Source organism: Chlamydotis macqueenii, chromosome 1 (assembly GCF_036417535.1).
Source record: "Chlamydotis macqueenii isolate bChlMac1 chromosome 1, bChlMac1.mat, whole genome shotgun sequence".
NCBI lineage: Eukaryota > Metazoa > Chordata > Aves > Otidiformes > Otididae > Chlamydotis > Chlamydotis macqueenii.
In genome coordinates, this window is record NC_141556.1 from 151324322 (window position 1) to 151467826 (window position 143505).

Consider the following 143505-nt stretch of genomic DNA (forward strand, 5'->3'; position numbering starts at 1 on the left):
AAACCAGTAGTGGGGTGTTAAGGCCTGGGCTGAGAAGCTGGAGGGGGCAGGAGTTCTGCAGGGTGCTCTTTTTTTGCAGCTGAGACCGGGCATGAGGAGACCGCTAGCAAGGGTAGAAGCTGCCTGCTGCAGAAGAATATCAAGGTGGTTTTTTTACATTTTTTTAAACAATTTACTGGATTAGGATTAAGCTCCAGAGACAGGTACTCTAAATTTCTTTGGGATAACACCCAAAGGGCCATTGCCTTTTGCTAACTGTTGCATAAAAGTAGAGGGAATCCTGAGACCATCATCGGCAAGGGAGCTTGAGGGGCTGTTTTGTTCACCGGTCCTTGCGAGTGGTCTCGCTGGCCTGCAGATGGCGAGTTTGCCATTTGGAGATGGGGAAAAGCCCTGCATCCTTACGGGAATCTGAAAAACAAATGCGGTGTGAAGACAGCTGAGGGTTAACCCTTCACCCTTCATAACGCCTCTCCCATAATACTTAATTTTGTGTGCATGACCAGCTTTTACTAGGCATGAGGATATTGCCTTGAAGATGGTAATATCGGGACTTTGGCTGAACATGAAACATTGTTATTTGCAATGGAAATAGGGAACTTCACCACCCACTTGAGCGGCAGCCACATTACAAAATTAAGATTGCTCTTCCAGGAGGAAAGCGACAATCGTGTTATCGCTTTCTCACCTCCCCTATGGTCTTTAGTAATACGTGGATGTTAATTAAGAGATACCCGTATTGACCGATTGACTCCAAAGGTCCCACAGCAAGGTCCAAGGCTAAGACTCAAGCAAAGACTTGCAGTGTTACTGATCTCTGTACCACCGTGAGGCAAATTCCCCCAGGAGGTAAAAAAAATTTTTATTCTGGCCCCCACTGAAGCATTGTATACTTTTAGGAAAATGTTTTCCATATCCATGGAAATCAAAATTCATATCTGTGTTTTAAACTCATCTGGCCTCCTTCATCAATTCACAAAAGTAAAACTATGAAGTAGAACAAAGTACTTCTAATAGACACAAGAATACATGTTTTTCTATGACTGCCCACATGGAAAATCCACTAAGCTCATCCTGTGACAGACACATTTCCTATTGCTGGCTTCCCTTGCTTCCTTTCCACTTTCCTACCTTTCCCCTTACATTTCTGTCCTGTCCAAGGGCTACAAAATGAAGTTGGAATGTGAATCACGTATTTCCAAGAAACACAGAGAACTTGCTCTATGGGTCAAATTTTCCATTTATTTTTCAATAAAGGTTTCTGAGCCCTCCCAAGAGCCACATGAGTAGAAATGTCTTTCCAACATGCAGCTGCTCCTTAATTCCTGGGAAAACCCCTAAAACAAACAGAGTTTTCAGTAACACAGTAATCTTTCCATTCTGAAGCTTCACAGTTATTTTGTTAAAGAAAGCACTCACAGCCATTTGGAAAAAAAAAAAAACCAAAACAAAACATTTTCAATGCACTATTTTGATCAGCTACACAAATGCACACACATCCTGCATTCTGGCTGCAAATCTCAAATTTGGTGACAAATTGGTGCCCAAATAACTAAAACATTGAGGAGAGGGGATTTTTCCACCCCTCCTATTCTCCAGTTCAGTACCTGCTCCTCCCTGGATAGCCCAACACTTTCCCTCTGCCACCACTCCAGGTGCAGGAGGAGCCCTGAAAGGGAGGAATCAGAATTGTAGAATGGTTTGGGTTGGAAGGGACCTTTAAAGGTCATCCAGTCCAACCCACCGCACTGCAGGGACATCTTCAACTAGATGAGGTTGCTCAGAGCCCAGTCAAACCTGACCTTGGATGTTTCCAGGGATGGGGCATCTACTACCTCTCTGGGCAACCTGTCCCAGTGTTCTACCACTCTCATCATAAAAAGATTTATTCCTTATATCTAGTGTAAACCTACCCTCTTTTAGTTGAAAACCATTACCCCTTGTCCTATCGCTACAGACCCTGCTAAAAAGTTTCTGCCCATCTTTCTTATAAGCCCCCTTTATGTATCGGAAGGCTGCTATAAGGTCTTCCTGGAGCCTCTTCTTCTCCAGGTTGAACAGCCCCAACTCTCTCAGCCTGTGCCCGTAGGAGAGGTGCTCCAGCCCTCCAATCATCTTCATGGCCCTTCTCTGGACCTGCTCCAACTGGTCCATGTTCTTCTTATGTTTGTAGCTCTGGAACTGGACACAGTACTCCAGGTGGGGTCTCACCAGAGAAGAGTAGAGGGGCAGAATCACCTCCCTTGACCTGCTGGCAACACTTCTTTTGATGCAGCCCAGGATACAATTGGTATTCTGGGCTACGAGTGCACATTGCCGGCTCATGTCCAGCTTTTCATCCACCAGTACCCCCAAGTCTTTCTTGACAGGGCTGTTCTCAATCCCTTCATCCCCTAGCCTGTACTGATACTGGAGGTTGCCCCGACCCAGATGTAGGACCTCACACTTGGTCTTATTGAACCTCATGAGGTTTGCATGGGCCCACTTCTCGAGCTTGTCCAGGTCCTTCTAGATGGCATCCCGTCCCTCAGGCATATCGACTGCACCACTCAGCTTGGTGTCATCTGCAAACTTACTGAGGGTGCACTCGATCCCATTGTCTATGTGATTGATGATGTTAAACAGTACTGGTCCCAGTACAGACCCTTGAGGGACATCACTTGTCACTGATCTACATCTGGACATCGAGCCATTGACCACTACCTTCTGGATGCAACCATAAGACCAATTCCTCATCCACTGAACAGTCCACCCATCAAATCCATATCTCTTCAATTTAGAGACAAGGATGTTGTGGGAGATTGTGTCAAAGCCTTACAGAAGTCCAGGTAGGCAACATCTGTAGCTCTTCCCTTGTCCACTAATGCAGTCACTCCTTCACAGAAGGCCACTATGAGGTTGGTCAGGCAGGACTTCCCCTTGGTGAAGCCATGCTGGCTGTCTTGAACCACCTCCCTGTTCTCCATGTGCCTCAGCATAGCTTCTAGGAGGATCTGTTCCAGGAAGGAGGATCTGTTCCAGGAAGGCAGGGTCCTCTGCATCTTGGAGCCCTGGGTAGCACAAGGGATGGGTAGCTGCTGCTGTTGTCAGTATTGCTAAAAAGTAGGTAGCAGCATTCCCTCTGCCAGTTCCAGCATTGCAGGAAGATGCTATCTCAGCTATCAAATCATAAATGCACTGCAAACAAGCCAGGCCTGTTATACTTGCACCAGGGCTGAGGTCTGCCATCATGCTGGTCCCTACAAGCCGCAAGACCAGATGAGTTGCGTGCTGTAACATAGCACTGATTAGAGACCTCATGTAAACATCATCCTCCCCTGTCTCTGCCACCGTCACCACTGTTCCCCACTCACCCACGGGGAATGAGTGGGTTTGGCAAGAGCCTGGACACATTCATGAGTGTATTTGCCCGTGACTTTTTCTCCGCACACACAACACAGCACTGCAGGGCTGCTGCTGTGACTGGAGCTGCTGGAACTGCTTCGGTGCTGCTGCAGGGATGCTCTCTGAGCTGGCAAGTGGCTGTGAAGTGCAGAACAACCTGGAGGTTTCCTACAGTACCATGAAAGGAGAAATGCACAGCAAAGGCCAAGTGGTAATAAAGAGGAAATCTTTCTGATCTATGCTCAATGAGACCATGTTGCTGGCAAAGAGGAGCACTTAGTACCTCATCCCTCCAGCAACCCAGAGACTCCACTTCATTTCTAGGTCTGAATAGTTTGTCTTTAACCCCAGAACAGTTTGCGAGCCATGTGGGCACAGCTAAGGGGAGCAGAGGCAATACCTCACTAGCATATTTCACTAGCCTGAGGGCATTCCCTTTGCATGCACAGCATTTTTGGCTGACTAAACCTCCTTGCCTTCCTGCAGGACTGTTTATGCCGTTACCTCTGCCTTTCCTAACGCACACAGAGCTTCCAGGCTCAGCTGAGAATGAAGTTGCTACAGCTGAGTACCAGAGCACTGGGGTCTTAATGCCTCATTACCACTTGGCACAGAGCATGGTTTTTTTTTTATTTTACAGGATGGAAATCATTCGACTGCTGCCTCAGATTACTGCTGACAAAAATAATCCCAGGGTTTGCTGTCACTTGGATGACGTGATGGTGCAGACCTCAGAGGATGACTGCACCCCTGGCAAACCCTCTCCAGGGAGAGCATCAGCTCTCTCCATCCCACACAAGTCATTTTGGAGGGCCTCCACCCAGATCTCTGCAAAGTCCTGTCACTTCAGGGCAAAGGGATTTGATGTGTCTGCAGTGGGCTCAGTAGCCATACTGAGCACAAACCAACAGAGAAGCGGCTCTGCCTAGCTGGAGCCCCTGAATTTGGTAGGATCTAGCTCTTTCTTTCCATTTTCCAGACTTGAAAAGGTCTAGAAGGTGTTTTGCTGAGATCTACAATCAGATCCTCCACAATTTGCTTCAAGGCTCTTTTGACATTCCCTGATAGCATTTGCACAGTGATTTCTTCAACTGTTTTTCTACTGCAGGCGTAGAGCAAAGTGCTCTCTCTGCCCCCCCACTGCTTGCCATTCAACTTGCATTCCCCAGCCACCACAGCTAGTCAGTCAGAAGCTTTTTTAACAAGCCTGCTTTATCACTTATGAATATCATCATTCGGCACTGTGGGTAGATCTGTGAGCAAACGGCTTGCTAATAGTAAATGTCGATAAGAAATCTGCCCTTGGCAACGGCAGACGGAATATTGCCCTGCAACAGCTCCCTTATTCCGGGCCAGCTCAAATGTGGGTTTATATGGCAAACATGTTTGTGTGTCCCCTGCTAGGTATTGCAGGAGTCTTGCTTCCTTGCTGTTCTCAGGATTAAGTAATGAGGGTGACAACTTTCTTGGTTTGGGATTGCCTTGCTTCCCAAAATATTAGAAGCACCACAGAATAGCAATAAAAAGAAGGCAATGGGAAATGGTTACCATCCATAACACAAAAGAAAATAAAAGCCATTCACTCTATTAAATAGTGAGAAGTAAAGGCTGTAAGATTACTCTCTGTAGGTAAAAGGTAACTTATCAGAATTTGGGTAATTAAACTGCTTTCATTCCACACTTTAAAGCACAAAGTGACCTCCCAGGACTGCCTTTGAATATCGCAGTAGAGAACAGGCACCAGAAGCAGTGGTCTGACTGGTATCTTTGTAATATACCTTCTTACCTTCCTCTATCAGATTTAAATGTTAATAGTTGTAATTTCTCACCCATTCTGGGCAGTCAGATCTCATACTCAGTTGAACTGGCCCATCATAATGCCTGCTGAGCCACCGTTGCCTTGTACTCCACACACGCTTGCTCTTGGGTTGGGTCCACATCACTCATCTGTCTCAGGCTCATTCTGCCTGTGGAAATCTCTCAGGCTCTACTTTGTAAGGCCTTTGTTCCACACAGTTTTATTTTTAAAAATGGCAGCCTAAAGGGAAAGACAGGTAAAAGAGAAGCATAATTCAATTTAAGGAAACAAAAAGAATGAATTGCTTAACACATACTAGGCAAAAACATACTTTAGTTAAATCCTGAGAGCTGCACACGATGTCTCTGTCTTGAGGAACGTGTTTGTCTGCTGGCATTCATTAGTGTTGATATGTACAACAGGTCCTCTAAAAATAGGCATGTTCAACTCAGAGTTGCAAAAACCCTGCTGCAGTGATTCTCTGCAGTGTCCTGCCTCATCTCTTCTCGCACTCATCAAAGAGGAATTTTGCTACACTTCTTCTAAACTATTTTTTCCTGTCCTTAACAGTACAGACCATTAACTCAATTACTGTGTTGAAGAATGTAGATTCAGAGAGGAGGTCCCAGATGCCTTTGATCAACATAGGTTTTAGTTTAATTAAGGCAAGTGCTAAAACAGAAGTGGCAAGATACACATCTCGCATGTCCTTATTACCAACAATTCAGCATTCGCAGCTTTGCTCTTTGCAATCCTCTGCTGCAAATTTCTCAAATATTATTTGATGTTATTCCACCAGTTTTCAAAAGCATTTAGTGAGAAACATTAAATGCAGTCTGGATCCAAACATCTGAAAATAGCTCTGTGGGTCAGGGAAGTGCAAGCTGCAAAAACCAGTTACGCACAGGAGGATGTATTTACAAAAGACACTGAAGGGTGCTGTGGTGCTTTAGCCCGAGTCACCACACAGTTTCGCTCACCCTCTCCCTCCCCAGCAGGATGGAAGAGAGAAATGGGAAGAAAGAAAAACTTGTGGGTTGAGATGAAGAGAGTTTACTAGAACAGGAAAGGAAAACTACAATAATAACAAAATTATTAAAATATACAAATGAACAATGTATGATTTCTCACCACCTGATATCCCAATGACCAATACAACCCGTCCCGAGCAGTGATCACAAAAATGAAACCATCAGCAAGCAAAAGTGAGCCAGCAAGGTAGAGAGGAATGATGTCAGCAAGTAAAAGAGAGATGAGAGATGGAAGTGGATGGATGCTCCCACCATGGGCAACCCCCACTTATATAGTGAGCATGACGTTTATGGCATGGAATACTCTCTTTGGCCAGTTTGGGTCAATTATTCTGACTGTCCTTCGCCCAGCTTCCTGCATCTGCACGTTAGCGAGACTTGGAAAGTAGGACAGTGTCCTTGGTCTCATTAGCAACAATTGGTATCATCAGAGTGTTTATCAACATTCTTCACACATGAAATCCAAAACACACCGACTAACTGAGAGGAAAATTAACTTCATCCCTGCCAAAACCAGGATAGGTGCTCAAGTGGAAAAATAGACCATTGAAAAGGCCTATTGAAAAGCTAAAACCAGGCATTGATTCTTATGTGTTACCTAATCATGTTTTTTCTTCCCAGAAAACAGTCCATCAGAGCTATCTCTTGTTTCATTACAAGTGTCCCCTTTGTGAGGACCCTTGACTGCAACTGTGAGGTTTTTAAGTACTGTTTATTATCACCACATAAGCTTGACTGTAAGGATCAGTGTTAGTTTTCTCCCCTGGGAGTATGAATGGTATTGCCAGGGACAAACTATCACTGCTGTGGGAAATACAACACCTTGCTAATCTGGCATTTGTTTCATACTAGACACTACACCACAAACACTAACCACCCCTTGTAGTAACCAGACATCAGTACTCTGTGTTTTTCCACACAGAGTAGAATAGAGTCATAGAATCATAGAATAATTTAGGTTGGAAAAGACCCTGAAGATCACTGAGTCCAACTGTAAACCTAACACTACCAAGTTCACTACTAAACCATTTCATGTCCCTAAGCGCCACGTCCACGTATCTTTTAAAACACCTTCAGGGATGGTGATTCAACCACTTCCCTGGGCAGCCCGTTCCAATGCTTGACAATTTTTTCAGTGAATAGATGTTTCCTAACATCCAGTATAAATCTCCCCTGGTGCCTGCTACAGCCTCCTTTCAGGTACTTGTAGAGAGCCTCCTGAGCCTCCTTTTCTCCAGACTAAACAACCCCAGTTCCCTCAGCCGCTCCTCAGTCACGCTGTCAAATACAGATGGTGCACTTTGAAAGGCTGAGTCCTCCCTAGAAGCAGACTTCCCAGAGTCCTCTTTGTGGAAACGCCTTTTTTTTTTTCTTTTCTGAAGCATGAGGTGGGTCTGAGGAAGTTCTCAGACATTTGTCCATCTTCCTGGCATCTAACTGTTCAATTCTCAGCTTGCATGTAGGTGCTAGCCTTGCAACTTTGCTGTGAGATATATTTAATCCTGTGATGCACAGGGGAAATACTCTGTGGTGTTCTGTGCAATATCCAATGCAGCAGCATTTTGTCTACTGGATGGAAGGCTGAACTTGTTTTCTCCCTACTTGCAGCTCCTTCATGTTTGTTTTCCCTGGCTACTCAAATGTGAAGCAAAATTGCATCTGTACCTTCACATTTAAGAACCTATCCTGCTTTAACATATAGCCCGCAGCCTGTATTTTTTGGTGACACAATCAAAAGATCTGCCATGTGAGAGAAAGGACATACACGTGTAATATATTTTGTGATAGCCAGCTGGTTCCTTCAGCCAGGGACTGGACATTTCTGTCTAGGAATGCTGAGCTTCCCATTGGCATTCTTCCCAGCTCAGCAACCCCGCATTGAGCCTTGGTGGGCTCCAAGCCTTGGGTGGGCTTCAGAGCTGGGACTGGAACTGGAGAGAGAAATCACATTTTTTTTCGCTTAGGTGAAGGCCTGAGCGAGAGTTTTTCACATTGCAGGAAAATCATCTCCTCTCTTTGAGTGATTCACACGCTCTCTGGTTCTGCACTGCCATGACTCTTTGAAGCCCGAGGACTGGGACAGGCTGAAACAAAGAACCGAAAATGGTTAAGAGAGGTATGATGAACACTCAGCCCCTTCCCTCCTACCCCGGTGACTTCTGGGGATTGAATCTGAGCTTCCTTTGCTGAAAGTTGTTTCATTTACGCAAACTAATCTGTTGCACACATATAAAGAACTATTAAATACTCAAAGTCTGTAATTCTCAGCAAATTTTATATTTTATGCTGCCATCAAAAAATGCAAAAAAGCTGTATCTGAGAGATATTTCCAGAACAGCATAATTAAGAGAATTGTAGCTGGAATTACTTACAGACTTGTTGTTTGGAATCAAAATGATTTAATCACATGTAGATTATCAGAAGCTAAATTACAACTGAGTGGGGCACAGCATCAGGGCCCCTAAAAGGCATGTCCACAGCAGGCAAAACTGTAATGGTCTAACACTGATTCTAAGGATTACTTACTTATTTCGGTGGGTTGATTTGCATCTACATATGCACTATGACTATGGTCAATTTTCCATCAACATTTAATAAGAAGATGCTTGCACTTTTGCAAACGTGAAAAAAAAAAGATATTGCATAGATCAGGAAAGATAGTAATTATTACAAAGCTTACTTGATGGTGTTCAGAAGTTTATCAGTTACTCATGGAGGGCTGGTGGTGATTAGATGTAGTGTAAAAGGAAAATATTATAAAAATAATACTATCGGAGTTTTTGAGAAGAAAATTCTTGAAAAATATGTTGTTGAGAAGTATGAAAATACAGAAATAGAAGGTACTTGTTGCAGAAGCAACACAAATGTGCAGCACTGTCATACACAATGATTGCTATGGCTCACTGGATGATAATAATTGCAAATTAAGTTGCACAATTTGTGTAAGTTCAGACATAGATAAAGCAAAATTTCTCAGTAAAAAAAAAATCAGGTGTATTGTTGACACATGAGCTACACTTTCAATGTAAAAAAGAATCAAATATCTGGCTGAGAACACATTATTTTTGTAACCATTTTACACAGTAAACCATGGAAATACCAAAATGCTCCTGATAGTTTTCAGTGCTACACATCCCTCCTCAATTTGATCATTTTAAGATAGGAAAGAGCAGCATCAGAAATACCTGAAATATAAAAGGAAAATTTAAATTAAATAATTTCAATCCTGACAATGTATCAGCTAGTGATAACACTAGTGTTTGGGAGACATTTATCTGCAAATTAACACAAAATGAAAACTGAATTTTTCCTCCAGTATTAGTCATGTGATATAATCTGTAACCTGACAAAGTAACCCAGAAAGAAGTCATAATTTGATCCTAGATGTTGCAATCAAAGTTTCTTGCTCAAAGGAATTTAAAAATAACACGATACTTCAGCAGATGCCTTGATTACATGCAAATACTGAGGCATATCTGCTCAGGTGGTTGTTGCTGTAACCCTGCCGTTGAAAGAAGCTTCAGCCACCTGGGCTATCAAATCCAAGTTTGGGTTTTCACAAAACTTATTATTTTTCTTTCAGCCTATGAGTTTGAAAATTGTGTAGGGAATAAACCCGTAGAATGCTACAGTGAAGAACAACCTCCTTGGGAGCACATTAACTTCGTGGAATTCAGCACTCCAAAGCTAGGAACTTACAGAAAGGGAATTTGCTGATCTAACCTTAACTCAGTGCCCTTGTACCTGTACATTATGAAATAGTATTTAATCACAGAAACGTAACATTATCTGTGCTCCTGGAAAACTCCTTATTCCACACGAGGAATGGCTATCTCTTCCTGAATGGGTAGCTATACTTTCTTCTTTTTACACCAAACTGTATAATTACTTTAAGGATTTTTTTCCTTAATGTGTGATTTTTAGAGAACCCTTGACTGCAGAGAGACAATTGAGTGAAATAGATAATGTTATTCACAGCTAACACTCTGCATTTACATGCAATGATTGTATTTAAATACCTGTAATGATAACTCTGCCTGCTCCTTATGGACTAGGATACGGCTTGAGACGATTGAACCGGGAGTCCTTGCAGGAGTCCTAACATAGAGGATATTGGAGGCCAGGAGAAGGTTTGCCTTCACTTTTCCCAACTAGGACCAAAGTAAAATCACAGCAGTCAGCCAGAGAACATCCAGGTTAAACCCTGTCCCTAATCAGTAGATCTTGGAGTTGCTGGAGTTGCTAGGCATGATGCCTTCACAAATAGGAACAAGCAAAAGCGGATGGGAGAAGTAAGAAGGAGTTAATATTCTCTGATCTTGTCTGTCATCTCTCCCTGCAAAGTTTCAAAGTTCAGTTATAAGCCTTGAACGTATACAGCCGGGAAAGTAAACATCATCAGCACGAATTTAAAGTGCTTTCAGCATACCACTCATGATCATTCAAGTAGATAAAGAAAAACAAAACAAACAAAACAAAGCCATCTAGAAAATACTTCATATTGTCAGTTGAAATAACAAACACATTTTACAGAGTTGCAGCCTGACCTAAGCTAGATTCGTCAATGAATTAGCCACTATGAACTATGAACAAAAAGTTCCACACCATTGGGTTACTGGTCTGTGACGGTTACTGACCTTTTTCTAAGGACATCCTTGTCCCTGTCTTAGGAACCCTTCCTGCTAATAATATTTGAGTATTTTTTTCCATATCACTTTTGACATATAATTTTGCTGTGTTTTCACACAGAGGGTACAACCATATAATTTCTCTTTCCCTGCTGTTTCCAGCATTGTCACTTACAGCCTTGAGCATTCTTTTCTGACGCAGCTGGAGGATGGCAGCTGAGTGCAAAAACCTTTCTGCAGAGGTTTCCATGGGTAATGTTGATTCTCCAGGCGGCTGCAATGGTACGCAGCAAGCTTTAGAGCTCCTTTTTATAGTTGCTCATATCAGTGTGCTTTGACTCCTGGGGCCACAGTCATACTGAGAGTAATCAAAATACTGGCACTTCCCAGACCACACGTGGGTTTGTAACTTGTCCTATCAGCTAGTAACCTTCATAGACGTAAAGCTGTGAAGCCTTCAGGGAAAAGAAGAAATTAATTTTTAAAAATATGTTTCTGTCCTTGCTATGCACTCAGTTCCAAAGTTCAGTGACTGCTGTTGGAATCATTCACGTGAACAGGTTTAATCAGGCCTGCAGACTACAATTATGTAAGCATGACGCAATTTTCTGGGACAAAAACATGGAGCAAGTTCAGCATTTCATTACCTGTCCAGAGCCTCAATCCATACATAGGTGAAGGCTGACAAAACTTGGCAGGTAGCTGCTTGTAACAGAGCCAAAGGCGTCTGGATGTGCAGGTGGCATTCCTTAACCTCGTTAGCTGGATGAGTTGTCTAGTCCTGGAGCACATTGTGTCTAGATAAGAATATAGACTGGCAGCAATTAAAATACATCTCTATATATACACACATATTTTTACTTTTTACTGGATATTTCTATCCTGCCAAATCTGCTTAATATAAACTCTTTTCCCGAAGTATGGAGTAACAGATTTGTTTTTTTCAGGTCATGGGAAAGTATCTCCAGCCAAACGGATGCAGAGCTCCAGCAAAGCAGAGTACACTTGTGTGGCGCGGTTTAGTAAATACAGACACAAAGATGAGTGGCTGTACGACAGACCACAAAAGCTAGGGAAGCCACATGTGCTGTGGGAATTTCATCACTTACTTGAGATACTACAACATGCAGTCACTAGCAAGAGTTATCTTTTTATCTCTTCTCCAATGTTGCTGCACATACATTTTCTAAAGAGGGGTTATTAAAAGTTTCGTGAGCAGTTAGGAGTGTTTTAAAGCTTACTGTTTGGATCTGGAAAAGCAGAGCTGCTAACTTTACTGGGAATGGTGTTTCTCACTGGTATTTCTCAATGAACAAACTTACTCATGCTGTCTTAAAAATAGTAGACACAATGTGTCCACACACACCTGTACAAACACACACCTTATCCCTCTCTTGGTTCTACTGCACTTTGCTTCCCTCTAACAATTTATTTTCTTTGACCTTCCTGCAGCTAGCGGAAAGAACCTCGGGCAAGAAAACCGACACATTCATGATACACAAAATAGTAAAAATATTTTTTCCATTCTTGGACAGATAAAGAATCCTTATGGGCCCTACAGGCACTTGAAGAAATACTTCCAGCCGAAACATTATGAAAGGCTTCCTCCTGATGCTCCTTCCCCAGTTCTGGCCTAAAAGTAAGAACGGGATTGGAGTGGTGTGTGAGGAGCTGGACCGCATTTCAGCACTGCCGACACGCCAAGCACATATTTCACAGCTCTGGGAAGCGTAAAGCCACCCTAGACTAATTCCTGATAAGGTTGAATATTTCGCTGGTATTGTTATTTAACAACTGCTCTGCAAACACAAGTAGGGAAGCCTTCCTCACTGAAACACAGAGACCAGCGAAGCTTTGAATGCCTCAGCCTGTGAAACACTTGTCTGCTGTCTTCATCTGCCTTTGCAGGGAACAGTATCTAAATACCTACCCTTAAAGGGAAGTCACTATTTTAAGGACTTACTCTGGCAGCAGTGGGATGGGAATTTCTACCAAACATGTTCACCATAATGTACAAACTTCAGGGATAAGGTTCAAACGCAAAAGGGGAAAAACAAAAGTTACATAAGGCACTTCTCCTTTGTGCCAGGCGGTGGGCAGGAAGGCTGTGAGCTTCACCGGCCTGAATGTCACCTAAGCCTGCCCTCCCGCACTCTGCCACTGCCACCAACTCCTTCAGAAGTACAGGATCAGAAGTAAAAAATATCCTTTTCTGCTGATCACAACACCAAGCGCATGTCGTTTTCACATTTGAGGGTTTATGCATTAGTTTCTTTGAATGCCTTTCAGAGCAGCATGATAGAATCTGCCCAGAAGAGAGCAGCATTGCTACCCTGTGAGGGACAACCAAGGTATTATCTGTTGCTGGACAGCAGACCGGTTCCTGTTATCAGCCACAATATGGGGATCCAATTATTGCACTGAAATTTAGGAATTATTTCTATTAATCAATTAACATGCTAAGTAGCATCCTTAACAGGAGTTATGTAAAGGTTCTTAACAGGAGCCTTTGTGTGAAACAGGCATAAATGGGAGTGAACCACAAAGTCATTACGCTTGTATGAGAGCAGCAGAAACTGTACATTACATTTGAGGCTTGCTGACAGTAAAAATGCACTGTGGTAGACACAAGGCCACTTTTGATGCACTGCAGATGTACTCTTAATTAGTCGCAGAAATAATCCACTGTTTCAAGGGAACATTTGACGGATCCATTTTAAAAGAAACATGCACCAAAGAGCCTGACCTTGTCAGGTGAGGTATAACGCTGCTACCAAATGAGCCTGCGGCTTCTGGATTTTGGGGAGAAGGGGATATTCTGCCTAATGGAAGGCTTCCTCTTCTCTTCCGTGGGATAGCATAGCCTCTTTCTATTCACAGCTCTGCCAAGGATTTTCTATGCGACTTTGACCAAGCGACTGGGGCAGAGCTGCTTGCAGAGCACGCCTCTGCCTACGCTCTGCCAAGGCAACGCTGGCAGGATGTCAAAGCACAGGCTTGGCACAGGCACCAGCCGGCTCTCCCAGAGCTGGTTTGTAATCAGGTTCCAGTCCTGCCAGTACCCGAGTGTGCTCGTGACGCCGCACAGTAATTTGAGCGGGACCACCCTCCTGCAAGAGAAGCCCTACTCTTGCTGAAGCACAGAATTCGCCCACCAAAAAAAAAAAAAAAAATGTTTTACTGAACAATCACGAACTTTTACAACCCTGTGACGGCTGTTAAACCAAGTACAAATCTCTGTATTTTTTCCCTGCTGTTGCAGCTGAACTAGTTCCACATTTCCGTGTGGGTGATTGCCTTTGATCCCGCAGAGAGGAGGTAGCTTTCTCGAGCAGTGTGCTGGGAGGGAACAACTGTTGATCTCCCTTGTGAAATCCCATCTGTTGTCTTCAGCAACTCTTACTCGCTGGCTGAACGAGATACTGTTTCTCCATCAGTAGCTGTAATTTTCCAAGCACTTTGCGGGGTGCAAAGTCAGAACCTGATTGAAAAAGACCAAGCAGGGATATCATTTTGCTTTCTCCCTTTTGTTAGGCGACGTGTTACGAATTAGGCCGCTGTCAGTCAGGAAGGGCCGAGCCCGCGTGGGTTTCGGGGTTTGTTCGACACCTCCAAAGAGCCGTGTGCTAATGTTAGAGGGGGATTCTGGAAATGGGGAAGCCTTTTTAGGTGTTATTTTGGGTATTATTACTCCATGTTTTTGACAACCTGCCATTTATTATTTAAATTACTAACAGTTTATGGTGGAAACTAAGTCAGCAGAAGCTAAAGTTGGTAATATTTCAATGTAACAAAGCATTGACTTTAATGGATTATTTTGGGGTATGAAATGGAAGCATGTAAGAATTTGGGAGAAAAAAAAAAGCCCAAGCCAACCAATGGAACTTGGCTAGGTTATACAAGCACCTCTTCTCGCTGGTTATGGGGAAATTCCTTTGGTTTGAAGGGCCACACCTGAAGCGACTCTCACCCTACTTCACCGAGACATCTCCCTCGCACTAAAATACTTGAATTTTTCTCCAAGATGTGACAGAAACATGAAATAAATACACAAATCTAAAGCGGTATCTGCACTGATTAACACCCGTTTGCTGCCGAGATGCCCAGGCCCCACACCCCGAGGCCCCTGGCCCGGTAACGCGGGGCCCGGGCGGGTCAGGCGCAGCCGCGGCCCAGTGAGCCCGCCTCGCCGCCGCCCCCCGGCCCCACGGCCGCCTCGCTGCCCTGCCCGGCGCCCGGCCCCTGGCATGGGAGGCGGGACCCGGCGGCGGCCGCCCCCGCCCCTCGGAGGGCGGCAGGATAGTTGAAGCGGGGAGTCCGCTCCGTATGGGGCCGCCGCGCTGCTCGGCCTGAGGGAGAGCCCGCCCGCCGGAGAGGAGCGGGGGAAGGCCGAGCGGGGAAACGGCCGATGGAGAGGCGAGAGGACGGGCGGGACTGGGCGTACAGGTAGGGCTGCCGGTGCCGGTGCCGGTGCTTCCCTTCGCCGGTGCCGGGCCGGTTCTGAGTCGGGGGTGGGGGGGGTTCAGCGTGCCCGCCCCCCTGCCGGGACCGACGGCGGCCGCCTGCCCGCTGCCAGCCGGGGCGGGAGGTCACCTTTAAAAATACCGCTTTTACAACTTTTCTGTGAATCTGCTGCGCTCTGACTGAGGGGTGGGGGGGGAGCGAGCCGGGAGCAACAGCGGTGACTCGCAGCGGCTTGCAGGGAGTTTGGGGTGGGTTTTTTTGGTGATCCCTTAAAACAGGTTTTTTTTTTTTTTTTTTTTCTTTGCTGGTATCTTGCCGAGAAACGCGGAGGGTGAATTTGGAGCCGGTCAATCCCGGGAGAGCCAAGTGTTCCTCCCAGAGCGCTTGGGGCTGTGAGGGGGCGGTGGGAAATGCGGGGGAGAGGGGTGGGGGTGAGGCCTCCTCCCGGGGGGAGAGGGCCCGGGCCCAGACCGGGAAGCCGTGAGGGCACCCAGGAGCGATGACCTGGGGGCAGGTAAGGGATGGTATCTTCCTTAAAACCCAGCTTCCCGACTGATTATTTTCCCTTTCTACCTCAGGAGTGGAGTGAAGCGTGACATTAATCTGTACTTGCTGCCTGGACAGTCGCTGTCATAAATATGAGATGTGTGATGATGGAGGTGTTAGGATTTTTTTTTTTTTTTTTTGAAAGTTCTCACATTCTGTGTCTTCAGACAAACCTATGTCGGGGGGTTTCTGTGTTTTTTTTATGCTTGTGGGTTTTTTTTGTGTCAAGTTTGAGGGGTGCATGAATACAAAGGTGACTCTCCTGACTGCCGATCAGTTTGAGGTCTGAATGTTAAAACGTTCCTCGTCTGATTCATGCTTTACTACCCGTGACCATCCCGTGAGCCAGTTTACCCAAGGCTGTGCCAGTGCTGCTCCATGGGCAAACTCCTTCTCCATGAATGAAACAGGCAGTGTTTTCGGAAGTTAAGCCTCGATGTCTTCTGTCTTGCAAACTTTTCTGCATGGGCAGACCCCTCTGCCTGCTTAACTTCTATGAAGCCTGTGAGCGTTCCATACTCAGGTGATAATCAGCAGGTATAAAGCGTCCTGGGAGGTTGCCATAAATCTAGTTTGGCAAGGTGACTTTGTATATCAAGCTAAAACAGAATCATACTTGCAGTTCTGAAACTCCTCCAGGGCCGTGCTGCCCGAGATAGTGTGATGTAACACTGAAAAATTGTTAAAGATGATAAAATGAGCATCCTTGATACTGCCTATGAAGAAGGTAGATTGACACAAGGATTGGTTGTTTTTTTCCAAGCCGTATACTTTCGTGAAGATAATTTCAGAAAATACTCCTTCTAAAAACAATCTTTGTAAGTTGTTACATTTGTACTTTTTGTGGTCAGTTTTCTGTGCAGAACTGCGTGGAAAGTGAGTTCAGGCCATATTTGCGCTGTTGCACTATACCTTCATATATACCTTTTCAACTGTTTGTCTGTATTCTGGAGAAGCATACCTGACAGACTTCTGTGTGGTCCTAATCTGGGTCAGTTTTGCACACTCTGCAAACTTCTCACTTCTAAAAGTAGTGAAATCTGTAAAATTGTCTGAACTGTGCATGTTTAAATTCGTTTACTTACTTAAACAGCTTTGATATGCTAAATGGAGTGTAACAGTTCTGTAAAGTAGGTTTTTGTTGGGAGGAGGGATCTTTAGCTGCTTTTAGAAATAGCAACTGGAAGTGATTTAAAGCATACTTGCATTTTTTCATCTGTAGGTATGTAGAAACACTTGTGTAATCATTCTTTTTTATTTTGTAGGGTTGATCCATATGGGTTTGAAAGGCCAGATGACTTTGATTACGCGTCCTATGAAGCGTTCTTTTCCAGATACCTAGTGGTACTCACTAGAAGAGCAATAAAATGGTCCAAGCTCCTAAAGGGGAATAACAGTATACAGAAGAGTTTAAAAGGTGAGCTGTGTATCTATTTATAGGTAAAAGTGCATTATGTTGGAACCAATATAAATTGTATTGAATTGATGTGTGGCTTTGAGTGTTAAATACTATTTTTGTCTTCAATTGAAAAAAAGGTAGTATAAACAGTAATAATACATAAGCAAGTATGCTGTTGTTAGGGGGATCGTTGATTTGAGTTAAAGCTAACAAAGGAGTAATCCTTCTTTGGCATGTGCTATAATAATCTTATTACATCTGTAACCCAGAGATTATGGCCACTGGCACTTCACAATGCTGTTTTATGGCTGTTGTACTGCAGTCTCTGCTCTGTGCTTTCTTTAAAAAGACACGAGGTTATGTAGAAGACACTGTCTTGAACCCCAGAGATCAAGATGTTAGGGCTCTCAGTTGCTGACTCTCTGACAGTTTTTTAGATTGCTGAGATTTTCTAGCTCTCCTTTTCCTTCTCTTGTGAAATGACATTCGCCTCATAGCTAAAAAGGTGTGTACCAGGAACTGACACTAAATGCCTTATGAAGCAAAGAAAGTAAAATTAATGCAGGAGCTAATGCAAGATTTGGATAAAATGCCGATGGAACTGTTAATGGCCCGTTCAAAAAGCAAGAAAACCTCTCATAATGTTTTATCTTGCAAGAGAGACAGTGAGAAATAAATGGAGGGAATCAGAAGGTGGCAAGGAATCTTGTGAGACTAAAGGGTGGGTTTTTTCCTTCCACTCGTTCTCTGGGTTATTTTTTTATATAAGCATCTAAATTTTCCCTTTACTCATAATGATGCTATTCAGCTTGCTTTCTCTTGGGAGTCCTTTAGAGTTGGGCACTCTAGAGTTTTCTTTATAAGTACATTAAAGAAAAAAATGAGTAAAATGAAGCAGAAGTTCATCAGGCACTGACTGTGACATAGCTGAATATTTAGAGCCATGCTTCAGGTGCAGACTTTGACTGCTAATTCTGATGGTTGTGTTGTTTTGGGGTAGTTGTTTTGTTTTTTTTTTTTCTTTTCCTTGGCATCAAGAGTGAGATGATAACCAGTGCGACATTTTAAGTATAACAGTGTATTTAGTGTACAAATGTCCGTTTTAAGGCTGAGGAATCACGGAAAATGGAGGTTTGAGCTATAGCTGCTAGATCCTATGCTGCTAGCCAGAAAGTAGCTACTTCTACTCTCTTCTTTTAATTCCAAATGTAAGGAAGCTTTTGTTTAGGCTGTCAAGTTTGAATATAGCAATAACTGTGTGGTGTTGTGAATTGGTGAGGATTTTGAGATTCTGCAGAACTTAGTCTTCTAGTTGTTGTGGAAAAACAATCTCAGGTTTTGACTCATCTCCTTCTTTTCTTAAAATGTGTGAACTGTAACAGTGGCAGCTTTTAGCTATTTCTGTGAGTTTGTTGTTTCTCTTCCCTTGTGTTCCCTGTTCCAGCATTGTAGACACAGAATGCTACTGTGACACACACAGTGTGAATGCCTTTGGTCTTATTTCAGAGCCAAAACTTTGACCAAACCTCTCAACTTGTCCACCAGGCTTCAGTACTGATGGTCTTGCTGCTCACTAGCCACGTAATGGCAGTAACCATTAACGTGATTTTAATTGTCCCTAACTGTTTGTGAAAAATGAGAATCCATAAATCCGGTGAGTGGACACAGGCTCTTGACTGCAGCAAGCCCTTGCGGGCTGGTGCATCATCTTTGATGTTACTTACTTTTGATAAAGATACTTGGATTTGTAGACAATGCATTCTCATATATATACATAATATGTAATTCTGAGTAGAGTAACTGAAATAAATAATGTTGAGGAAATGTAGTCAGAGTGTAAATTCAAAGTTGTTAAAATAAGCCTGCCTCATTATCCTCAACTGATAACCTCAAAGAGGAGAGTAACAGGTTAACCTGTACAATTACTGATTTTTAAATACTTCTTATAAGATTGAAGTCTGTGGCATAAGCACCTAGAATTATGTAAGCAGTTGTTTTAATGTGTGCTTTATCCTGCAAGATGAATCTGCAGTGATTTCCTCACAGGCAGTCAGGGCAGAAAGTCTGCCTGGTGATGCACTGAATTTCCCTCCTCCAGGACCTGACTTCGTTGCTCTGAAGCTTTGCTCAGGAGCTGCTCATTCTGAATTAACTTCCCATCTGCTGCAAGTTGGCCATAAGCTAGAACTGGGAGGAATATCTGATTTGCCATTCCCCCCCCCCCGCAACCTCTTCGAACGCAATAGCTATATCTGCGAGCCCATATCCTTATTTTGAGTTCTACCGGGGCCTTTTCAAAATGCATCCTGCTGCGAGTAGATGTGAGAGAGGCATTGTACATGTGATATGTCGGTTGCTCCACACCCATTTGTCTTTACACATAGAGAAGCTCGTAACTCCTGTCCAGGTGAACAGGAAGAAGTGATGACTTGTGTTAGTTTTCCAGTTTGGAAATGTGGCGTGTTCACATGCTACTGTGTTTGCCTCACATCCAGGGTGATATGTGCGTATATAATTCTGTTCTACTGTAAAGAAAAGTAATTAGAGTACATTTTAACAACAGCTATTAAGCAGTGTATCCTGTTGTTCTGGATTACAGCCTTCTGGCAGGGCAGGTCATGGGAATTTGGCTGACAATTCATTTTGCTCGTTCTCTAGTCTCTTCCTTTTTGTGATTTTGTAGTATTTTGTTTCTCTCTGTACCCTTGTTATCTTCACTGTCTCATCTGCACATGTGAATTTTCAGTCAGTGTTCAGTCACTTGCCTCCTCTCTCTCTCCGCCAGTACCAAGATCCTCTTAAATTTTGCTTTTCTCTATTCAGCTGCTATCTTTATGGGACCAAAGGACAGCTTTCTGCTCTGGCTTGTGTACAGGCAAGCAGCAAACTGACATAATTACCCAAAGTAGCTTAATTCTGACCGAAAGCGTGCTCCATAAAAGAATTTGGCTGTAAGTGGATTAGTCAAAACTGACCAGTAGCGGAAGGTGCTTTCTAGTCTTGGAGACTGATAAAATACAGTGAAAGGTGAAAGTAATGGTATTAAACAGTGGTTGTAACAGGAACACTTCTGTTTCCTCCTGGGGGTTTAAGGAAGGAAGGAGCATCTTGGAAAGTCAGTTTTCAGGTTGGACTGTAACTTGAACATTTACAGCACAAATGTGCTTTGTCTGTGATGTATTAATAAAATAAAACTTTCAATTAGTTGTTGTGTGCTGTTTTCAGCTCTTTTGTAGAATTTTTTCCGATAGGGTCCAAGTTAGTTTCCTCAGCATTCAACAGGAATTGTTAGTAATTGAAACAATAACTGAAAAGAGCAGATGCTTCTCAGAATCACACTCTTCTAATATTTTAGACGAGATAATTTGTTGTCCATGTTTTAAAGCTTAGACTGCGTTGTGTACAGCGTGGTTGTCCTGGGAGTGATTCTGTGTGCAGATTCTCAGGGCTTGGTGGTATTCAGCAGTGCTACTTTTGAGATCAAGCCCTTGGTTTACAATTGGAGTCGGATGTGTGATTGGAGACATGTGCACAATCCAGCTTCATGTGTGAAAGCTTCTTAAATGTTACAGTGGGAGGATATTCAGCGGTGTGGACTGTTGTGGGCTTTTTAGTTCTTGAGGATAATGTGGAAGAGGGACTATAGAAAGCAATTTTCTATATAGAATATGGCGTACATAAATAATGTATGTATATGTAAAACATATTAAATTGCAACTGTCCTTATTTTCAAAACTGCTGTGCTGCTTCTGTATGCCAGTTTGCAGATCCTGGCAAGTATGATAATAGTGTGAGGAAGAAAAGCACCATGTAAAGGGCTTTCCATTCCTCAGGGAGTGGGGGAGCTGGGGTAGGTGGTCACTTGGGGCTATGCAGGCCTCTGGCTGTCTATTACCATGAGAACGATGACACTGCGGATTAATGAGTGTATGCTGTGCTGCAGGGCTGCTTTCCCCTTGTGCCAATGTCAAAGGCTTGTCCCTGCTTCTCTTGAATTTAATGTGTATTCTTGGATATGGATGTTGGCTCTGCTTTCAGAATTGACAGTTGTTCCAGAAAAAAATACCATTGGAATTATATGTTAGAATATGATAATCGAGTAGTTTAGCTAGTAAGTTTCCTTCTAGAGACATTCAGAGGCTCATCCGAACATCTCTTCTTGTTGACCTAAATGGGACTGGTTCCTCTTACTCATTCCTGTGTTTGCTATGTCCATCTATAGGATTTCTTGAGCTAGAGTTCAAAATCGTGTAAAAAAAAAAAAAAAAAAAAAAAAAAAAATGAAATGGGCATTATTAAATAACCATGGAAACAAGTAAATGATTTCCAGTCTGTCTAAAAGAAGATGTAGTTCAAGTTACTTTACAGCTAGAACAGTGGAGACTGTAACCCATAGTATAAATCCTCATCAAAAAGCTAAACAAAACCTGCACCCTGAAGGCCAGGTGTTTATTGCAAATGTCGAGGATAGAGGTATTTCTTTCAGAGAAAGTACTAGACTTTAGGTGGGTGAAATGCCTGTTGGAGATGCACAGATCTCTGTTGACACTGGGAAAGCAGCTTTGGCTCCTAAAGGACAGGCAGCTGCAATTAGGTGGAATGTATTTAGAAGGTGGCTGGCTGAGTTGTAAAACCTTGTTTCACTCAGGCTTTTAATTCAGGCAGCATTTATCTTGAGTTACAGATCTTTGTGATTGGATAAAATCAGGTTAGGTAATGATATTCTGTGTGTGTATGTGGGCAGAATAAAAATCCCCACGCTCATTTGAGTCCCATAGAATCTAAGGACGAGAAGTTGACGCTCTAACTGGTACAGTCTTATTCATTTGGGAAGAAGTGTTTGATTCCTTTTTCAGTTTCTTCTCCCTGGAAAAAGCAGAAAAGGACTTCAAACATTTGGCTGTCTTTTTGGGTCAGAAGGGGTAATGCTGATTTAGGATTCTATACCAGTGAGCTGCATTGGCTCCTTATTAATATTTTTAATACCATTCCTAGGAGGAAGCTGCTTTGGCTGTCATTAGCCTGATGCTTCTTCCTGCAGGCTTGCATCCTAGTTATTTACATTGAGTCATCTGCTTAAAAAAAACCCTGAGCACACCCTGATGATGAATATGATCCAGGAGATAAGAGATACTTTAGATTTGAAAAGACTTCCCCAGTTATTCTAGGAAAAATAATTTGCTGCTCACTCACATCTCCAGTTCTTCCAGAGGCTTATTTCAACAGCAGCCACATATTTCATATTTCATTTCTGCTATGATTGCAGTGGTTAGGTGCTAAGCTGAAATCCTAGGATTATGTTAACATAGCTGTTTATGCTAGAGCATAACCAAGCACATGCAAAGGGCTGTCACGTCGGAGGCCATTAGTAATGTAGGGAAAGAAAAAGTCACTTCTTGTCTGAATGAAAAAGGACAAAGATCAAGGAGAAACTTTGCTATTCATATCTGCCTCCAGAAAGGCAGGAAGAAGAGAAAAGGATTCAAAATCCTGATGGGGGAATAGAGGAGGGAAGAAAGCCCGGGTGTGGAGATCTGTGTGGGGAGTCTGAGTAGCAAGAATTTAGGAATGAGTCTAAAATATACTGTGTAGCTGAAAATGAAATGCTTATCTTAAATGGTAGTATAGGAAAGCATACTAATACTCTAGGCAAGGGTTTTCCTATGACTTCTCAACTTTCTGTTGGCCATTTCCCAAATAAAAATACAGCTGGATTTATTTATTTATTTATTTATTTTAAACCCCCCAAACTTCTTGTTTTGCAGTGAAGAGATATATCAGGAAAGGCATCCCCAATGAACATCGTGCATTGATCTGGATGATTGTGAGTGGGGCCCAAGCCAACATGGAAGAAAACCCTGGATATTACCACAGGTTGCTTGAAGGAGAGAAGAATGACAAGCTGGTTGAAGCAATCAAAACAGGTTATTGTCTTGATAACGCTGTTTATCAGTCCTATGTCCTTACATATTAGAGATCAAGTTATGTCATGGAAAACTTATGTTTCTGTAGTGGTGGTTTAAGTGCTGAATTAACATATAAATTAGATTAACCATAAGCTCTTTAACAGTATAGATCTTTCCGGGTTCATCATATGGTCAAAAGCACTAAGGAACATTAGAAATTATTTGAGAAGGAGGGGAGAACAAACTAGGAAACATTACTACGTCGTCTCCTAAGAGATTGAAGAGTTATAATGTCATACCATGAGACCTCCTTTGGGTCTATTTCTCCTTACTTCTATCCCAGTAGGACACTGGAGGAGCAGCAGGGATGCTTGAAGATACGGTACACTGTCTGTGTGAGGGAGATGAAGTATGCTAGGATTCCAGCTTGAGGAAAAAGACTGCTGAGAAAAAGCTGCTGATAGAGCTCTGTGAATTATAAATGGTGTACAGAGGTGAATGGGGAGCAATTGTTATTTGTTTCTTGTAACATAAGAGCCAAGGACACTGAATGAAATTTGACATGCTGCAGGTTTAGAAGAGCATATCACTGAATTGTGGCACTTGTGACTGGAGGGTGCTGCTTAGGCCAGAAGTTTTAAAAGGAATTTGACAAAACTGAGGGGTGGGGAAATCCACCTGATGCATGAAATTCTAAACATTAAATTATAAGTCCCTGAAAGAAGACAAGCGGAGGAGGAGAAATACCTCTTCTCTACTAATCCAGTGTCATATGTGCTGTCTGTGAATATTGATCAGTGGCCAATATTGGCGATAGGGTATTAGGGCATCCACACCTTTTGGCTTCTCCCCTTGTGTGTTTAAAAGAGGCAGTAGGAGAGGACAAGCAAGTAGAAGTTCGATGTAACTGCCATTTGTCCTGAAACTCTTCATCCTGCTGCAGCAGAGCTTCTGTAGAGAAGCTGATACTGGCTGAATTACCCAGTTAATGAGTCAAGAGGTAGGGCTGTGCTCTGGACAAGCACAATGCTGGGGTTGTTTTGTTAGAATGGCAGGTGCAGTTGTCATCTTCTTCCTCTTGGAAAAAGCCAGATAGTTAAAGTTTAGGGATGTATGGGGCTTTATGGATTTTTACTCGTGTTGGGTATCTGAATGCTTTTTGGTTTATGCTGAGTTTCCACCTCCGCCTCTGCCCCTAACAGCAGCAGCACTGTGGGCTTTTGGGACTGCACGCCTTAGTAAGGCATTTTGGAGCATAAACTTTCATGTTCCTACAAATACGAAGACTAGCTAGAAATCTTCGGGCTCATATCCTGCTCAAAACAAGAAACAGTAGAGCTCCAGCTTTATGAGTACAGAGGGAGCTACTAAGATGACTTTCCAAAGCCAGCCTTGCTAAGGGGCCTGGAGAAGGAGCAAACTGTATTCAGTCTGGGTACAATTGCTGCGAGAGGGAGTTGCAAACAATTTATTTTCTAGTACTAGACAGTGACATGAAGGGGTCATATCATGGCTGTAGGCAGCTTTGCACCCAGGTTATATAATGAAATAAAAATATTTCTGTGAGGGAGGAAAGAAATAGAAGAAGATAAAGATCTACTTGTGAATTATGGAGGAAATAAAGTTTTGGAAGAGGTACTGTATCTGTTGGAAAACTGCAGAAGAGAAAACTAACAAGGAGCAAGTGAGGGAAGGGGTAAAGAAAAATGACTTGGAGGGTTTTGCTGGAGGAAAAAAAATGAAAAGAAGACCTCAGACTGCAGAGTGATAGATTTCCCTTCAGAAAGGAAGAAACAGTGTGAACATATGAGGGATGGAAGGAGAAAAGTATTTAAGGTGAGTGGAAACTTTGTGTTTGCTAAACTTAGTGCTCCTGTTGACTGTGCAAATTTTATAGTGGGCTTTAGCTGAAGACTGTTTCAGTGTGAATTATTGTCTGACATTCACTTTGTTTCTGCCTGTGGTTTTTTCCCATCACTGTAGTTGTTCTTAACAGTAAACTAAGATGTGGAATCTTGCTGCTGTTCACTTTTCATGTCTGCAGTTTCCAAAATTTTCAGGCAGTTGTGCTGTATTTAGTCCTGCGGTCTGGCTGTAAAGTAATAGCCCAAGACGATGCTGTGGTTTAAAAACAAAGAGAACAGCAACCACACTTTCTTTTTTTCAGGGGGAGGGACAGTAGGATAAGGCCAACTAAAGACTTTATTTAAAATTCAATTTAAAACATGTCTAAGAGCCAATGTATCCTGTTTCTTTTACATGCCCAGAAGCTCCAAATGATTTTCATGTATGTTTGTAACTTATTTTCAATACAGGAATGTCTTTAACAGGATATAATCAGATTAAAAAGTGCAAGTAGGCTGTGTAGAGAAATAGTCTATCTTTAAAGAAAAATTTTATTAGTAGTAGCAATAAAAGTCTTTCAGCTAAATAAATCTAAACTGTCCTTTCACCATTTTTGCCATTTAACTTGCTGATTTTGTTTTAGATGACACTTGCTGTGTCATACCCTTTAAAAAAAAAAAAAAAAGTAAAAGAGAGCAGACTCCTTACTTTAAACGTGAAAGTAAGAGCTCAAGGAATGCAGGTCTCTAAATTTTTATGGAAATTTCAATGGTTTCATTTACGTACACATTTAGAAGGGCATGCATTCCTGCTGAGCTTTGTTGTTCATGCCCTATTATAGTAAAGTTTAGTAGGACAAGTTATGTTGGCAGGATAAAAGGTGTCTGTCCTAATGCGAAGGCTGTGTGCTGGTTACAAAAACGCTCGGGTGTAAGCTGATGTAGCTTCCTTGCAGTAAGTCCCCCTTAGGCTGGGACGGTGAATTTCGGAGTAAGTATGTCTGTGTCTGCAAGTCCTCTCATGTGCACATGCAGCTAATATCCACGTTTGCACTTTTGCGTTTCATGAAGAGGCATTGTAGGTGCTGTGAAACCCAGGGTCTGATATTTATCAGTCAGTCCCCTGAGCCTACTCTGCTCCTCATGACTGCTGGCGTAAGGATCAGGCTGCGTGGTTTGGATAGTAGTTGTAGGATCTTAGTTTGGTTTATGATGGGTTTAGAAGAGTAATTTCGAACAACGGTCATTGCCATTTCACTGGAGACAGTGAATATTTTGCTATCAAAGCACTAATAAGCTTCTGTGAATAAGCTTCTGTTAAGCTATTAGTGAAGGCTGGGAATTTTCATGGGAGTTTAGGACATTTAACTGTGCAAGAGCAAGGAGAACAGCAGTGTCGACTCTTCTGGCTCTTGTAAGAGAAGCCATATCAGGTCACATCCAAACAGCTTCCTTGTATGGTCTTCTGTCACCAGGAACAGCTAAAGGAAGAACTGGAGGAGTAAAGTGTGTAGTGATACTTCCTCAAAATGTTTTTCCTAATCTCCAGTTATCTGTGGTTTGAGGAGTTCTTGAGTCATATGCCACATGTTTGTAGTTAGCAACACTGGATGGGGAAAAAATTAACAAAAAACCCTCTAGTTGCTCCTTTTTCATGTCATAGAATGGTTTGAGTTGGACGGGACCTTAAAGATCACCTAGTTCCAACCTCGCTGCCATGGGCAGGGACACCTTCCACAAGACCAGGTCACTCTAGCCCCATCCAGCCTGGCCTTGAACACTTATAGGGACGGGCCATCCGCAGCTTATCTAGGCAACCTGTTCCAGTACCTTACCATTCTCATAGTGAATAATTTCTTCTTTATATCTAATCTAAATGTACCCTCTTTCAGTTTAAAGCCAGTACCCCTTGCCCTATCACTATGTGTCCTTGTCAAAAGTCCCTCTCCAGCTTTCTTATAAGCCCCCTTTAGGTACTGGAAGGCTACTGTAGGTCTCCCTGGAGCCTCCTCTTCTCCAGGCTGAACAAGCCCAACTCTCTCAGCCTGTCCTCGTAGGAGAGGTGCTCCAGCCCTCTGATCATTTTCGTGGTCCTCTTCTGGACTCACTGCAACAGGTTGATGTCCTTATGCTGCGGGCTCCAGAGCTGGATGCAGTACTCCAGGTGGGGTCTCACAAGAGTGGAGTAGAGGGGGAGAATCACTTCATGACCTAATCTCATTATTCTGAAGATTTGCAGTAGAGTTTTTGAATGCTTGTAGTTGACAGTTGAGGTCAAGGAAATTAAAAAATTGACTGCCTGGAAGCTATTCGGAGCAGATGCAAGTTACAGACGTAGCAGTAGCAAAAAAAGTGACCAAAAGTGGAGTTGCATATGTTATTTATAAAAATACTTGTGTAATTTACTGAGCACTGTGTCTGGGCGTGGGAAGTACCTGGATATGAAGGTGAGAACAGAAAGAATGGGATAGCAAGGCTGACTTGTACATGCCTGACTTTTGAAGTACCCTAAATGTGGAAAGCACAAGGGTGGTACAAAAGCATTAATTTGCTGAACCACACATTTAAATCTCTTTGCTCCAGAAATAGCATCAACATTTGTGATTCCTGGTACCAAAATGGATTTCTGTTTCATAAACTGAGGCCAAAGTGGCTTTCTGCCAATGTTTGTATTACTGAACAGGAGGTAGAAATACTGTCTTCTCATTGTTGCTGCACAGAGATAAGTCAGTAAAAAAAACGAAAAGCTGCTGTTTTTGTTTCACAGCAGTGTAACACTGCCACCTCACAGTCCTGAAAGATCATCTAAAAAAATACTATTGAGATTTAATCTGAATTTACTACCACAGCAGTAGCTAGTCTTTTCTTTGTGGCCTTCTTCGTGGTCCCATGCTCCTCTACCTGGTTTGATGATAGCCAGCAGATCTGTACACAACCAGAAGATGGTCATTGTTCTGGGGTTTATCTAGTAGTATGAAGTTCTAATGTTCATTTTCCTCCTTGAAAACAATTTTGATGTTTTTTCCTCAAACTGGACTAGTTTGGGGCTGTATTCCTTTGGATGCTAATGTCTGTCAAGAATGAAGTAGGTTAATAGAGAGCAGGTCAGAGGGTGGGCTATGTGGAGGAGGGGAAGGGGATGATTTGGCATCTCCTCTGGGACAGGTGTAGTAAAGTGGGGTAAGTGCTTAAGTCAAATGGAACAGCTCTCACCTGCTCCTGCTGTTTGCCTCAAGTAATCTCTGGCAGTCATCTTGTAGTATGGTAAAACACATCAGTTTGTGTGTGCTTGGGGAGTGGGTTGACTTCCCTCACCTTGCAGTCAGAGGAGCCTCAGAACTGAGGGAAGAAGGAGAGCACGCAGATGGAGCAGGAAGGAGAGGATGTAGAGGAAGAGAGACCCTCTGCTCTTGGTGTGCTCAAGATAATAACCTGGCGTAAGGAGTCTTGTGAGACCATGCCTTATATCTTTTATTAAGGGTAAAGCCTTCTAGCTCTTATATCTTGTTTTTGTTCCACCCCCCTTGATTTAAAATACTAAATATAAAGAAAAGTTTAAAATCCTTCATAAAATTAAGGAGGACTTCCCCCAGTCCTTGTGGGAAAAACGTACTCTGCAATCAGAAACCAAATTGAAGCTGATTCTCTCAACTGCAAGCCTTGCTCGGGTTCTAAAATTAAAGATTAGTTCAGTTTGAGTAGTCTGTGCTCTGTATGTGATGGACTCTTCCTACTCCCGCCTCACCTTTATTCTAAATAGCTGAAGAGCCATGACTGAAGTGTCAGCATTGATCTTTTCTCTAATACCCAACATATACTTTAATAAACAACAGATTCTGATTATGCAAGTACTATGCTGATCTTCCTACCAAGGAGAAACAAAACAAATTTATTTATCCTATAACTATCTGACTGTTGCTCAAGTCCTTTTAAAAATTGTCTTTTTCCTTGTGTTTTTCTTTTCAGTCACGTGAGAGGTGAAGTGATATTTTCCTGCCCTCTCATTTTTGTAAACTATTTGTTCACTTTTACAAGGAAGAAATAGTGATTAGTATGGTAACCTGTTAATGCTTGTGACTTCCATGACACTAATCATGATTTTGAGGGGCTTTCTTCCTTTAGTTGTTTACAGCTCAACTTTGTGTCAAAGCTGTAACAGACTTCTTCCTTTATGCAGGAAAAACTGATAAGAAGTGATAGCTCTTAGGACATAAATATCTGTACAGTAGTACTGTTACAGATTTTTTTTTTTTTTTTTAGCTTTAACCCAATTTTTTGTTGTTGTTAAATATAACCAAAACAAGTGTTCCTATTTTATTAATAAGTCTTGGGTTTGGAAAATCTTCATGGTTACTTTTGAGTAGGATTTTTCTGCCCAACTTAAGCTTCTAAAAATCAGATGCACAAGTCTGGACTAGTGACCTTGAGTTCCCTCTTTATAGAACGAAGAAGGCAAAAAATTAACTCTGGAAATTAAATTAACTCTGCCTGTTTCTTTCCAGCAACTAAAGGGAGTTTTGGATGACTAGCTCAAACTTGTATGTCTAATTTATAGACCTTTATAAGGAGAGATGGGTTCTACTATTCATGTTTGGTCTGGAAGAAATGAACGTCTTGAAATGTCAGTAATTGCATAGTCCTTACTTGGTTTAGGACTGAGCTTGAAGCATGTGGGATGTGCTCTGCTGCTTGGATATCAAAAATCACTCTCTCCTTTGTGGTGATCTTGCACCAATGACGAAACAATTTTTCTCATGGTCACATCATGGAGAAACTTAAACTTAAAAAATACTGTGATTCTAAGTGGAAGTCACCAGCTGCAGGACCAGGGTTTTGGTGGTGTTTTTTGTTTTTGGGGGTTTTTTTAGCTTTTTGATAGTTCACTGAATAAGTCAATTGAAAGTTCATCTGATTTGTTAACGAGAATATGCTTTCCTAGAGATGCAGCTCATTTCATGCCACTTGGTTAGATAAATTTGGTATCTGTTGTTTCTGTCAGTCTAAATGTCTGATTTACTTTCATTTAAGCCTTTGCAGTCAGAGGTTGAGAAAATCCAATCTGCAGGAGCATTTCTGTAGTCCTGCTTTAAATTTATTTCTGTACACTAATAGGATTAATCTTTCTAGGAATAGATTATCTTTGAATGCAGATGGTATTTTAGCCAAAATGGAGGTAAAGCTGTTTCTTAAAATTCATCCACCAAAACTACAGTTTTAGTTGAGCCATAGTGAAGTTTCAGTTGTACTTCAGAAAAGCTGTACAAGTTTGTTTGGAAAGTGAAGGAGGAAATATTTCTTAATTTTGATCTCTTTTTCCTTTTATCTAGACATGAACAGAACATTTCCAGATAATGTAAAATTCCGCAAAACTGCTGATCCCTGTTTGCAGCATACACTCTACAATGTATTGGTAGCATATGGGCATCATAATAAAGCAGTAGGATACTGTCAGGTATGTAATCACTGATTTTTAGACCATGCTGAATTTCACTAATGGCAATTGTTCTTGTCCATTTGAATGTGAGTTTTTAGAAGCAGATCCACAACCTTTCTGTTTTTAAAATGGCCCTGGGAAGGGAAAAAATTGATCGCTTCAGGCAAGGGCAAATGTCCATGTGAGTTTCTCCATGGCCTTTTTTGTAGCTTACTTGATCATGTTGGGTTCCATTCGTTAGCTGCAAAATAAATGTTTTATCACACGTGGTTGTATCAAGATTGGTTACTTTGGATAGGAAGAGAAAGCAAGCTTGCCTTTCCCTTTTCCTCCCTGCTGCCATCTTTCCCAAAACAGTCCTCAGTATGTATGAGGCACCGTAACGTCTCAATTTCCTTTGTTTTCACGGTCATATTTTTTCAAGATACAAGTGTTCATGCAACATCATGTAGCTTGAGGGTGGTGGTAGCTTTTATTTGGTGCCATCTCTCAGTATAGACAGGCAAGTAGGAAGAAAATTTGTTCAAAATTCAGCCTGATACTGCTTAGATGGCAGCTTAAAAATGCTCCTATCATCACTGTCAAGTACTGTGAAGTTTCCTATGGGACACAAAGAAGATGAAAGTTGATTTATGACAGTCAAGAACAAAGAGGCCATCATTAAAGATCATAAAGAAGCAGGAACTGTCATGAGCAAAATGTGTTTTCAGTTCACTTAAGTCCTCTCCTCTCTCCTCCCTTTTATCACATCATGTGAGTTGAGGAATTTAGTGCAGTAAATACAACTGTTCCAAAGTTAAATGAATATGATTTATATTTATTGAAATCTTGAGAGAAGAAGACTTAGAGGAATTTATACCTAGAATGAAGTCACTAAAACAAGTTCCAACCAGTTTTAGTACAGAAATTGTTTGAAAAATTGGAGTAAAAGATGAATTATTTTCATTAATTTTAGTATTATGTATTTATTAAAATAGAATGTTTAGTATTTTGAGAGTAATAGAAGGAGTAGAATTGTGAATATTCTCTTTTGCAAGTGTCAGGCTTCTGTATAGATGTAGCCTTATGTGATTCCTTTCCACCTTTGGTCCCCTCACAGGATGAATGTTATCTTTTCTGGCTAAGTAATTAGAACATAAACCAAAGGTCAGCATCTGCTTTCCAAGGCATGTCATAAATCAAGCAGGGTTTCAGGAAATCTCCTTTTCTGCTGGAGAAGCAGCAGACTTCATCAAGATAGAGATAGTGATAGCCGCTGCGTGATAGGAGAGACCCTGTAAACACTAGAAAATTGAGTGAAAAATTGATTTCCCCCCAATGTTTTGCAGAGCTTTTACGTCTGAAGGCTCTTTAGGGGATGTTTTCATAATGCTAGTGCATTTGTGGTACTTACTGGCATTTAAGTCTTCTGCCTGGGAGTGTATTAGGCTTTGTCATTGTACCATTATGACAGTGGTCATGACAGTGGTACAGTGTTGCCTGCCCTAGTATAACCCGCAAAATTCAGGATCCTGTGAACATACAGAGTAGCCGTGTTAAATGCCAAACAGTGTCTTGTCACACAGATGCAATTACCAAGCTAACTGTCAGCATGCAGACAAATAGTTGCCTTCCTAGCTAGAAGGCCAAGCAGTGTGTAAGGCCATGCAAGGTCTATTCAAGCCATTTGTGTGAGAAACGCTGTAGTGACTCAAAACTCGAAAATGAAACATTGGAGAAGATGCAGTGTCCTAATAGTTCCATGTTCTGGAGTGTTGCAAGGCTGCCTGAGGTGAGATAGGTGAGTCAAATCTGTTGAATGCAAGAAATGAGATCTTAATTCAGAGAGGAAGTTGTAGCTTCCAGGGGCTGCAAGGGGTTTTCTTTTTGGTAGCTGTCATCTGGCTTACAGCTGTAAGTGACAGCACTGCAGGATATCTAGAGACAGCCTGTGATGACAGATGTGCTGGAGAAGTCCAGCTCTCAGGGAGAGAGAACAGGGAGAAGGCCAAAAAAAAAAAAGATGAAAGTGAAGAAGGCAATGTAACCAACACCAGCCTTTATAGCCTGTAAATAATTAAAGGTAATTTTCTGTTAGCTTAGGAAGACTTTGGAGGGGCTTGCATCTCAGAGACAGCTTTCATATATTGTTCTGATGTGCAGTCTGTGTTATTATGATTGTTAGCTTGTTTGTGATGGGAAAGACATAATTTAAAGAATGCACAGTAGTTCACTTTCTTAATATTGACATAACTTAGTAGTATTATGGTGGATACAGAAAAAAGAGTGCCTGAGACAGATACCAGTTCATGATCCGATGTGTTCTGTATGTTATTTTTCCAGTCAGAGAGTGTCAGTAACAGTTACAAAAATCACACAGCTGGAATTTGGCCAGTTGTGACTTGACTACTTTTCACAACTCTTCTGGTAGCTCTTCCAAATCCCCCCCACCCCCTGGTGTTTACCTTCTGTTTGCACCTTGAAAGGCAGAAGCTATAGTAGCCGGTCATTGACTAGTGTGTGGAGTACTGGAGGTATTATGGAAGCAAATGGTTTGTATACAGTCATATGATGAGTTAAGCAGCAACAGCTTGTAAAAGCTGCTGGAGCTGCAATTGCTAAAGTTGGTTTGGGTCAGGGACTCTCCTTCTGCAGCCACACTGTCTGCTTGCAGGTGTGGTAGTGTTTTGGTTCCGGTCTTCAGTTACATTGGGACAGGGCTTTGGGATTTTTTTATTTTTTATTTTTTTAAAAAAAAGGGAGCAGGGGAAATTGAAGGTAAATTAGACTACTAAGCTTTTTCTTCTCATTTTCCTCTCCTTGATCTTTGTTAATAATTCTTGTTAGCTGTCATCATGCAGATTTAACAGCTTACTTAACCGCTGGCCTTTATTGCTAGATTTTACTTACTGTGTCCACTTTGTAGAACTGTATTAATTTAGCCCTTAATTAGAAGAAATAAACTAGACACTCTTGAGATAAGTGTGTGCATCTTAAAACCCTTCTTTCTGTTTCAGGGCATGAACTTCATAGCTGGATACCTGATTCTTATTACAAAGAATGAAGAGGAATCCTTTTGGTTGCTGGATGCTCTTATTGGAAGAATATTGCCTGGTATGCTAAAACATACATAGTTGTATTCTTATATTGGAGATTGGCTTTTATTTTAGCTTTTCATTCTTCTCAATTTTTAGACATTTTAGATGTTAAAATGGGCTTGCATGGACTAAAGATTTTTCTAGGGTCCCGGAAACACAGGACAAAGACACAGCATGCAGGCAAAATTTGTCTGTTCTATAGTCGCATCTTAGTCTTGGTGCAGTGGTTTAAGTATATGTTAATTTGCAGTCTTAATTCTCAGTCCCTACTTGTACCTGTTGGGTAGAAGTCTTTCTATATCAGTACGATGCTGGGGAACAGGACTTGGCAAAGGTCTCTGGGATTTGGCAGTTACTGGTTGCAGGAATATGATATACAACACAGATGAAGCAATAATTGCAGAGCAGAGCAAAGATGGGAGATGTGCATAGTTTGAGCACTGAGCTTAAACTAGGAATTCCCAGTACCTTTGCAAGAGGCAGCATGAGCTTTCTTCAGAGGTATTTGGCAAGGTGGTGGTACTTTCTGCCAGGCACGGTAGTTTCTGCTGTTCCCCGCTTCTGAGCAGGGGTACCCCAGGCACTTTACGCGTTGTGATTTTGCAGTAAGGCAAACAAATGCCAAAATCCCTGTCTGTGTCTGTACGGGAAGTTCTTGTAAAAGCTCCGTTTAATCAACGGTGATCTATCCAGGCTGGTCAATGGAGTCTAGAGGGAAATTAAGCACACCCTAAGCTATAGACAGTATCTACATCGGGTCAGTTCAGTAGCCGTCTAGGTTCCCTTGCCTGGGTCTCGGGGTTTGCAGGTGTTCACGCAATGAATTTTGCTGCATGCATAAGCTGAATCTTGCCGCATGTGTGAAGCAGTTTAAAATCAGAAGCAGACGTCAGGCACAGCTGTTTTATACTCCTGTGAAATATATTCAGGAATGTTTTTCTTGGGATTTAATTATAGAGGAAGAACGGTTTCATCGTGAATTCCCATTAGCATTGCACAGGACTGACTACAGCTACACCCCTAATATAAAGCCATACTCCAAATGGAAGACTAATTTTTCTAGAAGGAGGCTTTGAAATTCCCTGTTGGCCCAGTTTGGCTTTTGAACAGATCTTTATCCGGAATGGTTAGAGGCTGAATTCCATATTACAGTGCTGGTCAAAGACGTCAAGGTTGATACTTTCATTTCTGCGTAATTTCTGGTTCCATGTTGAACAGAAAAGAAAGACTTTGAGAAAGAAGGAAAAAGAGCTCAGGGAGTCTTCTACTGCTTTTGAGTGACTGTAATAAATTATCTTTTACACTGAATACACCCTATAGCAACTCAGGTTTTCCCTGCATGTGAGCAGAGTGGTTGGACTTTGCTGCAGATTGAAAGAGTAGAGGCAGGCAGGGAGCACTGTGGCTTATTGAATCAATCTGCAAATATTTGAGGGTTTGCAGCCTTGAAGTTTGTTTTCAAGCTATAAAAACAGTCTAAAGAAATCAACTGTCTGTTTCTTTTGTTCAGCCTTGAGAGCTCTAAGCTGTGCAAACAGGTAGGAGACTTGAGGGCTGGTGTCTGCCACGTGACCTGCTGCTTGCTGACGTCAGTGGATGTCTTTCCATTGACATCACTGTGTGAGGGATAAGGCCCTCAGTAAAAGGCAAATTTCATTGCAAAGTGATGTGTGGCAACTTTTACTGTTCATCTGATAGACTTACATGTTTTTCTTTAGGGCAAGGGAGTGGATTCATTGGTTTTGGTAGGTACCTTCAGTTTGTCATAAAACCTTTAGTTCTTCTTGTATATCTTCTACACTTTACTGGTACCTAAATGGCTGAAGTTGCTCTTATTTTTCCCTCTTAGCTGAATTTATTTTGTGCCAGTAGCATTGGTATGAGAAGAAACTCACAACATGAAAGGCAATTACTGTGTGTAAGGGAGATGTACATTTACTTAAGTTATATTTATAGGTATATTTTTACTACCTTGTTACAAGAGTCTTGTTACAGACTTTGGCCTGGGTTCAGCACATCCGATACAGTCATCCATCTGAGGTGCTGAAGTTAGAAACATGCGTGCTTATGTTTCTCTGATAGTCTGTGGGGAAGGGGATATATGATCAGAATTGCTGATCTTTACCCTCCACTGTCAATTTTAAGAGAGCTTGAGCTGTCCCTTCCGGCTTGGGGCCTCAACAAGAGCCCAAGTTAGGTAGCATGAATTTTTTATGAGTAAAAATATTTGTATTGAGTAGTACAAAGCTTTCTTTTCAGAAAACTTGTTGCTGATGTTTGTTTTTTCCCTAGAACGTTTTTCGCTTTTATTCCCACTATCCTCCTATATCATACTTGAATTGTACATTCATAAAAATCAAAGCGTGAGTGATAAAATAATTGACATAATTTCAGTGAAATGCTGTATGTGTAAGAGAGAGACTCAGACAGGCAGACTGTATCCATAAAGAAACTTACTCAGGTAAGTAAGTACTGCCTCTCTGTTAACAGTGCAAGGTACAGTGTGTTTCAGTTTAAGGCCCTATAATTATTTGTTGGGGAAGCAGAGAAACATTGTATGTTCTCGAGATCTTCAGAGGGAAAAGTAGCAATCTTTTTTTGTTGGATGCCAACAATTTGATTAGCCAACATTTTTCCTTTAGTTTTGTTGCTGATGCTCTTTTCTTGATCTGTTTGCATTATACTCTACACATTTTCCCCTTTCAGGGCAACAGATATGCATCCAGATCATGTCCTCATTTTTGAGTGTGTCCTGTCACTGCCAGTTAAATTGGTGGTGATTTAGGACAATTTAGAAATCCTTTTTCTGCCCTTTGCAGTGTTCCTGTGAATGCTTCCTTCCCTCTGCACACATACATTTAATTACATTGAACAGCTGTTCCTGTACTGTGATGGTGACCGTGGTTTTTTTTGGTCAGCAGAGGAACCAAGCGAGCCACAGATCAATGTCATTGATTGAAAAATGTAGAATGTGACAGATGGGAGCAGTAGTGGCAGCTTTCTGGGGATGTGACAGAGAAGGGGTCCCTAAGCTATGGCTCACCTCGCCACTTGCAGTGTTTTTTAGGTCTGGGTGGAGGTGCATACCATAGGATGTGATGAAGGTGTGACTGTTCCACCCACTGACAGGAGAGGGACAGCTTGGGAATGGAACCCCATCAGTAGAAGTTTTCTGGCTGAATCATTCTGTTACACCCAAATGGAGTTAGCACAGCTGGAAGAGAGAGCCAGCAAAAAATACTACTTAGTTTGTGGATGTGTGTTGTGTGCATGCCATTCACCTGGCTGAGTGAGGCCGGAAAGATTCTGCTTCTGCTGAAGGCAAGCCTGTAGTCTACTGCCTGTTGTCTCTGTCAGCTGCCCAGCCAGGGATCTGGAGGGATTAGGAGCATATCTCATTTAAACATAGCAAGGGGGAAGAGAGTTATTTGTTTAACTGAAGTTTTGGGTGTTACCAGGTTTATTCAAAACAGATGGCTGGAGCAGACAGTACTGCCCACAAGAAGCAGTATGGATTCAATTTGAGATCAGAATGGATATGTCTGCAATTTCTGTTCAGCATAGCTCTAGTGTTTCTGTTCTGTTCACAGCTCTGGTGTTCTTGTTGAGAATTTTTTTTTTTCTATTGAGGACATATTGGGGAGGTTGCTTTAGAAAGCATTAGGTAGGTGGGAACTTCCAACTGTGGTACTTTGGTATGTAATTTAAGAAGCATATCTGTCATATTTTATGTATTTGTGATTAAATGGTGAGTTTAAGCGAAGAAAAACTTGGCAATTTGAACTCACTTCAGCATGACAGTTATGCTTATATATAGCAGAACAATTTTTTTTTTTCTTTTTTTTTCCCCTTCACTTCAGTGGTTCTTGATCTGAAAGCAGCAGTATTTGTCAAGCCATACTCTAGTTAGTCTATTAGACTACTATACTGGAGTTATTTACTCTTACTGAAAACCAGTTGTAGAATAACTCCTCAGTAGTTGAGAGAGGTCTTATGATTTCTGCATTAGCCTATTCATGGCCAATTTTATATTCTTTTATTCTTGTGCCAATGCTGACTTCTGGGGGTAAGAAAAGTCCTCTCTCTTGTGCTTACCTTACATGTATCTTTAAGATACAGTCAATTCATTTTACAGTTCTTTTTTTTTTTATTACTGTTGCTTCAGTCAAACTCTTCTCTTGCACAAAACTCTTCTCTGTTCCCATTTTAGCCTAATAATTATTTTGTGTGCTTGTTCCAGTTTGAATTAATTTTTTTTTTTTTTTTAAAACTTGGACACTATGGCACCCTTTTTTTTTCCAGTGGAAAATCTGCTAGTACCTTGTGCAGTGGCATTATTTCTCTCTCTTCACAGCTGGAAGTATTTTATTTGAGAGAGAAAAGCTGTAGGATCTCTCTTGCCTTTTTCCCTTGTGGCACTCTGGTTTTGATTTGTGATTTTAGTAATAATGCATGTACTATTGCTCCTCTCTCATTGTCAACAGATATGTTTTCTGCATCCTATAGGAATTCGTAATACCTTTTTGCTGACCTTTATTTGCACATTCTTGTCTTTGTTATTCTAAATATCATCATGTCACTCTTACTCCAGTCTTTTCAGTATGTTACCCTGTTGTGCCTTGTGTATTGACATGAGACAGTATCTCTCACTTTAGCAAATACCATCTTTTTCTTTTTCTCCAAGGTTGTTAATAAAAACCTTACATTAGCCTAAAAGCATTCTTCAAGAGGCAGTATAACAACCTTTCATCAGCCTGGTACTTTTTAGCCTTTTGTGTTTTAAAATTTTTTTACCCGCGTGTGCCGCTTGGTTGTTTATCAGTAATTAAAAATAAGAACAGAGTGTTGAATGATGAAATTGTCAGAAAAGTAGTAGACTACACTGAACTAACTGGCATTTTCAGCATGGACACAAGGTGCAAAACAAGATACCGCTTTGGTGGGTAGCTTAACGACTGCCAGTTAAGGCAAATGTCTGCGTGTTGCAATAACAGATAACCTAACACATTTCTGTTCCGAGCTCTCTCTGGTTCTTAATTGTGTCAGCCATAGGCTTGCAGGTACTGTTGCATAAGAGATTAGGCACAGTAAGAAAAATGAATTTTTAAACTGAATAATAACATAGCTACATATCAAACACTCATATGTCCTCCTCTTTCGAGCTATTCATGTTACAACATTTTTTTTAAAGTCCCATCGTACAGACTTCCAGGTTTGAAGTGAAGGGCCACTTGAGAAAGGCAGAATGCTCTGTTACCTTTACAATATTTCTATTTAGATTGCTTGCTTTTAGTTGCAGTTAAGCATGTATTGATTTTGTTTTTGTGGCTGGATTTATTTTGATACCCTGATTGGGTGTTGCCAGGGAACCTCTGAATGCAGAACTGGCTGGACAGCTGAGTCTTTTAAGACCTGCTTTTCCAAGGGGGAGTGGAACTTTGCTTCACATGGAGCATTTTATTCACTTGTGCAGATAAGATGCATGCTAGACCTGAATATTTGTAATGTTGAGCTAAATTTACAGCCTGTGAAGGAGACTGTTGTGATGAAAAGCATGTCCTTTCACAGAGGAGACTTGAGCACCAGAGGCATGTGCCTTTGGTGTGGAAAGCTCCTTGCAAGGTTATTCATAACACACATGGCCTCACGTTTGCAAAGTAGTTTTTGATAACCAAGCTTTTTTATAGCACTATCAACCCAGAAAGTTTCAGCAGATCAATCAGTTCTGGGCTGTTTGCTTATCTTCTTCCTCTGGCAGCATCCAGCTACAGGGCCGTGAGCTGGCAGAGTTCTTGCTCATCCTTAGGGAGCTTCTCTGTGATAGCATGTGAAGCTGTAGCAGTGGCCACCTCTGAAGGACAACATCACGTCTGCTGCTAGGAGAAAGGAACTTTGGGCTGGTAGGCTGAAAAATTAGGAGTTTTGAAATACAGGATTCTGACATGTTTTACTGTTAACTGACAGCCATGATGAAAGCATTCATCTTTGAACATTAGAGGTCAGTTGTATTTACCTAGGACTTAAGCGTACAGTGTCCTGTTAAGCTGAAGGTGGAATGTAGGAGTCATCATGTGCCTGTATTTAGAAACCATGATAAGCCTGAAATGCTTATTACTTACAAATCTGAACTGCTAGGGGATTTGGGAGACTTGAGCAAGGAGGCAATGAGTAATGACTGTTTTGGTTTTTTTTCTTTAAAATAATACATTTATTTATACTTTTGGAATCATTTGTTTCCTATATGTATTGTGAGCCCTGCCCCAAATCACAAGCCTCTCCAGTAAGAGAACAATCTCAATATTTAATAGGTGCGCTTTAGGTAGCTGGGTAGAAATCTTAGTTTTGTTGAAAGCAGAAATTTCCTGTGTATGACAAGAATATACATGTTGCCAGCCTTACTTTTGTGAGGACACGTGCTAAGTTTCAGCTATGCAGCCAAAGGACTCCTTATTTAAAAATGCCGAAGAATAATGTATTCCTTCATATGGCTGTATTTACACTGCAATAAGGATGTAAATGACTTATTCTACCCAAAAAAAGAGTCAAGTATACCTCTTTCCTTCTGGCAAGCAAGCCTTGTATTAATATAGCTTCATTAAGCTGGACTTGTGGTATCATCAGTAGTCCTTCTGTGGTGCTACTCCTGATGGGACTGCAGCCTTTGGCTGTCTGTGCAGGCAGTGGTGTTTGCCTGTTTACCTCCCCAGTAAATCAAAGTTTCATCCCTTTCAAAAACCACACGCAAAATAAACTTTTCAAACAAAATCTTAGTTCCGTTAGGACTGATCAAAAGCAGAATTCCCTGGCTGCATACAAAGGAGGAAGGTAGGTAGAGTGGTAGAAACACTGAAATGTGGCTTGGAGGAAGAGTGGTTACTTTTTTTGGGGCGTGTAAAAACCAATTAGTGGCCAAGCCTTAGCATGCAGCACAAGGCTTACCTACTTTGTGCTTTATATTTTACTGGAATAGCTGTGTTGGAAGGGTGTTTTATTCTTTTTTTTAGCTTTAGCTAATGGCTCGAGTTGTGAAAGCACTACTGTGCACATGTGGTATTGAAACCATAGTTTTAACAGAGCTGTCTCCATGTTAAAGGGATTGTGCTGTTTTAACTGTGGAATTAAAGCAGCAGAGACACAAAGCCAAAGTGAGTAGTTTATTTCATTCCTTATAGCATGCATATATATATTTTTTTTATTATTATTTTTTTATCTTCATATAGTCGGAAAGGGCTCTACATGTTCAATTACAGTTTTAATAATGCAGCCTTCCTGAATATGTCACTTTGATAACAAGAAGCATAATATAATCGCTGACAAATGTATAACAGGGTTATAGGTGCTCAGTGCAGATCCTGAGATACAGTTTTGTATTTTAACTTGTAAATCTCTATAAGGTGTGTTCATATGCTTGAAGTAATCCACATGTTAAATACCAAGACTCATAAAACTGGATGTGTAACTGGATTTGCTGTACAAGAAGCCAGCTGAGGAAATGGGAGTATTTCCTGCTGTTCCCTCTGCAGCAGACTCGTTTGGCTAGAACTCATCTTCATGAAGTGTCCCAGACTTGATCTGAAAGAGAGGCCCTAGCACCACTCCTAGTAATGTATTCAAACTATAAATCACTGTTATTAAAAATGTTTTTGCTAGACTTTTTATTGGAATTTACCTTGTCCTAACTTACAGCTGTTGCTTCATCTTCAGACTTTCTCTTACTGTATTGAAAAGCCTAGGGTGTTTTCTATAGGAAGTGGTCAAGTTTGCTTTTCATTTTCCTTGCATAAATTCTACAGAGAGAGTTCCTCACAGAGCTCAACTTTTGTAAGTAGTTACAAAAACTACTTACAAATTTTTTTAAGGGGTTTGTGGTTTTTTTTTTTTTTTTTCAGGACCTTTCCAGTTCTTTAATTTCCTGCCTTAAATGTGAATATCAGATCTGGACACATTTTTCTAATCTCAGTTTTGCTGGTGTCACATACAGAGATGACATACTCTATCAGTAATATTTTCAGTAGTGGATATATCCAAAGATTACTTTGGCTCTTCCTAAGCTAAGGTGTGCTTACTCTAGACTTATTGTATTTGCAATTTAAGATACTGCAAAATTGTTTATTTTAAATTGCTCAACTGTATTGTCAAGTTTTCTGTTTAGTACGGCATAGTATGAAGAAGCACTGAGAGAAGGCTTTGATATTGTTTCAATGTATAGTCTAATGCATATGCAGTGTAGGTGGCTACATAAAGAATGTGTTTGTGGAAGGAGATGTGCTTTGGGAGTAAAGGAAATTATATGAAGAAAATAATGTGCAGTGCACAGTGGTAACTTATCTACCTAAATGTACAAGAAGTAACTGTTCAGTTTCAGCGAGATGCTTGGGAAATGCAGCCTTGGTTGTTTTGTGTGCTTTATGGCCAGAAGACTTGAATGCTTTACTAAGCTTTCAATTTATGGCTGGTGGAGAAGTCTTATTTGTTCCTCTTACAGTTTTAAAACCTGTTACTTCAAGATTAAAATTAATTCTCTTGTTAGCTTCTTCAAGCTTGAAGTAAGAGCATTGTGGCTTTCATTCCCCTTCACTTCAGACTGAAGGGTTGGATTGATTTCCCCCTCCAAATATCAGGCTAGAACCATGAGTGTCTGTCCAGCTCTCTGTTCTAAGCCTTCTGCTTCTGTCCCAGTCTCTTAAGTAATGTGCTTGGTAGTTCCCACAGCATGACCCTAGCATTCCTGTAAAGAGCTGAAGAAAATGTAACATTGGAGTTCTTCTTAAGTGTGAGAGAATATAAATGCTGTGTTTTGTGCTGAGGTGTTAAGAATAATCTTGTCAGTGTGGTAAACTGATAAAATAGCTGTTCTTCCTAATCCCATAGAGGAATTTAAAAAGCCACAGATCCAGGAATCCTTATTCAGCTGAATTCATCAGTCATTAAGACTTATTTAAAAAAAAAAAAAGTTTGTTTCCACTACAGGCATGATAAGCAGTTGCGGTAATCTTCAATGCTTGTTCATTAATTTCCTCTCCATTTGAGGAAATTGGTATTAGAAGTCTGTCAGTGTTTTGTGAATTAAAAGCCTTGACTCCTGGGACCATTGTCAACCCGGTAAGCTGCAGCTTTCTCCGAAGCACGCAACTCTTCAGACCGGTGCGATTCACAGAGTGCAATGACTGGAGTCGGGCCAGGCCGACTGGAATCAGCCGAGGGGTGAATAGCCTGTGCCCGTTGGTGACTGTCAGCTCGCTGGTAGTATGAAAAAAAAAAACCACTCTTCACAAAAGGAGCAATTCCAACCGTGGTGGCTATGAAGAGGGGGGAGAGGGAAGAAAGGAGAATTGGCCAGCAGCGTTTTGCTCCGAGTTGTATCGAATCTGTATGCTTTGGTAGCTGTAACTTTAATCTAGGCTAGTTTTAGTGATGCAAATGTCTCTACTGAGCAACACACAATAGAGAGTTAGTATTTTTTTTTTTAATAAATTTTAAAAACCTAGCCAGTTTCATTCTACATAACTAGAATGTCTGAAAGTTGCATTTGTGCTTTCTAACCTGCTGCTAACTTCAATTTGTTTCTCTGAGAGGTTACACATGGAGTCTTTGTTTCTTTGTATTTCATCTCTGCCTTCTGTAATGTCTGGAAGGAGATCATCTTTGCCTTTCTTTCCATTGTCTTTAAAATTAACAAGCATCCTTCTTCAGTTTCCAAATGGTAGCTACTACATCTGTTCAGAATCCCACCGGGCTGTGTGAAATGCAAATAGGAAATGAAAGGGCTCTTTCTGCTCCACGGAATCCATTTCCAAGTTTGGGATCAGAAGCAAAAGATGGATACAGGCAGATAGGATTACATAGAAACAATCAAACACTGCCTTTTTGTGCTTGCTGGAAAAGTGTTGATAGTAAATAATTTATCAAAATACTGTTATTCTAAATTTTGTGTAATCTCAGTATCAGAACCAATAAGCATCCATAAAATGCTTGCATTCTCTATTTTTTTAAGGTAGTTCTGCCATGAACTGGGCTTTCTTATGGTTTTTTAAAGCTAATGTTCAACTGTGAATGATACGGCTACTGCTGGTTCTGGTGTGAGTTCAGTACCTCGGGACAGTTCTGGTTCAGTTTGGTTTGATGAAGGAAAAATAAAACATGGCTTGAGTCTGTGTTGGGTGTGTTCGGATTTTTTTTTTTTTTAATTCAGTTCCCTGGAGGATTAGGAACTTAGGTTTTAAAAATAACACGGTTAAGAGTTCAGCTTGCCGTTTAACCACATATCTGCAGGATATTGCTTTGGCCAGGACATCTGCAGGGGGTCAATTTGGCCCGATACTGCAGAAAGAATTGGCAGTACTCTTGGGTTTTCCTCCTTTTCCTCTTGTGACTTTCTGGTTTCTTTCCAAACATAGGTTGTCTGGCTTTTTATGCAGACTCTTAGAAAACCTATTGCACCTTTTTGGACTATCCCACGGTAGAAATAAAATAGCAGAACGTTTACCCTGCCTTCTTGGACAAAGGAGGCTGAGAGTCGCCAACTGGGAGAATGAGTGAGCCAATAGATTGTGTGGGAATAGTATAAATGGTATTTAGCTGCTCCGAAGGTGAGAAGGGATTGCTATCATAATCTAGTTTGACCTCTGTGTAACTGAAGTGATAAAACTCATTCCATGTGTGTTCCATGAAGTTCATAAACTCAGTTATGATAGCATATCTTTTTGGAAAGGAAAGCTTTGCACTGCCAAGGTTATTTAAAATAACTCCTGTGTTCAGTAACATGCAAACAGATAAGTTTTTGTAGTGAAGGATTACTGTAAAGGATTTTTTCTCCACAAAGGCACATGGTAGAATCTGTTTCTGTGTTGACTTAAAATGTAGAACTAAGTGCTTTTCATGACATTGGCCAATTGTGATGGGACGAGGGGTGATGGTTTTAAAATAGAAGGAGGTAGGTTCAGACTGGACATGGGGTTTTTTGTTTGGTTTTGTTTGTTTGTTTGTTTTGTTTTGTTTTGTTTTTTACAATGAGGGTGGTGGGACACTGGAAGAGGTTGCCCAGAGAGGTGGTGAATGCCCCATCCCTGGAAACATTCAAGGCCAGGTTGGATGGGGCTCTGAGCAACCTGATCCAGTTGGAGATGTCCCTGCTCCTTGCAGGGGATTGGATTAGATGACCTTTAACAGAGCCTTCCAACCCAAACTATTCTATGATTCTTTGATTCTAATTCTGCTCATGGCAATCTCTGCTTTCGCCTGGCAGCATTGAAGCCTGCTCTATTTGTCTCTTTTTGGATTCCAGTGAAGTCTGGTAGCAAATAGTAATGTGGTTTTACAGCAAGGAGATATTTTTGAATGTTGCGTATCGGCATAAAAATGAGCCATTTTATGAGGGAGGAGAGAGAACTTCAATTTTCCCCCCCTCCTCCCGCCATGACTCTCATGGACATTATAAACATGTTCTTGTGAATAAAATACTTCACATTGCTTATGACCGTGAGAAAAGTTAAACCAGCAAATTTAAATTTTTTCAGTTTGATTAAATAAGTCGAACTGCCAAGACAAATCACTCAGTTCATCCCAGGCTGGGTTATATAGGCTCTTGAAATAAGAGTTAGAAATGCTGGAAGATAAGCAGCAGAGCAGAGGTCTTGTCTTGGGTGTTTCTGTAACACCAAGAACTCATGTCCTGTTAGTTCCAGTGGGAGTATTTATATTTAACCTGACATATGCACAACAGACTTGAAGGATTCTTTTTTAACTTCCGCAGCTCTGACTTGTAGGGGTAATTTAAGGCTATAAGAGTACTGCTTCTTAAACTTTTATTTTTGGAATCTCTTAATCTATTTTTAACGAAGAACAAGGTCATACAGTCCCTACAAGCTTTATCCTTATTTCCTGCAAATCTCATTACTGCTCTGGAGCACAAGCAGACTGTTATGTCTTAGTCCTGCACATCCTGGTGGGATTCAGAGAGGTGCTGATTATTATGGCAGGGATACAGTGAAATGTGTTTTAAGGAACATCTCTGCCACGTGCTAAGCTAGAACAGGTTTCAAGCTCAGTGACAGCGTGCCACAGTTAGTGTAGTGTTTGTAACGAAAAGCCCTTTAAACAGGGAAGAAAGTCCCTTCATCTAGTCACCTGTCTTGTACAGTAGCAATGAAATACCTGGCAGTTGGTGAAGCTGGCTTTTCCTTTTTGCTGCCCAACTCCAAGAGGAAGAGAAGCTGACGATCCCAGCAGAGCCGTGGGGCTGCGTTGCTGTTCGGGATCAGGACTTTGATGAGGAAGAGGCACTCCGTGGGGTGAATTCCACGTGGGGTGCTGCTTGCGTTGCCCTCTGCTATGTTCTCAGGCACTCTTGAACTTAGCAAAGAATCAAAAAATCCACAGGCAGCCACCTGGAGTGACAGACTAGGCAATGCAGGCGCGTGTGGGTAAGGAGAAAAGGAAAGCTGAGAGGGAAGTAAGGGAAGCCTAGGACCAGTTCACAAACGAGCTTGGAAATGGTGAGTTCCATATTGGGGAAACTAATAGCATCTAATCTAATAATAATAGTTTAATAATAGAATATAATAATAATTTATAATACAATATTTCACTTGTTGCCTTCCAGAAGAAGATATGATGAAAAGTAATGGAGTGTGTGATCACCTGAATCTTAATGTTGTCACTTTCATTTGACAGTTTGAGGAACAAAAGGAAACAATCTGGCTATGTGTTTTTTGAGGGGGATGATATGTCATCGGAGAACATTCCGATAAACCAACCGAGATCAATAGATACACAATATAATTAGCCTACATTTGAGATTTTTTGTTTGTTTGTTTGTTTGTTATTAGCTGGTGGCAGATTGGGAGCAGTTACTGACTCAGGTCCGTTCTGGGTCATCAAATGCTCGGTATTTTTCAGTATTTCCCTCTCAGTATTGAGAGGGGAAGACAATTAATATGCTAATTAAATGTGAATCATGCAAATCTAGACATTTCAAATAATTTGTAAGATATGGAAGGAACATAAAGCTAATGTATTTTGACAGTAGGTGAGTAATAACAATTTGCTACACAGTATCTTGTGAAAAACAGCTTTGTGGTATGAGGGAGGGTTAGGCTTGTGTCGATTCGTTTATAAACGAGGATATCTTGACTTTGGGGAGAGATTCTGGACAAAGCAGCCAATTCTTAAAGAGTAGGAAAATAGGGCACACAGTGAAATGTTTGCAGCAAGAGAGGGCTGCAGGATTTTTGCTGAGGAGACATCCCCAGAAGGCTTAGGGACTGAGCATCCCTAGTAAATAAGAACAAAACCAGAAGAGCCGCATAGGTTAAACGTTACCAAGCACTTGGGCACCAAACCACATTACAAAGTCACGTTCGCTAGTGAGACCAGACACGGACCATGAAAGGTGGCTCAAGCGTGACACTGGATCTTCTTCTGACTCACCTGTGTAGTTCTGGCTGTCCCTGCCTGGCCTCAGTGACTTGGTGCAGGTCCCTTGGGCAGATTGCAGGCGTGGGTGCTGCTGGTTGTGCTCCGGGGCGGCTGTGCCCGGGGGCCTGGCACCCCTCCGGGGGGAATGCTGCCCTCTGAAGATCGATGTTAGATCTGTGCCACCCCCTGGGCTACTGCAGTCCTGTTATGTTCCTTATAAACGATCTGTGGGCAAGTTTTGCACATACACGGGGTCCTGCAGGAATGTTTCTGGATGACTGGAAATATGACTTCCCTAATTTGAGGAGCTAATTTTATATAAGTACATTTATGTATAAAAGTGTGTGTGTATATATAGAGAGTAAAATTACATATTAAATTATAATTACGTATTAATTATGTGTAATAATTATAATACCCACAGTAACTATAATGCATCTATAATAATTACATACAAAAATGTCTTGGATGGAGGTTCTTTTAATGTAACTCCTTTCTCTTGTGAACTGAGAGCGAATACGCTGGAAAAACCCTGCCAGTCAGTTACTGGTATTTGCGTAAAATTGTTAATCACTCCTCCTGCTTGTTTTGCAGCAGCGCTGGGCTCGGTGTTGCAGTGCTGCCTACCAGGGCACATGGGAGCTGCTCCTGCTCCATGAGGAACGGCAGGAGGCTGCCCCAGATAAATGAATAGTTCCTTTTTCTTTTCTGACCAGCAGTACAATCTAACAAACTTGAACGCATTTTAATTTACGCCAAGGCTTCCCCGGCTGCTTGCTGCTTCAGTAATTCAAGGAGTGAGGTATCCAAGTTAACTTTTTACTTGCCAGCTCTCAAAAAGCTGAGTGAGCGTCCAGTTGTGTTCTCACTGAGATCCTGACATTTACTTTGCTGTACAAATTAAAAATAGCAGCTGCTGTCGATTTCAGCATATCGGATGATTGCAGCAGTGCAGAGCAGAGAGCGTGTGGGCTGCTGTCCTTCCTCCTGAGGACACTTGCCAGTGGGAACTTGAAGAACTTTTAAGTACTCACAGGTCTCAGGAGACACAAAACTTAAAAAATTGCGTAGTGGATATATGAGAGGAGGAGGAGGGAAGGGTAGGAAAGGGAAGAAGGCTTGTTCTATTATTTTAAATGTGATTCCTCGTTTTTCACTTAAATTAAAGCAACACTTTTAAGAAGGTTTACTCAGACAGTTAACACTACTTTACCTTCATTCCAATTCACAAACGAGCACAACACTAACACAAACTATGCACAAAGTATATTGTCTTTGAGGTCATGGTGTGACTCCATTTGGTTTTAGTATACTTTTTCATGGGATTACTTGTGCTTTAGCAATCGAGAGCTTTCTCTACAAGCAAGTGAAAGGCAAATGGTTAAAGGAATGTATGTACATAAGAGCAGTGACTCTCATATCTGAAGAGGAATTTTACCTATCATTCTTCACTGGGAACAAAGGAAATAAAGATCACAGACAAGAAGCTGAAGATTGGATGTGATGCTGTTTAGTACCATGAAAACTGTAGATGTTCTGCAGTTTGGACAGGACAAATGTAGAGCACATAGCTCCTGGGATGGGAAGTCTGTTCAAGAAAGCCATTGACACAGAAAAGAGTAGAATTTTAAACTGCTCTTGTGATTTCATTAGAGAATCTAATGTGGTTCTGCATATACTGCACAATTTGGACATTTTCTTACACTTACTTGTGGCACTGGGAGATTTTATTAAAATTATTTCAGACAAATGGACTTTGCTCTTTCTGTTTCCTTCACCTTCATGTGGACCATCTGTCTATGCTATGTGTGTCTTAGAACCTAGGCAGAAACCAGCTAAGTTAGAGAAACCTGAATTGCAGTTTTCTGGAATAGGGGAAGGAAGAAGGTGCTTGTGTTACCAGGTATTTCTTTTGGTAAATAATGTTAACATAGGTTTGTCAGCAAAGCACTAGTGAACCACCAAGGGTTGCTTCCTGGGCTGGAAGAGCTTCAATGTTTTCTGTCAACATCTAAGTCCCACATCTGAGTTCCTTAAGCATCTGTGTAGTTCTTGTCCTTTGTTGGGCCATCTGAACTCTTAAGAACTAAAATACTCTTTTTTTCTTCCCTTAAGTATACCCAGAACTACTTGTTTGTAGACCTGAGATGCTTTTTCTTCAACCTGCACCTTGTAATGAAAATGCTTACCCCACCAAACAGGCTGTGGAGTCAGTCACAGTGTGCTCCATTTTTCTTAAATTTGGATGGAACAGTTTAGTGCAGTGACCAGCAGCGCAGGAGATGTATGTCTAATTTCAACCCGTCTCGCAAATAAATTAAGAAGGAAGAGATGTTGCCTGGGGGAAGCTGTCATTCACTTCCTTTTGAAATTATTCTGAGAAAAGTAGGATTTCCTTGGCTCAGAGAAAAGAGAGGGGAAAAAAACCCAAACCCCTAATTTAATGGCTCGGTCACATCCTAGGAGAAGTGGTATCAGGCCTCCTGCACAGCTGACACTCAGAAGTTCATGCTGTCAGTTTGTGACTGGACCCAGTCTAAAGGCTGTCGGTGGGTTTTTTTTGTTACCTGTCTGGGTATTGTGTGAACTGGGAGGTGTGCAGCCCCCACACGTGGGAAGGAAGTGGTGGTTATATTGAACTGGTTAAATATTCTAACACTTGTTGTAGTTTAAGCCAGTAGTTAAAAACTAGCTAATTATCCTTCCTTGGGAAGGAAGAATGAATTACCAAAAAACGTCAGAAAGACAGATGATACTTTGGTAGGCATGAATGAAGTGTTTGTGTAGAGGGATCAACCTTGGCTGAAAGAGAGGGGAAGTGCTGTATGACTGCAGTGCAGACATCTTCATTGCATGGTTTAATTTACTCCAACTTGGGATTCACAGGCTCAGCCTCCCTTTATATACTCAGCTGCACAGGACCTTCTCTTCAATTTTGTGGAAAAATCATGTCCACAGATTCCTAAATTTTTTTTTTTCTTCTCTCCAAGATTATTACAGTCCTGCAATGTTGGGCCTGAAAACTGATCAGGAAGTCCTCGGAGAACTTGTGAAAATGAAAGTTCCAGCTGTGGCAGACCTGATGGAAAGACATGGAGTCATGTGGACCCTAGTGGTGTCACGCTGGTTTATTTGCTTGTTCATTGACATTCTTCCAGTAGAGGTAATCGGTAACATAAGGTTCTCTCGATACGCGTTCATAATCGCCATTTCATTTGTCGTGCTTCAGTAATAATTACCTACTGGAAATCAAGAAGCTGTAATCTGAATTCTCTCCTTTCCTGCAGACTGTGCTCCGAATATGGGATTGTTTATTCTATGAAGGGTCAAAGATCATCTTTCGCGTAGCCTTAACGTTAATTAAGCAACACCAAGCTTTTATTTTGGAAGCCACAAATTTCCCTGACATTTGTGATAAGTTTAAGCAGATCACCAAAGGAACATTTGTAACGGAGTGTCACAGCTTCATGCAGGTAAATTCTCTGCAGCTTTTAGTTGTCACAAATTAAAAACAAGGCTGACTTAGAAATGTTTTGCGCAGTCAAAAATGTGGACGCAGTTAGGAGAAATGCATCTGCAGGAACTGCCAAAAGGATGAAGAATGTTTTTATATAAGAAATGCGAACTTTTAAAATATTTTTTTTGCATACTATCTAAATCCATATAGAGTAAACTGTTCACATTATCTGTTGTACAGGGGAAAAAAAATATCTTTTTGCTCTTTTTACCAGATAAGAGAGGAAGTCTGATGGGAAAATAACTTTAGTGCATTCTTTCACTGAACTGTGGATTGTGTTCTTGTGCTTTTTTCAGATTAATTGTAACAGAGTATTGTAGAACACACAAGATGAATTTAAAACTTGCATGATATATCTTCACAGTGCCAGAATGTAAAGCAATCTGTTTAGATAAAAAAAGGTAGCACCAAGTTCTTATTTCCAGATAAAAACCCATGAAGTTGAGTGCTCAAGTCTTATGACAATCTGCAAACTAAGATGCTAAATCTGTATTGAACATTAAATTTGGAGCTTAATTCAGAAGATGAAAATATAAAACATGTTAGCTGCAAAAAAGTAACAGGAGCACATCTGTCATAAATCCCTTGGTCAACTCCACTGTCATTGTTTGCTAAGTGTGCACAAAACTACATCGCTGTAGGGGACTTTTACCGCCCAAAGAGTTTAGTGCTTATGTCAGAGCTTTGTGTGTTGGTCTGTCATAGTAGGATATCATTCATGTTTTGTTTCATTTTTGCTCATATAGAAGAAAAATAAGCTTAATTTAATTAGTGTGAGTCTTTCAATTAAAGGAGCAAAAGACATAAATTGCAGGTATGGCTTTAATTTAGAAGGGAGATGTTTAAGGGCTTTTCCCATTCCATAACAGGTTTAGAATAAGAGTTTTGTTAAATGATAACTGCCATGAGAATACAAGTTCAGAGGCTGATACAAACACTTGTCCCTGAAGGACTTTTACCCCCCTGCTTTAATTACATCACATTTTACAGCAGCTGTTTTTAGAAAATCAACTACCTTTTTCTTCCTGTTACCCTGAATAAAACAATTTTAACTGTGTGGGTTAGTGTAGTGAGGGGGTTTTCAAGGCAATTAAATAAACAATTTAAGTTAGGTTCTTATGTAACCTTGAAACACATACTTTTGGATTTGTGGAGTTCTTTTGGGGGGTTGTGGTTTGTTTGTTTGTTTGTTTTTCACAGCAGTACAGATATTAGTATTAGTAGAGGTAAGGACAGTTGAACAAAACTTAGTTTTTAGTCTAATACAATGCAGGCTTCTTTACCAGAATGCTGTTCAGAACTGGCTAATTTCTAATCTCATCTCCAGAGCTGTCAGTTACAAGTACAGAGAATGGAGAGGGGCCCCACACATCTTAACTGTAGGTTAAAGTGCATAAACTTGCAGCTTGCTTCATTGTTTTTTTCATGCATAAGTTTTAGATGAAGTAGTGGAAACAAATGTATTTTCTCGAGCAACAGTCAAAGCAAAAAAAAAAAAAAATTATAGATATGTGTGACAGCATTTGAAACATCTCAAATCCTTACATCCATATACATTACCCACCTGGAAAGCCCAGTAAAGAAGAGTAAAGGTAGTATAGTGAGGGACAAACACTGATTTTTTTTCTGTAGGAACATATTGTTGTAGGTATGTATGGATGTGTTGCAGAGCCTGAACAATCTGTGCTAGCACCACATGAGAAATGCACCGGTGCTCTGTAGCATTACCCAGGATGGCTTAATATATTCTAAATATGCCTGCCATCCACCAACACAAATGCCTTCTAAAATAATTTTAACCAGACACTTACATTCAAACTAGCTTTTGCACTGTTGCTTTTGTGTAATTTACAGCACTTGTTTGAGCTGCACGTTTACCATGTCTTTACAACAGAGTAGATGAAGATGCTACCTTGTTACAAGGAGGCCAGACAGCAGTAAGCATTTTCACAGTATGGATAGCAAAGCAGGGATTTCACATGTCAGAGACTTATGTAAGAATTCCAGCCTGTTGTCCAAAGTCAGAATTTTAACTAAGAATTTTCTCCTTTTGCTCCTAGAAAATATTCACAGACCCTGGAAGCTTGTCCATGGCGACAATCAACAAACTCCGAGAGACTTGCAGAGAGAAGGTCCTTTCTCAGGGATAACTCACTGGATTTAACCAGGTGGTCAGATACTACAGCAATTGACACATTCCTCTATTTGCACTGACTAAAGCACACTTTAAGCTTTCCATGAGTTAACTGACACTTGACCAATTTTTCCTGCCTTTCAAGTAAGTGTTGTAACACTTTGTACTGTATGTCGGACTTGATAACTGGAAGTGGTGGGTGTGGTGGTGTTGTTGTTTGTTAGGGGTTTTTTTTAAAGGATCAAAGTGTTTTCAGAGTAGAATGTGATCAGTGTCAGGACACTCCTTTTAAAAAAAAAAGTCACAGTCCTTGTGTTTTCAGGGCATTTTGTAATGTTAAGAGAAAACAGGTGTATAAAATTACATATCCTTCCTACTGTATTAACTGTGACACTGCTATCGTTTGTACAAAATAAATTAATTTAATTTGCCAGAACCTGTTTCTTGGTGTGAAGACAGTAAAATACCCAACCTCTTTCCTGACTGCTGTTAGCTGGCTAGAATACAAGTATCTATCTCCCTTCTTCCTCACTGCTGTTACTTAAGGAACTCAGTATGGGCAAAGGGCAGGGCAAGACAGCAACCAGGAAGGTGATCTTTATCTTCACGAGCCGTTACTCTATGCAGCGTAGAACAGCTCTTCAGGTAAAGGCAGCAGGGAACATGGTCAAGTCCAGGCTACAGGAAGCAGCAGCTTAATATTTTAGTATTTTATAATGATTAATATTTTATATGCTTATTATATATTTTAATATATAATATTTTATAATATATTTTATTATTGCTTATTAAGGGTTTTCCAGCTCTAGCACAGTAGGTAACAAGTAATTTTATTCAAATCTGGAAGTAGCATTTCTCACTTTGTTGTAAGGGATGCTGAAAGTACATGCTGTACTTCTGCTTCGTGCTGGTATACAGAGGTTGCACTACAGATGCTGTATCTTCATATACCTGCGTTCCTAGAACTCTGGGAGAAACACTTGTAAAGACGGCCACAAACAGACTTTCTCTACAGCAGTACCTTAATGCAAGTCTAAATATCCTACCCCTAGGCAGAAACAAGCAAAGCAGCAGCCCTGCCCCTGGCACTTAGGTGACTCCCAACCCAGCTGGGGTGGGCCCTGTGTCTTGCTTTCTTGTCCTTACAGAGCCCTCTCGTGGCCAAATCCTTTCCCTCTTTCCTCCTGGGGAAGGGAGGGAAGACAACTGAAGAGGAGCCTGCAATTTGTGCTTTTTATGCTCCCTGTTGAACAACTACTGTGGAAAGCCTCACCTTTTAAACACACAATTTTTTTCAGACGTGACTCTAAGCTATCTTCCTTGTCAAGAAAGGAGAGAAGAAACTGAGTTTCTTCCATTCAAAAAAATCTTTTCAGAGCAAGTAGATGGATGAATGTTCTTCTAGACAAGACAGCTACTCAACAGTATGATTACAAACTATCCCATCCTTTATGACAGACACCTTTTTCCTTGAGTACTGAATTGTAAGGACATGAGCAGTACCATACTTCTAGTAATCAGGAGATATTAGGTAATATTAGTTTATTCACCACCAGCAAAATCCATAGTTTCCAGGTATCTTCAAGGCAGCAGGGCAGATGGTCCAGGGTATACCAGCCTTCCTGCCTGTGTTCAGTTCTCCTTGTCAGAGGAAGTGTTCTGTGCAGTGTTTCGGTGTGCCTTGGTCCCTGCCCTGTGTGTCCTCATACATTACTGCAGGAGGGACTCGGGGAAGCTTTAAACACAAAGGTTTGTTTCCAGCACATTGCAACACACAGACCTCAGCAGACATGCGTTTCCTACTCTGTGGTAAGAGTCCAACTTCAAAATAGAAAAAGTGTCGTCATTTACACAGTCCTTACACTGAGTATCTTAGCCACACTTCCAGAAACTGATCTTTAGCAGGGCAGATCAATAGACTGACATTTCTCAACAAGCAGCGGTTTAACAAGAGAGTTAACTTCTCCAGCTCTCAGGTTACTGATATGCAGAACCATTACCTGTTTCCAAGCACAAAAACCAAAAGAAGGCTCTGTTCTGAAGACCCATACACAGTTAAGCCTCACCTTTATGTCACAGAAAAAACGTAAACACATGTTTAACATAACTCCACAGTACAGATTGTTTAAGGCTTCCTAAAAGTAGAGCCAGACCAAGACTTGAGCACTTACCAAATGGTTTTAAGAGTGATCAGCAACACCGAGATATACAGAAAAAAAGTGTCTTTATTAGCATTGTTACAGGCAATGCATACATAAGAACTGATCCTTAAAGTGTACAACCCCCCCAGCCAAGTTTAAAGCAAGAGAATCAGCAGATTGAGATCTATATTGTACACATGTGCAGTAACAGGATCTCTCTGGACCTTCCAACAGAAGAGACTGAAATCACTTTACAAAAAAACGTAAATAAAAATAACACTCATTTTAAAAAAGTACCAGCTCCTAACAAGCTGTCAGAGCATCAAAAATATCAAACAGAGGAGTTGTCCAATCATAAAGAGTTCCTGTAAGGTTTGAGTATTGCGTCATTCACACCCTGCAAATGCCAGGCATTGAGTTTAAAGCTTAATAAAAAATACACACCTAAGAGACAAGGTGAAGTTTAGATTTTAAATTTCAATTTTGTCAGTTGTTACTGAATTTTTTAAAATGCATCATCAGTGTAATTAACAATCGCTGGATGGCAGCAGTACGAAGAATGAAATTTTTCCCTTTGTTAAGAGTTCTGAAGTAGAGTCAGTGTGAATTAGCAACATCCCTCTCTGGAATCTTTAGCTGACATGACGTTATGCCCATTCCAAAAAAGCACCCTTAAAAACTTTTAGCTTGTTTCTAAGTGGGTAAATGTTTAAACTAGTTAGCAAAATTAAACACCAGAATTTTCAGAAGTTATTTTTGTGCATAGTTAAATGCTGCAAGATGATTTCACATTTAATAAAGCAGACTTTAAAGAAGCAGCAATTTGCAAGAAAAGGTGTTCCCTTACAATATCAATCTTAACTCAGGGGAAATGTGTGGAGTTTTGTTGTTTTTTTTTTCCCAGCTTCTTGCAATTGCTTTTCTACACTGGGTTTTAGTGCAAGTCATTAAATTGTTTGATATCCAGCATGGCTCCTCTTTCTGCCAATCAAGTAAGCAATCAAGACAATTAGAACAAGACCAGCAAGGGCTGCGCCAACTATTATAGGGATCAGCATATTATTTTCATCCAGCTGACATTCTTCCACTGAAGAGAGAGAAAAAGATCACGTTAGGCACTAGTGCACCAACAGATGGCTATATCCAGAACTTCAAGCTTCTGCTCTCAACACATAGATAAAACTGGCTCAAGTTAACTTCTAGCATAGCAACAACCAAAAGGAAGCCAAGTCCCCTAACTATGATCATTCAGGATGAAGCCTTTCTAGTACTAGCTGTCTGCACAATACAGAGATTTATAATAACTGTTGCCTTCTCAAGAGCTGTGACTGTTACACATAAGCTTAGCCATTATAAACATCTGGAGCCCCCCAGCATAAGAAGGATGTGGACCTGTTGAAGCAGGTCCAGAGGAGGGGCACAGCACCTCTCCTATGAGGACAGGCTGAGGGAGTTGAGGCTGTTCAGCCTGGAGAAAAGGAGGCTCTGGGGAGACCTCACAGCAGCCTTCCAGTACCTAAAGGGGGCTTATAAGAAAGATTGGACTCTTCAGCAGGGCCTGTTGTGATAGGATAAGGGGTAATAGTTTTAAGATAGAGGGAGGTAGATTCAGACTAAACATCATTTTTTTTCCACAATGAGGGTGGTGGAACACTGGCACAGGTTGCCTATAGAGGTGGTGGATGCCCCATCCCTGGAGACATTCAAGGTCAGGCTGGATGAGGCTCTGAGCAACCTGATCCTGTTGGAGATGTCCCTGCTCACTGCAGGGGGGTTGGACTGGATGACCTTTAAAGGTCCCTTCCAATCCAAACTGTTCTATGGTTCTATATCCATGTGACTCCTCCCTTAGCCGTTTTGCTTTAGCCACTGTCAAAGGACAGCATTAACTAAGAGTCAGGAACTTCCCAGAACTTTGCCCCTTTCATACTGTTATCTGCACACATCTAGGAAGGAAAGTTAACACTCTTTAACTCTTCTCTGGGCCACAAGGAAGAAGCTCTAGGTATTTCAAAGCTTTTTACATACTTCTCACACTAGCCTCAACTCCAACATCTTATCAGCCCCCACAACATCTGCAGTAGAGCATGCAGAGACTAAGCATGACACCCACAAGCTGACATTTGACTACAGAATATTATGTTTATATCAAAGTGCACTTCACAAATCTTTGGTTCTCCCCCTCAGATGTAAACCTCTTACCTGCCCCAAATTTGTCTCCATCAATCTTGAAAACCTGGACCTGAACATTAAATACATTGACAAGGGCTTTGTCCGTGACCTGGAGATTCTCCTCTGCACTGCACTTGTAGGAGTTCCCTACTGTAGCTCTCAGCTCACTCATGCTGTTGTTCGATGCTTCAAATTTTGGAACTGTGCAAGAGAGAAAGTCTTATTACAGAATCCTGAAGAGCTAGAGTTGTAAGCTCAAATAGCTTAAATTCAATATGTTAGTCCCCAATATTTCTAACACGTTATTTTATAAGTAGACTTCATAGAAGTCCCTACCTTTTGCTTCAGAAGGCAGAGTCGTGCTTACGTTCACACCTTGCAGAAAGAATTTTTCAGCACTTGCATTCTTTAAAAAAAAAAAAAAAAGCCAAATCAGTAGTTGTCATTTAAGCTCATGATGTACAACATAAGCTGTTAGCATTTGAGTTTAATTCCGCATGCATTTTAAGAAAGATTTTCAAGGGGTAGTCCACAACTGGGAAAACCTACAGAAGGTATGCACCTTTGGGAAAATTACTTTGGGGGAGGGAAGGGAGGCAAAGAAAGGGGGACTGTCACCCCTCAGACTGCTGACAACCTCCACACTAAAGGTATAGTCCCACCCATGCCTTAACATGGCTAGTGCAGTGGTCTTGCCTGTGCTACAGACACAGTGTTAAAGCAGCTCAGTACCCCACAGAGATGTGGGGTCATTTAACAGCAGGTCTAGGTGATGACATTTGATCAATCTCACAAGTATTAAAAGCAGCATGAAGCTGACAAACACAGTGGATTCAGTCCTCAAGGGTACACAGCTCTAATATAGCATTGGCACAGGGCTGTGGGAAATAGGATTTCCAACCATCACAGGAGTCCTAAAACAAGCACACATGGCTCCTAGGCTGTACACAGAATATTAATAAGGACTTCAATCCAGTTCCAGACTTGTACTATTAGATGAGATGTCTATTTGTCACAGGTTACTCCTCTGCTACAGAACTGTTCCCAGTTTGAGTGCGTGGCTTTAGAGAGAAGGCAATACAATCTTAAAATAAATTTCCATTCCAAACAAAACAGATGTCTGTCTACACATGAGTGTATACATACATGTATATGTTCTTTCCTCACAACAGTTACCAAGTAAATCTCTAAATCCTAGTATTAAAAACAAAGGCATTACTTATTCCCCTTCCTGTCGTTGCATTCTTTCTGTCTTGTACTTGCCTCATTTAGTTTTCCCCATGAGAAGTTCTGCAGACCCTACACGCTTTGTCTAGAGATTCTTACCAATGCAAAGTGGAAGATAACCCTTGTTTTCTCAAAAGTCAGATTCAAGAAGGCAGACGTATTGTCGCATGTCCCAGAAGAAGTTGTATTCTGTGGTACGAAATTCAGCAAATCCAATCCCATCTATGAGAGAAGAGGCTCAATTATGACATTTGAAGAGACTAATACATCACTGTACGTTCAGTTGACTCCTAGCTTGCTTGTACGCGCATGCATACAACACTGTTTGCTCACACATTTTACAGACGGCCAGGGAGATACATGTGCAAGTTACAGGCTGGTGTAAGCTGTACCTGAGTTACCAGGCTGGTACAGAGAACAAAGGGTATCTCTGCTTGCCTAATTAAGCTTTCTGCCTGGCTGCAGCCCATAACCTGCTGCTTGCTCCACACTAAGCTTCTTTAGTTCTAGCACCATAAGGAAAAAAACTAGTAACCACCACTACACAGGGGGCAACAAGCTATAAAATATTGCTTTGACATAATCAAGGGAACTGCCTGTAAGTATGGTCATCTCGCACATCACTTCAGTTCAAATGCTTCAGCTTTGCCTATGGTACGTGATTTTATACTGTTCTGTATCTGCAGAAGGCTGTGGATTAAATGCACTTGCCAAACAATCCAATACAAGCCTTCAGTAGCTCCTAGTTGACCCTCATACGACTTTAGAAAACCACTTTGCCACCTCCTCACTGGTCATTACATTAGAAATCAGCTGTTCCAGCAGAGCTACAATGCCATGCTACAGGACACAGCTTTGTGAATTTCACACAATTTGGATGGCTACACCACAATCCCTCATAACCAGCTACTGTACAGCCACACAACAGCTATCAGTGCTCATGATTTTACTTCTCAGTCATCATTGTCATAAATAAATGAAACAGATTCCTTTCCACCACCATGAACTGCATTAAGGAATGTCGTAGTTCAGCCCCAATCGGGACCAGACTACGCAGTCTCTCACTCCCCCCACCCTCCAAGAGAATAGGGGGAGATAATATAAGAAGAACAGCTTGAGGTTTGAGATAAGGATGGGGAGAAACAACACAAACACAACAAGGAGCTAAATCCAATACAGATACCACCCTCCTCACACAAGGTCTTTTATTGCTGAGATCCAACTTAAACTACACAAAAGCAGCCATAATTTGTTTGTCCTCATTACCTCAAATTAAGTCACAGTACAGGAAAAAGCTGGGCTTTTCATCAACAACAGAGGGAAAGAACCTGTGCCAGGGCCAGATCTTACAAAAACCACGTTGCATTTTTGCTGCTAAAAATCAGCCATTAAATAGTTTTTAAGCATTAAAGTAAAACCCAAGCCTCTTCGGTGCTGGCTGGAAGTTAACTAAGTCACAAGCCTGTCCAGTTTTAGAATAGCAATAATTTTCCTTTCTAATAGTCATTCACTGTTTTCATTCAGATGGCTCAGGACAAATTTTTGTATTTTATTTAACAGTTTAAAATTTCATTTAGATATCACCTTTGATAGTAGGATTCCCCCTATTCATATCTTGTTAATTTTTACTGCTTCTGTGGAATGGCCTTATATACTTACTGGATTTGACAGACAAGTCTAGTTCTCTTACTGAATGGATAAATCTTTAATGACCAATTTCAGTAGAACAAAACGGTTTGAATTATCACTACTCTAAGTTAAGCAATTCAAATAGAGGACGATCATGGATGAAAACTACAAAGAACTGGGATTTTTAAAGAAAAAAGTTAGCCTATAATAATAATTTACCAACTTTTCCCCAAGCAAGGAATCTGAAGGCTTTGAAGAAAGAACAAAAAAAAATTTACCTTTTCATCTTTTTTTAGATAGGTGATATTAAGCTGTAACCCCATGTAGGCAAGTACACAGGTTCCATTTGGACCAGTCACATTGTATTTACCAACTGTAGGATCTGGGGGCGATGCAGTTGGTGCTGGGCTAGTTGTTGGAACCTGGCTAGTAGTTTGTTTAGGAGTTGTAGGCACTACAGCAGTAGTAGAGACCATATCTTCAGCACATTCTGTCTCTGGAGAGAAAGGGAAACAGTCATTATCAAACAAAATGAAGCTGTAGGATCATCCGCATTTTTAATCCTCACAGGAAAAGAGGATACAATTTCAAGTAACTTGTCCTAATAGAAGATAATAAAAGCTGAGAAACACAATGGTAAAGTGTTACCTTAACTCCTACTGCAAAGTTCAAAATACTTAAAACCTGGCATGTGAATAGGAGATCTCTGCTGTTATTTACAAAAGTTCATGGTGACCGCATCTGCTTTCATTCATGTCTGTCATTTCACTTTGCTATCAAGTCAGGATAAATAAGCTGCTGCCATGTTTACAGCCAGCGTTCCTGCCCTATGTTCACAGCAAGGCCGAGGTGACTACCCCTCAGACACCCTGGGCACTCGTGTGCTAGCAGCAGAGGAGCAGTTCTCCTGCCCACTGCTAAAACTGGTCTCCCAGGAGATGTGGTGCTCTCCTTCCCCTCCCTCTCCCAGTTACACTACCAGGTTGCGAGGATCCTATGTCATTATTTTGGCAATACCCACAGTAATGTTAAACCACTACTGGACCTCTCAAGTCCTCATAGCAGTGCTGTGGCTCTTTTATCCTTAAAGTGATTCTAAGACACTGCTTCTGACGACAAGTGTTCTGCTATATCCTCTCAGTCATCTTCCCTTTAGTCCTGCATTAGTAGCCACCCACCACCGGGGGTAACAAGGCTGAGTGAAGATGTGTAAGACTGACTTCTCTTTTTATCCAGCTCAGCAGCAACTTCCAAGGCAAGAAGAAGAGAGAAAGAACAGTGACTCTGATTTATTTGCCAGAGTACTCAGAAACACCTGGCAGCAAGATCTTAACTTGATCTGGGAGCCAAGAAGGTTCCTGCATTGAACATCTAAGCCAAAACCAAAGGTCATAGCAAAGACATTACTGTAGTAGAGGCTTCCAAGCCAAGGTCATCTCCATGTGTCAGGAATAACAGCTTGCAACTTTAAGGACAACAGCAACTGCAGCAGTCAATTCTGACTCAAAGGGCCTACTTCTAAGTTTTAATCCATATTTATCCTGCAGATACTAGATATCTAATAAGTAGTCTCTGAATTTTTAACAGCAACTTAAATTTTGATTATGTCTTCTGAGCAACTCTAATCACACCTTCTGAACTCACACAGACTCCAACACTTTTCTATTCCTACTCCATTTCTGTAATGTCAAAGACCAGAGGGAAGGCTGATGAATGGAGAAGTGACCTTATCTTTTGTAGACTTAACAGATACTGGTCAGGTCCCAAAAATGTGGTAATTTTCCAACAAAGTTTTTCCAACAGCAGCTTTACTTGCTACTTCAATGGAGAATTTCCCTCCATCTGCAAGACCTCAACACATACAGCCTCTTATTCAAGTTGGCAGAGACAGAAACAACCAAATCACTTCAAGTGGAAATTTGTCCTAGGCGGAGTCTTAATAGAGACTGAACCTATTTACAGCATAGCTCCTAGTAACTCTTCAAGATAGATTTAAAGATGAGACAGATTCTTGTCTTTTTCTGACAGTTACAGGAAAGCAGCTGACAAAACTACCAACAGATAAAATGAAAGCCTCCTTTTCTTCGGAGCTGCAGATAATCACTACCATAAACTCAGTCACTAACTTCTAGGTACACTGACAGAAGTTACCATTACAGTGATGCTCAGATGTAGTGAATACTCTTCTTCCCTTCAGTGAGCCTCGCCCACATCACCAGCACAAATATCCTCTAATGAAAGAGTTGCAGAGAACAAAAGTTAAGGGAGAATTCCAGATCTAAATTTTATCAATAACTAGCTGCCAAAAGGACAGATGACATCTCAAGTCTATAAGAATGGAAAGAAGGAACTGACCTGGAAATAATGTTATTTCAGGGTCAAAAAGATTAAAAAAATACATACATACACACACACACACACATATATATATATAAAGTGAGAATTCTTTAACTATCTGAATTAAAAAAAAAAAAAACCACAAGAAAGAGATAGCTCATGGTGCAGTAGGAATGGAAAAAAAAAATACCTGGGTGCAGTTCCAAGACAGTATTAAAAACCTAGGGATTATGATAATTTAAAGAAAAAACATATGCATGGCAGTATGGATAACAGGAATATGGAAACAAAAAAAAAAAAAAAACCACTCACACCAAAATAAAAAAGCTTGAACTCAGACCAGTGTCTATCACTGGATTATAGGAAATCATGTGTTGTTTTTTTTTTTCCTGAGGAGCAATAGTTTCATCAAGACAGTGATACCACAGGATGGAGAAAAGCAGTTTTGGAGAAGTGATCATGGCAAATTAAAGCATTTATGCTAACCTAAAAAATAAGAGAAGGACGTATAGGAACAGAAAATAAAGCAAATGCTAACTTGTGTTGCGTAAGGAACACCCTCCAGAAATAATGCAATATTGAATGTTTTTAACCGAAGGACTATGTAAAAGCAGATAATAGGTGGTCTTAAAAGAAAAAGTATTACACAGTAGGGAGATTTTATTGAAGTTCTGTAGAAGTTAAAAACCAGCTTTTCCCAATATCATGGCTTATGTTCAAGTCTGCTCATAACTGATTACTTACACTTACCCATCAAGATATCATATTTAAATGTGAGATAGTACTGAGGATGAAGTAATAGAAATTAGATTTTTTTTTAAAAGTGACAAATGTAGGTCTACATCTTTGCTGCGAATTAGTTCACTGAATGGAAAAGACTGATCAAGAGAATGATACACATGGAAATCGGAGTCAGTCATGCAAGGCAGCCACAAAAGAAGTCAATGTCAGTATGATCATGCATCAGGCAAGGTATTTTTTCAGAGATACGGGACAAGGTAGAGATACTCCTGTAGAAGGCACTTGTTCAGTGTATCCATCCCATGTCAGCACTGACTACCCTAGTTTGTAAGATTCATTTCAACTTAACAAGGGCATAAATGGGATTAACAGCATAAGAGAAGTTCTGTATCTCCCAGAGAAGATGAAGACTTTGCCAGAAGTAAGGCAAAGACTTATCACTCATTAACACAGCACGGGTAATCAGTTTATATGGCTCTTCATGGTTGAAAAGCGTTGCCACAAAAGCAAAGGACATGAATATACCATGTTATCTTCGATAATCATTATAGCAGCAAAATTCTGCAGTGGTTTTCAATAGAAGCAAATCACAACAAAAAGTCATTTTGTGACCGAGTCTGACAGAGAAGGAACATCACTGTCACAGCTTATATAAGGCCTCCTGTGGGAAGATGTACATATCTGCTCTCTACAGACCAGCTCCCTGTTGTCTGCCATTATACCACTAGTTTTCCCCAGAGCACACAGTATGTTGTTCAAACTACTTTGGTAGAGGCAAAACACTTGGAAGTTATCAGATACTTCTTAAACTAGGATTTTGGCCATGTGCCCAGTCAACCTACTGCCGCACAAGTTTACACCCATAAACACTCATGAACGGAAGGAATGTTCCCTAATACCCGTACAAAACCCATGGGAGCACAGTGCCCTACGTAGTCATGGATGCTAACGCCCCTGCAGAAAAAAAACTGAAGCTGGTCCACTCATTTCAAAAGACATTGCTATCAGAGTTTTAGATCCAGCTTGTGCCTGCCTAAATACGATTAGTCAGGACTTGAAAAGAAATAATCTATTACTGGAAATACCAGCTCACCAAGTACGTTTTCTGCTACAAGATACCTACCATTCATACTGAAAGTGCCATTTTTGAGATAAGCTTCCAAAGTAACATTGCTAAAAGTAATGTTCACATTCTTCATATTGACATGCTTGGAGCTGATGCATCTGTATTTTGTGCCCATATGTGCCTGAATAGTAGTTTTATGTGATACTCTCTTCACTTCTCCTGCAAGAAGATTACATTGCATTAGTATGTAACGGTATTTACAGAAACAAATCAGTATTACATCTGGAAGGGTTACACAAAGAGAACAGAAAGTTTTCATTTTACCTGCAGTTGAATTATGGAATAAAGTTGCATCTGAAAGATTGTAGTGGAAAGCTAGCTCTTCAACTTGGTACTTGTCTGCATCTTCTGAGAAATTCAGGCTTAATGAATGCCCTGCTCCAAACCCCAATACCAGAACTGGATGAGATGCGTTACTTTCACCACATGAGCTCTGTGGCTCTACTGCAGCATTTTGTGGAAGAAAAAAGTGTGCAAACTGTGGGGGAGAAAACAAGACATGTAAATGGGATGATGTAACAGCTTCTTTACTGCTTTTTAGATATCCTGTAAAACATACAGCTGATATGAATATATGCTATAAGATGACCACTTATACACCTGTATATAGCAAGTAGCATGTTACTGGCACTTGGATTTCTAAGAATATTGCTCTCTGAAATTAGAATACAAAATAGTACATGCTCATAACACCTCTTAGACTTCTTTCCCCTCAAGCTAGCACTAGGAATTTGCAGGTACTTCTGCATTAGGTCAATCAAATCTGGCAAACTCTGGACACGTGAAAAATGGCAGAATTTAAGCTTTGCTTCTTGTACAAATGAGTAAGAAAAGAAGCAAATGGTACAGCCTACGTAGTCTGGCTACAATACTTTGAGTTGATTACATACTGAGAAGTAACTTGGTACCTGAAGGCCAACACTATGTTTACTGGAACATTTTGAGCTCACTGCTTACAAGAAGAAACAGCCAAAAGCATGTTACGAAAGCAGTCACCTCTGAATGCAAACTTGCATACCAGTATCAGTAGGATTTCAGGCCGATAGCACCGCTGAAAAAGTGGACTATGTAATATAACTCTCAGCTCAAATTACACACAGCAACTGCACCACTGATGAAGTAGTAGGATTTTTTTAATCTCACATTCCACTGATGGCTAGGAAAAAAAAAGTCATCAACAAGAGTGCCTCAAAACACGCAACTGCAATGAGATAAATAATCCACAATTCCTGTTCAGTAGTTAAGATACCAAAAAAACTAAACTGAAAAGCAGAGTATTTGTAAATAAAAATTCTTAACTTTCCATTAACAGGCTTTTGCAGTTAATATGGAACAACTTGTAAGCACTGCACTAGTCTGTAGATACACTGAAAGCTAGAGATTTGCTAAGTGAGAAGATCACAGATTCCGGGGAAGTTTAGAAGTTACGTATTGACAGCCATTTCAGTTCATATATAGTCCATGTAAGTATGACCAAGTTCACCAAAAGACGACTGGTAGTGTTTTTGCCTTTACAGCTCAAATGAAAGCCATTTTAGCTACCAATAGGACTGGTGTGGAATTTCAGTCACAAAAGTAATTTCACACATGTATTGTCTGTGGCAGTTTCAGGCAGCCTTAACCCTGTTTAATTAGGAGAAGCATCAGTAATAACGAAAAGAAAAGTTGATGCAACATGACTGGTAGGGGAGAAATCTGATTAAGTACTTTTTCATGCTTAAATATTTGTTCAAAGCTTAAATATGGTGCACATGCAGAAATACCACACATTTTATAAGCACAACTTAGAGACAAGTAGTGAGATGCCCCCTTACCTCTTTTTGCCCACTGCTTTTGTATTCCACTGAGAAGGCTACTGTCAGATTAGCGATTATGCAGATCTTACCACTTGAATCTTTCACCTCAAAGGAAGAGGAAGCCTGTAAAAACCCTGTTAAGAATGCCAAGTGGTTAACTTTGCATCACATAAGTTTTTTTATTTTTGATCCCAAATAGACAAATACACACAACTGTACGTTTTAGGAGTACATCCTAAACAGCAGTTGAGTTTGGAAACTTGGGCATTAACATCTCTACATTAGCTTCAACATCAGGGAATAAGAGTCCACGGCTACTTGAACTAACACTACTAATGGAAATGTGCTAGAATGAAAATCTTCAGTGTGCATGCTGACTCCCTTGTTTGACAGCTATTCAGAGGACAAATTTAACATCCCATTTATAAAAAGACAAAGCCACCCAAACCAAAACTATTGACATCCTGGGTCCTCAGAGGGTAAGAAAAACTTGCAACTAACACCAGTCATACCGTTCAAGGCAGCTACTCAGTGTTCACCCTACAGAGCAACTATTTTACAAGCTTCAGCAAGAACTGACTTAACATACTTGATCCTACGTGCCTATAGCACTCAGTCTTCCCCCTGCAGCACACCACACAGCCTTCATTCCCACTGCACCAGAACACTCAGCTGTACATGCACTGAATGCAGCATTTAGAAAGCTTGGATTGACTACAGATGTTTTGGAGGGACTGACAAAAATAGCATGACGGACCGTGCCACCCTTGCCAGGAGAACTTCTTTACTGTCATCACACTCTCTGCACTCAAGAGGAGAATTGGGGCCAAGACCTTGACACAGATGGAGGTTATGTTTTTCTCACTGGTTTAAACGAACCTCAAACTGAGCCGCTGACAACAGCACAGTTCTGCCCTGACTCACTCCTCTCCAGCCCCAGCGCTCAGAGCACTAGTACAACTGACCACACTAGTACTGGCTTAACGACGTAAGGACATGTGGTGAGAGGCGCATGGGATCATCCCTTCTGACAGCAGCATGGACTTAGGCCAGTGTCCACTGACAATAAAGCTTCACCTAGTGAATGTGCTGCACCAGGTTGGATACAGTCAGAAAGTTGGTAACCTCATACTTCATTTGTGGTAAGGGCTAACTTTACAGTGCTCCTGTATCCAAAAATCATACCAAGATGCTCAGAGTTCTCTATTGTGGAACATTTTCTTTTTCTGGTTCTCAATTTGTCACCACACACACCCAAAGCAAATCTCACTGCAAAAAAGCCTGCACCGTTTTCATGCTAGCACTTTGTCCACTTGTATTTGCAATAACTTCACTCTTGCAGAAAACTTGGGGGGGGGGGGGGGGGGAGGGAAGCGGCAGCAAGACATAAACCACTACCTCAAGCAAATAAGCTTTAAAGAGTCAAACATGCTAATCCATTCAACTGCTGATACAGCAAAAAGACCCAGCTGAGGGATTATCCATTAGCTAGCTTCCCTCCCCAAGAAGTTGTCAAAAAGCAAATTCCCATTTTTAAAACTCTTCACAGCAAAACTTTGGTACATACAATTGTATTAAGATAATTATGAGGAAAAATTGGACTTTTGTCAGCTGGACTTGGGTAAAAGGCACCTCAGTTGTAGGAACACATTGGAAAATTTCTCTGGCACTCAGCAAGCCTTTTCCCTTGTTGCCTTCCCCTTAGCAACAATATATCCTCCACCAGCACCAAAGCGGGCCAAAACTTAAGCTGGAATTCATACACTTTACCCACTTGTTTACTGAGTCGAGACTTGAAACCACAGACAGAAGAAAGAAATCACTTAAGAATGGGTAGTGTAGAAAACATATGTCAAAGCAAAATTATCCTACCTTGTACTATGTCCAGCTCAGTGTTCACTAAGGAACATACATTCACAAAGAAAATGTTATTTATTGCAGTTCAGTGCAGTGCTAGAAATAATCGATGCTCATCTGCATGGAAGTTTCAATTTGCAAAGCTTCTTTCAAATAAATGTACATCTGGAACTTGTTTACATTTTACCCAGCACTTGACATCTCAAGAGCAGAGCTGCTTACACTTTCTTGAAGATTTCTAGTACAGCATAGACAACAGCGTAGAGGCAGGGAATAAGAGTCCATGGCTACTTGAACTAGCACTACTAATGGAAACATGCTAGAATGAAAAATCTTCAGTGTGCATGCTGACTCCCTTGTTTGATAGCTATTAAAAGGACTTGGCAACTTCAGAGCTAAAAACAAACACTTAATAGGCAGTAAGAGAATAAAAGAAGTATAAAATATCAGTTTTAAAGAAATATAGGAGAAAGAAAGGACTGAAAAACAATTAAGAAGATGTTGCTAACTGAAAGGAAAATGCGAGCGACCTGCCCATTACCGATAATTCAGAGAACAACAAAACGCAACACAGAGGCGCCAGAAGGCATCAAATGGAAGACAGATTCATGAAATTAAGAGCTGACAAATGACCCTCTGCAAGCTTAAGTAATAGAAAATAAGGGGTGTGAACAAACAGTAAAAAAATATCACCTACTAGATTTTTGCAAGGTTAAGTTCACACCATGATATGAATCTCCACTTCGTTAGCGTGGAACCAATGCTATAAAACCCCATTCTTTCTTAAAAAGTGCTCAGCAGCTGCTGGATTTGCAGTGTCAGTGATGAGACACATCCAGCACGAGATACTGAGCTGTCCTCGATGAAGTGGCAAGAGGGCTGCTTCACTGTAAGTCGACATACAGAAGCACGAGGATCAGGGAGAGCACTGTGCTGCAGCATCCTCTGCTCCCACAGTCTTGGGACAGGGATGGAGAGGAATACTGATGGAACTGAGCGGAACATAAGGGATACAGGGGCAGAGAAAAATCTGGAAAAAAAAAAAAAAAAAAAAAACCACAAACCACACTGAAGAACAAATCAAGAAACTGAAGGAAAGAAGGTGCTGCCTACTCTTCGCTCCAGCCAGTTTAAGGCAGAGGAACAGCTCGCTGGGTTTGGCAGGAAAGCAGCTGTTGAGTTTGTGAAGGCAGTTTCAGTGTCAACTAGTGATTAATGCATGAGTCATCACCAGCCCACAAATAGGAAAAGCCTACAGTCAAAAAGCCAAGAATACAGAAAAGCAAACTGATATTGAATCAATCTGTCCTGGGAATATTTCTAAGTAAGTTTATATAAAGTATTGCTCAATTTTATCATGGCATATCTACAGCTTGATAATACCGCTTGTACTTCTCATAACAATATTGTTCTTTTCTATTTAACACAAAAACTGATAACAACCTCCAGTTTCTTAACTTTAGACTTTAAATGCTCTTAATGAACTGCAGCACCCTATTTGACAACTATCCATGGCAGAGCAAATGCAGTACTTCAGATTTATGAAGCTGAACAGCTCCTAGACTTTTGAAAAGTAAAAAATTAGCTTTGTGAGGTTTGTTAATTATTTAGCTGGAAATACTACATTACAGACATCTAGTAGAGGAATCATCAAAAATGTACCAGCATCAAAGAAGTTTCACTTAGTTAAGATGCTTTCTTTGAATTCCAATAGGGTCCAAAAAAGGGCTGCTTACATATTTATTCTAGCTGCCTATTTTCAACTGAAAGTAAGATAATCTCTCCCTTTATACCTCATTTCTGAGATTAAAGTCTCATGCAAGAAGAGATGGAAGGTAAAACTGTTGAAGCAACAGCTAGATATGTTACTTGAATTAAATCTAGCATCCTTCCTTATCTAACGTCTACATCAAAAATCCACGCAGAGTGGATTAACACTGAGATACAATAAACACATCAAACAAAACTAAGACTTTCTTGGTCATGTAACAATTTGTCTTAAATAAAATCAACCTCAAAAAGATATATTTGTTTTAAACTAAAAACTACAAAGCTAACAAAGCAATCTAGCACATTTGAACAATCTAAACCTGAGCCCTTTTGAATATGGCTCGTAGAACAGCAGGATACCCCATCTCTTGACTACACAAAGATGCTTTCTACTTTCAACCTTTTCATAATTGAAATCCTGTTAGCCCAGCACAGCTACCCTTGGGTTACTCTCCCATAGAACGGAAATTCACTACAGGAGAAAGAGGAATGGTGGCTGTGCTCTAAGAAAGCAAGCCTATATATTAATGGCAATTGTTTACACTGTCTGCTTGCAGAGAGGACTTCAGTTACCAGAGTTAATGATTTACTTTGTCTCCAGTTTTTATTAGTAACATGCAACGTTGACAGTAAGGATCTCGAACACAAAAGCTACTTTTATATAATTTGGGTTTTGTTACTATAATTCATGTTTCCTGCAAAAGTAAAAGCCTTTTTAGTATTTTTCTGGCTCCCCCTTGGAAGAAAGGGCAGCAAGTCATCCAAATCTACCAGGGCACATATTCCACATCATTGGTAGTTTAAGCGATAGAGATATTTAGTGGACAGGACTGTCTGGAATTCCAGTGAGTAACTACAGCGTTAGGGAGGAAAACCGCTGTTGCAGCGTAGCCCAGCTAACCACGCCCCACAAGCGCTGTGACAGTGGTTCAGAGTCTCATGCCCACAGCCTAGTCATACACATCAAAGGCTGCAGCCTACCCTGTAATTCCTCGCAGCAGCACCCTGAAGGTAAGGGCTGCTTGCTGACTGATGCCAGCACTACACAATCATTCTGCACCTAAGCTACAGCAGTGCTGTCTCGCCCTGCACCTTTACCCAGATGTTCTTAAGGCATACACAGCAAACGCTGCTATCTACAGGGCATTAATTCAAGGAGATAAGAAATACTGGTTCATATCTAAAGGGTTTTTTTCCACTGTACATGTGAACAGAAGTACCCAGTAATCCACTCATTCTGATGGTTCAGAAGGATCCTGTCATCTCAGTGCCATTTTGCAAACAGAGTGGTGACCTTAGTCACCACTTCAGTCTCCTAAGTCTATGCCAGAGGAAAGAATGGAAAAATCCTTGAGGAGTTATGCTCTCCTTTAATAACTTGTCTTCTAATGTAAGCACCACTCCCAGAGGGATACCTGGTACAAGTCCTTTCTCAGAAAATAGAGTCAAGATCACTTGCTTAGGATCCAAGATCTATACTACCTTGGGACAGTACAAGGAAAAAAAGGAACTTAAAGGATAATATATTTTTGAAAGATCACACTATTTACTAATTCTAACATTTCTCGGAAAGATTTGAAAGCCGGAAAATCCCTTGAAACACTTGATGTATGAACCACGTCACAGGAGACAAGGTAGTCCTCATAAAATTGTAAGTTATACTTACCTGTCACCTCAGAAAACTAGAAACTAGCTATCTGGAAAGCACACCAGGAAAACACAAGGCTGGATCCACTTCAACTGCTGTTGGACACACTTGAACCCCAACACAGTGGCAGAAAGAGAGAACAGAGCTTAATTCAAGCATGGATGAGAGTACTTTAGGGAAGAAGAGAATCAGCTGCAGTTGTGCAGGTGCAGCACCTGACTATACTTAATTCCTGTGCCATCCCTAGAAGAATCATCCTTGCCAACTAACAGGGACAAATTCAGATTACGTTTTTGATATTATTGATTTCCATTAAGGTGGTAAACATTTTGTTCCTCAATTCAAGTTTACAGATAACCCCTGTCTTTAGAAACAAATTTATAAAAATATAAAAGCATTCATGAAGGAAAGGCGGTACACTTGCCATTTGGCCGCAGAACTGCAGAATTGCATCAAGTTTAGTCACATAAAGTCACACTTTATGGTTTCCTATCTAAAGGAAGGAAGTCCTGGGATAGCTCTACAGCAGCTGGTTACGCGAGTCTACGGGGAGGTCTGAATTCCCCTGGCTAGACCCTTTTCAGCATTCACACAAGTTCATTTTGCACTTGCTCCGATTAGTGCTGCTGTATCACACTGCACAACTAACACACGTCCTTCAAGGCAGCCCCAAACAACATTTTAGAGGAAGCAGCACAGTGTTGACAATTTAAAGAGGAAGCCTCCCCCGAGGAAAGGATATTGAAAAAAATAAACCAATTGCCTTAAGTAAATGACCCTCCTAGTCCTATCAGGAGAGAGTACATCTCACCCCTGTCAAGAATAGTAAAGACGTGTTGCCACGTTACACAGACTGAATTCTGTTTTGTTAAGAAATCAGAAGCCACTGAAATTTATTACAAGCAAACTAATTGTATTAAGTGTGGACTTGCGGACTACTCAAGCCTGAACACTGGAGAGTGAAAAGCTAGACAAGCACCCACTGCAGCGAGCTGAACCACATTTGAAATTCTGTACTCTACTGCCAGGGAACCACTAACACCCTCACACTTTGAATTACAGTAGAAAAAGCAGGACTGACAGCCACGGGTGATGTCAAGTGACAGAGAAGGTTAAGGAACTGTTACCCTTAGACCGAAAGTGATACCAAGTCCATCTTAAAGTCAGACGTACAAAATCATGGAAGCCTAATTTACCAAAATATAAGGTATATTTTATAATAGTAGATGTATAATTTAGAAGATAATGCAATTAAGTGTTCAAAGAGCTGTTGTAAATACTGCCATACACATACCTAAAAGGGTCTCCTGCCAAGCTTAAGGAAACAGAAACCAAGGAATCCATCACAGCACCAAGCTTTCTCAAAGAATTTCCAAATAATCATGTCTGACCCGAGAGAAAAGACAAACTGTTGCAAACATGAAAGGCAACGTGTGCCTTCTTAGTGCTAGAAATAAGTTATCTTTAAGACACAGAAAGGCTCGACAGAGATAACGTAGTTGACTTCTCAATAAAATATCCATCTTTTCTTTGAGTAAGATTCCTCTGTACCTAGACATAACTTTTCAGTTTCTCATCTGCCACTGATTAGAAACTGTTCTATTCATTGCAGAACAATCTAGAAGCAGGTTACACCAAAAATTCAAACTCTCAGTCAGCCTGAACAGGAACCTAGGGAGTATATATCAAAAGCAGCGTGTCAGGGAGCCTGTGGAGCTCTTACTCAGCAAGTCAGAAGCTGCTTTACAAGGCAGAAAAGCTGCTGAAGTCAAAGTTGAGTAACCTATCACACGGCAACAGGCATACAGATTCAGATCCATAGAGACCGTGTCAACACTTGAAGAAGCTATCAAACAAACACTATGTTAAGGGCAGCACTTGATAAAACAATGTTTCGAAAGTCACACAACGTAAAAGCGGTTGTATTTCATGAAAACTATTTATACTTGGTCTCAGTGCCATACAGCTAGCAATGCCAAAACTGAGGGAAACAATACAACACCAAATGACTCGATGGCTGGAATTTTTTATCCAAGTTTCTCTCAACTGTCCCTACATTGGTAGCAAGGTTTGAAATTCCCCTTCAGACTAGAGTTGTGCAACAGAAACACGTGGATTATGTGTCAATAACCCTGAAATGGCATCACGCTACCTTTTCAAATTCATTTTTCCTTCCCCAAATATCAGACATTTCATTATTTATCCACTGATACTGAATCCACGTCCGACTCTAAACTGAAATTTTCAGAAATGTTTTCTCTGATGCATTTCTGTTTCAGTAAGGAAGAAAACTACAGGTGCTCTAGGACTCAAAGACAACAAGGAGCTCTGCTGGGCTTGGCACACAACCCAACTGACCCATCGTGCTCAACAGCAGACAAGCCCCACCTTCCTCCGTATTTCAAAAAGCAGCACCTAAGTTTGAGGGGAGGTACTCCATGTCCCATAGTCCCTTTTCTGTGTGTTTATCACTGTAGTACCCAAATATTTTGTTCTTTCCATATGCAGATTTGATATTTGTGAGGAAATTCATCATGAAATTCTTAATGCTGACATACAAAATATTCAGCTTAGTGCTTGCTGCTCAAAGTGAATGGAAAACTGAAACAGTAAGTGAGGTGTGGTGCCGTATTCTGGAGAGAGAGAGAAAAAAAAAAAAAAAACCACATCCCAAACCTATTGTCGCAAAGTCAAGGCACTGCCAAACAACCTTTCATATCTGACCCACCCATGCTAATCCCTAAGCCTCCTGTGATCACTACCTTATCCTCATCAGCGCTCACTCAGATGACTAAAAGGCTGTAAATGTCTAAAGAATCCAACTCATATCTTCTCATTATCTCATATCTAATACTCTTCTCCCCTCACTACCACCCAGGCCCCACACTCTGTCAGAAGATGGTGGAGCCTATCTGTCATCCAGGGAAGGGTCTCTATTTGCACCACAAAGTTCTCCCCTGAGATTGTAGGATAATGTTACGTAGAAACACCCAGCGACCAGACACCACTACAAAGCCCTATTCATCAGTAAATAGTTACTGTGTAGTAAAATAAACCAGTCTGCTGCCTCAGCTGCAGCCACCTAACACATTTCACATGCCAGAAAGTGGCAGAGCTAAATGCACTGAATTACGTTTGTAACTGCTAATTAAGCAGGGGAAGACAACAGAAAATATTATCTCTCGTACCACTTAAACTACGCAGGCTGACTAGAAGACAAAACAAAAGCAATTCTTCATTTAAGCCATAACTACATTAAACAAGATATACAAAGAATTCCCACTATACCATCCGTTCAACACCACTTCAGCTGCGGATGTCAACCCCCAAAAAGCAAGTCTGATAGCAGCGCAACTAACTCGCTGTGCTCGCTCGACTGGCGCACCAAGAGCTGGACATTTGAACTGCTCCGCGCCCTTTGCGAGTGACACCTTTCAGGCTCAGTGTAACAGAGAAACTGAAGTACTGGCAACGATGACAAAGGCATGTACTACCAAAGAAACGTCAGAAGAGCTGGAAAGGCTGCTGTGATCTCCAAAATAACGGCAGATAATCGCTCTGAACTGCTGCTTTATTCGGGAAATATTTTTGCTAGCGGCTGAAGAAGTGCTCTTTGCTGCCAAAGCCACATTTCAGAAACTTGATAGTGTTGCGTGATGTGGCTTTCGGGGCAAGAAACCTAAGGCGAAGTAGTTATCAGTAAACAAGCAAGACACACTTCCTCGTAAGACTCCCGCTGCACCAACAAACCTTCTCATGAAGGTTTGCATCTCCCTGCTCCTGTGACAGTTCAGATTTCACTCAAGATACAGGAGGAGGAAAGCCATTAAGTAGGGGAGCGTGACAGGCCCTCTAGGAAAAGAGCTGCTCCCTAGCAGTGACACCAGTATCTCCTGCCTGTCCGTGCCTCCCGAGAGGCAGAGGCGCATCTCCAGGTTCTTCCCGGAGCGCAGTCCCTGCGGTCGGTGCGGATGCTCAGACGAACGTTCCCGGGCGCCACACGGTTCTCCCCGCCGCCTCCAAACACAACAGCCGCCTTCCCTCCGTCAGAGGGGCCCGGTGCAGGGACGAGGGGGCGACGGCCTCCCCAAAGGACCCGCCGCCTCCCAGCAGCCGGGCGCTGAGGGCACCCGCGGGTGGACCTGTCCCCGCCCCCCCCCGGAGGCCCGGGACCTCCGGGTCAGAGTCACCGCCCCGAAATGGCAACAGCAGCCGGGAGCCCGCGGGCGGGTTTCCAGCTACGGCCAGAACGCAGGTGCCGCGCCCAGCGCCGCCGGCCCCGGAGCCGCCTCAGGCCGCGGCGCTCCCGCTCCCTTCGCCGCCCCAGGCCGCGGTCGCCCCGCCCCGCCCCCCCGACCTCCTTACCGAGCAGGGCGGCCGCCGCGAGCAGCCCCCGCGCGCCGTGGGCCCGAGCCATGGCGGGGGCAGGAGAGGGGGCGAAGGCGGCACCGGCGGGAGCGCGCAGAGGGGGGAGAGGGCGGCGGGGGGCGGCGGCGGCGGGGGCGCACCGCGCTCGGGAGACTGGCGACGGCCCCGACCGGTCATATGACCGCTGACGTCACCCGGTCCACCCCCTTCCCGGCGCCGTCACGTGACCCCCGCGCTGGGCGCAGCCGGGCGCCCCAGCGAGGAAGGTGGGAGGGATCGCGCGAGAGCAGGGGGCGGGGTGGGGCTCCCTCGCGCCCCAACGGCCCCCCGCCACCGCGAGGCGGGCCAGGGGGCGGGGCCGCGGCGCAGGGGCTTTGCGAGCGCGGGTGGATAGGTGCGCAGGGGCGCGTCCGCGTGGGCCAGGCGTACCAGCGTGAACGCGGGTGGGCGGTTTTCAGGCGCGCGAACGCGCGGGGAGCGAGCCTGTGCCTGGGAACGGGCGCGGGCGTGCGTGTCGTCGCAAGCTGCTGCGGTCCAGCCGCAGCCCCCCTCTCGCCGCCAGCCCTAACCCGTGGGCCCAGGGCTTCTTGGGGCCCCCGCTCCTTAGGGGTCAGGGCCCACCACGGGGCTGAAGACAGCCATGGCTCGGCCTTGGGCACGGTGGCACCGAACAGGCCGCCTGCCCAGTTCTCACCCGCGGCAGGGGTGTTTGGCAGTGGGCGTATGGAGGTTTGGGGTCCTTCTGCAAACTGCCCTGAGTCTTATCCCTGTATCTTGCATCAGACGGGAGCTGCGAGGAACATCAGGGACCCGGGTCAGCCTTACCAGCTGTAGGCCTTTAACTGGGGTTCCCAGTGGGGGATGCACCCCTGTGTTAGAGGGGAGGTGGTAGAGGAGGGTGAGAAATGGCTTTGGTGAGCAATTAACCCACCTAAGTTCTGTATTGCTTCCAGAATATGTTTCTTGCCACTGAGTTTAAAGGCAGTCTGAGTGCAATCATCTTGCCTGGAATTAGTCCCATCCCAGCAGTACAGGAGCACTGGGAATTAATGATCTGGTATCTCTGAAGTGATGCATCTATGTATACCTGTGTACGCATATAATCCACGTATCTGTTCCAAACCAGAACAGGGACTGCTAATGAACTGTGGTTGCCTGGGTAAAATTAATTGCTCCTTCACATAGTTTCTGATGTTTGTATAAACAACTCTTACGAAATCCCCCTTTATTAAGAGGTAACTAGGAAAAAAGAGGTGAACTTCACAATTGACATTGTCAGATGTTAGCATAGCAACAGAGATACAGAGCCCAGGCCATTTGATCACTTTGTAATTCAATGCTTGCTCTTATCTAAGCTGTTAAGGATATGCTTGCTTCATCTGAAACCTCAGAGGTACTTATTTTGCTACTGAAATCCTCTTTCAAGTACTGCTGGAAACTGTGCCAATAGCACTGTGCTTCTGCTTTCTCAAAATGACTGCCATGTCATCCTTCTGCTCATTACCGTGTACTCCAGATCAATCAGCTCTGAGCGAGAATCCTTTATCCTCCCAGGCTGCCTTGATATATTTTTACTTAGAACCAATTTGAAATGCAATTTAGTTACTACCAGCTGCTAAAGTCAAGTCCTGCTACTCTGAACTTTATGACCTTTCCCAGATATTTGTCTCAGTTCACTTACACTTCCTATTTCCCCAAAACATCCTAGAGAAGTTTACTTACTCTTCAGGGTGACTTGGGTGTTGACGCGGAAGTAACGGACACTGCTGACGACCAATATGATCAAGCAAATGCCAATTTATTGTTGATACATCCCGGTTAATATAGCCCTTCTAATTCCGTATCATGCGCAAGCTCTCTACTAATTGGTTAACTATATCATGCACGCGCTCCTAGCTAAAATATGATTCGTTAAGTCTCTATGTTCATGCGCACGGCCCTCTCCACCTGCACCCTGCTTCACATTCAGCCCCCAGTCACGTATGCCAGCTGTTTTCCTTCTTCTCAAGGTTGCTTCGTTTACTTTCTCACAGGAAGCTTCATTACTTTCTCACAGGCGGCCTCATTATTTTCTCACAGGTGGCTTCAGTACTTTCTTACAGGCAGCTTCAGTACTTTCTCACAAGCGGCTTCAGTGATGTCCTTGAGGCCTGCTGCTCACAAACATAACAATTCCATTCGGTCTGGATTGTTCACTAAGTGCCCCTGGTACTCCAGGTATCCAACAAATCCCCCTTTTTGTTTTGAACAATCCAGACCCACTTTCATCATACGTTCCATAGCTTTCACAAAGCATTTTTAAATATACCCCAAAATCATCAGTGTCAACAGCAAACCCGTCAATAATACCAACCCATAAACTATCAAATCTTTTAGCCAGCCTGTGACCCCCAAGGATTTCAACCAGTCTGTTAACCTGCTTTCCACTTGTATTGCATGCATGTTGCATCATAACTCTGCCAACTGATAGCGTATCGACTTAGAGTGATCAGAAACATTCATGCAACACATACCTTCAAAATCTTCATGTCCATGCGCTAATAACAAAAAATCAATGGCTGCTAGATTCTGCAAAAATATCATGACGCATGCTATCCATGTCTTCTAATAATCCTGATAACATGCTAGAGGTTAAATTCATTTGCTTTTGTGCCCAACAAGCTAATTTATTTAAGTTAGCTAAAGTTTTTGCAGTTGCTGCCCAAGGAACAAATAAAGATAATGCTATCCGCTCAGCTGTACCCAACAGGGTTAAATTGCCGTCACAATGGGGAGTCAATACTTTTAGCGATCTTCTTGCTCGCGTATGATACCGTAATGTTCTCATAGGTGGAGCAAACACTATCAATTTTCCAAAATAACATGGTCCTCCTATGGCCCTTTTTGGTACTCCTGACCTTATTTTACTACAATATCAACTAGGTTCATGTAGGCCTCTACTGAATCTCCCCTTTTTTTTTTTTTTTTTTTTTTTTTTTTTTTTATTAGCCAGATTGTCTGTATTGAGTTGTTAATCATTTTTTGCAAGCATGGTATGTTAATGATTATGCCTAGTATGATGCCTAGTATCACAATTCCGATTTTAACCAAGGACAGCAACCACCCAATTATGCCACACACAAGCTTAGTTAATAAAATTACTGATCACACGTTATACATATTCATGATTATGAAGCAAAGCTAAGTTTCACTACCTTCTAGTAATTTTCTACTATAACATTCTTCTACTATTATAGATATAACAACTCCAGTAACTTATCTATAAGAGCAATGACTAGTTTTCTGCAGGCCTCTGTTGAAACAAGCCATAAATTCTGCTAACAATGTTTTGTATCTTAAAGCTTCCCTTCTCATTCCATGGCTTTCTTCCTGAGAGCATGATTGCATTCCTCCCTCAAGGTCGGTGTGCTTTCACTGATACCATACTGGCTCAGCGGAATACCACATCTCCCCCTTCTTTTTTTATGAGAAGAGGCTTGTTTCAACGCTTTATCTGTTAAAGTCTGCACACATTTTAAGACACAGAATATAGATCAAAATACATATATAAAAGGAATGAATAAGCATCCCACAACTATTAGTAACAAGCTTATATCAAGTCACCAAAAGATTTCTGAATATCAAAACCATCACTTTGTTGCTGTTTTTGTACTCCTTTTTGCAAGTTTTGAATACTTTTGTGAATAGATTCCGAATGATCAGACAGATTCATGCAGCAAAGCCCATCAAAATCCTGACAATCATGATTTTGTGCTAATAATAATAAAAAAATCTATTGCTGATCTATTCTGTTACTAACCCAACTATGCGAAAGACACCGCTGAGCAAGAGGCTGTTTATCAGCCGGGTCAGAGCAGAGAAGGGAGGCAGGCGCAGCACCTTCAGGGCGTCCCCTGTTGTAAATAAAGTGTGCTCTGGGTCCGTCCTCTCCCCTTCGCTCCGAGCCACCTCTGTTTATACCCTCAGCAGATTCAGTGAAAGAGTACTGACTAGGTGTTGCTGCATGCGTGGCCAGTGCATACAACAAGGCCTGTCAAATATGTGCTCTGCAGGCTAACAGCGGTTCTGTTTTGTAAAGTAGCATAGTATATAGAATCTACATCAGTTAACAGCATTGATAGTGCCAATGAAGTTATATTTATTTGCTTAGCAAGCCAACAGTCCAATTTATTTAGCATAGTTAATGCCTAGGCACTTGCCACACCAGGTGTAAAGACTGAAGCAGCAATAATTTTACTTAGTTTCCAAAACTCTGTATTGTCTTGGCAATCAGATTCAATGCTATGTATGCTTCGTTTAGGTCTTTTATGCTGTCTAGATTTTGATATGTGCTCGCATGATTACGTCATGCTGTGTCGTTGCAATGTGTAGATCTTAAAGCATTTACAGTCATTACCCCTCTAGAAACATTAGTTCTTGAATAGTTAAAAAATAGACAGAAGTCCATCTTTACTGATCCCAAAAAGTTCCATCTTTTGTAGTTTTAGCACTCAGCACTCGTGGTTGCTGCTGTTTTACACAGAGTTGCTGTCCGACCGGTATCTGGCAGGTCAATCAAACATGTTCTGAAATACCCGCAGATGAGACAGACAGGGATCCACTTGTTTACTGCTCCTGTAAAGACATGAGCGTATCCCTTCCCCCATGTTATAAGAGGGAACGGTCCTTCCACTTATACAAAGCTCGACTCAGACAGGAGTATCTGTTAACCACGTCAGGGGCGGGGGGGTGGGGGCGCCTGGCGGCGGCTGTGGCCCCGGGCATATAGGAGGAAAGAAAACTAAAACCCGAGGTTTAAGACAAGAATAGGGAGGGATCCTTAAAGCCACCGCTACAGGCAAAAAACAGACCATCACTAAAACCAAAGCAGGATAATGAAAACAGGAACAAGACAACCTCCCCCCACCCCTCCCTCCTCCCAGGCCCAACACCATCTCCACCTCCCTCCCCTGACCCCTGAGCGGGACAGGGATGGGGGGCGGGAAGAGGGAATGGGGGTTACAGACAGTTAATCACGCACTGCTTTATTGATATCAACGGTTTAACGGCTGCACCTACAGCAGCAACCATGACCGGAGCCTTTTCTTGTTCTAACATTCGCTCGACAGCTTCCAGCAGTTGCCCTGTACTAGATCCTTTTGGCAGCACACTAAGGGCTCTTAAGGGCTCTCTTAGGCTTTTTTTTTTTTTTTTTTTTTTTTTTTTTTTTTTTTTTTGTTAGCATTATTAAAGGCAAGCATATCTAAGAACTTTGCTTTCATGTCATCATCCAGATCAGGGTGAGCCATAATTGCGGTGTGCAACCGATCAATACATTTCCCATATGGTTCTGTGGGACCTTGCCTTACTGACGTAACGGCAGGTCCGGACTTTTCATCATACACCCTAGCAAGCGCTCTATAAGCCAAATCTTGGCCCAGTTGTAACACTTCGGTAGCAAATTGCGCTTGCCAATCAGATCGTGTGTAGGGTCCCACTCCCATCAGCATTTGAGTTTGCACCCCGAATAATGGATCACCCTGTTGTCGAGGAGTTGCAGTCTGCCAGTCTGCTGAAAAAACTGCAGCTGCTGTGACGGTAGCAAGAGCATCTGGACAATCATTCTAATATCATAAGGAGTTAACAACTGTGACAAAAAAATATGCTGCAACACAGATTGAGTATATGATGATTTTAGCCCATACTGAGTAACTGCATTTTTAGCTTCCTTCAATATTTTCCAGTCTAATGCTTGCCACACACTTCTCCCAGTATTATTGGTCACAACTGGAAATGCCATGGGCAAAGGCTCTCCTTCTATCAAAGCACCTCGAATCACCTCTTTCCACTGCACTATCGGATTCAAAACCCCGGCCCCTCCCGCCGGCGTCCCTTGCAAAGGTGCAAAAAGACTGATCTCACCCGATGCTCCGTTCGGAACGAATAGGTTGGACGCTGGCAGGTCTCGATGTGGCAAAGGCGAAGGAGTTGACAAGTTTCCCAGCGACGCTTCTAGGTGAACCTCTAGGGCTTCTAGCCTTTTTAGTGTCTCTTGCAGCTGTGCATCCTTCAAGCCGGATGAATGTTCATCCCCCTCTTCCTCACGCCGTGGTGGCAGGGAAGAAGGTGGTAACGGGGGATAAACCGGAGCTGCTGGCGCCGGCGAAAAGGCTCGTGACTCTGAGCCTGCACTGGCGCAGTGTGGCGGGGTGCCTGGCGGTGGTACATCTGATGGTGGTGAAAAGCCTTTGGCAGTTTTTCCCTCTGGTGCCCGCATATCTATAGTTATAGGGGCTGTGGCTGCAGCTCCTGCAGTCCTTGCTGGGACTCGAACCCCCCCACCCTCAGCACGAGCCGGGGCGGCGGCAGGGCTCGTTAAACCCGAGAACGGCATGCTAGTAGCGGAGGTGGACCTGCCGGCTGGAGTTAAGGCCACAAAAGCAGATGTGGCAACTGAACGTTCGGCTTTCATGCTTATCAATGTTTCGTTAATTAGCCTCCACACGGTGGAGAGTTTGCTCGCCTCCTTTGATCCTTTACTTTTTTCATCCCACAGCTCTTTTCCTATCTTCTCCCATGTCGGGAGTTCAAAAGCATCATCAACTGTGGAGATTAATTCCCTTTTCTTTGCCCACTGCAGCAAAGCTTCTAGGACGGCCGAGTCATAACTCAGTCCTCTCATAGAGAGCATATGTTGGAGGAGCTTAACCACTGCTGACTCCTCTTTGGTCAGTGTGGACCCCATCTCCTCCCCGGCCGCTCGCCTGGCCAAGACGAGATTCCCTCCGTACCTTTTGTACCTTTTTGCGCTATAGCGACTTCCCGAGTGCCGGGGCAGCACTCGCCTTCGACCGGCTTCCGCCCCCTCTTCTTTTCCTATTTCGGTTCCGTCGGGATGACCAACGCCGATCTGAGGGTCCCTGTTCGGGCGCCACCTGTTGACGCGGAAGTAACGGACACTGCTGACGACCAATATGATCAAGCAAATGCCAATTTATTGTTGATACATCCCGGTTAATATAGCCCTTCTAATTCCGTATCATGCGCAAGCTCTCTACTAATTGGTTAACTATATCATGCACGCGCTCCTAGCTAAAATATGATTCGTTAAGTCTCTATGTTCATGCGCACGGCCCTCTCCACCTGCACCCTGCTTCACATTCAGCCCCCAGTCACGTATGCCAGCTGTTTTCCTTCTTCTCAAGGTTGCTTCGTTTACTTTCTCACAGGAAGCTTCATTACTTTCTCACAGGCGGCCTCATTATTTTCTCACAGGTGGCTTCAGTACTTTCTTACAGGCAGCTTCAGTACTTTCTCACAAGCGGCTTCAGTGATGTCCTTGAGGCCTGCTGCTCACAAACATAACAATTCCATTCGGTCTGGATTGTTCACTAAGTGCCCCTGGTACTCCAGGTATCCAACACTTGGGGATCTGCCTTTCCTTTTCAACGCTATTGCTACAAATAGACATTTCTTTCTTAATGCTGCGTTTTTATCTGTGTATTTTTAGAGACAGAAATGCTTTAGTTTGTTTGCTTTTCCCTGCAGCACTTCTAGCAATCTTTATTCTTGCCATGTATTGCCAAAAGCAGAAGTTAGTCAGCTTGAAAAAGGACACAAGGAACAGCTCTGGTCAAGTGTTTGAATGAGTCATCTGCAAAGCAGTTGAGGTTAATGGAGGTAGGACATCATCTGTTCTCATTTTTTGGTCACTGTTTTTGGAATCGGGACTGAAGGAAGATCTGTGGACTACTTGAAGTCTCCCAGAATACAAAATAGAGAGGGAGGCCCAACATCAGGTTGAAACTTGCTGTGCAGTAGTCTGCCCCTCTACTGGAAAACTGGTGTCTCTAAATTGAAAAATGACATACGCTTGGATAGCTGCCAATTGATATCAATGTGTAACTTGCATCAAGCAACAGTATTGTGGCAATAAACTGTTAAGTGAAGAACATACGGCTATCCAGCAGAGAATGATGTTGATCTTCCATGCTGTTGATCTTGCATGCTACGGATCATTAGCTAACTAAGCTTTTATAGTGGTGTAGAGACTGCATAAAACCCAATCTCTATGTCATTGTCAGCAGAAATACTACCAGGGTGTTTGTTAGCTTGTTTTCCTAATGAAACAAGTCTTGTGCAACCATGTTGGCCATCAGCTTCACTGCCCAATAACTTGTTGGCCAACATCAATCAAACTTGATAGCAGGGTAAGACATAAACAAACATAAAGTTACAGCTTCTGTAAAAGCTCGGATATCCAAATTAGTGCTGTCACTGAGGGAAATGTAGTCCATATCCAGCCCATACATGTTTGGTTTGACAGAGCTGCTGTCCAGGCAACCCACACGCAGTTCCAGATTAACCATGGTACACCCCTGGCCCTGCATCCAAGACAACTGCTTATGGAGAAGACCATGGGAAATACCCACAAGATCTAGGAGCTGTCACTACAATAAAAACTGTTGTGCAAAGTTAAGGCAGAGTACTAGTGTGGAAGACAGAGTACAGGTTAGGAATTTTTGCCAGGAATGAATTTTCATGAAACATGATTCCATTTTTCCTGTAGCCTTTTGCTGCACATTATCTGACTTCACTGGGTTATTTTATTTCTAAAGAGACTGGCTAGGAATAGATAACCAAGGTTATAGTACAGAGTCCACTCTCCCTTACACACCTGCCAAATATGATAAACCTACAAATAGGTCTATCTGCATAACAAATCGATGCACTAAAGTTGCCTGAAATGTGTGTAATTATATTTTTTTCAAAGATGCATAGCCCAAGGAAAGGAAGAAAGAAGCTGCAGCAGACCAAGAGAGTTAAATTATAAACCCAGGTTTGGATAAAGGAATACAGGAGAAGTTAAATTAAGAGAAGACACGAGGAGGAGGCTGTTGGTGGCTGGTAAGGAGACCTGTGATTGCCAGACTTGGGAAGCATCTGGAAGTCAGCCGTCAGCCTGCATTCATTGTTAGGATTGCTTTCTCTCAGGAAATGTTGGGCTGGATGACAGTGCATCACATTTAGGAAAATTGCTTTTTAAATACATATAACATATGTCTGGATGAGGTATCTGAATGTTTTAAGTTAAACTGAGTTGAATTAGAAAGTTTCAAGATAAATTGGAGGGGTTTGGTAAGATTGGACACCCTCTAGCCAGATCCCAGATTCCTGCTATTAGTTTTGTCATTCCATAGAAGCTGCTACACAGTTTGTTCCAAGGATGCTGAATTGCCAAGATCTGAGTTTTCAAGACATCTTCTGAAAGAGATGCACTACAGAGGAAATCTGGTACTTTGCTACAGCCTGATGTCTTCACCACTGTGTGATCTTCCAGGAAGAAATGTTTAGCAACCTCTGCCCTGTGGGCACAAATACACCCAGGGGCCAGTGTGAACCAAACAGCTGGCATCAAACCAACAACTGGCAGAGACTCAATGCGCAGCCAAATTCTATCACCAGGTATCAAAAAGCAGTCAAATGCAGCTATTTTGCTATGAAGAAGTGATCACCATGCTGAGTAAGAAACAAACTGCTTACCTGTTCAGTTCAGCACATACAGAATCCCAGGAAGAGAAATCTGAGGACATCAAACTAAAAATGAGGACCTGAGAAAATGAGTCAGTCACCTGGCCTGTCCATCTTTCCCATAGCTTTTGAACCCCTGAAACCACTTTCAGACCAATTTGGAAGAGTAAAAAACTCAGAGATCATTACATTCTCTGTCAGTTTAGGATGTAAGGGGATGGGTGAAGATCAGCAGCTGGATAAAGGACAACAAAACCAATGCTCCCATGAGCAGGAAGGCAGAACGAAGCAGAAAAACCCTCTGCAGTACTGCTGCTTGAGGTTATTTGTGGGGGGCACGATAAGTAGGGGACGAAGGCATACATCACAGAAAGACAGACGTCATTATTTTCACTACTCGTGGAACAGCTGATTTTTAATTGCTATACCAGAGTAATTTGGCCAAAGAGTTCTAGTGTATGGCAATTAAGAAAAACTGCACGTCTCAGCCCTTTTAATCAATTAGCATTGCTTTGTAAGGCAGAACCATTGCAATAATCTCCAGGATAACACCACTGCTTTTAGTCTGTTGTTTAAAAGCATCGAACCAGGAAGTTGGGGTTCAGAAAGGGAAGGCAGTACACATTTTGCAGGCTGGTTTGGTCCTTTGCTATATGTAATGCTCAAGCCATGGTTTTGTGGGACCCAAGCTGTGATGGCCAGCACCATTGTTACCACTTCAACGAAGCTTTTCCTCCGAGAGCTATTTTGAATGCAGATTTGTGAAACTGCACACAGAAAGGAGTGTATATTAGCAAGTCTGGTCTATAAAGCCCCCCTCTATCCCCATTTCAGGGATGCTCTTAAGTAGTAAGAAGCAGCTGAAATAAGGTCTGTTGCATATCAACCCGATACGTGTTACGGAAATAGTCGGGCTGTTCCAGTTCAGGCTTGATAGGTGAGGTTCTAGTCAAATTCCTGCAGCTCAGGGGAAATCTAGGGGTCTCAGACTAGAAAAACACACTGGGGATGGCTGGTGCGAGTAGGCTGTACAGCCACTTCTCCCTCTGGATGGAGAGGGAACAGGCTGAACTGTCACTGCGGTTGCAGGGTGTGGTGACCCTGTTCTCTTGCTCCCCAGTGCATGCGCATTTTAGTTTTGGATCCAGTGTCAGGCCAGCACCAGCACAAGTATAAGGGCGTGGAGGCTGCAAGGTGCATCGCTGGGTGACTGCACTGTGGAAGGTGGATGAGCAGAGGATGCACGACAGTGCCAGACAGCATTAAAGGTGGCACTACAGCTAAATTTTTTAATTCCTGAAAAGACTGCTTCTGTTTATGAAACCACACCTGCCTCTGGTTGTTACTCAGACTCGCTAAGGCAGTTCCTTGCTCCACTGCCAGAGTAAGATGGCTGGATGGGCAGAGAGAAGATGCAAGAGTATTTCAAGCAAACAAGAACTGTCTAATATTGCTGGCAAGGTGAACTCTTTTGCAGAGGTTTGCCTGTGAGAGCTGGCTCTAGCATCAGACACAACACTTTGAAAATTGGCTCTGGGGAAATAGGGATTAGTGGGACAGAGCTAAACTGAGACAGGAAATGCAGGGTGCCCCTAAGTGAAATGCAGATTAGGTTGAAATTTTTACTTATTCCAGATACTTGGGTGGATTAATTTTTTTTTTTTTTGGCTTGATTAACCATGTTCCTTTTTTCATTTACAGATAATTTACTGAGTAGCAGAGAAACTGAAAGGTAAGGAGGAACTAATGTATGTATAGCTCTGATCTCAAATGTGAGCAGACAGTAAACTGGAGAAGTGTTCAAGGTGAGGTTGGACGGCGCTTTGAGGACCCTGATCTAGTGAAAGATAACCCTGTTGGTGGGTGGGTGTTGGACTCTATGATCTGCAAAAGTCCCTTCCAACCCAAACCGTTCTATGGTTCTGCAATTCACTGCTTTGTATCAGTTACTACATACTACTGACTACTTCTGTGTGGACAAAACCTCTGCCTGTGACATTTCTGTGAGGCACATACTCCTTTTTGTTTTAGAAGTCTAGTAAGATGGATCTGATCGGCCTCCACATACACAGAAAGTGATTTACAAGGTGAATGGTACAATTAACACTAAAGAACAAACTGCAGAAATAAACTGAAGTGGCATAGTCTCACAAAGGCTAAGAAATTAATATTTAATATGCATCAAAGATTTTATTTGCATTAACTGGAGATTCAAATATTAAAATAAGTCTACATTAAATTACAATATTAAATATGTTTTAAATACAATAAACTAAATGTGTTTAGTTTCTAAACACAAAAAGAACAAAAATAGTTCAGAAGAATGCAACACTATTAATGACACCAGATGACAGAATAAGGACTTTAATGTGTAAATCCACAAGATGTCAAGTCTTAGCAATGTTTACTTTAAGAAGAGGTGGTGGTCTTTTAATGGATGCACAAACCCCATGTTACATAAACTTAATAAGGTATCTTTCAAGAAAATATTGCTCAGTTAAATTCTCATTTATGCCACAATCAAAACTCCTTTGGTAGCTCATTTTCAGAATGAAACACACCAGTATGCAAATTTGGAAAATAAACAGAGTCTTGCAAGTATTACCACAAAAGGCGTCTTCCTTACAGTTACAATTATCTAACAGATCTACAGGGTCTTTCATTCTTTTAATCAAATCAACTTACATATATACAATATGTAACAAAGTACTCACAAAATCCTTAGTCTTTCAAGACACAAAACTATGCTTTCACAATATCGAGACCATAAAAGTCTTTTTTTAAAAAAAAGTTGGTTTGGTTTTTTTTATTTTTAAAGTGGAGCACGCTGTACAGTAGGTTCCCTGTATGTTATTTTAAAGGCAAAACTAAATGTTACGGCAATTACATAAACAGTGATAAAAGACCAGTTGCCCTAAAATGAGGTAGGGCCTCTGACTCAGATCTAATCTTTGCCACCCAAGCCAGCAGAAGTAGTAATAAAATAATAATCCATATCTTAGCTAAATAATCCAACAACTCACTACACACATGAACACAGTTGTCCTCTTGGCACTTCAAGGATCTCACTTCAAAACCTGATTTATTCAAACCAGACTGAAGTTTATAATAATTTGAAAGAAAATTAACTGAACACAAGTTGAAGGGTTTTCATGGTGCATAATTTCAAAAATTCAGTGTATTTCAGCAACACTGCTTGTGCATAAGTGTTTTTAAAAAGTTACCCAAGTTGTCACTGTAGCTAAAGAATGCAGCATATAGGGTCTTCATGGATGCAGTTGGGAACACATAAATGAAGAAACCAGACTTGCATCCGTCACAGAAGTATTTCTCACACAGGCAATGTTACCCTTCCATCCAACTTCAATGACAGTGTTAGACAAAACAGTAAAACTAAATTTTGAAGAACCCAAAAGAACAAGAGAGTAACTAAAAGAAATAAAAACATGATGTTTAAAATTTGTAAGGAGTCTTGGCAAGGATGATCAATCAACATGTCATTTTGCTTCTCTTCCACAGCAGTGCATGCAGCTGGTTGAATAATATACATCAACCTGAAATCTGCTAAAAGGAAAGTCTGGAACAGCATAGGTATTTGGTGTCCTGAAGATATATGCAGATGATTTTGGTTTTTATTTTTTGGGTTTGTTGTTTATTTTTTTAAGTAAAAGTATTTCCTCTCCATTATGCAACATAGTGGTACTGATTGGGGTTGTCTTTGTCTCTCTCCATATAGTCTCTGTCAATGAGAGATTCAATCCTCTTTTTCAAGTCTCCAGGCTACAAGAAAATATTAGGTTAGTAATCCGGTTTAAAATATATTTGCATTTATATTACATTTTAAAAAACAGAACTGCTAACAGCTACATAAGAAAATGCTCCGTCGTAAATTTCAAAATATAATTTCCTACTGATACTCTGGCTTATTTCTACTCACATACTCATTTTAATACCTTAATCTCTGGATTTGATTCAGACATATTTCACATTTTTTACTGTTATGGACCAGCTGAATGGAAAAATGAATTACATATTTTTACATAATCCTAGGATGGTTTGAAAACCAAAATCACTTACCTTTACGGGAAATTTCAGTTGATTATACAATTCAGAAACAAGGAGATTATGACCGAGAGTCTTTCTCATCTTCATTATTCGTACAATAGCAGCATCAATCTGATATTGCCTGTCTTGAAATACTCTTTCAGTTGTGCTGACCTGTTCCTCGACCTGAAGAACAATACAACACCACAAATCATTTCACCTTTTTTGCTATTTTTTTATCAATTATATTTCTATAGTTAACCTTTCCAATGAAAGGAAACTCATGTATACTTACTCATCTTTGAGACAGATGCTTTGAGACTGAGTGCTAAGAACTAAGTGATTCTGAAATGTACTGCTAAAAAGCAAGCTGAATTAAGGATAACGCAAAGAAAAAATAGCGTACACCTTATTTTAAATCTATTTGATAAATTAAACTAAATCTTAAAACTTACTTCAGAGTTTTGAGAGAACACGTAACAATTTGACAGCCCAAATACAGAAGTCTTCTGTACCAAACTACTCAACTCCAATTTAACTTTTGGGGATTTTAATATGCAAAGGCAAAAAGGAAACAACTCAGCCTTAATTAAAACATGTCACCTTGTGTCATGAATTGGGATTCAAGTACAACAAATACATCCACTGCAAAACCAGAGACAACCTGGTCTTTAACAACTCTCTTACCCGCTAAATAAAGAAAAGACGTGACACGGTGACATCTGATTCATGAGTTCAATGTAGTACCAACGCTTCAGCCATACCATAAAAACTTCTAAGATGGACTGAAATATCTACAAGATCCTATCAGTTTAATATATAAACAAATATTTGAATTTGCAAGCACAGGAAGGAACCTAAGTTGTTTCAATTTCAGTGAGTTTTTAAATCTTTATTGCCTCTGCGAGTCATCCTGACTACCAAAGAAATTAAGTAGCTGTTTCCTTTCTCCATATGCAAAAACTATGACAGGAAATGTAGAGATTCTGTCTCTCCATGTGGGACACACATGTGGATAAACAGTTAACATAAACTAAATGAATGCAAAAAATAAATACGTACTGTTTCTTTCATTTGGATTTGGTTGATCTTTATTCTAAACAATTTATGCTTGAAATCACCATTAAAGATGAACTTATCTCCATCTTCTACATCCTTGCCCTTTGGATTTTTAATCAATACTCGTGCTTTTCCACAAGCTAAAGATTGCAAGGTTCTTCTTAATTCACTGTCCTCTGTGAAGAAGTTCAAAGTATGGGAGAAAGCAAAATGAAACATTAACATCAAGAGTTTCATGTGATTAACCTAGAAATACAATTGAAAAGTTACTGTTGTTTTGTTAATGCCTTCTTCCAGCTTCATTCTAATTAGGTAACACTTTACAGCCTTCAAGCATGGTCTCACATCTCTCACTGGTACATGCTGAGAGCATGCACAGAATTGTACGTGTCAGGAAGACAGATGCAGGCTCACCTCAGTGAGCTTTCTATACAAAAGTAGTTACTGTGAAATCTTTTCTGAAACACAAGCCTGGTTTTATTGCTTTAGTTTTGTTTGGTAGTAACAGGACTTCAGAAGAAAAAAAAGAAATCAGTTGATGACAAGAAACTCAAGCCACTCATTTTAAGACTTCATCGCTATTTTTAACACACGGTAGAAAATATATAATAAAAAGAAAAGAAGTCTAAGTGGATAGGAAGATGTTTTGTGAGAAGACAGAGCTGACAGCTATTATAGTCACAAACTTCCCCCACAACAGGAAAGGAGTAGAAACAAGTGGGTGAGGAAAATTTTTTCTAGTCAGATTTAAAGCTAAAAGCATTTGGACAAGTAGATAAAATGAAGTCTAAAACATTCTAATAATTATGTTGCAAAGTCTTGTATCAAGATTTGGCATTAAAACAGTCTCTGCAGTCTCTAGAATACTTTTATTCACAATATAAAGTTATCACCAAATGCATCGGATCTCCTGCACAGAGTTTTAGTCTAAGAATTGAAAGAAAGGTTTTGCAATCTCGTGCTGAAGTGCAATGTAACTGAGTAAAAGATTAACACTATTATTGTTTCTAAAATACTTCAACTTTCACACAGAGTGACATTTTCCTTTTTTAAAACTTCCAGCTGTTCTATGATCACTAAAAAAAAAAAAAAAAAAAAAAAAAAAAAAAAGCTAAACTTTAAACCACATTGACCAAACAGGCATTTATGATGTTTCACATTTTTTTGGGTGTTTCAGCTTCAAAACACGCAGATTGATAAGTTGTGGTTTTGTCCAAATGAAGGATGCTGTTAAAAACACTCGGTATACTTTGGAGCTTTGCTTCTGCCCTGCGTGCTAAGTCACAGGTTACAGTATGCCAAAGGGAAGGAATCCGCAGTTACCTATCAATCACTGAAGTAAAAGGAAAAACTACAGCTCTGAGAGGCTTTCTTGATAATGAGAAAGGCAGATAAAAAGACGGAGTATATTTGGACAACACATCTCAAGTAAGCACGGTTATAAAAGATAAGGTAACCGTTCTTTCTCTGAGTGACAGTTTATGCATTGCCTAACTGCAGTAAGGTACCAGAGACAATCCCATCTCTTTAAAGAGACTGGCGATAATTTATTGTAACAGTGACTGGAAAACACAAGTTCCAACTATGGCCAGTTAATGCAGATGAAGACAGTGATATCCTAAAGGGACTAAAATCCATATGATATTGTGTTTGAGGTTGTTTTTTTTTTTCAGTAATGTCATAATTGCCCATGAGGTACTCTTCTGTTTAGCCTGAGGAAAATTCCTACAAGTGTGACTTTTTGACCCCCCAAAATCTATGTATTTTGTGTTACATGGGAATGGAATATAAAGATACAACAGACAATGTCTGAAATGCATGTAGAGACCAGTTGCCCAAACTGTTTCAATGCACAGGATTTTTGCTATCTAGACACCCGCTTACTTTAAGTGCAAGACATTTACAAAACCAACTTGTAATACTGTAAACACAGCAATATAGCTAATGCTGAAGCTGTTTAAATGAATAAGTGTCTGGACAAGAGAACCACAAAATATCTCATATTCACCTCTGTAAAATATATATGGTAGATAATTAATGTATGAAAGACGTATTAAAGAACTGGAACTCTGGACGTGGCTGTCCTATCCTGCTAAGTACAGCGCTGAACACAAATTCCTAAGTTTTATTTTGTGAAAATGCTTGCTTAAGTGATTGAAAGTTTTAAGTCATGCCATCTTACTGGTTTCTGCCATACTGACTTGTCGTTTAGTTATGTTAACTTCAGTATGACTCTTAAGTGAAACAAACAAATATTTATTTGGCTGGCCCTATCTTCTGCTGCAGTCAGCAAGGGAACTAGGGAGACATGGCCGATAGACCTGTGGGATCCCCGTGGAAGCACTGCTAAAGCTGCTTCAACAGGAGAAGAGTACCAAACTTGCCAAACATTTTTGTAACACTGGAAAATCCCAAATGCTTCACATCTCATTCCAGTACATTATTAATGATGCTTTTATAGCAAGACTTCCACAGGAATATAATAAATAAGGAGAATATAACTTATGATCACCTTTATGGTGTCCTCACCTTTATGGATCCCAAGTAAGAGCTTTTATTCCCTATGAAAGCTGCCCATTTCATTTCTATCTGTTGTTTTCTGTCTTTTAATTAGTTATTCACCCCTAAGAGGAACTTTCCTCTCAAGCCACGAAAATTTAGTTCATTCTACAGCTTGTGAGAAGCTCTTATAAAAAACTTTTTAAAAGCCAAGTGCACAATTTTGATTGTGCATATGCTTGCTGACTCTCTCAAACAATTTGAAAGGAAAATCATGCATCACATAAATAATGCTGGCTCTTCCCTAATGTACGCTTATCCATGGGCCTACTAATTCTGTTCTTCCCAGTACAGACCTGCTACCCTTTAGTAATCTGCAGAATTACCCCATGAACATAAAAAAAAATATAATAGCATTACTCTTGTCAAGCTTGCACCAAGGCTCACTTCAATTACAATTCAGACAGACTGCTGTAAAGCTTCCAGGCGAATACTATTCAGTTGGCGGTGGCCTAATTTACTCATCTGTTCTAAACCCTTTACCAACACTTCAACTTGCAATATTTTATTCTGCCCTATAGCACTGTCCTGGTTCTGGCTAGGATAGAGTTAATATTCACCTGAGCCAGGTGGAGAACTGGAGCTGGTAGCCCCTATGGCTGAGGCACCCAGCTGGGATAATTAACTAATTAGCTAACAGTTGGGGTTAATTTACCCAAATTAGACAAAGGGCTATTCCATCCCATCTGACATCATGCTCAGTATATAAGTGAAGAGGGTGCTGAAGGGAGCCTCCTGCTACTTGGAAGAAACCAGGTGTGGAGATTTTTTGTAAGCCATTATACTATATTTGTGTTCCATCACTGTTTTGTTTTCTTTTGTTATTGCTGTTAAATTTACTTTTTGTTCAATCTCAACCCACGTGTTTTTGCTGGTGGTTTTTTTTTTGTTTGTTTGTTTACCAGTTCTCCCTTCTGTCCCACTGGAGGGTGGGGGGAGTGAGAGAGAGACTGTGTAGTCTGATCCCGATTGGGGCTGAACTGCGACAAGCAGGTACGTGACCCTCTGAACTCTTCCACGGCAAACACCAATTATTCAAAGACTGGGTAACATCTTGTAACAGGGTCTCAACATAAACAAATGTTAATTAACTAAAAACTGCACAAGGCTTCCACTACCTCCCAGAAAGAGCTGGCACATGTGAACACCCAAGTAAAGGAAGTGGTGAGTGCCAATTCTTCAGAGTTGTGAGGTTCAGTATTCCTTTCAGGGTTTAGTTTAGAACGGAAGAACAGGCACCCTGGCTCAGGTCCATCTATCGCCCAGCATCCTGCCTCCAGCAGTGGTCACGAGCAGGTAAGCATAGGGCAGCATATAAGAGCAGAGCTAATACAGCTCCACACTTCCCTGCTCTTCCTCCTCTCCTCCTCCTACTGCTGTCTAAGTCTCCAGTCACTTAGGGCTCACAGACTTCCTAAGCCAGATGTGGTTTCTGTGTGTTGAGAAACCTTCAGTGCTTTGCTCTTCCTTGAATCTGTCCCCTTGAATTCTGTAAACTACCAGCTTTAAACAGCATGTTGCAAGTTTTCACCACTATGAGCTTTTTTTTTTGGTTTTTTTTTTGCCCTCTAGTGGGTTTTTTTGTTGTTTTTTTTTAAATTTATTTATTTAGTTTAGCCCTACCACATACAACTGTTCCTTTTAAAGAAGCTGTTCCATGTCTTCCATCTTTATTCCCATTCTCTGAACTCTTCTTGGATCCACTGTGTTAATTTTAGATGGTGGAGGGAGAAATCTGACAAACCCTACAGATTTTCTAAAACATTCAAATGTGCCAGCAGCTTCACTCCTTTTGAATTTAATTGGAGCCCACTAACTAACCAGGTTCCCCCTGTTTCAAAGGCTTTCCTGCTTCCTAGTAAATCTAGGCCCTTTTCCATACATCATTTATTCAAGCATACATTGCAATTCTGCCTGTCTAGCCCTGCACATGGTGTTTAGAACACTTAGAAACCGTTTCTATGGCAACCTTAATGCCCAAGTTTTGCCCTCTTGGATTTCTACCACATCCTGTTATTTGCACACAGGACCCAGGACCCCTGGTTCATCCAGGGTGGTCTCTGAGAGTCTGGCTGTCAGCACGTCTGCCTTTAAAGGTCAATTCACTAAGCAGTTGCATCACAAATTCAGCTACTTCTTCTAATAACTGAATTGCTGTTCTTTTTCAGGTAGCCAGGATACCAGCCTTCTGCAGAGCACTGCTGAGAGAAAGGATCATCCAAGTAGCAGGAGGCAGGAAGGACGCAGTGTGGGACCTATTTCTGACAGCATTTCTGGCCATAAGAGCTTCTTTAGAAGCTTTAGAAGTACGGAGACTGCTAGGTGGGAATGGAACCTCTCTAAAGCAGCTCCAAATGCCTTGTGTAGGTAGAGCCTGGGAAGAGAGAGATTTTATGTCATCCATCCTGGCCCCACGGGAACCCGTGGACCATGAACTGTCCTCGTTACCTGCATTCCTACACTATTTCCCCATAGGGGATTGAAACACAGACATGGCACTCAGTGCAATAACGTAACATAATATAGGTAGCTCCCAAATACCAATTCTAGCCAGCTGCCTTAAAAACAGTCTACTGAAATCCTTTCTATTGTGCTATAATGGAATGGATTTCCATGCAGCAGATTTTATCTGTTGCTGTCAAGCAGCCAGAACTCAAGCTCTGAGATACAGCGATACAAGATGAGAAAGCAGGATCTGGATCAGGCTTTCATGGACTTAATGTTTGTTTTGTAACCATTGCACTCTGACCTAACGAGCCTCTCCGGACTATCCCGATGCTTATCATTCACACTGGCATGAGTTTTCTTCAGCTCCCTTAATGGAGTGGATGACTAAGCAACTTGAAGAACTGACACTGAGAAACTGGAGCACCTGGGCTGTACTGCCTTCTGCAACACATCATTCTGAACCACTGAGATTCTTAATATCCTCATTTTACAGTATTTTAGTAAATATATTTACAATATTTTTAGTACTTTTATGGGTTCAAATATTCGTTCAGCAGTTGCTGTATTGGGTTGATCTTAAGATGCAACATGTAGAGGGCTACTGGGTATGACCTGCTGGTTGATGCCAAAGTTCCAGAGAGTGAAGAGATGATAGCATCATCATTTTTAATGTTAATGGCTGTAACTATTTCAAGGAAGTGTAAAAATTTTTTAGAAATCACCCAAGAGCATAAGAACACAGAAGGCAGATACTGCACATGGTTAAAAAGGAAACTGTACGTCTCCTCAGTTTTATTTATCCTTTCTGCCTTAGGGTATCCAGCCCAGAGGGAGTGAGCTACAAAGTCTACATCCTACAGGACACTGCTGCTCTTAGCAAATCAGACCTATTGTAAATAGGGCACTCCAGCAACAGTAATGGAAAACAGGTAGGCAAGCTCTCAGAACAGCCTCTCATGAATTACCGCAAAATGACAGCATTCTACAATAGATAATTTTCAAAATATAGTATTTGAAACTGTAGCAGAACAAAAATAATCTGTACACACAACGGTCTTTATCACCAGTTGAATTTTAAGAATGGGAATGATACATTTTGTAAATCAAATAGGTCGTTAGTAGTACCAATATTCTACACAGCTCTTACTATTAATTTTGTGAAGCTTCTATTTTATCTACACTAGGAAGGACCAGCAGAGTGTTTTCCTCATCTCTTTTGGTGTCTATATGCTATTGGCTCATCAAGTTTGTCCTAATGGTCATGGCAAATTTCTTATAATTAGGTCTTTACATACCAAGTCATAATGAATGAATAAATTTAAGAATCAAAAAGTATTCTTCCTACCTACACCAGTAGCCATTTTAATTTCTTCAAAACTGAATTCATCTCCTTCATTAAACATAAGCAACACTAATGTCTGAAAGAGCGATACTTGAAATTCTTTCTTTCCCTAAAAAAAGAAATATCCAATAATTAGAAGTAATATTCAAAGCATTTTCTATTGTATCCCCCAAATCTGACAAGCTGCAGAAGCTACACATTCTTTTTTTTCTTCTTTTTTTTTTTAGAAGAAGAGATGTGCATTTCTTCTTTTTTTTTTTTTTTAGAAGAAGAGATGTGCATTTTAGAATGCCTAGCACACAGAAGAATCTGCCTGAATGCAGTATCAAGGAAACAGGATATTTTTAAAACCTCTTTTTTTTTTTCTGCTCTAACAGTAGCAGTACAGCACACAGACAAGCTCATTAGAATGGCCTTGTATTTATTTCACATGATTTACTTTATTTTAATTACAGTATATGAAATTCTGTCTTTGCTGCCATCAATAGCGAATCTATTCATATTTCACCCAAGTTTCTTTTTATAGAGATGAGCAAACTGAAACAAAAGAAATCTTGATGTTGGATCAAATATGAAAGAAACAAAAGATAATTCTCCTTTGTTATGATACAGAATGACAGTATTATCAGTAGCACAATATTTGCACAAGCAGGCAATAAATTACATAGACTCTTCAGATGTAAACACTTCTGTCAATCTACAGCTACAAAGTTATCCATCTTAGTGTTACATAATGTCTACACCTCTAAGTTTCGTATTCACAATAAGTTAATAAAAGAATTCAGGATTTTTTTTTTTTGTCTTTACTGTGGCTCAGTTAAGCTGCATTATTAGCAAGGCAAGGTATTCCATGAGACAAAACAAAACCACATTAAGAAACAATGTGGTTATTTAAGACTTAAATAATTCAACAAGCATTTAAATTTTAACCACAGTCATTACATGACTAATACCCTTCAGTCTCTTTTTGTATCAGTGATGTGTACTAAAAGCATCATCAGTATTTCTATGATCAAAACAATTCCGTATTAAAAATAAAAAGATGCTGCATTCTTTTTCATTCATTAATTTCCTGCTTTATTACAACTTACTTTGAATAAGCAACAGTTAATATCAAAGAAAAACAAATGTTACCAAAAGGTATCACATTGTTGTCTTCCATTAGGTAGGCAGTATTTCAGTTTAATTATAAAAAGCCTACTTTCTATACAAAATTACAGCATTGAATTGTGCTTGTTCCTCCACAGAAATGTTACTACCTTTACAAAAAAAACGACAATACATGACTAGATTCCAAATAATTTACTTAAATTTTATCCCAAGAGGCTAAGCATTAAACAAGAAAACTTACTTCCTTAAATTCTGCCTTTAGGACGGCATGCCCTAAAGTGGTTTGCCACTGAAGCTTTCGACCACTGTGTTTTCCCAGGTAAAAGGTTTTAAATACCTCTTGAAGCTTTATCATCTGTAAAGCAAAGGAAGAAAAAAAAAAACCAAACATTGATTAGTGTTATACCAGTGCAGTAATATTCATGATTTCACACAACTAATTTATTTATTCTCCTCAACAATGTTTCATAATAAGTGTTTTTGTGTGAGAAACTAAATCCAAAGAGCAAAATTCTGCTCTTAAGTACACTGGCACTATTATGCACAAAAGAAAGTCTCAGTTTAAAAAAAAAAAAAAAGCTTTTAATTTCCTTTTTTTCCTTCTTTTTTGTTTGTTTGTTTTGAATAAAAGTAAAATAACCCCCCTGCAAAGGTTTTAAACCTCAAAAATAAATCTTAGTTTAGTCCTGGACTTTGAATCTGACCAAGAAGTCACTGGACAAAAACCACACATCTCACACCTGTACACTGACTATTACCATCTGCTCCCAAGTTCTTCCTTTAGCTTGTCCTATACAGATTCAAGTCTGATGCCAGTACTTTACATCCTCTTACTTCCAAGTAAGGGGGTTTTACCCTTCCATTTTCATGATGTGTTGATCAGGTTGGATCCTTCCAAAGTAGTCTGCTACTGACAAAAAGATGCTACAAGAACAAGAGTGCAAAAGCTTCCACGTCTTCTGAACGGAATGGGAACCTTGCTGCCACCTTTGGCCTCTGAAATGTTTCCCACATTTCAGAACAAGCAAGGTATTGCAGAAAACAGGATTCCAAATATTTCTACTTAAATTGCTACCGATAGGAGCTTTCCAAAAATTTCTCAAATTGGAAGCAATCTTTTTTTTTCAGGCAAATGTCATTTAAAGACAGGGGCTAGTTTTGCATGACATGTTGCAGGGAACAGAGGATCTTAGCAAAAAAAAAAAAAAAAAATAGGAATGTGCAGTAATGTAACTATTGGCTAGATCAAAATGCCCACCTAATGTAGTTAAAGATTGACTAAATTTAGGTCCAGTTATGTGCTTGACTGCAATGTTAAGTAGGACACTGATTCTATTTTAATACTTAATAATAATAATTATTATTATGGTAAAAAAACCCCAAACCTTATTAAGTGAAACAATTTTCCAGTCTTGCCTGGAAAAAAAAAAAGTGGATTTTATACATGACATATTATTTTTTGCAATTTTTGAATCTTTAAAATGAGATAAATCCCTTAAATATCTAGCAGAAAAGCATTAAATGAAGGGCATTAGTTCACCCAGTGATAGTGATTATGATTTCACTCTGTAAAGTGCATGTAAAAGGAGAATTCAAACACTAACCTCTGAATTTAAGTGGACTTCCACAGGCGTGTAAGTTGGCCAATACCCCATAGTTAATATATTTACTGTCAGGTCTATATTTCCTGGATCACTTTGGTTCTGCATATACTGAAGATAAAAGAGACAAGAAAGCATTGTTTGCATGCTAAATTAGAAAATATATATACTTAAATTAGAAACTTAAAGTTGGTAGAATGATGAAAAATTCCTACAGGCCACATCTTTGTTTCGACATGCTCTATTAAAAGATTTTTAACTTTATTACTATTTATTGCTCCCATCCCCAGTTTCAAAACATGGCAAGTGGTTGGAAGTAAAAAGAAAAGTACAACATATCTTGAGGTATCCTAGACCACTGTCTTTACAAGGTATTAAAAGTCAAAGGAACTTCAATGCAACATGAAAATAAAGCAAAAGAAAAGCTTTTGATCAGAAGCCAGGGCAAGAACTGTAAGATCCAAAGGATCCCCTGGGACTTCAACATGACTGTTAGACAACACGTTCTCTTATCACTTGAGCATAGCATCAGTCAAGCCAGGCTGCAAAGTCTGGGACAGAAAAGTCACTAGAGTATTTTATTACAGGAGAAGGTGTCCTGGGTCAGATCTCTACCCCCATATCCTGTCTTCTATAAACAGGTACCCAGGGAGAACTGCAACAACAGGGTGAGCATGTACAGTACTTCCTCCGGGCATTCTCTCAGTCACCAACAGGTTGGAAGCTTTGGGGCTGAGACATACACAGTTTCTGTGCACTTAGGGAAACTTCAAGGAGTTTCTCTGGTGTGGGTAATTCACAGAGAATTTATCAGAGCAGCAACAGTTTAAAGAACGAAGGGATATGGACTTTAATATGTTAGACAACTAAATTACTATGTGGTATTTGGACTGTAATTTACTTAAAAAGGAAACAAATAAAAACTATAAAATAAGACTATCTCTGAATAGATACACAATAAATAAATTCTGGTCTATAAACAGAACTATAAAACAGACTCTGTTACTATGACAGGACCTGCTCAAAAGCTGTTTCATTTTATTTTAGCTTAATTCAAGGTATAACACCTTTAAGTGCTTTCCCATCACTACTGAAAATTTAGCACACAAACACAAGCTAAATGTACCTGCTTAAACTGAACCATGACATCTTTTGACAGTTCCATGTCCTTGAACATGCCCTCCAGTTTGCTGGTAAAAGCAGCGCCACATTCTGTCACACAAATTAAAGCAAAGATCTCACGATTACAAAGAAGCACAGAACAAGCAATAAAGGTTTAACCTGACACAGTTGAGCCAGATTTGTCAGAGCCCAGAGCACCTACAACTAGGTACAGGTTTTAAGGATTTTGCTCCTCTGTAGGTACATTAAATGAACCGGCCACATATCTAAGAAGTCAGACCAATAGTTCTCACTGAGTGCAATGAAAGCTGTGATATGCTCAGCTACTACTTAAAAACTGAGAAAATAACCATGACAAAATATGGATTCCAATTTACATGCCAAAAAGTAATAAAAAGTTAACATATATGAAGATGCCTACCATGTTTAAGCTTTGACAACATGGACTTCTCAGCATCTACTGATGCACTTTTCCCAACCAGCAGTCTTTTGGCCAAGTCTTTCTTATAAAACGCCTCAAATACATCTTTACCTGTATGGAAATTGGAAAAAAAAAATAAAATACAACTGAAATAATGCATTCTATTTGCATCACTGCACTTCAGGTTTGTGACACAAGCCTTTTGCATTACAGGTTGCCCAGAGTGGTGGGTGCCCCATCCCTGGAAACATTCAAGGCCAGGTTGGATGGGGCTCTGAGCAACCTGATCTGGTTGGAGATGTCCCTGCTCCTTGCAGGGAGGTTGGACTAGATGACTCTTAAAGGTCCCTTCCAACTCTAACCATTCTATGATTTTTGTTGATCAGCAGAAGAATATTCGCTATGCAACAGCAAAGAAAAACATGTAGGCAACTTGTTCTTTTTGTATGTAGTTATTCTCTTAACATATTTTCCAAATTTTTTTTTTCTTCCCCTCTCTAGGAATGTGGGCTGCTTTGTATTTCCCATTAGGTCAGCTACAAATCACATTATTCTTCTGGACCCTAGAATAATTTATTCTCCCTCCAGTGCTCTGATTTCTTCAAATTAAAAAAAGAAAAAGGGTTCCTATGTGGTGTCCTTCAAGGGTCCATACTGGGATCAGTACTGTTTAACATCTTCATCAATGACCTAGACAATGGGATCAAGAGCAACCTCAGCAAGCTTGCAGAGGACACCAAGCTGAGCGGTGCGGTCAATATGCCTGAGGGATGGGATGCCATCCAGAGGGATCTGGACAAGCTCAAGAAGTGGGTCCATGTGAACCTCATGAGGTTCAATAAGACCAAGTGCAAGGTCCTGCACTTGGGCTGGGGCAGTCCCAGTATCAATACAGGCTGGGGGATGAAGGGATTGAGAGCAGCCCTGCCAAGAAAGACTTGTGGGTACTGGGGGATGAAAAGCTCAACATGAACCAGCAACGTGTGCTCACAGCCCAGAAGGTCTGGGCTGCATCAAAAAGAAGTATGGCCAACAGGTGGAGGTCTCTACTCCACTCTCAACAGACCCCACTTGGAGTACTGCGTCCAGCTCTGGAGCCCTCAGCATGGAAAGACATGGACCTGTTGGAGCGGGTCCAGAGGAGGGCCACAAAGACAATCAGAGGGCTGGAGTACCTCTGCTATGAGGACAGGCTGAGAGAGTTGGGGTTGTTCACCCTGGTGAAGAGGAAGTTCTGGGGAGACCTTATTGTGGCCTTTCAGTACTTAAAGGGAGCTTATCAGAAAGACGGGCAGAAACTTTTTAGCAGGGCCTGTAGCGATAGGACAAGGTTTTAAACTAAGAGAGGGTAGACTTAGACTAGACATAAGAAAAAAAAAATATGATGAGGGTGGTGAAGCACTGGAAAATGTTGCCCAGAGAAGCAGATGCCCCATCCCTGGAAACATTCAAGGCCAGGTTGCATGAGGCTCTGAGCAACCTGATCTGGTTGAGGGTGTCCCTGTTTACTGCAGGGGGGTTGGACTAGATGGCCTTTAAAGGTCTCTTCCAATCCAAACCATTCTACGATTCTCTGTATTAAAGAAATAATCTTTAAAAGCCTAAGGGGAAGAAAAATTGACAGAAGTCTTCTCACTTGATTTGCCAATAGCCTTTTGAAATAAAGAAGTCATACAGGCACCCACAAACTTTCACACCTTAAACCAGAGCTTCTGCAAATCTTTTCTACTGATAGTGCAAAGATATCAGCAAATTGTTTCACTTTTAAGAGGAAGAAATTCATTGTAACTCAAGGCACTATTTGCGCTGCCTAGAGTAGCCCCTGCTAATTCCTTGCAAACACCTTCTAATGTAGCAATTCTTCTGATACTCTTTCTTCTCCATCTTGGCCCCTGGTAAAATGCTGTTTTATGAAACAGCATCAAGATACTGTTAACAAGTCTGATGCCTAGAACCTAACTACTAATTATCATCTGCTTTTGGAAGTACGCAGTAGATATTTCAAAAGAAATTTGCACTTATAGTTCAGTATTACAAAAAAAAAAAAACATTAAGAGAAAAAGAGTTCGTCAAATTTCAGATTAACAGAAATTAATCTCTTAGGCTGACAAGTTGCCAGTGATACTGTTTTCATTCACTGTCACCATCCAAACCCTTTGCATCTGACAAAAATCATGATGCAAATGATAGTACTTTATGACTGGTTTCTTGTCTGCTTTCCCATTATATTGTACTTGTTTTAGATTTTATGAGGAAAGAACCCCACAGCTCTCAGAACAAACTAATACAGAACTGGGGAGTTCCTGCTTATTTCACCCCAGCCCAGCATACATGTCTCACTTCCCTCAAAAGAGTGACCACGCATCTCTGTTGAACTCAACCATGTATTTTTTCTGACATCTAATCTAGAAAAAAATAATAATAAAAAAAATCCTCCTAACACATTCAAAGGTTTTGCTCAGATAGGGACATACATTAGGGAAGTGCATTTCAAAGGCAGCAAAACACAGCAATAGCATTTTCACCCATCATTCTGAGCTCTCTTCTGTGTTCACTCTCAGCCACCGGGAGAAGAGACAAGTCATTAGTTGCTAGGTTTTCATGTACTTTGCACCTAGGACATACTGAGGTGGGCAGGGAAGAGAAAATCTGTACCAACCCTTAACCCTTAGGTCTCCACTCACAGACTGTAAAAGGTCTGTAACTTGCCAGTATCCATAGGACAAGTTTGTCCTCTCTAGTGTATTTATTATGCTCCTTCAGATGTAAGGAAACCTGAATTTAATACCAAGCCTACCAGAAACTCATGCTAAAAAAGATCTCTTACATTCAGTTCTGTTAGACGCAAGGAAAATGGTTTTAATCGCATGAACTGTGAACAGATATTTCTTACCATGAATGAATCTAAATATGATCATGATTTTGTCAAGGATTCTTTCCAGCTCTTCATCTGTAGCTTCTTTATTACCAGCTCTTAACTTGGAATCCACATATTTTGCTACAAATAAATAAAACAGTTTAACAGCTTAAAAAAAAAAATTCTAAAATCACCAACTTAAGCACCTCCCACTTGAAATATTAATATATATTAAAATACAGGATAAGTGCTAAATTTTCTATTTTCCCATCCCTATGTTCAGTAGAATGATAGAGCCCTACTGTACTACTGTTATAATGGAAAAACATCACAAAAAGGAACCATCCAAGGAAAAAAAAAAACACCACAGTAAAATAAATAAAAGTAATGCATTAAGAGTTCCCACATTTTGTGTTATATCCATAGCAAGCACATTACTTGTTGAAAGACAATGTTTTGGAAGCATACAATGCATATGAATGTGTTTTATCAGAAACAGAAACAAACAAAACAAAAGGACTATATTTTGTAGACCTTTACCATGTCCCTCATGCTCCTTGGTAGGAGCATATCAAAATTTAAACAGAAGCAATGCTTTCAAGTTAGTAGCTTCAGAATGCCAGAAAGATTAAGCCATGAGTTCAGCTAAGTATTTATTAAGCCACATTAGTATCCAGCCTTCTGCATAAGGAGGAAACCTTTGCAGGAGCTGAAACACCACAATGCACAAATGACAGCAGCTCGTATCATGGCTTTAACCTATAGCACTAGGTTGTGCAATTTGTCCTACATAAAGTTGGTTTTAGAAGAAAGCTACAAAATAAGTTGAATGAAGGCAAAAGGATGTACAGAGGAAAAGAAAAATAACTTTGAAGTGGGATCTCTCCTGCTGTAAAATGCCACAGCCTCAGTGGCTGCAGGCAAAACAGAGTCAGAACAGCTTTTGCCAGACCAGGGATAAATCCAGTACTTTTAAGATGTTTTCATTATTTCTCCTCTTAATGAGCACTAGTTCCCCCTTCAAGATAATGACATTTTCCCCCTCTATTAAAACTCCTTGTATCTGAAGGCTTTAAAATTGTTCTCCCAGCTTCAGCCTTCAAGGTAGATGGTCTGTAATGACTCCTTTCTGAGATATCTGTAACATTCAAAGAACTCCTCTACTACCACGATTAAAAATGTTTCTAATTTTTTGGCCACAGCTACTCTTCCCCCTGACCATTTATTCCACTCGTAGCATTAGCATTATTACGCTCTCTGAGCAGCTGTTAGCACCAGGCACACTGCAGGAAGCAGACCGCAGGGACAGCAGGAGTTGGCATGCTCCGTCAGGACGCTGCGTGCACGCCTAATAGCACAACCAAGCCTTTCGGACCCACAATGCTCTCAGGTTAAATTTTGCCTCATATTCCAAAACCAAGTCTCCTAAAGCAGAATGCGTACTGCATCACTATTGCACTAGCACACTCAGCAGCATTGTCTTATCATGCTTTCTATAGATTTTTGAAATATTTTACAGAAAAATATTTGTGTACCTATCAATTCTGCAGGCTTATTTGGTCTCTTGTTGATAAATGTTTCAAAGGACTCCTTCATCAAGTTTATAAATTTTTCATTTTTCTGAAAGCACACTTCTATGATATGGTCCACTTTATCCTTAAAATCTAGTAGTTCTTGCACCATATCCTTGTCCTTTTCAGGATTAACCACTATTGTTGTCCCAAAGTTCTGTAAAACAAACACTTTTGATAATAAAATACTTTAGAGTGCTACCTATCTCCCCCAACAGACACATTGACCCTTATAAACTTTATCATTAGAAAGAATAACTTTTTTACAGAACTACGTATGTGACTTCAAGTTTTCAAAAAATGAGATGCATTGAAATTTAAAATAAAAAACCGGACACAAACTAATGGATTTCAAACATTAGCGTTTGATTTAAAGATTATACACATTTAAGACAAAAGCTAAAAAAAAAAATACACAGCAGACATGACTGTATGATGTGCAAGTTTACAGTTAGATACAAAACTACATGATTCATGTAAAAGAAATTATATGGAAACTGCCTCAGAAACGTTAAGTGTAATCAGAAACTTTGCACTATTTTTCTAAAATCCACTGGTCAGCTCTATTGACAGAAAAGGTAGTGAAAATTCAACCACTGCTCATCACTCCAAGATTTCTCTTTCAGCAAGGGCTTCCAAGCAAAAAAACCCAAATCTATCTGACTTGCAATAAAACAAAACTTTTCCATTTGCAAGAAGCAGCCACTGACTTGACTTGACTTTTGTTTTGTTCCTCCATTTATTTTCTTAAAGTTAGAGATACAATACCATTTATCTAGTGAACCAAAATATCCTGCAAGGGAGGATTTGAATCTATCAGACAATTTACAATTGCTTAGTAACACTGATCAGCGCTCTAGACAGAATGACCAGTTTTCCAAGGTGAGAAAGAGGAACATCTGCACAGTAACAGCAGAACAGTATTCAGTCGGTGTGTTTTCGTCAACTAAAGTATATTAGTCACAACAACGGTCAAAGAGAGACAGGGAAACCCCTCCCAAATCTCAGAACTTCTGCTTCAGTATCTAATTATCCACTGTGATCTTTCATTGAGATCTTTCTCAAGTAACATTTCACAGTGAAGCAAGACAAACAGATTTAAATAGATTCAGTATGTGTATCACAGAAATGTTTGGGTCGGAAAGGACCTCTGAAGATCATCCAGTCCACCATATCTTACACTTAACAGAATTTCCCCTTCATTAACACAGCATCCAGACATTTCACAGTCTCTATTGGTTATGTTCAGAAATTGCAGGACATTTCTCCCATTCTGCAAATGGCAAATCAAGGTACAGAAAGGTAAGTGGCACACCTGAAATCGTTAAAAGATGACCACAGTAGAGCACAGACCTTCACCCCAGTAAGCTGGCATGCTCTCTGTGCTTTTTCTTACACTGGCTCACAAGATAACAGCTAAATTTTTGAAACTTCACTTTAATGCATTCTGTCATACAGAATGGTTGAAAGGAGAAGATTTACTGACACTATAGAAAACAGTTTCTAGCTTTTTGAGTCTGTAAAAAAATTTCTTAAAAATAAAGCCATAAAAGGTCTGATTCTGCAAGCCATAAGGTATGATAAGCAAACTTAACAACTTGCCACTGTGAAAGGAGAGGTTCTGGTCTTCCTTCCTTTATTTTCCTGCCTGTCCCAAACTCCTGCTTCTTCCCTTGGGCCAGCACCAGGACTTTTCTGAGAGCCTCTTCAGCTCACTAAATCTGGCATAAAACTGACCTTGCCCAGGTACTGTGTTAAAAATAGATCACAAAAGAGTCTATCCAGTGGCAGGCAGCACAAGGATTAAGTCAGGAACGTGATCTGGGAGCATGGAAGAAGAAAAATATTCCCTCTCAGGCACAGCAAGGTGTTCAATTGACCCAGCTGCCTATGGATCCTAGACTGCATTTGGGGACACTGGACGACACTCTGTGGAGCGAACTCCGCCTCAGTTCTGGGGACAGAGGGGAGACTATGTCCCACACGTGTGGGCTGGTCACTGGTGTGCCATGCAGAACTCAAGACATGAGCGTGCAGGAAAGGCACCTCTGAAATGAACTGATGTTATGCACTTAGTCCTGAAGGTTGACATACACACGGGCAACTCAGAAGAGAACTACCACATCGGGAATTAGCAACTCTGCAGAGAAATATCTTCTGTGAAGCTTCCCTGCTTTCATCTTGAAAGAGCACTAAAGCACAAGTACTCCAGGACAGTGTACTACCTGCATATTATGCCTAGCAAAACAAACCTGAAGCATCTAAATACAACTTGGATGATGGATTGTTTTCAAGAGGAGTATTCCATTCAAAATAACTTAAACATTCATCAGCATTGCTGCAGGCTGGTTACATGTAGCACTGCTAGCCTGCAGTAGAATAGCTACATTCCCATGTTCCACTGATTTTGCAGATATGTAAATAGTTGAGTGTATTTGTAGCAAATCCAGCATACTCTAAACACATGTGCATGTGGCCCTACTTAAAAGCAAAGCAAATCAAAATATCTTCTTGCATAACACTCAAAGTTATAAGGAAAGCAATTTCCAAGTAGAAATTTAAAATCAAAAGTTAGGTGTTGCTGTTTCTCATCATGTGACTGTTATTGGGGAGAAGCATTAACATCCCTCCCCAGATTTGCTTAAAACAGAATTTTGATGCGTACACCTACATGATACTATTCTCATTTTTGATATTAGAAATATATGATAAGAGCATAAATTTTGACATGAGTAAGAGATCTTTGAAATACCTTGATGTATTCACTCCAATGTTGCAAAAGGATCTGCTGCCCACCTTTTACCCGGCTGAACAGCTGGTATGTCTGGGTCAAATCTGATATTCTGTTTTCATCGAGCAGGTTGTCAAGCCCTAAAAAAATAAAATTTGAAGAAAAAGCAAATTGGAACACAGCTGAATAAATACATTTAGAAATATATTAGATAAATCTCTGTGAAATACACCAGAAGACAAGACTCTCCAGTGTGCTTAAGAAGTATGAACTTTTAAAGACTAAAATTCTGAAAGCAAGTGATATGTTCTAGGTTAACATGTCTCCTTGTTTAAACTGGCTGAAATTATTTGTGATATAATATTTTAAAACTATTTCAATTGAAGTACTTTCCCAACAAGGTGCTGGCTGTTAAGCCTTTTGCAGAACATTTATGAACAGTGCTTGATTTGAAAGGTACAGTTTTATCAAGAGATATAATAGAACCTCTAAAGAAAGTCAGAAAACAGTAAGCCAAGTAAACTGCCTCAAATTTAAAGTAAAGATAAATACTTCACAGTATTTTTTCTTGTGGAGTGTGGTGAGCCATCATTTTAGATCAAGAAAGTGCTATGTCTGTGCTTATACAGAAAGGGTAACACAAGACTACAAATTCCTTCCACGCAACTTTTGCCTTTATCAATTCACCCTACATGAGACTAGGCTTTGGACTAATGAAGGGAGAAATGAACCTCAAGGCAAAACATGAGGCATAACAACTACATACACATTTTTCCATTTAAAAACATAATTAATATAGTCCCAGTGTAATCAGAGATACATCGTCTGGTATTAAGTGACAGAGGCTTTAGTAATATGGGAGGGTAGCATAAAAGATTTACAGCATTTTTTTTTTAATCCATACAGCTTGATTTTACACAGGTTCACAATTCACACTGTCGGTGTAGCTGACACTGTACAATTGTCCTACTTCACAAAATATACTTCATTAATTCCAATTTTTAAATGGCATTAGATAACAAAGGATTTTCAATCACTACTGAATGATCCCATTTCTACTATATTCTTAATCTTAAAAATAATTTATCTGTATTATTATAACTTACACGTTCAGAAAGGCAATCAATGTTCAAGAATAATGTCAGGTAAACTTTTGCATGACATTTTGAGATTTCCTAAATTTTTAGATATGCCTAAACTTTTGAGATATCGGAAGAATATCAAAAAGTATATAAGACGACAGATGACAATTCTAGAATACATGCAGCTGGTGTTCTTTTGGCACTGAAGAGGGAATTAAGAAATGGCCATTCCATCACATCCAAGCATCACCTCCTATTAATTTAAAGACACGAATACACTAACTGCTTTGTTATAACCTGGATTATAAAGTTTAACTTTCCCTTTTCCTCTGACATATGAGCTGTGTGACTGAAATAATTATTTTGTCACATACTTGACAAATGAAAAAGACAGATAGACATATCTAGACATTTATATAGACATATATAAAAAAAGAAATGAAAGAGGTATGTATAACAACCTGAAAATATTAACAAACATGGACATGATGGAGCTCAAAGATACCAGACTACAAGGGACATCTGTTTTGCAGCAGTAAAGGAAATAAAGATTTAAGGACAATTTGCTAGAAGATCTAAAACCTAAACTATGGCTACTGCAAGAAAAGGAAAGGATCGTTTAAAGCGTTAAAAGGTCAGGGAATACTGACCAAAGCCAGAAATTCAGTGAAAAATGAGAGATTACAAGTTAAAAGGAAGAAAGAAATGGTGATTTGAAGATACTAATGTCTGAATAAGGACTTCCTAAGAAGACTGCAGCTCTTATCTGAAATTGCCAGTTGAAAGGTAAAGTACAGACAAAAGCATATGAAAGTTCATTGCCTTGGAATGTTGTCAGTTCCAGTAATTCATGATTCTTGACCTACACAATCACAAGAATATGTGAAGCTATTGCACTTGAGCTCTGCGATTATCACATGAAAGAAGCTGACAGTAAGTGCAGCTCTCATTCAGAAGTTTATATAATTATAGGAAATAAGCAGTTCCAAAGATTTAATTCCTAAGTCCACTGCTGCAAGTCAAAGCAGATTTAGGGGGTTTAGCAACCTTTACAGATATGGAATTATTTTTTAGATATTTGTTTCCACATACACAATTTACTTGTCACAGTGGGTTTAAGAGTCATAGAGTTGGCTTTCTGTATCTGTGGAAGTTTTTCCCATGGCTAATAAACATCCTTAAACAAAAGCTGTGGAGTTTATAGCTATTGCAGAGTATGAGAATCTGTTGCTTATTGGAGATTACATTCATTTTTTAAAAAATACCTTTTTGCAAAATAGCTGATAAGTGTTCTCCTAGTAGCTGTTTCTCCACACAAGCAATCAGTGGTTTCCTAAATAAGGCAAGAAAAGCATATTAGAAATATTAGAGTATAAGGGAATTGCCTCCTGTCACAGTGTATTTGTGAATAACTTACATTATAATACAAAAGAAAAAAAAATTAACAATTTTCTACTTAAAACAGAGGCTACAAATTAAGACAAAAATGTTACATGTGATACAAGTCAAGAAAAGAAACAATAAACCATGTATGTAACCAAAAAACAAATTTGGGTTTGAATACTAAACAGCAAGGTATTACACAGCAGAAGAGAGAAACTTAGATACCAAAAATCAATACAAAAACCTTTCTGGAAAAAAAAAAAATCAAATTGATATTTTCTTGGAAACAAACAAAACAAAAAAAAAAAAAAGACAAAAATCTCCAAGGGTTTGAACTCCAAAACAACACAATACATGATGATGATGTTCAAAACTCAAACTTTTCATCTACATAAGCATAAACTGAGCTAGAACCACAAGACTCAAATTTGGAAAACATTTTAAATTTGTCCTTGAATTTTCCCTACTTCTTACTATTAACAAAATTTTTTTATATATATATTCACTTTAGATAGGACTGAAAAATAATGGCAAGGTTATTTTACATCTTTTATAGCCTAAAAGAAGAAAAAAATGCCCAAAGTGCAAATAAATAATTAAATTCAATGTTTACACTTCTACCACTGCTTACAATGCGACAACAAAAGACCAATCATTTCTTTCCAAGTGAAGTTTCATAAAACTGGCTCTCAGACCCTTTATTTAGATTTTATAGAATAGAGGTGGTCTACTTGGATTGATGGAAGACTTATGTACCAGCATCCACCTCATGTCCCTACCTATGTAAAAACACCTTTCCTGAAACACTCCACCAATTATTTGCCTGACCTTCCATACAATACACAGTTTTAGTCCCTTCATCTCAAAAAAATTAAAATTAGAATTTGTAAATGTTCAGAGAGGGGAACAGGGATGATCGAAGTATGCAGCAGCAGCTGCATACAATGGAAACAACTGCATGTGTTACCACTCTTCTTTCTGGAAAAGAGATGACTTGGCAGGGATACAGTGCACTGGCAGGCAGGGAAAAGGTGGAAGGGAACCGATTGATCACTTTCTCTTCCAATACAAGAACTGGGGTCATCAGTGATGGTACTGGAAGCCAGACTTAAACAAAAGGAGGCAATTTATCATGTGGCACCTCATGCACCAGTGGAACACTTTGCCGAAGGATGGCACAGATGGAAAAGCTTACAGTGAATCCCAGTGAGATGGTGTATTTGAAAGAGATTCAAACAGGCAAACAACATCAGGTTCAGAAAATACCCTGAGTTGAAAAGAGGCAGATACTAGGAGAGTATCAGGGCATCACATATAATTACTCTATTCTTTCCCTTCAGTCGTCATTAAGCGTACATGAAATACCAGTTAAACAGACCCACAGTCTTAACATATGTGGCTATTTTTACGGTCACTTCTATGTTCCCTGAAATTACCAACTACTGCTCTCTACAGCTGCTGACTGTCTCCAACAGTAGAAGTACTCAAGGCTCTGTAAAATACCACCCTTTGCCCTGGAAGACCTATTCTGCCTACAGGGGAAGCAAGGACAATTTGTCTGCTTGAAACTGAGAGGCAGAGCACTATTTCCTAACAAGCAGGCAGACAGAACGAGTACTTATCTTGACTGCTAGCTGATGAATGAGCCTGAAGGTACCATCTGCATGGCCTCAAAGTCATCTATCTACTGACTGACCAGGAGACACACTTGTTCTGCTCAGCTGTCCAGAAAGAGGCACGTACTGATGGGCTGGATAAATGTCTCTATGGGCTGCAACAACACATTTTCCATGTGTCGCACAACTCTGGTTTGAAGTATTTTGAATCGTGTTTCCCATTACAGTTTTGTTGTGGAAGTTCATTTCAAACTCAAGATCAAGCCCAGTAACTAAATTTAAGATCCTTTCTGCTCTATTTGTGCACACCTGAGAGACAGTATGACCTGAAGACAAGTCAAGGGCACCAATTTTAGGAACTGCTCTTTCTTAATGCAAAGAAAGGAAATTAGTGCAAAGCCTTCTAAAAGTAGGTTTCTAAGCCATTAACTAAGGATGAGATTCAAAGCAGGGACTTAATGTATATCTAGACTGAAAATATAGTGATATCAATCTATTTTTTTAAGTTAAGCAGTAAATAAATATATATTATGCTTTAACTTTATACATAGAAATAGTTCCATATATTTTAATGTGACCAATTTTGCTAGAAAAAGTTAGTCACATGACAATCAACATTTCCAGGAAGAAGATTCAAGTTCAAATATCTTCCATGACACACAACATCTGTGTGTGAGTATATATATAAAATATGTCTGAAGAGAATAAGAAGTTAAAAGATAATTTTTATTCAGTTATCCTTTTAACACTTGATACATCATCCAAAAAAACTAAAAAGTAAAATAAAATGTTCTTTATCAATGGTTATGTTCTTTATTAAAAAAAAAGCCACAGCTTACTGCAGGACAAGTTATACATGGATTTATAGCACATCGGTGACTCCGCAGTACTTCCTGAATGCACACTCTTACCCCAGCAAAACACACGCTATTGTTCAACACCTGAGTGAAAAAAAGGACAAGCTACCTTGCACAATACATTGGCAGCAGCTGCACCAAAACTGATCTACTGTAAGTTCACACCCTGGACTGCTCATGAGTGATGTTCATGTTCCCTATGTTACATCATAATTTAACCTTTTCTTTCTATTTTTTTTTTTTTTTTTTGCCTAATGAGTCTTTCTTTCCCTCAAGGAATTTGTGGTTAATTTTGTTATCAGTACATGAACGGCTAAAATCAGATAAGGCAAATTTGAGTTTTTATCTAATATTTCACAACTTCAGCATACACTGATAAATCTTTCTGGACAAATTTCTCCCCTGTTACTCAAAGTATATTTTAATTTCAAAGAAATCAGTTTTGATAAAAATAAAATAGTAAAAAAAAAAAGAAACTGTATCACAAGCACTGTCAACAAAACAATATCTGCAAAATAAAGCAGAAATAATCTCTGTCTCTACAACTGTGGATAATCACCCTGTTTTATGACAGATGCTTGACTTTAAGAATGACAAAATCTGTACTCACTGTGTGCTGTGGTCTAAATATGTTATTACTCTGTCTCCTTCCTCTTCCAAACGTTTACTAACATGGTGAAGATATTCTGGGACCTAGCAAGACAAGAGACTCAACTTTAACTACAGAAGTATGAAAGGCAGATAATCTTGTTCCATGACAATTATTTTAAACTACAAATTTAAAGAGAATACAAATCAGAAAAGACTATTCCACCAGAATGTTGTTATGTAGTATATAATTACTATTTTTATTAATCAGTGTTGCTTTATATTAGAAGTATTACAACTGCACCTGACAGAAAGGAAGTGAAAACCAGAAATCTGAGAAATTTTCAGAGGAGGCTACTCAAAATCCTTCTGAGCTAAACTAGCCCGTAACATATGTAGCAGCTTTTCATTTGATGTGAACCATACAGTTCTACTACTTCAACGGCAGTTTCTCCAGTGGAATATCTCTCCCTATGGAGAGTTAACACATTTAGCACATCTTACAACACAGGTATGAAACTCAGGCTTCAAATGACCAAAACAGTTATGCATGTGTGCATACACAGGGTTTTGAGTAACCTCAAAATCTGTGGTGAAGCATTTCGCCTCAGGTCCCAGGGGAATGTGAGGCAATGAGGTGAATGGAGCCAGGATTTGACAGAGGATTCACCTCAGTGCAATGTAAACAGGCATTTTAAAAATGTCTATAGTGGTTCAGTGTTAAAATGGAATTAAGAAAGGTAGTCTTCTGTATTCTAGACCACCATGAAACTTGGCTTTTGATATACACTTTCAGAGACAACCACATTTGCAGGCTGCCCATTGCAGGGCATAATTTTATCTCAAGAGAACAGAAAACAAAAACGTCTTAAGCCTATTTAACTAATAACTAAAAGAAACAAAACAATGAAATAAATGCAACAACAAAGTAAAAAAGTAAATGGTTTACTTACATATTAAGCACATAGCAGAATGATGCCAGTGGATATTTCACAGCTCTTGAGCAAAAATAATACTGGTGGCACAGCTTTAACTTTAATGTAGAAATGACTTTCTGGTAGTGTGACTTGAGCTACACAAAACATCACCAGGTTTCTCCACCCTTAATTATCTATTTCAAACACCAAGGCAATCTGGATACTTTGACACAGTACTGTGGTCCAGATCAAAACTTGTAAATGTGTGCTTGTGTAACTGGGCACCAGTGAATTTAATTGAGCATTATTACACCACGGCAATACCAGAAGTTCTCACTAGCAGATAAAACAAGCATAAAAGCAGTCATCTACAACATGCACCTACCTCTCTTTCTTGCATTAATCTTTGGCCCTCTGCGGCATATAAGCAATTTGTCTCTTCCAGAAACTTCTGTTCAAATGATTCCTTGTAAACCTGCTCAAGAAATTAATTCAGTTACTTATATTAAGCTGCCAGTAAGGGTAGCATATTTTGGTTGTCAGGCATAGAGGGCAAGTAAAATCTCAAGAATACACACAGTTATGAGAAATGTCAGAGTAACATCACGTTAACACAGTTCTCTGTTTGTCCACTGTTTCAGAAAGACTGAGATCAGAGCTGACTTCCCAGTGCGGCAATAGCATGTTTCAGTCATCAGTACTCAAACTGCCTAAATTGACAGGCTTTTGTTTAAGACCAACACCGGTACCCAACATAAGCACAGCAATGACATCCAATCCACCTGAGCTCAAGAATCCCACTGATACTTCAGTGGCAAAAAAAAAAAAGAAGATACTTCCAACTAGTGAAACACTGGCACAAAACAGGTGAAATCAGTAAAATAATAATATGCTCAGTGACGCACCTGCCGATCTGCCAAGGTTATCTCAGTGGCCCAAAAGCAGGAAAAAATGAATTGTACCAAACAAGGTGAACTCTCTTTCTCCAGAGAAGGAACAAGGTGATGTGTAAAAAAGGGCACCATCAATAATTACAGACATCGAAAAATTTCTGCATAATGATTAGCAGTTTAGTATAGAAAGGAGGTAAGTTAGAAAGGACAACTATATAAAATAGTTAAAGCAAGCTGGAGAAGGTAGCTAGAGACAAACATGTAAACAGCGGAACAGTTTGTGAAAAGAAAAAGGAAAGATTCCTTGAATGTGGTAGAAGAATAGAAGGAAATATTTCTTTAAAAAATATAGCAGAGCTATAAAACTCATTCCATTCTGGTTTTTTTTTATGGACTTTTAAGAACTTTATTTTTTTCAATGCAACCTTAAATATGAAACCACTGGCTCACCAAGCATTCAGAGCATAATAATTCACAAATTCAACATCACAACTAGATATCAACTCATTGCTTCAGCCTTCTTATTACACTAGCTCCAAGTTTAATAGGGTCAAATGCTAGATTTCATTTCTTACCTTCCCTGCCTTCAGCATAACTGGAAAAAACATTAACATAACAGTATATGGTACCCCTTTCTGCATAAAACGTGTAAAGCTCTACAATAGAAAACAGCTATAGAATAGGATTTATGCAAGCAGGAATCAACTTTCAGCAGCTGGTTCTCGACTGCATAACTGCCTAAAAATCAGGAATGAGTAGGAGCTTAATTGTTCCCACACTAAATATAAGATTTGCTTTATTAATTAATCTTTCTCCAGAAGCTAACTTCTGTTGAAATGGAGAAGCAGAGATCCTGGAGTAAAATTACAGGCTTATAAGCATATCTCTATCTCAATGAAGTGACAGGTATTATAAAAAAAAAAAAAAAAAAATTAGATCAGGTTAGCTTCCCTAGTGAGAAAAGAAAACTACACTTTTGAGCCAATGAAGAAGAACACAGACCTAAATCCAATTCCACCAGAAGGATCCAATAAAGGGGAATGTTTATCTTTAGCAGAGTACATTGCTAAAAAATAACATTAAGAAGTCAACACCTACAAGAATTTCATGCAGTTGGAGAAGACAAATAACAACAGAAAAAAAAGTGTGAAAAAGCACACAAATTAGATCAGGTTATGTGATCTGAAAAGTCACTGACAGAAGTTTGCCGTCTCTCTTGAACAGAATAATTTTTTTCTGGTACATGAGAGACAGTTATGGATGAAAGTCTGGAGGGTTAACATGAAAGGCAGAAAAGCAGGTAAGCTGTCTGACCGAAGACGACTGTTTAATAGTCTTCTAAACAGTCTTCCTCTTTGAACTCTTTTTTAAACCTTCAGCCAGTTTTGTAACACTGTACACCACTTGGGAACAGAGCAACCTTAACAGTTCTTAAGAATGAAAGACAGCTCCTAAGTTTTATTGCACATCACACAAAGCTGCAATGTTGGCAGAGAAGATCACAGGCCAGAGTTAGAAGCACAACATTTTTCAAAATTCTATTTTGTTACTTAGTATCTATGAAAGTTACAGTAAGTTACAGATTGACCTTATCTATTTGAAAATGTTGCCCTTCACTTCACATCTCATTCTGTCCTTGGTATCTCTGCTAAGAAGTTGCCAATGCAGTGATGTTTTTTATGTTTTTCAGGATCTGAACTCCAAAAAGCCTTTTTACAGTGATGGAGGTGGTCTTTTTTGGTTGCTACATTTAACCACTGCCAGGATTAGAAAACCAGCCGTTAAGACAGACAAAATTTTACACACACTAAAAGACATGCAAACCTATTATTTAAGAGTCTGTAGGCCACTGTCACCTGAGAAAAGCAGGCAAAGAGGTCTCATTTACAAACAGAGAATGAAAGATTGTGCATTAGGCAATCTTATCAGTCTAATAGTAGACTTCAAAACAAATTCACTAGAAGAATAAAATTATTTCTATACAACACATGAATTAGAAGAGTCTAAACTCTGTTTCTAAATGTAGGCGTTACTAGTCAAGTTTGCTTTACTCACCTGCAGATCAGAGAGCATGCTCAGCAAGCTCCGCAGCAAACTTCTGTCTACAGCTTCACCATTCCGTTCTCGTTCGATCAGCAGGAGGATTCCATCAATAGTCTTGTTTTGAACTTGCTTGTCACTAATGACGTGATTTCTAAATAACTCTAGCCCCATATCCCTGTGTGAATATGGAAAATTAAGAAATCACACTATTGATTCTTCCCAAAAATTTGCATCTCAGTTTGAGAAAAATAAATATATATAAAACATATGCAGTGCATATATATTATATAGAAAAAGAATATATTAATGGTGTGTATATTCTTTTGACGCTGTCCACTAATAAAAGTAATACCAGGCCACATGCTACCAGATGCATACACTTCAGCTAACAACTGTGACCAGCCTGAACATGTTTCACATAATAGACTATACCATTCTCTGTTTATTAAAAAAAAATTACTATTGTAAAAATAATTTTAAAATCTGAACATAAACCTTAACATAATATTCCCGGGATCAGTCAATCCGTGTGTAATTTATAAGTTTTGTTTAAAATTATGAAATCTCATATTCTGTATATTCAGGACCTTATGATCACCTGTATCATATTCTCGTGTCATTCTAAAAGGATAAGGAATGGTGCCTCTATGCCATGAAGAAGCCAATTATTGAACACCATCTTGGCCAATGCAAACAGAAGAATCTTAGGTAAAACTCATTATCTCCAATGTCCTCACGTGCATCAGGATTTTAATACGGGAAGTTTTCCCAGTGTGAGGAAGAAAGACACAAAGTATGAACAGACCCCTTCAACAACATTCAGTAAAAGGAAGCCTAACACAAAGAGTTGGAGGAAAACTACTGCAGAGGTTGGGAAAAAAGATGTCCGTAGGACAAGCGAGGGGTGGGAGACGGATGCCAGGTTTCTCAGACAGCCTGAGGAACTCCTGAGAGCACAGAAGCCAGACAGGCAGCGAAAAGGTCCGCTCTCACTTCAGTACTTTATCTACATTTTTTTTTTGCTTTAGATGGAGTACTGATACCAGAAACATTCAGCAAAGCCTAGGTTTGTCTGGTTTGTTTGCTCAGGCAATGTTATAAAATGCCCCTCAGGAGGGATGCTGAGCAACAGAACGCCCAAAGATGTGACTGTGGTGTGCTGAAAAGTACAGCAGCATCTAGGGGAGCTGGTTTTCATCTCAACACTCTGAGCCACAGGTCTCAACTGTCAAGAGACCAGTCCTGGAAAGATGATCTGCACCTTGTCAGTGTATCTGACTTATTAAAAAAACAACTAAGAAGAAGTTGAGCACTGAATTTTGTCAAAACCAGAAGCACCTACAGTAACACTTGGCCCAGGGTTAAGGTGCAGGGGCATCAGCCCAAGGAGGTTCCCCACACAGTCAGCCTCACCCAGGCTGAGACAACTACAGCTATATACATGCTTTGACTTTTAAGTGGATGTTCTCAGACCTTTCTCTTCTTTTACCCTCACTTTACAATGAATATTTCTGGTGAAGGAGGAAATGACACATGCATACACTGACACATGTATTTCCATAAATTAACATAAAATTTTAGAGACCTATTAAACAGATAAAATATAATGCAAAAAAATCTTATTTTCAACCCTTACAAATATAACAGCATGTTCAAACTCTAAAGATTCAAGGAATACTTACATGGATACCTACCATATAGAAGGAAGCATTGAATTCTGAAGTACATATGTACGATCCAAAAATAAGAAAATGCTTCTGATCATTATCTGCAAATATAGAAAGAAAATGCTTCTCTTCACCATCATGTGGCACTTTAAATTATAAAGCAACTTCTGAAAAACTACCATACAGACATGCACCTTAATTGCTGATGCCTGTATTTTAAACTTCTGTGGTGACTTGTACAGTCACTGGTATGTAATTTACTGATGTTAACACTATTACTAAATGGTATTACCAAGTACATCCAAGACAGTTTTCAAATTCATAACAATTAACTAAATAGCTTTATTAGACTGTTATGAGTTTTAGTGCTACTGTTATGAGTTTTAGTGCTACTGAGGTACATAAGCCATTCAAGCAGTACTACCAAGACATTCAGTAAACCCTGAAATAGCACGCTGCCATGGTTTCTGCTTTTTTTTTTTGTTAAAAAAAGAAGCTTTAAGCAGAGACATTAATAAGCTGTGCAACAGATCTTTTAATAATAAAAGTTAGCTGCCAAAATCCATGAAAAAAATATAGATACATTAATTCTAACAGGGGAAAGAAGGTATAAAATTGTATTATCTTTCATTTTATTAAAAAAGTGGGAGAAGGAGGCAGTTGTTTAGCTTATTACTCCTTCACATTCAAAAATCCACCTTTAACACTGCTCATAAGAAGGCCACCCAACTTTCAGTTTAGCATAATTCTGGGATATCAGTAACTAACTAACCTCCAGGCCAGCTACAGAGATTTCTATCCCCAGCTGTCTACCTACTGTTCTCCCAAAAGCTATTATTGTTTCTGAAGCAATTCTCATGCTGACACTGTTTCTGGCCCAGCATATTAAAGTAAAACAGGAGTGAGGTCGATTCTTTTTTCTTAAATACCACAAGAGCTAACTCAGCACATGGGCAAGAAAGTCACTTGCTACAGGTTGTTGCTTTGAGGAGAAAAAAATAATAATAAAAAAAAGAATGCTCAAAAGTAATGGAGGTGAACAGAGTTCATAGTAAAGCCTTTTATAAAAATCACAGGTCCAGTTTAATTACATTGTCAAGGCCTATTGTCAACTCTATTTTCATCAGACTGTTGAATTTGTTTTGAATTGTTTCCACAATGCTTTCCATTTTTATTTCAGATAAAAATCACATACCTCTGCCCATCCCCCACAGAAGAGGGGAGAGGGGTGGATCGAGGAATGAAAATAGAAATTCAACCATTTGGGCCATCTGTAGCCAAAGCTAAGTGACAATGCAATGAAAACTTGCTATAAAGTGCTAGTTTAGAATTATAATGATGCATTTTTAAAGGGACAATTCACACAGAGTGTCTTTGAGAGAGGATTTTTTTTCCATAATATAATTCATTGTGGAGGCAGAGGACAAGAACAAGGGCAGAAAGAAAGGGAGAGAGAGAGTTTCAGTTCTTGCTGTTTGTTAGCCCTATAGCCGAGATAATCATATCTGCTTTGCAAAAAAAAAAAAAAAAAAAAAAAAAGTCACAAATTAACCTAGCTCTTGGAGCTATCTAAAAGCAAATATTGTGGATTCTCCAATTACTTAAAATTACAAAAAGCAAACAATTTCAGCACAGCTTGCTTAGTTTTTCTTTCAATATATTTCTGACTGATATTCCATCTTCATATGAAACCTATGAAAGTCAGAGTCCACACAGCAGGACATAAGTTTTCAACAACAAACCTGTCCCCATCTAGAAAAGGGGAAAGTGAAAAGCAGTGCTGAAACTTGGAGGAGGAGGCACAATGCAGTCCCAGGTTAAAACCATGTCAAACTCCTTTTGCCAGATTTCACATGTCAAGGATACATATTCTGAACAAACATTCAACTTACCATTTGTCTGCAATGATCTTGCCAGCATTTATTTATCTTCTTTAAAAATAAAAGACTATCCAGAGAATCTGTACAGCACCTATTAAGGAAAACTAGCTTGCCAGTATCTTTTGAGGCCAGATTCTGGAGATGATCTTTGCCAGCCATTAAGCAAAGCTGCACCATGGATATTCTGATGTTACTGAGACTGTCCAGGGATAAACGGTTAATTGCAGACCTTCTGCCCAGCACAGAGGCTGGCAGTTCTCCAAAAGGCTTCCCTATGTTTTCAAGGAATAACACTCACTGCTCTTCAGTAATACCATCTAGTGGCTGTACTGTGTAACTTTGATATAGATGTAAACAAGAAATCACACCAGCATCAAAAACAACCATGTTACCAACTGAGGTGAGAGGGATAGAAAGCTTTATTTTATTTGTTTAATGAGTTCACACTGTGCACAACAGGAGTGACCCTAATCTCTTAAAAGCAGTTACAGTTCTAAATAATCCTCAACAAATCCAAATATCACCCTTTACATATACATCTCCAGGTGTTCCTAAGTAAACTATGGAGTTTTCTTCGTTACACAACAGATCTGACTGTTATTTATGAATAACATAATTCTAATGTATCACATGAATAAATCCAAAGGTGGCTCTACCTTCCTTTTCTGCACGGTGTCCTCTCCAACTCCCTCTCGCCAAATCTGATTAATCTGATCTCATGCCCTTGAAACATAAAGTGGTATACTTGTAAAACATACAATTCTCAACTTCCAAACCACTGGTTCTGTCAGAGATGGGACAAAGCAAAGTTTTAAAACACCAGTTTTAAAATATCTCTTTAGAAGATCATCTGAAGTCTGAAAAGTCAGGGATGCAAAAAACTGGTTGACTGTACTGCTTTAAAGCAGACAATAGGATTTTATTCTTATACATCAGCTATGTTTAAGAGACTACTGTACTAATGTAATGTTTAGTTAGATGTGATTTAAAATGCATCAAATTAAATTTAATGAAAAAAAATATGCTGCTATATAAAAGGTGAATTCACAATGCTGATTTATGTATCGATGTTTCTTACATGCTGTATAAAAGCCAGATTCCTTAACCAGGACTTTAAAAAAACAAATCAAAACCATGTTGGGGCTTACCTACAACAGAGGAAAAAAAAACTAAAAAAAGATATTTTTTATGAGTATAGGTACTTACCTGGGGAATGCAGCAAACTGAGAAACTGAGAGTCACAATGCAAAGCACATTTAAGGCATTCACCTGGAAAGCAGATTCTTTCTGGGCGCCAGTCTCCTGCTTTTTTCTATTTTAACCTATCATTTTCTGCTAATAAAATACATACAGAGACCTAGGAAACACTGCTAGCACTGAAAGTACTGTAGTATCTGTTCACTATGACACTCTCCAGCATTTGTTTGCATGGGCACCCTCCAGGAACAAGGGGACAGACAGGTGGGCGTAGACTCTATTTATCCTACTGCCTGACCCCTAGGCTGTTACACAAATGATAACTATCACATAAAGAACAGTCTCAGCCTGAAACATCACACTGGGATACAGAAAACATGGCTGGCTTTACCCAAATGTCCAGAGAAGATCTACAGACACTTCTGTGACCAGTTCAACCGGAAGCAAAGCCCAGCAATGCAACTTGAGAAAACGATGGGGAAATTTACCACAAAACTCCAGGTTACTGTGCATCCCAAGACAGCCAAGCGATCTCCTCAACTTAGAGCTCACTCCCAAGAATGTCCCAAGGTATACATGAGATACCTAAAGGGCTCACTGAATGCCTCTGTGACACATCACTGCTGAACAGTAGTTATTACTGGTCAAACAGGTGTACTTTATGCTTCAGAATTATTTTGCAAAAGATACTGTTGTTGAAAACTACTGTGGTGATTTTTTTTTTTTCTTTTTTTAAACCATTGCTGCTGGAAGCATCTCCACTACTCACTGCCATAAAAACCCACACCTGCTGTTAAATCACATAGTGCCACTGAAATTTTCTAGATTAGGTGTAAAATTTGCATTCCTATTGAAATTAAATTATTAAAAGTAAATTGTAAATTATTAGAAGTAAATTGTTATTACCATGCTACTTATCTGCACACAAAAATTATTAATCTAGATGATGAGTTGCTTATGCCTGATCTGAAAATATGTAAGTGGTCAACAAAGAACCTCTTTAACGCATTGGCAATTACTGGTGTCATTTTTACAAAGTGTTGTTTTAAAAAATAATGATTTAAACTAACCATTCTAACCATTTCTGTGCACAAGAAAAGGATATTCTCTAAACTGAAGGATTTGTGCTTTCACATGATCTTCACAGACTTGTCGCAGCTGTTTGTACAGTGTAGCAGAGACTTTGTAAGAACAGAGATTTTCAACAGCCTAAAAAACACACAAAAAAGACTATGAATGAGATAAAATAAACATTAACTCAAATTTTTGTGCCTGTGTAATCAAGGCCAAACAACAAAGAGAAAAAAAAAAAAAATCAGGATTATCTGTCCAAGCTGTGCACAAAACCAAAACATCAAAATGAAATCACCCACAGTGCGTAGAAAAATTAAGACTTTGTGATTCCTTTCTGATTTTGGTCCCTTCTTATAGTGCTAGATTTCATGTACAAACAAGGTTCACCATCACCATCTGAGTCGTATTTTAGATGTGCTGCGAAACATTACTAGAATTTCTCCCTCCCCCAAATACTGCTCAGCAGCTGAACTCTTCCTCTAGATCCATTTTGTGCATCCTACAGCACATGTGCACACACATTTTTGGGAGGAGAACACAATCATACCAAATATTTTCATTTCTTAATAACTTTAAGGTAGACATTTCAAGCATTCTCTCTAAATGGTGAATGAATACAGCCACTTTCCTGTCATTTTATTCACTTCTTTCAAAATATTTCCACTGATTCACTGATTACCTACTAAGGTATGTAAACTGAGGGGAAAAAAAAAAACAAAAAAAACCAAAACAACAAAAGCCCCACATTAACTGTTAAATAAAGAAATAAAGACTTGAATTGATTTATTGGGACCTCACGGGATATAGTTGAGTATTTGTCCATAGTTGACTAAGACAACTGATTCTGCCCAAAACCAAACGTTCTTGTGATCAGTAAATTAATGTAAATCGAGTTGTTATGCAGCTGACCTACACTAGGCTGAGACAGCTCTGGCCATCTCTAGAATACTGCCATTCAGCTATTCAGTAATTACGTTGTCTAACATTTTTTTCGTCATGAGAAACTCAATGAGAATGCCAAAGAGAAAACGTAGCCTTGCTTGATACCACTGTCTATATTTAGCCTTTGTTCCAGGCATACTTTATTTTAACTTGTGTGCTGTATTTCAATAAATTATTTTATTAATAGACCATAGCATCTGAAGTGAATCACAATGAAGGCAGCCAAATGTTCTGTGAGAACTGTAAGGTTTACAGCAAGTATTTCTGTCAGTTCAGCACTCCATACAAAATCATCCAAAGCATCCAAAGGAGTCGGACATGATTTTTAGAACTAAAAATCCAGCTGTCTCTTCCTTCACTTCACTTCAGCTGCTTTTATGCTATGAGGTGATACTGGAGAGAACATGGTCTAAGATTTAGAACAATATTTCACCTGGGCAACTAAAACTGACCCAAGAATGTTTTCCTTTACTCCAGAGGACTTAGTGTCACATTTTGTTGACAAATTTTCTGATAGCATCAATGAATTTGGACAAAGTTTCAGTATTTTCCCAGTGCTTGCCCTTTACTCGTTTTTCCCCAAATATTAGGTTTTTTTTCATGTGTCTTACTTATTTGTAATATGAAACTTTATGAGGCCTAATTCCAGCATGTAACTCTTTGTCAAAGCATTAGTAAATGTTCTTCACTATTTCAGTTTAAGACCACCCAAACACACAGGCTAGCAAGTGCGTGAGTTGAGAGAAAGGTGATAGGAAAAGTGAGGTTGCTTCTTTGGGCAACAGTGCTGGCTTAAAGTGTATTTCAAACTGCAGCCGTTTCACTTCAGGGTCACCTCTACTAGCTGTTTCTGCTTTTTTTTTGATGGGGGGAGGAGGTATGAAATCCAGTAATTTCCTCCTCCTTCACCTTTTGTTTCATTCAGAGTTTTTTGCTGCCTCTCTTTCTGAAGAAATTTGATTTGACTTTTATTTATCTCATGCACAATTAGTCTGGAAATCATAACATCTACAAGGATATGAGAAAGACAACACTTTCAGACTCTTCACCTACACAAACCTAGTAAAAGTTCTGTTTCAAACCAACCTTTTAATAGCTTGTGTTGAGCAGAGAGTTCTTTTTTAAAATTTAGCATGCAAATTATTGCTACTTCTTGTATAATTTCCTCTATAGGTTCTAACATCCTGAATAATTTGTCTTCTGAAACACAAAGTGAACCTGCTTCCCAGAGATCTCCCCACGGGGTAATTCTAACTCACTTGATGTAATTTTATTTAAATGCACATCAACTATGGCTTCCTCAATTTTGATACAATACTAAAGCAAGCAAGCAAACAAAAAAAATTATCACACAGTGCCTAATGTTATGTTTTTCATCTAGTCTTAAAACAGATAAGTAAAATGACATCTGCAACAAACAGTATTCACACCTAATCATTTTGCAGATAGTTTGTTATGTTTCCTAAGACATAGCCCTTCCGATCTAACCATCCAAACAAAAGTCTGGTCAGGACTCTCACTTTTTTCTTCCTTCACTACTACACCATCCTATTCTATGTCCTCCAGAAGGGCAGTGCTGCCCCATTTCAGCTTATTTAGGACCTTGCTGCAAAGAGAATTTTCTTCTTCCATTATTTTTATCACTCACTCGCTCCTCAATCAGTAATTCTTTGCACTGCCCCACTTTCATCATCCCATCAAGTATAAGCTACTTCTATCAAAATCTGTGCAATCTACCACCAATCCCAGACATCATTTCTATTTTAGTCACAAAAAATTGGCTGCCACCCTCCCACTGCTCACTGACTATGTCTCTGCCAAGCACCTTCATGCCTGATCCCATGCTACCTCTAATGCCTGGAAAGGAGTATCCTTCAGGCTTCCCACAAAGCCTTGTCATTGTTCTTCAGTTTTCCTTCAGCCACTATGCCAAATTAAATAAATAAAACAGCAAGTTCAAAGGCAGGCTGGTACACCAGCCCGCTCACTGCACTGAACTCTACTGAACTCTAGTAGGCCTCTCGCTTCCTCCCATAACGTCAGATAAAGACGCAGAAAAAAAAAAAAAGAAAAGCCCTGATAGTAAGAACTGATGCAGACAGAGAAATTTTCCCCTGTGGATGACTCGGAGCTCACCAACAGGCAGTTAAAACCATCTGTAAGTACAGATCAGGTTTCCAGTGGATGCTGAACTTCATCTTTTATTCCTTTGGCAGGAGACGAAGTACCTATCTACGCATAGCCACAACCCACCGTGCAGAAATCTTGCTGATTTGCACTGCTGCCTCACAGATTATTGGATTTGCCTTGCGCAGTTTTTACAACTAAGCAGGGAAACAGAAAAAGGAAGAAGTACAGTTCTCCCTTCATAGTTTTTCTGCAATCTCTCTTTTCCTCTTCTGCCAAAACTCAAGTCTGTACTCTGGTGATTTCATACCCACATTACTATAATCTCATTTCTGAGCCTCTGAAAACAAGTTAGGTAACGCTCAAAGCATCTGTGGGGTTTTTTTTCTTTTTTAGCTAGGCATGAAAAAGCAGGATTTTTCAAATGCTGAGTTTAAAACCATAAAATGTTGTTATGTAATTCGAACTCTGCAAACCTGCAAGTATTAATAGATGAATATATCACAATCAAATTATCTACTTAAAGGGAATAAATTATCTTAAGTGAATATGTATTTACATAATCAGTCATTTTAGACCCAAATATTATATATCCTCACTAATCACAGAGAAAAGTATAGTCAGCTCTCAAATTCATCCCGATTTTCTTGAGCATGGACCCAATAGGGATTGCTGGCTTTCTCTTCTCTCACAGTCTGCACTTTGCAGACCACATCAAACCTGCCTTAGCTGAACATTCAGAATAATTTCTGTGAGCATCATAATGTCTTGAGTCCTGATCTGGCAATGAGATCCACATCTGCAGATCAAACACCTGCACCCCCAGAAAACTCATAACTAATTTAAGCTATGTAGCACAACTTAGCATCAGTAACTTTTAATACCATGATCACTATAAAAAATTACTACTTCAGTTAAGTACCTCAAAGTACATGCATTTAAAATAATATAGAACAAAACCATATATAAATGGAGAAAGTAGAAAGAAGTGGCTCACGAGTATTTATCTCTTTTACCCTTCCTAAGCCCTGCTCCAGTAGTCCAGAAATACCTTTTCACCATTTTAATTAAAAAAATTAATATCTCAATTGTTATGAAAATGTAACAGTAATCTGCACCACAGGTAAACTGAAAGTTTGTTGCCTGCTCAATCAAGATTCCTTTTTAATTCCCCAAAGGGTTCTGATATTGAAGTCTAATTGTGATTACCTAATAATAACAAATATTTCAACACTACTATTCACAAGACATCAAGCATGTACAAAAGAGAAATCATCATAAAATACGTATCCAAACAATCCAGTGAGAGTAACATCCAGTTCTCGGCATCTTGGCTAGGCACTGTATTGGAGAGATCGAGACTTAAATCCCAACCCTGCCCAGGCACAGCTTTCTGTGTCTCCTAACATAAACTGCTTTTTCATGGGCCCAGATCCTGGTAACTCTACAAGGAACTCCTATATAAAATTGCAAACTGACTAGAAACAGAGTACGGAGTGAACAGTTCAGAAAACATCATCATCTTTTAACAAATCAAAAGGTATTATGTTAAATAGGTGAAAAAGGTCTGTGAAAAGTCCCTAAGCAGTTAATTTTCCTACTGTTAAACTGAAAAAAAAACCCAAACCAAAAACCCCTACATGCCTTACCTGGTAGAGCTCTTCAAGGTTGTATTTAATAGAAATGCTACTCTGTATGGCTCCCACCGCTTCATGAAGTTTCTGCCAGGTGTCCTGAGTATAATTATCTGGTAGTTTGGGTCTTTCTGTGAAGGAAGACACAGTTAGTTGAAAACCAGCCGCCCGATGGGAGTCTGTACGAACCCTTCTCACCCCGTTTCATTAAATTCTGCCAAGCCATGTCGTGCTTGATCGTTTCAGTTTGGCACCAGGAGGGGGTCACTAACTCCACCCAAGGCGACGAAACCTTTGCACGGGGCATTCGCCTCCGGGGCCGCAGCGCCCGGACCCTGCCGGGCTCTGGCCGTGCCGGTACCGTGACTGCGGCCCCGCCGGCCGGCGGCCTCGGGGCCGGTGGTGTTTTACTCGCCCCCTTCCCCGCCCCCGCCCGCTTCTCCCGCCGTTTTTTTTAGCGAGGTAACCCTCGCCTGGCTGTAATCAGTTTTGACACTAAGGTGGCTTTCTGCCCACTTCCCACAGGGCGCAAGCCGCCGCTGCGCTGCTCCTCCCGCTGCCCCCACGCACGGAGCCCCACGCGTGTCCCCGTAAGCCCTTAAACCGAGGCGGTGAGAGCAGCGGGGAGGGTTATCAGCCCGCCGGCAGCCTCCCCTCGCCCAGATAAGGCGACAGGGCGGGTGACAGCGCCGGAGCCCCCCCGCCGCCGGCCCGACCCGGCCCGGCCGCTGGCTACCGGCTGCGGGGAAGGGGCGGGGAGCGGCCGGGCCCGCGGTAAACAAAGGTCGGGAGGGGGCCGGGCGGCGGGGCCAGGCGCACCTGCCGGGGCGGAGGGCCCGGCCCGCCCCGCACCCACCTCTGAAGTTCTTGATCACGAGTTTCTTGGAGGAGGCGGTGGCGCCTCCCCCTCCTCCCCCGGCGCGGGTGGCGGCGGCGAGCGAGGCGGGCTTGGTGAGCCCGTTGGTGTGTCCCACCAAGGCCGACAAGTGCGGCTTCTTCTGGGGCTCGTCCGCCATCTCCGCCCCGGGCGCCGTCTCCGGCCGGGGCAAGGCGCTGGGCTGGGCCGGCTGGTCCCCGCCTCCGCTCCCCTCCTCCTCCTCCTCCTCCTCCTCCGCCACCCAGCCACCCTCCCCCACCGCGCCGGCTTCCCGGCCCTGCCCGCGGGTGGCTGCCAAGTGCCGCCGGGCCGGGAGTCAACCACAGCCGCCCGCCTCCACCCTCCCCGGGGCTCGCCGTTGGCGTCGCTCAGCCTGGGTCCGGGTTCCGAGTCTGTGCCCGGCTGCGGGTCGGCCCTAGCGTGCGGGCAGCGCCAACCCCGCTCACAAGATGGCTCCCGCGAACGCCGGCAGCCGGGGCAACCCCCCCGCCGGGCAGAGCGAGCGGTGGCAGCGGCTCCCCGCCATCGCCTCGCCTGGCTCCGTTTGCTGGTGCCCACGGCAAGGGCCAGCGGGAGCAGAAGCCAAGGAGCAGCGGCGCTTTCTGCCGTGACCTCTCACCCAGAAGAGCTACCAGCCCCGAGAGGCTGCCCACCTCCCGTTCACTGGAGACCCCCACCCCGGCCGAGGCACGCTGGGGCCTCACGCCTGCCCGGGCATTGAGTATGCGCGCTTCGCACTAGTGCCCCAAGAGCAATGGTTTAAAGAGTCAAACGCTTGATTTAACTTTCTGAACGCCAAGTTCACAGAGGCTCCCCAGCGCTGCTCGCGGGCCAAGAGCGCAGCGTTAGCCGTCACGGCAGGGAGACGGCGGCCAAGCCCGGGCGCTCTTCCCGGGGAAGCGGCACAGGATTCCCGTCAGCGAGGGCCCGGAGCTGACTGAGGCCACCGCCCGCCTCCTTTATAGGGCGCGCGAGAGCGACCGCTTCCGCGCGGCCACCGCCAAGCTCAGCTGACGGCCACCCACGAACGTGCAGCACGCCCTGGCGCACGAGGTTTATCGCTGACGCGCGCCCTCGGCCCCGCCCATTGCCCTTTCCCATTGGCTACAGGCGCAAAGCCACGCCTCCCGGTGCGCCGCTGTGGGTGGAGGAGGGGCGCGGCACGGCACCAGAGGTTGCGGTTGCGGAGGTAGCGGCGGGAGCGCGTCACGTGAGCCGCCGCGTCTTTCCCACTGCCTCTCGGGCGTGGGGCGCGTGCGCGCGCCGCTTGGCGGCCGTGCCTTGCCGGGTACCGGAAGTGCGGCGGAAATTACCGGAAGTGCCGCGGACTGCCGGAAGTGCCGCGCCGTGGCTTGAGGGTGGGCTCACGATGGGGCCTGGGCTGTCCGGGGGTGAGGGGCGGAGGGGCCGCCGAGGGGCACGGTGGGGGTGCGGGGGAGGCGCGGGCGGGAGTCCCTGCGCGCAGCGGCGCCCCGCCGCCGTGCTCCTGCCCCGTCTGACGTCCACGCCCGCCCGTGTCGGTGCCCGCGGGCTCCCAGGGCGCTCCACCCGCCTCGGGGCCTTTGCTCCAGGGTTTCTCCTCCGCACGGAGTTTCCCCCGGGCGGGCGGCTTGGTGTTTGTGCTCGGCCCTGCTTCCGCCGCGGCTGCATCCCCGCACCCCGGGCCCACCGGCCGGAGGGGGGATAAAGTCATCCCGCCTTTCCTCAGAGGGAGGAGGGGATGCGTGGGGGATACTGTCGCTTTGCTGTTCTCTTAAACGCCTGTTCGTTTTGCAGAATGTGATCCAACCGCGTTTTCTTTGGGACTCTTGCCTCTTCTACTTATGTTTTAATGGCACACATCACCATAAATCAGTATTTGCAGCAAGTAAGCAAGTTTTTTTTTTTTTAATTTGTGGGCACTGTTAATGTACATGGCTGTATTTTTCTTTGGTGTAAACATGTTACCTCGTTTAAGAAATAAATCAACCTAGAATGTGTGATGTGGTAAAGAAATATACTTTTTCAAGTCTCTATTGACTGAGGCTGTTCACTGTGGAGAAGAGAAGGCTCTGGGGAGACCTTATAGCCACCTTCCAGTACCTAAAAGGGAGTTTATAAGAAAGATGGGGAGAAACTTTTTTGCAGGGCTTGTTGTGATAGGACAAGGGGTAATGATTTTAAAATAGAGGAAGCTAGATTCAGACTGGTAATAAGGAAAAAACTTTTACAGTGATGGTGGTGGAACACTGGAACAGGTTGCCCAGAGAGGTGCTGGATGCCCCATCCCTGGAAACGTTCAAGGCCAGGTTGGATGGGGCTCTGAGCAACCTGATCTGGTTGGAGATGTCCCTGCTTCCTGCAGGGGGGTTGGACTGGATGACCTTTAACCAACCCTAACTATTTTATTCTGTGACCCTTCCAACCCTAACTATTGTATGATTCTGTGAACTATCCTGGCTGTGTGCCAAGGATGTATTCCTGTAATTTTTAAAAACTACAATGGGTAGTGAAGTAATTTATCCATAAGAACTATGGGATTGTGTGTGCGTGCAGTAACAAATGCAGCTCAGGGATTCAAGAAATGCAGAGATTTTAAAAGTACAGAAAAGCAGAGACACAGTGTGTATGGCGTGAAGGATGGAGGGACAGGAGCCGGGTCACAAGGATACCAGCTGGGCTGAACTTTCAGTATCAAGCTTTTAGTGTGACCACTCTTACTGTTTGTTTCCTAACCATCATATTTTCATCGTTGTTATCTTACTTGCTTCAGTCAAGATCAATCAAGTCAATTGAGAGAAGGGTACAAAAAGAGAATAATTGTTTGGGCTTTAGTCTCAAAAATGGAGCGGCTGAGATCTGTCAGGACAGTGATCTGCTCTGAAAAGCCGGTATCTTCTCCAGTTGACAGTCTGTTTAACATTTAATAACAAAAACTACTTCAAAAATACAAAATTACCTCTCCTTGACTTGAAAAAAACCACCAACCTTTGAAGAGTTTAAGCAGTTAATTTTCCCTCTTTTGCTAAAATAGCCCTTGCTATTTTACTCTCTATTTTTTCCCATTTGGTATGAGCTTTCCATACAGCAAAAAGATTATTTTTTTTCCCCCTATCAGGACACAAAAATATGACAAACAAAGCACAAGCAGTGGGAAAGGAACTTTTTAAATGTAATATCTAAAACTACTTCTACAACTGAAGAAATTTCCTGCTTGATGTCACAATAAGCTGCTCAGACAGACTCTTTTTTGCAAGCAGTTATCTGTAGCAGGAAGCAGAATTAAACGTTCTCCCCCAGGATATAACATTTACAGTCATGCCAGGTTTCGGAAGTATTCTATGCAGATGCTAGTCTAGTATCAGATGTTGCCTTTGGAATGATAGCGACGTGTTTAATCTCGTTTAATCTACCTGTCTTCATTTTTAAGCGTTGCTCAAAGATTGCTTATACTTTCACATATATGTTTGGTACCCATAAGTCCAACTGGAATTTTAAAAAGCTTAACCAAATCTGGCTCACAACTGCTGTTTTACAATGTTAAACCCATGTAAGTTGTCTGGGGATTCTCTGGTTTGCTTTTATCTTACAAATAAGGAAAAAAACACAATAGTGTTCACCCTACCTTCTCCTTGATACTTTTTTAAAAAACAGGTGTACTGAGACTACAATATTGATTCATTCAGTTTTAAACCTTGAAAAAAATCACATTTGGGTTGATATTGATGTGGATTAACAGAGGTAACGAGAAAGTGGCTTCTGTAGTCGTGTAAATAAGTTGGATGGCTGTGACTGGATGTTATTCTGTAAGGTGGCTGTTTTTATTTGGTAGGTGCAAGAAGCCATTGACAGTAGAGATGGACAATTTTGTGCAGAATTGGTATCATTTAAACATCCACATGTTGCAAACCCAAGGCTGCAGGTGAGAATCTGTTTTTGGCCTTTCTTTTGTTTTGCTTTCAGTTTTCCTAGCTCTCTATATGGATTATTTTCAATTGGAGATAAACCTCAGGAATCTGTTTCACAGGCCAGAGCAAGATTCCCTTGTAGGTCTGTTTCCCTTTTCTTCTTACAAGGATATAATGTATTTCCTGTTTTTTTTTTCCTGGGTGGCTTTTTGTGTTCCACTTCAAATTGTTTTCTGGGAAGTCCCTCCTGGCCAGGTTTACATTAGTTAGTAACAAGGCACAGTGGAAGTAACTATAAAGGGACAACCAGTGGGTAGCAAGGCTCCAGTGTTTGTGCTCTGTGCATTTTGGGTGCTTTTATTTAAGGCTAGCTCTAATCAGGTTCTAAAGACAGAATGCACACTGGCAATTCATTACACTGGATGTGGTTATTAATATAACTTAAAGTTCTGATGGATGGCAAAGGCACATATGCATAAAATTACCGTGACAAAATATCCATATGATGTTCTGTTTCTGGTGTGTTGGATGTTCCTTTATTGTTTTGTTGATTTATTCTATACTTAGCTTCCATCTCCAGAGGAGAAGTGTCAGCAAGTTTTGGAACCACCATATGATGAAATGTTTGCAGCCCACTTGAGGTAAAGATGGACCAGGAACGTAAAGTCAGTTGTGAGGCATCCAGCAGGGATGGGGAAAGATATCCTTAAGTTTACTTAGTTATTTTAAAGGGCTTACATCTAAGAACTTGATATTCATTACTCTTATAAATAATGCTAGAACTGCAGGAAATAAAGACGACCTCTTTCATCTCCGTATAAAGTTTGCCTTATGTACCTGGCAGTCATGTGCATACAGCCATTGACACAGCTTTGGTTTTGATGCTTGCTGTTTCCTTTGCTCTGTGTTTAATAGCGACACAAGAATTTAGAGTGAAATAAATATTTTTAAAGGGGAATTATAGTCTTAAAAGTACTCCTAAGACAGCTTCAGGACCTAAGTAATTCTGTGAGTCTTTTATTTTTAAAAAATCTGCATTAACACAGTCTTTAGTTCGCTTTCAACATCTTGGAATTTTTTAAATCTATGCTAATCTTGGTGGCAGTTTCAGTAAGCATTAGCATATTACAGTTGGTACTGTACACATTATACAAACAAATCCCGATTCTTCTCTCGGATCAGCTTTCTACAGTTAAGCTTAGTGCTGTGTTAAAATACTTGTTCCATTTTGTTAGGAACATTTCTAATCGTATTTCTCTTTTAAATAAACTGTAAAGCTCTATGTCTGTTAAAAGACAAAGGAAATACTTGTCTTATGTATATGATATTTTCCTTTGACAGGTGTACTTACGCTGTTGGAAACCATGACTTTATAGAAGCATATAAATGCCAAACAGTTATCGTCCAATATCCTTTTCCATAAATCTTGTCTGTTGTTTTTGGATTAACTATATGTCTTCTTGTAGAATAACTTATCTTTACCCCTTTAAAAATTTACTAGAATGTGGTCTGCTTCCAAATACACTTCAGCTATTTAGGTTCTTAAGCAAGGAAATACAAATAGATTTTTCTTTCAGCTTTCTGTAGGACTAAGAAGGAATCTGTCACTTGGCTGTAAAATAGAAAATTAATTTCTTAGAGAGTATGGGAGACCCTCAGATCGTTAATATACATCCCAGTTTGTACTTGGCTGGAGGGAAAGATACTGATAAAGCAAGCTGCTATCTTATCTCTCAGTTACCAATGTTTCTTCACAGCTGCTGCCACGCCAAGGAGTGTGTGGCCATGCTTGTGTTCTTCCCTACTGTGTCTTTGCATCTTGATTCCTCATCTACTTGCTCCTTCGTTGGTTTCTGCCCCTTTATGTAGTGATATGTGGTACCATACAACTGCAGGTTTTTATATCTGTGCTTTATTTAATAGCATTTTAAGTTCTCCTAAATGCAGTACATCTTTCCTGCGAGCATTTCAGGCACATAAAGAGGAAAACTGGTGAGTACATCACAGAGAGCTGCTAGCATCTTTCACTATCATAATACCATAGTAGTCAAACTAAAATTATGCCTACAGTTTTTATTTATCCCCAGCAATACTTAAATGCAGTCCATTTTTTTTTTTGCTGCCTGTTTGGGTTTTTTGATCCAAAAATATGAAAACTAAACATTTAAGCTTAATTATGTAGCATGGTCCATGAGTAAATATGTGAAGAATTTGGTCAAGGTGAGAAGGTATTTTATTAAAGCCACTGTAAAATATGTTTCTGAATGCATTCTTCCTCCAGCGTAGGATTTCTGAAATGCTGAGATCTTGAAGATCTTTCCTTTTAAAAAATGTATTGATCTTTAAATAAAGATTAATATATACTTTTCTACTTCTATGACCAACTAGCAAAAAAAAATAATGCTTGTGTCTCATGTCTTACTTATTGCATAATTTGCACACACTAAGTCTACTATGTTTGTTTTACTTTTCCAGGGCTTTACCTATTATGTATGCTGTAGCCCTCGATCTTCGAATTTTTGCTAATAATGTAAGTAGACCTGATTAACAGCCTCATTACTTTTATCTGTTAGGAGTTCCCATGGTGGAAATATTTTAGACTTTATTACATAGCCTAGTTTTGCTTGGTACTGTTTCACTTCTTGTTTAGGATTTTGTTGACATACTAAATGCATCCAGTCCTTTAGAAAAACTAAGTTGCTGAGTCTGCCCACCTCCCATTTGCAACTTGAGAAGTTCTGAGGACCTGCACACAACTCACAGCTGTTGCTTAGAGTATATGGAGTGATTAAGTACTGTCTTTATAGAGCAGCATGGTGGCACAGCTCACTATTTCCATGTGTTATCCTTGGGATTTAGTGGAGTGTTTATAAGAGTGGAGATATTCCAGACAACAGAGCAATCTAACCGCTTACCACATCTGAAAAGGGAAGTTTCTGCCTTTCTCCTCTTCCAGTTGTGCATACTGCTTTTGATGCTCATTGGAGCTCTTGCTGAGCCCATACAACTGCTGACAAGCAGAAAACAAAACAAAACATATTTACATTATTTTTCTCAGGCTCGTGAATTGAAGTAGCTTGTGTAGGGATCTAATGAGAAGTGCTAGGCCAAGGAAAGTGGCAGGGTCTTGCTTCTTAGTCACTTTACGTGAAGAGATGAAGCTAGAGTTCAAGTTAGGTTAGAGTTTGACAATATCCAGTATTTTCAGTGTTTGTCCTCAGCACTTCATTATGCCCACCCACCCACAAAACAACTCTTTTGGCATGCTTGCACGGAGAATGTATTTTGTCTGTGTGTGCCTGCTCTGTAACTAATCTTGATTCTCACTCTGAATGGGGCAAATTTGTATATTTGAGATGCATGAGAAAGGGGAAAGCAGGATCAGTTGTGTTGGAAGCTTTTGAACTCTGTGTTCTAACCTTCATATGTTCAAAGGATGTGGATACAGAGAAGACTTCTGCAGCAAAGGATGCTTTTCCATTTATTTTTCCTTAAGTTTCAGCTAGTGAGAATGAAAGCATTATAACAGAACTTTTTAGAAAGCACATTGTAACTATCTACTTGCTATTTCTTCCCCCACTCTCCTTTGTTGTTTAAGTTCTGCATTAATCCCATGTGTTGGCAACTGATTTTTTTTTCTCTTATTGCTATAACATGTGTTTTCCATTTCTGAAAATCCCAGGTCCTGACGGTGTGTGTTACTACTAGAATATGTTGAGTATAGTTTAGGAATAAGATCTAGCCCTTGTGACTGTGGAGAGAAGCTTAATTACAAGTTCTAAAACCCAAACTCCATAACTGAGGAAACATTTTAGTTTGCTTTTGTTCAAAAGGTGGTTTTTTTTTTGCCAGACTCTTGGTCTTTGAAAACTTGAGTTGAAGTGTTAATGCTATCAGATGCTGCGATGATCCTGAATTTAGATTTCTGAGAGTTGCATTAAGCTTAGCAATGCTGAAGGTAATAGCAGCCAGTGCTGTTTTCAAAGGACTGTCCTCCTAGGCATTAGGTTTGGTATATGTTTAGGAGCCTCTCTGAGTGTTTTCTTTTATTCTGTGAGCTTGACTACCTTCTGGATTTGGAGGGTAGCAGGCATGACAAGTATATTGCTGTAAGACTTTATAAAATGCCATATTAAGGAACTAAACTGTTTGCAACCCAGTGAACCAGCATGTAGAATTAGAAATTGTTTCTTGCTGTGTAATGATAGGCAGATCAACAGCTGGTGAAGAAAGGGAAAAGCAAAGTTGGCGACATGTTGGAAAAAGCAGCAGAACTGCTGATGAGCTGTTTTCGAGTCTGTGCCAGTGACACGTAAGTGGAAGATCCTCTGTAGAACTCACACTATTGCATTGTTAAGAACTTAATGAACTTTACATAAGATTTTTCCACTTACTAAGACCATATCTGGGTAAGAACAAACACTTCTGAGGCTCATTTCCTCTCATTTATAGCCTGTTCTCTCTTGACTATTAACTACAGCTGGAGAGGCCTCCCTTTAGGTTTAACATTCCTAGCAGATGTTGTTGGGAGGGACTTGTCTCGGTCTCTCAGGAAAGATCATTAACACTTTTGTGCCCTGTTCAGTTGTGAAGTTTGCTTCATTATGATTAGATGGTAAAGAGATGACTCTCTGGTTTCCAGTCTTAGCAATTCGAACACTTCTGAAGTGGGTAAAATGATTTTTTTTTTTTTTTCCTACCTTTCTTTCACCTTGAATATTATAAGCAACTGCTACGCTAGTGTGTGTGTTACCTGCAGACTGGAGTGAGGACCCTGATGCAGATGAATAATATTTTGCATGAGATCTTTTCATTATGTTGAGAAGAAATGTAGTAGATCTGTTTAAAATTGAAAAGGGAAACACATGTTCTGTTTTGACAGTGCTGTTATGATTTAGCAAACAAGGAGTTTGGCCTTGACTTCTATTTTCAGACACCTATTTTTACCCTAAAAAATCCATAAAATATCTATAGAAAGAATTTACTATAAGGACAAAGTCATTATTTTCTTACAATGTTCAGTACTAGTAGTTTTGGTTTGTTTTGTTTTCTTACAACAGTCGAGCAGGCATTGAAGATTCCAAAAAGTGGGGCATGTTGTTTCTCGTGAATCAACTGTTTAAAATTTATTTTAAGGTAGGTTTCAAGTGTAGTAAGCTGTCTTTTGTATGTCATATTCTAAGTTAAGCCCACCCTTTTTTATATGATACTATGTATCTACACTCTCTCAGTAAAACACAGTATTTTTTTTTAACAGATCAACAAGCTCCATCTATGTAAGCCCTTAATTAGAGCAATTGACAGCTCAAATCTGAAGGATGAGTATAGTATGGCACAGCGAGTTACATACAGATACTATGTTGGACGCAAAGCCATGTTTGACAGTGACTTTAAGCAAGGTACTGTGTGACAGTAAGACAGATTTAAAGTCTTGCTGCTTGGTGTGAAATCTGGCTGATGGTGTGTGTGTATGTGACTCAAAATGTGTGTAAAAGGTGCAATTGTGTTTGCATTGATCAAAGGAAAAGTAGTGCTGAAAGATCCAAGGCCCACAGGCTGAGTCAGATCAGAGATGAGATTACATGACACTTCTAATTGTAGTGTATGCCCAGTTTTAAAATACTTGTGTCAGTGAAATTCTGTGTAATCTTATCCATTGTGTGCATGCATAATAAAATGTATGAGCATCAAAAAAAAATAGGTTTGTAAAAGGTTTCACAAAGCAGGCTTTGCTACTGACTTTGTCCTCTTCAAGTTGCTGTATGCTGTGTAGGAAATCTTCACCAAACTATACTATAGAATTAGTTTCTCAGTGCATTGATTTTGAAGATGTAGAAACTGCATTTCTGAGATTTCTTATTCACTAATAGAAGTGCTTCTAAAGCTAAGGTATGCAGCTGTTATTGCTAACCTAAGCTCCTGACCAAAACCTATTCTGGAGCCAGTTTTGTTACTCTAAACAGTGTCTTCTGCCTTTCAGGCTTGTCATTTTTCTCACTCAGTGAAAAATGATGAGAGATTTTCATCTTGTCACGCTGTGTGATCTCACTGGCACATTTCTGCTGCTCAGCAGATGTGTGCATTGCATGCAGCTTACATCCTCTGGAAGAACCTAATCTGTACATTTAGAAAATAAGAGTTCTGTTTCATCAGCCCTTCTTGAGATTCTCCCTTCCTATAATAGCAGCACAATAATATTTCTGAAATGAGCTGAAAATTCCAATATTGCTTGTAACTGTTATCTCTGACATCCAGGCCTTGACAAGTTTTCTTTGAATTTCTGAAGGAGGGCTTACTTTTCTGGTCATACTTTGTGTTTTATATGAATCTCCAATAGTTCTTACAGCATTTTTCTCAATGTATTTTGATTGGTATTATTCTTTTTAATATAATTTCAAATATCATGTGTTCAAGCTAGAGGTGGACATTGAACACAAAATTTGGGTTACAGTTTTTATCATGCAACTGACACTTATATTTGTGTCTGCAGCTGAAGAGTATCTGTCATTTGCCTTTGAGCACTGTCACCGCTCAAGCCAGAAGAACAAAAGAATGATTTTAATCTACCTGCTGCCAGTAAAAATGTTGTTGGTGAGTAGATGCTACTCTTCTAAATAATTTTTGTTTGTTTTTCCCTTACTGGAATTCAGAGGCTGTCTGTGCCTGACCCCGATAAGAGCCAGCATATGCACACTTCGTTGTGTGAGGACAGATGATGTTGAATTGTCATTTGTAGCAACACAGGAAAGGAGAAAGAGGGGAGGGGAGGAACCAAAGGAAAACCCCACCCTCCTTTCCCCCTACCTGCTTCGCACCCCTCCTAAAGTTGCAACTGGAGGTTCCTTCTGTACCAAAGACAGCTTTGAGCTCTTTGGAGCAGCACTTAACAGTGTAACTGATGTCATGTAACAGAGTGCCTGTCTGGTGATCAACTGCACAGATGGGCCAGGGAGGGTGTGGACTCACCAGTACAAACCTGTCTGCTTCTTTCAGCTGTTGAAGGGAAGGAGGATGTGCAAATGGATGGCTGAAGACTGTTGAGGGGGCTTTGCCACGGGAGAGAAAGGATTCCTGTCTTTGGGTTTTCTGTTTGCACCTTGTGCATTTGCCCATTTGAGGCATGTGAGAAGGGTCATGAAATAGAGCATTTTGGTTTTGAACAAATCAATGAAGACTGGTTACTCTTTGATCATTAAAAAAAATTAAGCACATCTCTGCTTCTTATTCCTGTGCTTTCCCATGTGCTGTGCTAGCACTTGTGTATCTCTGAGTGACTGGGATTATGCTAACAATTAAGTCAGTGTAATTGAGGAGACAAGAACTAGATTTTAGAGTTTCCTGTTCCTGACCCTATTACCAAAGTTACCCATGGAGAATGTTGTTACCACCTGCTTCTGTGAGTTACCATCTCCCGCCTTTGCCCCAGCCTGTTTCTGACAATCCTCCCTTTTCCATTCAGTGCTCCCTTTCCAGTCCATTGCAGTGGCAGCTGGGTAAAGGGGAGCACAGTGGGTATGATAGTTGCCTTCTGTTTTTCATGTTTTAGTTATTGACTTTCTTACTAGTTGTTTTCAGATCTATCAATGGTAGGGTTGATAAAGGAAAACTAACAGTCTTCCTAAAAACTTTGTCCCAGTTCTGACTGGGTGCCTTAAGCTGGTGGGTCCGTTAGTGCCTAGAATTACTGTGGCTTTTCTGGAGCAAGTCTAGTGTACAAGAGGCACTAAAGAAACTAGATAAAGGTCATTGTTTTTACAGTTGCTTTTTTTAATCAGAGCCCAAACATTAACACTAACCTTAAACTGTACCAAAATAGCTTGGATGTTTTTTTTTTTTTTATTCCTAGCAGCTCTCAGTAAACATGCAGCTGAGTTCTGCTCTTAGCTAATCCTCCAACCAGGAGAAGAGTTACCAACAGTATAGCATGATGGTAACTAAATTTAAAGTCTGACCCAAGTCAGTGTGCAACCTGATCCCTGCTGTGCAGGGGGAGAAAAAACAATGTTTCTTTTTGATAGGATAGGTGGTTAGGTCTTACCTGATCTAGCAATAAGAATTAATTTTGTTTCTTTAAAATTAAACGTCCTCGCTTTATTTTTGGGTGGTTTTTTTGTTGGGTTTTTTTTTTTTTTTGAGAGGACATTTTTATTTCTGCACAGAGGCATAGTGAAGAAAAAATCTGGTACAGATTGAGTCAGCACTTGACAGTGCTGAAGCACTGCTTGTATTATTAGTAATGCTTGGGATTCCTGCAGTTCTTCTGTTTACAGATTAGATCGTACAGCCATGACATATAATTTGAATCTCCCTAAGCCTCATGTCACAGGATCTTGATTTTACAAGTTTGGTAACTGTTCCCCAACATCAAGAAATATGAAGACTCCCTAAACCATGATATGTAGGTAGTTATTGTGAGTTGAGCTACAAGATGTTTGGTGGGGGCAAAGGGATTGTCTTACAAACACTTTTATTCACCTCTTGTTCAGTAGGAAAAAAAAGAAGTGGTTAAACATTTATCTTTTTCTCTAACAAAATTTTTTTTTTTAGCTTACTAGATTACATTTAAAATGCATTTGACTTTACCCTGGAAAACTTGGAAACCATTTATTTTTCAGGGCCATATGCCAACAATTCAGCTCTTAAAAAAGTATGACCTTATGCAGTTTGCTGAAGTAACAAAGGCTGTGAGGTATGATGCTTGTTTTATTGTGTTGTGTGTTCAAAAAGTATTAAGTAAAAGGTGTTTCTTTGGGATGACTGAGGAAGGCAGGGGAGGGATATTCCTATGAAGTCAGACAATTTCCTTTCTCCTTTTGTGAGACCTTCTCATGTTTTCATTTCTTCATCCTGTAGTGAAGGCAACCTTCTTCTACTGAATGATGCTCTAACAAAGCATGAGACCTTCTTTATTCGATGTGGAATCTTTCTTATCCTTGAGAAGCTGAAAATCATCACGTACAGAAATCTCTTCAAGAAAGTGTAAGCATAACAAAATCTGTGCTGTAGCAAACGCAGATTTAATATGGTTTCACCTATAAATTATATGCTTCTTAATTCTCTCTCAGAGCTGAATTCCTGTTAAAGTGAATTTATTGTAGAAAGGCCATTTTTCTAAGCACCAGAATTTTTGAGTGTTTGTTTTTCCATAACAGATTTTTTTTTCCTGTTGTTTCTTTCAGATATTTACTACTCAAAACCCATCAACTATCTCTAGATGCCTTTCTGTTTGCCCTGAAATTCATGCAAGTAGATGATGTTGATATTGATGAAGTCCAGTGCATTTTAGCTAACCTTATATATATGGTATGTGCTGAACACTTGTCTGGTCCATCCAGACTTCATACAGTAAAAAATATTAGGTAGAGAGTGAAAGTTTCTTACCAAAAGCATATCAGTAATCCCAGATTTTATTGTGTAAAAAGGTTTATTCACTTGTGCCTGAAGTGAAATGTCTTTATTTGCCCTGAGGACATGCTCTAGTTCCTGCCTCTTCTGCAGGAATCGGTTAAAATTGAAGTTGAATTTTACATTACAAATCCAGTACTGACATTTCTATATATGCATAAGTACTGGTTTAAAAACACAAAAATTGTAACTGGGTCCAAAAAAGATTTGTTCTGCATTTGAAGTAGGACACTCTTGACATTCTAATATTGGAAAATATTAAAACTAGATTTCTTTCGTTTTGTTTCACATTTTGTCTTTTACTCTAAGTGGATCTCAACTACTCATGAACAGGTAAAGGCTTGAAATCAAGAGATTTCTAATAAATCAGAGGGTTTGGAGCAGCATTGCAGTGTTGGCAAGAAAAGGAACCACTTCTCTGTTTCTGAAACATTGTTTTGTGTGATCTGGGAGTAATGGAAGGTGGGATTAGGTCACTGGAAGATTTCTTTCAGTGTTATAACACTATATCTGAAAAGGAAATACTATGTCATTTAGTTTATTAGGTTTGGAATAGTGGTTAATTAAAATCCGAATTTTAAAGAGAGCAAGAGTAAATTTAGAAACACTTCTGTAGAGCTCCGTCTCTTCACGGAAACATGAGCAGACCAGTAGGGGGCCCTGGCAACAGGCTCTCAGTCTGACAGCACCGGGAGTACGCAAACACGGTTACACTTCCAACTTCCTGCTTACTCGGTGAGGTGACCCACTTGCAGAAACTGGATCCTTATAGATATTACGTACAGTAGTGCAGCGAGGAGTACACACAAGTAGCTTTGCTTGACGTAGTCTGAAGACAGCTGAGGTAATAGGCATTGTGTTACCAGCTTCCAGTACTAACGCTGTCTTTTTCTCCTTCTGCCAGGGTCTCATTAAAGGCTACATATCCCATCAGCATCAGAAGCTTGTGGTCAGTAAGCAGAACCCATTTCCTCCGCTATCAACAGTGTGTTGAGTATTGTCTTCTCCATGCAAGTGCTTTTCAGATACTCGGCTCACCCACTGGAGCTGCTCCTAATTGCCCTGAGAACATTGTAAATGACCTGGTTCGTGTCCAAGACTGGAATACTAGGAACTGTTTGTGGCTCCTTTCCCAGAATGACCAAGGCTGCCAGTGTTACAAAGTGCATTGGAATGAAATGCTAACTTTTCAATTATAGTTTCCACAGGCTTTCTAGATCATTCAAAGTATTTCATGAGGAAATAAAGCAAAGCATTCCAGAGTACTTAAAAGCTTTTATAAAGTACCTTGTGTTGCTATTTCTGCATTTACCTTTCAGAGAGAAGAAGTATCATCCTTTGTTTCTTGTGTTAATCCATTCTTCAGAGTGGAAATGATATTTTCTTTCATGGTTTCCATTTTTTTTAAGTCTCTTCAATAATCCTGCTGGTATTAAATAATCTCTTCAATCCTTCTCTAAAAACTAGAGAAATGGGTGACACCAAAAGCTTTACTGTGTCAGTGATAGTTACGGGTTCAAGTAAATGTGGGGGTTTTGTCTGTAAGGGCCCACAGATTTTTTTTTTTTTAATTCTGGTAATATTTTGTTTCATTTTTGTATGATGAACAGAAGCTTATCTAAGTAACATATCCATACTCTGTTTTATTCTGCATCTGGGGAAAACACTGCC

The 143505-nt window shown here is 40.6% G+C and overlaps 4 protein-coding genes and 1 long non-coding RNA gene across 8 annotated transcripts in view; 2 read left to right on the top strand and 3 right to left on the bottom strand.

Moving 5' to 3' along the window:
• Window positions 1-1227: 1227 nt before the first annotated feature.
• On the bottom strand, window positions 1228-11601 carry LOC147602318 (uncharacterized). 2 transcript variants are annotated; one of them, XR_015258884.1, is made up of 3 exons: window positions 11489-11601; window positions 5214-5422; window positions 1228-1337 (listed from the first exon to the last, which is right to left on the bottom strand). It is a non-coding gene; the product is annotated as an uncharacterized LOC147602318 (long non-coding RNA). The 2 variants fall into 2 exon arrangements; XR_015258883.1 differs by lacking the exon at window positions 11489-11601 and adding an exon at window positions 11017-11104.
• A 3548-nt stretch (window positions 11602-15149) lies between these two features.
• GRTP1 (growth hormone regulated TBC protein 1) lies at window positions 15150-53014 on the top strand. The gene is made up of 8 exons (XM_086741130.1): window positions 15150-15287; window positions 17117-17268; window positions 23016-23174; window positions 30328-30452; window positions 33431-33527; window positions 49918-50090; window positions 50215-50400; window positions 52505-53014. Exons 1-8 carry the CDS (start codon window positions 15250-15252, stop codon window positions 52592-52594), a joined length of 1020 nt encoding a protein of 339 aa, XP_086597256.1. The 5' UTR covers window positions 15150-15249; the 3' UTR covers window positions 52595-53014.
• Window positions 53015-54785: 1771 nt separating this feature from the next.
• Window positions 54786-75547, bottom strand: LAMP1 (lysosome associated membrane protein 1). The gene is made up of 9 exons (XM_086770334.1): window positions 75388-75547; window positions 65766-65881; window positions 64216-64429; window positions 63949-64110; window positions 60026-60243; window positions 58218-58340; window positions 57228-57297; window positions 56922-57092; window positions 54786-55806 (listed from the first exon to the last, which is right to left on the bottom strand). Exons 1-9 carry the CDS (start codon window positions 75437-75439, stop codon window positions 55667-55669), a joined length of 1266 nt encoding a protein of 421 aa, XP_086626460.1. The 5' UTR covers window positions 75440-75547; the 3' UTR covers window positions 54786-55666.
• Window positions 75548-88568: 13021 nt separating this feature from the next.
• On the bottom strand, window positions 88569-128734 carry CUL4A (cullin 4A). 2 transcript variants are annotated; one of them, XM_086770191.1, is made up of 20 exons: window positions 128522-128734; window positions 127681-127796; window positions 123003-123097; window positions 120704-120782; window positions 118839-118912; window positions 117157-117319; window positions 114594-114683; window positions 113314-113396; window positions 110113-110180; window positions 107787-107905; window positions 104999-105191; window positions 103500-103604; window positions 100607-100717; window positions 100190-100275; window positions 99067-99174; window positions 97704-97817; window positions 96356-96461; window positions 90007-90179; window positions 88978-89130; window positions 88569-88680 (listed from the first exon to the last, which is right to left on the bottom strand). In XM_086770191.1, exons 1-20 carry the CDS (start codon window positions 128679-128681, stop codon window positions 88585-88587), a joined length of 2292 nt encoding a protein of 763 aa, XP_086626317.1. In that variant the 5' UTR covers window positions 128682-128734; the 3' UTR covers window positions 88569-88584. The 2 variants fall into 2 exon arrangements, with proteins under 2 accessions (XP_086626317.1, XP_086626326.1); XM_086770200.1 differs by lacking the exons at window positions 120704-120782; window positions 127681-127796; window positions 128522-128734 and having other exon boundaries at window positions 122959-123094.
• A 1043-nt stretch (window positions 128735-129777) lies between these two features.
• The window catches only part of PCID2 (PCI domain containing 2), a 13856-nt gene continuing 128 nt past the window's right edge, over window positions 129778-143505 (top strand). The window contains exons 1-15 of one of the 2 annotated variants that reach the window (XM_086770224.1): window positions 129778-129900; window positions 130319-130409; window positions 132354-132443; window positions 132997-133070; window positions 133771-133836; window positions 134380-134421; window positions 134905-134959; window positions 136638-136741; window positions 137490-137565; window positions 137687-137828; window positions 138920-139020; window positions 141045-141118; window positions 141283-141408; window positions 141609-141732; window positions 142739-143505. The exon at window positions 142739-143505 is cut by the window's right edge and continues 128 nt beyond it. In XM_086770224.1, the coding sequence (XP_086626350.1) occupies window positions 130374-130409; window positions 132354-132443; window positions 132997-133070; window positions 133771-133836; window positions 134380-134421; window positions 134905-134959; window positions 136638-136741; window positions 137490-137565; window positions 137687-137828; window positions 138920-139020; window positions 141045-141118; window positions 141283-141408; window positions 141609-141732; window positions 142739-142828 (1200 nt within the window). In that variant the 5' untranslated portion in view covers window positions 129778-129900; window positions 130319-130373 and the 3' untranslated portion in view covers window positions 142829-143505. Of the gene's footprint in view, window positions 129901-130318; window positions 130410-132353; window positions 132444-132996; window positions 133071-133770; window positions 133837-134379; window positions 134422-134904; window positions 134960-136637; window positions 136742-137489; window positions 137566-137686; window positions 137829-138919; window positions 139021-141044; window positions 141119-141282; window positions 141409-141608; window positions 141733-142738 lie in introns of those variants that run through there. The other variant, XM_086770233.1, reaches the window with a different exon arrangement.

What these genes read in the sequence shown, in the direction of transcription:
- GRTP1 (XM_086741130.1), top strand. Translation starts at nt 15,250, where the DNA reads ATGGAGAGGCGAGAGGACGGGCGGGACTGGGCGTACAG. An exon ending in TATACAGAAGAGTTTAAAAG is followed by an intron (nt 17,269 to 23,015) that starts GTGAGCTGTGTA and finishes CTTGTTTTGCAG; the next exon opens with TGAAGAGATATATCAGGAAA. An exon ending in TTGACATTCTTCCAGTAGAG is followed by an intron (nt 50,091 to 50,214) that starts GTAATCGGTAAC and finishes CCTTTCCTGCAG; the next exon opens with ACTGTGCTCCGAATATGGGA.
- LAMP1 (XM_086770334.1), bottom strand. Translation starts at nt 75,439, where the DNA reads ATGGCTCGGGCCCACGGCGCGCGGGGGCTGCTCGCGGCGGCCGCCCTG. An exon ending in TTATCTTCCACTTTGCATTG is followed by an intron (nt 57,298 to 58,217) that starts GTAAGAATCTCT and finishes TTTTTTTTAAAG; the next exon opens with AATGCAAGTGCTGAAAAATT. An exon ending in TGGAGACAAATTTGGGGCAG is followed by an intron (nt 55,807 to 56,921) that starts GTAAGAGGTTTA and finishes CTCTCTCTTCAG; the next exon opens with TGGAAGAATGTCAGCTGGAT.
- CUL4A (XM_086770191.1), bottom strand. Translation starts at nt 128,681, where the DNA reads ATGGCGGACGAGCCCCAGAAGAAGCCGCACTTGTCGGCCTTGGTGGGA. An exon ending in AAGATCATTGCAGACAAATG is followed by an intron (nt 118,913 to 120,703) that starts GTAAGTTGAATG and finishes CTATATTTGCAG; the next exon opens with ATAATGATCAGAAGCATTTT. An exon ending in TAAAGGCAGAATTTAAGGAA is followed by an intron (nt 96,462 to 97,703) that starts GTAAGTTTTCTT and finishes TTCTTTTTTTAG; the next exon opens with GGAAAGAAAGAATTTCAAGT.